This window comes from Anastrepha obliqua, chromosome 2, assembly GCF_027943255.1.
Source record: "Anastrepha obliqua isolate idAnaObli1 chromosome 2, idAnaObli1_1.0, whole genome shotgun sequence".
In the NCBI taxonomy this organism is placed as follows: Eukaryota; Metazoa; Arthropoda; class Insecta; order Diptera; family Tephritidae; genus Anastrepha; species Anastrepha obliqua.
Genome location: NC_072893.1, coordinates 21,331,854 through 21,476,032, shown reverse-complemented (window position 1 = coordinate 21,476,032; position 144,179 = coordinate 21,331,854). Strand labels below are relative to the sequence as shown.

Genomic DNA, 144,179 nt, shown 5'->3' with positions numbered 1-144,179 from the left:
TTCCTGAATGGCTTCATTAACCGAAGGGTTTTTGAAATCTGTAAAAAATACTTTAGCTATTCGATTAGATTAGATTTGTGAAGGAGTGTGGAGATTTGTGTGAACAAGTCCAAACACTGAATCTGGAAGATCATGGTCTACAGCTGGATTGATTACAGTAGAAGGAATAGAGAGACAGGATGTATAAAATACAGAAAAATTGATTAGAGGTCACTCTTCCGCAAATTTGTGGGACTAATTCATGAATCGTAAGTGATTCGTACGAAGACGATTATGAACTTTATCCATACTCAGTACATCCCACCCCAACAGTCTAAGTCTGATTCTAGAAAACCCCGGACAGCTGCAGAGAAAATGCTCGGCAGTGTCCTCATTCTCCAGACAGGATACACATAGTGGGAGGCCAATGATTCTCATGCTAACCACAAACACTGTGCCCTGTGATTACACCCAGCAGTACTCTCAGGTTCTTTCCGCTAAGTATTAAGAGAAAGATCGCTAATTTCCTGTTTTGTTCTTTCAAAAAGCTGTTTACTACTCTGCAGGAATTAAACTCAGATGAACTCTTTTTATGGGTAGACCTCACGAACGCGTCAATCCATAGTTGAATTGATACAGTATTGACAGCTAGAAAGGGTTCAAGGCCTAGTGGTATGCTTGCGGAGCCTTCAGTTTGTCAGCCAACTCGTCCCGCGTAATACCACAATGTCCGGGCACCCAAATAAGACAAACTTTGTTGTGTTTTGCAACACTGTTCAGTTTTGTCTTACATTCACCGACTAATTGCGAAGAGAAGCGTGGGATTAGCAAGGGATTTCAGTGCAGCTGGACTGTTAGTATAAACTCCAATGCTGCCACGCCGCCACTTTTTTCAATTAGCCAGTGCGCTACAGTCAAGATGGCATAGACTTAGGTTGAGAATATGGCTCACTATATGACCTGTAACGTATGAGTACTTCGTCTAAGTACCATCCAGATCCGCTACCATCACAGGCTATGGCTCCGTCGGTGTAAAAAATGTGCTGAAATCCCGTTAAGAGATTCTATGTACTTAACGAAAGCTTAAGTTATTACTGATCTAATAAGGAAAAAGACGAGGAATAAGGAAAATAATATGAAAGTCTCAGTCATATAGGTAATGCGGTAATGCAATTCTGCTTGCCTACGTAGCCATTGAGTCAAAAAGGAGCCGCATCGCTAAATGCAACGCATCAACAGGCTATGGTACGTGGTTAGGTTAGGTGAGCCAGGTTGCTTGTCTAAGACAAAACACTCAGTAGCCCTAATGGCCATTGTAATAAGTGCGCTTGATTTCCATCCCCTAACTAAGTTGCTTAAACCACCGAGATCTTTTTACGAAGGTAAACTAATCCCTCTAGTAAGACATTTTGCAAATTTCCCAAGTCTTCAAAGAAATAATCGCCAAAATATTTCGCACGACTTCTTTGAAGTGCAGGGCACGACTCGATTTCTTCTTCATCTCTACAACTCCTACGGAAGTCATTGTGAGGTACACTCAACTACTGGCTGGGGTGCCAATATGTAGTGTCGTGACCCGTTATAATACCTGTGAGGACGTTAGGGTTGATCTATCCAAGCAGATATTTTGTCCTTTCAAAATTCAATTTTGGCCAGAGCGTTTTGGAGATCCGGCAGTTGGTACTCAGAGATCAGGCTTGTATTGATTCCCGCGTTTACGGTCAAGTCATCCGCAAGGTACAGTTTGTTTAGAGGAATGCCTACCACTCGCTGAAAGTCAAGCTCAGAGCCTTTCCTTAGGATTTCCGCTCTTTCATTTCCCTCTACTGCAGAGTGGGCGGGAACCAAGAAAGTGCGGTGTTGTGTTGTTCCATTCTACTGGCTGGGGTGCCAATATGTAGTGTCGTAACCCATTATAACACCAGTGAGGGCGTTAGTGGTTGATCTATTGAACCCAAGCAGACATTTTGTTCTTTCAAAATTCAGTTTGGCCAGAGCGTTTTCGAGATCCGGCAGTTGGTAGTCAGAGATCAATCTTGTATTCGTTTCCGCGATAACGCTCAAGTCAATCGCAGTGTACAGTTTGTTTAGAGGAATGCTTATGTCCTCTAACACTCGCTAAAGGTCCATCTCAGAGCCTTTCCTTGGACAGTCGTCCGCTCTTTCATTTCCCACCACTCCAGAGTGGCCGTGAGTCCAACCACCGTGTTGCTGGATACGCGAGAACGACCTCCTGGATTCTTTGGCTCCTCTTGAATTGATGCGCGTTGAGGTTCACGTACCAGTTTTTGAAATAATAACCGATTTCGAAATAAATTTCCATAGCATTGCTTTCGCGTAGATTTGCTCATCGTCACCCAACAGTTTGATTGTCGCCCGAAGCGGCTTTACAATGTTGCAAAAACATGCTGTAATAGGATTTCGGAAGCTTCTTGCACTCGTGCGTGTTTATGGAAGATTTAAATAAATTTGAAACGTACCCCCAGTTATAATGGGTAGGGTCTGATCCGGGTATGGCAAAACAATAAATGGCTGAGAGATACCCGAAAGGTAAAAATATCCACTTTGCATGAAATGGCGAGCATGTGTGTGTGTGTGCGTGTGCGTATTAGTGAGTGCGAGTGTAAATTGTACTTCTTAAAGGCGAATGCCATATGCGAATTCTACAAATATGTAAACAAATACGTATGGATGGGTGTGTGTATAGGTGCAAATGTATAAATAGGATGGAAGTGCGAGGTTTTTGGCCGCAGGTGTTAATTCGAATATTATTTTCCTTTATGTAGTTGTATACGTATGCATGTGTGTGTGGGTGTTTGTGCGTGCATGTGTAAGTGCATATTATTTATGCTGATGCGCAATTTTAATTCAAATGTATTTGCGCGCTTCAGTGCGTATTGTTATTGGCTCACATTAGCATTTTCGTCACATTGAAACGGTTAGCCTCAGGCGACAGCAAAGCTCTACTTGTGGAAAAGAATAAAAAACAAAAAGTGAATTGAATGTTTATATTGGATTTGAGAAATGAACAAAAAAAATGTGCATGCGCAAGAAATGAAAACAAATAATGCCAAATAAAAACAAACAAAAACAATTTTGATTAAAATTTGTGAAATGCTTCCAAAATCCCCCTATAAATACGAACGCGATTTTCATAACAATATTTTAAAAATTTAATTTGAATATTTTGGTTTTCGTATTATTATTTTATTATTTTTTTATTTAGTGTTGCTTTTTTTATTATTTTATTTTATATTATTTATTATGGTTTTTTAGGTAATTGCGTGATGACCTATTTTATGTTCGTAGTTGTAGCATTTTTGATATCCAAAAGGTGCTAGTTTCTTTCAAGAAATGCTACAAAAATTGCTAAAAGTTTTTTACTAATTTTTTGGTATCCAGTTAGCAGAGTAATCCTTCTGGTAAAGTTTGATCCATTGATTTATACCATTTCAATTATAACCATTTGCCGTTCGGAGTCGGTTTAAAGGTCGCCGTCAGTTGTAGGCCTCTCCATTTGTCGAACAACATCAAGACGCACGCCAAAAATAGGAGGAGGTACCTAACAGTAGTGTCCGCGCAAATTATTCATTTATTTATACAGTGAAGTCCAAAATAAACAAGACTGAGCTAAAATAGAAACGACAGGAGCTTTTCTCTGATAACTTCGAGTTTATTTATTCAAAACAGTCCCCTCGGGCCTCGATACACTGTTTTGCGCGATCGAAAAGCTTTTCGAAAGAGTGTTTCGGGTCTTTGAACGGAATGCCCTTCAGAATGTCGGTACCAATCTTTTGGATGGCCTCTACGGACGCAAAACATTTTCCTTTCATGGCCAAATGCAATTTTGCGAATACGTAGAAGTCACAAGGAGCAACATAAGGAGAATACAGGGAGTGATTTATGGTTGAAATGCGATTCATAGCCAAAAAATCAGTCACAAGAGTGGATCGATGAGATGGTGCCTTGTCATGCAATAAGCGCCAGCTTCCTCCTTCGCGGTATTCAAAGCGAATTTGACAAATTCGACGAATGCGATGCAGCAAACGCTTCAGAGCGCCAAGGTAGACGAAAATTGTATTGACAGTTTGGCTATTAGTAGACCCGGACCTTGGGCTAAATAGAATTGGTCCTTTATGAATGCCGTTCTGGGCCCTCCCAAAGCAATGCAGAAAGTACTTCCGGGACAGGTGTCTCCCCAAAAGCAAAGGAGGGATTGTTTTAGTAGCCACACCACTCGATGCAGTAGACGACGGTCGGTGAAACTGCGAAGGTATTTTGAACACTTCCATGTGACTTAAAAACTGATAACCTTGCCCAAGGATAAACTGGGAATGCTCATGGGCATTCGCACAAGCAACTGCAGACTGCGTAGTCATTCGGACAAAATTCGGATATGATCCACTGACTTTTGTCTTTACCAACCAATCCACCAGGAGGCTCCAATGCTCGCCACAAATCCTGCGAAGGTCCGCTTTGTCGGTGTTGAAACGCCGGCACCGGAGTAGCTCATGCCTTGCATTCTCTGCTTCGTCAGCGCAGACCGGACGAAGGAAATCGTTTTTCAAATTAAAAAGGTGTAGATACTCTCTAAAGCATCCGTGACGACTCAACAGTTACGTCACATAGAACAACCATTTTTCGGAAAGGTCCCAGCGTGGCTGCTACTCTCTGATGGTTCGCTGTCTCTCTTCTTCTTTAATAACATCGAGCGTTACTTCTCGCGCTCTTTGACTGAGAGATTTATAGGGATTTACCTCGAGCTGGCTGCTATGGCATCATCTGATACAGTGAGAAGGGAACTGGGTCTGGATGAGGTACTGTGATGAGTAGAGGGCACAAAAGACTATGGGGCGGAGTGCACACCTCGAAGTAAACTAATCTAATCTTACACTTAAAAACATTGGGTGGAAAAACAATCACACCATTTTTTTTAATAGTCTTTGGAGATGAATATCTGGTACGATTTTCCTGGTAACCCTGTATATGTACACACGGTCGTTTATGTAGATACTCCCATTGAACTACATTTAAGCCAAGATTTATGCCTCTATAATGCGATATGCACGAAAAAGTTTGCCACTAAAGTATAGCCTCAAGCGTACACAGCTCTTTTTTTTTGAGAAGGCAATGAGGGCTTGGGAATGCGGCAACGGCCACCAACAATAAATTGGCATTGGAGGTGTGGAGTGTTAGTCATGGTTAGCCCGAAGGTGAATAATTAAGTGGAACAATTGTCATTTATTGCGATAGCAACCAAAAGACAACTACAAACGCGCACACATACACACGCACGTACATGTAAAAATAGATAAAACGCAAATTTACCCACATAAGCGGATTTATGTATAATTTACGCATACATACATAAACGCACGAGCGAACATCGATTTACACAGCCGACACACCAATTTCCGATAAATGGCTCTTGAGCTATGGTAAAAGCAGAGCACAGCGCAAAATAGTAAGCAGCGTAAAAAGCTGATAAGCCCAAAGAGTAAAAAAAAAAGAAGCTAGCAAAAAAAAGCAAAAAAACTAAAAAAGGGAAACAAACAAAAACAAAAAAAATGAGAAAACAAAACAAAAGTAAAAGTAAAAATAAATGAAATGAAAAATAGCCAGGCAAAAGCAGTTTGCGGGCCGAGCCAGACTGATAGGCATAAAGTAAGTGAAGAATGGCAGGAAAATTTGCCGGGCAATTTACGCTGCGCTTATCAGTAGCACTCAGTGGCACCGGCCAATGCGGCAGCCAACATGCGTGCTGCACAAGTCCAGTAGGCAGGAAGCTGAGGCCCTGTGGACGCACGAACATCTGACGAACAAACAACCCCACAAACACAAGATGAAGTCAACAGACAAACACATACTTATGTGTGTGTGTGTGTGTATAAATATAGCAAACAAAAAAAATATCACTCACACATAGCCCCAAGCGCTGGATATGTCGACTGTATGCCTGGCAAAGTACTCATTTAGTGGGTGTTTAATTTATTGTACGCATAGAACTTCTTTTTCTTCTCAAATAAAATACGGTAACTTATGGGAATAGTCAATATTTTTGCGGTTTTTTTTTTTTGCAAAATTTGCAGTGCTTACGAAATGTGACAGTCATAAAGCTACATCAACTGCTTTTATGAAGACCATTCGGACGGCTCGATGCACAGTTCCTCACCTTACATGGTTTGATTGAAAATTAATGAGCCTTCCCGCGCGAGTGTCTGCCAAGTGATCAACCGCATCGGCTGGTGGGGGAAAATGATCGTTGGGCCTTCCCTTTCCACTAGAAACCGGTGCCAGTTCGCTGGCAACAGCGGTGCAGTCAACATGGCTCCGCGCGTGAAAGCTGTTTTAAAAGTGTGAGGATTTTGCAGTGGCGAAACCATGCTGACCATCTTTTTCGTCCACAAGGAGTTTGTACCTCCAGGAAGCACTGTAAACGCGGCATTGTACAAAGAAGTGGTCCTTCGGCTGAAAAACCGGGTCGCACGGGTTCGGCCCGACCTCGTCAACAATTGGACCCTTCATCACGACAATACGCCGGCGTACACCGCCTTCCTCTGCACCTCTGCATTGGCCAAGATGGGGGTTCTGGTGCTTCCCCACCCTCCCCACAGCCCAGACCTGACCTCTCCGGTCTTTTTCTTGTTCCCGCGCCTGAAAAGAACGCTGAAGGTGAGGCGTTTCGACTCCATCGAGGCGATCCAAAAAACTGTGACAGCCGAATTGAACACGATTCCGGCGGATGAGTTTAAAAAATGTTTCCTGCGGTGGATGGACTGCTACCAGCGGTGTATTAACGCTCAAGGGTCCTATTATGAAGAATATTAGTTGTATAAGCCAAAAGGTTTAAAGAAATTACTTTAAAAAAATAAGGCTCATTACTTTTCAATCAAGCCCTGTACGTCGCTAATAATGCACCTAAAAGGAAGCGAAATTGGTAGTCCCATCCCTTGAAATAATTAAGTACTGAAAATCACTTGCAACGGATTTGAAGAATATGCACGGTCGCGCTATCCTCCTGGTCAGATGTAGGTCAGAGGCATTCGAGGACACTTCTAAGCACTAAAGATTGGGGTGATGGGGTCTTATTCACTGGACGCTGCCCGCAAAACTGATTCGACTTTGCAAAATGACATTCAGCAACACGACCAGCTCTGTCAATGTAGTGAAAGCTGATAAGCCGAACCTTTCAATACCCAGCCCGGTTTCAGACAAGGCGATCCACTATCTTGCGACCTCTCCAACCTCCTGATGAAAGGGGTAATGCGGAGAGCCCCTGCATATGTTGATGACATTGACATAATAGGGCACTGGAAAAGAGTTTTTAACGCAGCATTTTCCGCCATCGAAAAAGAGTCCACTAAAGTAGATCTGGCAAGACGAAGTATATGCGACGTTTTGGATCCAACATTTCAGCGGACATCTATACTTTTGAAATTGTGAAGTAATTTATATACACACTGGCGAATCACGGTTCCTAATAGGTGTTACTAAGCTCTCAGTAAGCAAATGTGTAGCAGAGACCTCAATCACCCGACAAAACTAACACTCATCTTACCTGTGCTACTCTATGGCGCTGAAGCATGGGCTGTGTCGCAGACTGATGCAGCCACTCTTGGGGTATACGAAAGAAATATACTTGGGAATATCTTCGATCCTCTTCGTGTTGGCGATAACTGCTACCGCCGAATCGGCTGAATGAGCTCTAAGATGGTGTGGGCCTAGTTAAGCACGTCAATATTCAGCTCTTGCGCTGGCTGGGTCACGTCGAGCGTACAGATGCAGAAACTCCCAGAAAGAAGGTGTTCAGATCGTAAATTAGAGAACAACGACATAGAAAAAGGTCATGACTCTGATGGAAGTGCCAAGTCGAAGGAACTCTTTTATCGCTTGGTGCAACAAATTGGAGAAGGCACGTGGCGAGACTTGTTGCAGTCGGCCTTAATCCGATAACGTGTTATGATCCTTAGTCAGGCCATATAAGTTAGTAAATTAGCCTTATGAATAAGATTAGGTTACGATGGCTGCCCTGTGCTATGCACTCATGGGCCTGGAAGCTCATTCTGATAGCACTAGTTTGGAATCGAATTCACGCTCTAGTTCCCAGTGTGGTAAAAGCACTTAATATCTCTAATAAACTTTTAAATATACAACGAAGTAAGAGTTTACACAGCAAAGAATCGTTCTAGAAAGAACGAAATAGTGGCTGAAGAAGTGTTTAGTGTTTTTTACCTGCTTCTCGTTCCTCCAGCAGCGACAGATGTCATTAAAGTGAAGCCACTAACCTTTCCCATATATTTCTTTTTAGCAGTGTCTGCACTAATGATCCGGTCTAGATGAAATAGGGATTTAGTTATGAGTTCCTCCTTCCAGATCTCACCTGCCTAGCTAGCTCAATGATGGATTCCGTGGTTCATAAATTCTGGGCCTACGTATTGTACACCGACCTGATCTAGGGCTTGCTTGAGGAAAATTTGTTTTGCATCAACTGTCTGCAGGTTATTGAGGTAGAATTATGTCAGCATATATTCTGCAGCGGCTGTTTGGAGATGGAGATTCCACCACAACTAGGCCTGAAGACCAGATATCAGGCTTAGGAATTTGCCGTGTGCTAGTATTTTTTTTCATCCACTGATTTTTCATCATCTCATTCGTCTGAAACATCGTCTCGCGCGAACTATCTAGCACTTAGGCGAATGGCATTGAAAAGGAAAAATAAAAAAATTGTTAGCCTGCTACTTTCAGCACTCACAGTAAAGAGTAACGAGTGGGATATATCCAGTTTTGAAGAAGTATAACATAACGATGCCACATTTTCGCCACCCACTCTCCTCCACTTCTCTGAAATTTCGTCCCTTTTTATATCGCAATTTTTACCCAAAGAGAGACTTCTCACTGAAAATAACCTAAGCCAACCATCAGATCATGAACATTCCAAGGCGAAGGTTATTTGGTTAAAGTGGTTCGAGACTCTCGAACAGCGGTTTAACCAGTGTTAAGATTCTGTCCTTCCATAGGGCAGGGCATTCACAGAGGAAATGGAAGATTGTTTCCGTTTTCTCCGGTTGCTGACAGGATGTGTTGCGAGGGATGCCTATTTTGCGCTGCTTATTCTCCGATGACCAAAAGCCAGTTATGATTGCCGATAGTCTCTACGCGTCTTGTTGTTTAATGTTTATCATTGTCGACGATTGCTTGAGGTTGTAGGTAGGCCATAACGTTCTGTGATACTAATTTTGCATTTCGTCTGGTTTTTTCCATCTTCAATCCACGATTCGGAGGAGTTATTCTTCGCTGAGTCTCTTGGTGAACGTTGTTGTTAGTGTCAATGCTGGTTCCTTGGTAGGCGAATTCCTTAAAAACGCCGAACTCGTAATTATCTATCGCCCAATATACGTAGACTTTTTGACTGTTGACACAAGGTATTTTGTCTTGCCTTCTTTTACTGCTTCTCTTGAGTCTTCTCTCGAGTTTAGGGTAATGTGAATATCTGGTAGATGGTAGATTTAGTAGGACTGAACTCACACTGATAAGGCTCAATCAGTTTGTTGACGAGGGGTTTCAGCCTTTCACAAAGTACTCTACATAGGACCTTGTATGCGATACTAAGGAGGCTTATCCCACGGTACTTGACGAAGTTCATATGGTCCCATTTCTTGTGGATTGGACAGAGAACGCCAGTAGGTGGGCGTACTTTCATCCGACCATATTTTGGCTATGCGAATTTGCATGCTTTTCGTTAACTCATCACATCCGACAGTGAAGGACTCTGCCGGCAGGCCATCTGCACCCGTAGCTTTGTTGTTCTTAAGCTAAGCAAGAGCTCTCAAGACCTCGTCATTGTCGGGAGGTGGAACATCGCCACCGTCATCAGAAAATGCACTATTCGGATCAACTTCTCCATTGGTGGGAGTGTTCACATAATCACCTTTTGGTAGTTTGGAGAATTGACTCCTCCATACCATCAGCATGCTGTGGACGTCCGTTACCATGAGAGGAATATTAGTCATAATATAGTAAAAGAGAGCTTATTCGATCCGTATAATTGCATATGAGCTGATCAGATGGACTTCATAGTAAGAAAAATCGAATCTGTAAATCTGGCGTGATTTTTTAATTTAAAAAATGTACATGATTTACGCTATTCCTAGGTGGAACATAGGGTCTCAAAACATTGGACAGCTGTAAATCTTTGCTTGATAGCTTTTCAGAGTATACCAAAGAGAAATCTCAGAAGTATGTCTATTTAAGCAAGTTGCATTTAATTTTTATTCAGCTGCTAGCAATTCGAGTCACTGCCTAGCAAATCACGAGTTTCATTAAATTTGGAAAGGGATAGTTGTCGTCACACACTGGTGTGCGCTAATAGGTCCTGCGTGAAAGCTCACGCAAATAACATAACAAAGTCGAAACTCAGCTAACCCTCTCGCTCTCCTCTCTATGCTTGGTTCACCCACTCTCCCTAAGCCAATCAATGCCATTAATTGGACAGCTTGTTTAATTACTATACATTTCTAACTTTCTACCCACCTAACCAAAACACCCCTTATATATTTCACAAAGTATTAATGTACCCCGCAGTTAGTTAAACTATCTCCGTATTAGCGCAGAACTGGCCTATTTGGGACAACGCCAGTCAACGTCCGGAACTCCAAAGAAAAGATATTCGCGTAGGATTTGTAATTCACTTAAGCTTGAATTTCATTGAAATTTCCTGGTGATTGCTTTGAAATTAATGGCCGCAGTGAATTACCTACAGAACCTGCCCGATTAACTGTTGAGTTTTATGTTGTTGTTATATTCCTGTAACAGCTATTAATGTAACGTAGCTCAGCATTTCTAAAAGCTTTTTAACTAATAGTGCTAGAGTGGCAGGACTAAGTGCTTGGACTTGTCCAACCTCCCACAAATCTAATCTAATCTAGTGCTAGAGTGGCAGAGCTGGGTAACCTAGAGTGGGTTTATGGGTTCTTCCGGAGTTGCCTCATCCAAACCCAGTTCCCTTATTAAGCTTAAGATGTATGTGAGCCTTTATTCCGGCTGCAACTGGCCCAGATGTCTCAACCTTCTCTCAAACTGCATTCCAGAGGAAGGTGTTTTGAAGTCTTTTTGGGACTGGTCACTGAAATGCCAAAAGTCAGTGGACCATATCCCAATCCTGTGCGGATGGCTGCACAGTCTCTAATGGCTTGTGAGAATGCCCGTGAGCAGTTTATTTAGTTTAGTTTCTCAGTTTATCCATGGGGAGAGTTATGCGTTTTCTCAACCTCTTTTGGTTGTACCCCATCCAGTAAGGGTTTCGTCTAGCATAGCCACATAGTTTGGTGCCAGCCAACCTCGCTCTTCACTCTTAGGCTTCTCCTTGATGGTCTGCTATCCCAAAGCAAGGAAAGGCTCGGGTCTTATTAATGAAGAGAACGCCGCCTCTCTTGCAAATGCATCCGCTACTTCCTTCCCAGTTATACCACTGAGTCTTGGAACCCAAATGAGTAGGATGCGATTGTGCGTTCCTAGAAGATTCAGTTTCTCGATACACTCAAGGACCAGTGAGCTCTTAATCTCACAGGATGACAACGAATTGAGTTCCGCCTGATTTGCGCTCAGAATGGCAATTCGCTCATTCCGGAAGCTCCCATCTGAGTTCATATCTGCACATGGATAGATGGCATACATCTCCTCTTGGATGATGCTTGGAAAATTACCCATCGGCACAGAACGCCTAATTTTGGGGTCATATATTGCCGCGCCTACGCCTTCCGGTGTCTTCAAGCCATCTGTGTACCAGTGCAGCATACTTTCCTGGTGTTTACCTTTTCAAATGTACGAGTACTCAAGTTTACCTTGTCGTCCAGTTCCATTTTGATATTCTTCAAGCCATCTGTGTACCAGTGCAGCATACACTGCTGGAGTTTACCTTTTCAAATGTACGGGTACTCCAGTTTACCTTGTCGTCCAGTTCCATTTTGATCTTCTTTTTGAATTTTATGACTTTTGTGATATCATCCCTGGGTAGCTGGGCAAGCGAGAGCTCCATATTTTTTTCCATATCCCATATCACTTTTTCTGTACCAAAGCCTGCCCTAGTAACAAATATTACAAGGTATACTTGGCTGATTGCTGAATAACTATATGAAGTGGTGTCAGTTCGAGCATCACCTCCATCGCAGCCGTGGTGCAGGTCCACATCGCTCTCTTATGCGATGTAAAATAAAAGAACAAGGTTGTATAACTCGTTCTCCTATATCCGTTTTTCACCAGCTTAGCGCTAGTTATGAAATTCATTTGTTGCTACAACATCTATTTGGTTGAAGCTGTCACAATTTTCTCTCAAACTCACGCGTCTATGCGTACGCATTCATGTCGTCAAACGACCAGTGTGTGCTAATATGCGTTCGTGTAATTTATTCCCTCGCTGACTGGCGACAGTTTAATAAAGTGACCAACCGAAAGCATTTCAGCGCTAGTAAGACAAGACAATGACAGCGTGTCGCCAGCAGATACCCGCACTTCCCTTACTTCCGCTGTTGGTCGCATATTAATCGCGTGCGTCTCCTTTTCTTTTTTCATTTCCCATCCAACTTGCTCATTAGCGTCCACATCGTCTGGGCGCAGAATTCCTGCTCCAATTAAATGGAGGCGGCGTATTCCAGTCTTCACACCCAGCACGCGCTCTTAACAAACTCAAATATTACCTTACACAGGAGCTTCTGGCATTTAGTGAAGCTCATCTTGCTGCCACACAGTGGTGTCACCACATTTCAGAAGTCAAAAAATTCATGCCCACATTTTTAGTTTTTTACATGTACGAGAACTTAACGCATTAGGCTTACGCTAGCCCAACAAGCAAAATACTTCGGGGTTATTCTAGATCCCAAACTCAGATGGAGGTTCGATGTCGAATACAGGGTAAAGAAAGTTAATATAGCACTTCATACGCGTAAGAGAATGTTGGGTTAAAAATGGTGTCTTCAACCGAGGCTATCCAATTGGTCCTACACAGCCATTGTAAAACCAATACTAACGTATGTGACACAAGTCTGGTGGCCCGCAATCTGAACAAGATACAAAGATCACCGTGTATCCCAGCCACAGGAACTCTTAGCACCAGTCCTACTGAAGCGCTTAACGCTTTAACGCTAAAACAAATTTCACCATTAGACTTACACATGGAAACAATCGCTACATGCAGCACGAGAGACTCAGAGACATAGAAAGTTAGACAGCAAGATCTTACGGTCACAGCGAAATCCTCCTACAAGAACTACAGTGACCATCACTGCTCAAAAACAAATCAGACCTCAGAATCACTGACCTCAACTTCAAGAAAGGCTTTACGATATGTTTTCCACCGAGAGCCGAATGGAGGAAAGGGAAGGTGATTGCTAAATTCGCCATTGAAATCTACACTGACGGTTCTAAGATGATCTTTGGTGTGGGAGCTGGCCTCTATTCGCAGCCGCTTAAATTATCGAGCATAAATCGACTTCTTGACTATGCCAGCGTGTTCCAGGCAGAACTATTAGCAATCAGAGAAGCATGCAAATCACTGAAACACTACTAAGAAATTGGGGCAAGAGTGACTACTTTTTCAGACAGTCAAGCAGCTATCAAGGCCTTCGTTTCCAATTCCATTTCATCTGAACTTGCTTTGCAGTGTAGAGAGGAACTAGAATAGCTTTGTCGTTGCTTGGACAATCAAATTTTTCTGATATGGGTTCTCGGTCATAGGAACATACGGGGTATCGAGATAGCGGATGAACTAGCAAAAAAAGATTCGCCATTAGACATAACAGAGGCGGCAGCAGTTGCTACCTCTTTCAACATAATTAAAAATCCATAGCTTGATACTACTCTACTTGAGCCCAAAGAAGGTGGAAGCAATTATCTACATGCGCTACAACAAGAAAAATAAGACTTTCGTACAACATTCAGAAGAAGAATTGTCTTTTAGAATGCTCTTGCCCAAGCATCGCACGTATCACTGCAAGCCTTACAGGTCACCACTGGAAGGTAGGGGATCATGCAGCCAGACCTAACCTTTCTTTTCACTTTTACACTATTTATGCGAATGTCCTACAGAAAATTAATTCAATCTCAGACGGAGAGATAAAATGTTTTCTGCTATACTTGGATCTCACGAAAGGGATCTGACTGAAACAAAAAAAATAAGCCACTAATACAGATTATTTCAATAAAAATACTCAACTCAACAACAACAACAACTGAAAATATTTCATATATTTAACATATAACAAAGAGTAAACCGGAAAAATAATATAAAAATTTTTATATTTTTATAATTTTGAGATTGATTCAATGCTGAAAATATTTTATATAAAGGTTTTTCTAATATTTTCATAATTTTAAATACTTAAAAAAAAAAATATATATATATATTTTCATATTTTTATGGTTTATTGTTTGTTATTAAAAAAATTTGATGGTTTGATTAAAAAATGTTTAAGAAAATTTTTACTTGGGATCTTTGGAAAACTTCAACTTAATCTAATTTGCAAACTTTCAGTAATTACCGAGCAAAGTCTCAGCTATTAATGAAAAAATATAATATATGAAAAACTCTGAGTAGGGGTTTTTTTCAACATTTACAAAAATAAAATTTCAAGTTTTCAACAAAAAACCATATTGTTTTCCAAACGAGATTTTTTAAGTACATTTAATTTTATCCATGCCGTAAACATTTTGTTTACAAATTAAAAAATTTAAAAATTTTTAAAAGTTGTTTATGCATTTTTTTGTTTGGTTAAAAAATTTTTAGGAAATTTCTTTCTTGTAATCTTTGGAAGCTCCATTCTGAAAAATTTTGGGAGTCCCACTGGGAAACATTTAGTGTACAAAAAAAAAAATAAAAATAAGAACCAAATCTGAGCAGGGTTTTTGCAAAAATTACAAAAAAGTAAATTTGCCCAAAAATTTTGAACAATAAAATAAATTGTTTTCAGAAACATTTTTCTGAGAAATTCGAAAACTCGAAAAATGTGTCAGTCTCGCTAGCAAACTTTCAGTGATTATTGAGCTTAGTCTCAACTATTAATGAAAAAAGTAAGAAAAAAATCTGCGCAGGAATTTTTTTCAAAATATAAAACAAATAAAATTTCCCTAAAAGTTTTGAACAAAAAAATTAATTGTTTTCTAAAAAAAATTTGTTTAAATATATTTTTGGAAAAAAAAATTTTTTTTTAAAGTTTTTATTGAAAAAAATATTTTAAAAAAGTTTTTGTTTTTTGTTTTGTTTTGAACCAAAAAATTAATTGTTTTTTAAAAAAAATGTTTTTAAGTATATTTCATATATAATTTTGGAAAAAAATTGTTTTTTTTTTAGTTTTTATTGAAAAAACATTTTAAAAAATTGTTTAGGACATATTTTTCTTGTAAGCTTTCGAAACTAAAATTCGAAAAGTTTGGGAATCTTACCAGGAAACTTTCAGTGATTACTAAGGATAGTCTCAGCTATAAATGAAAAAAGCAAATAAGAAAGAAAAAAAATTTGGACACAAAAATGAATGGTTTTACTAAAGTATTTTTTATGTAGATTTTACCCAACCTTAAAACAAAAATTTTTGGCAAAATTGAAAACTGAAAAATTTGTAAATCGTTATCAAATTTTTTTCTTGTAATCTGTGGAAACTCCAATTCGAAATGTTTGGGAACCTCACTGGGTAACTTTCAGTGTTTACTGAGCATAGTCAAAATTATTAACGAAAAAGAACTAAGAAAAAAACTGAGCAGCATTTTTTTTTTTTAATTTTTTTTTTAAACACTTTTTCTGAGCAGAATTTTTTTCGAAAATTTTTTTTGAAAAAAAAATTTTTTTTTTGAAATTTTTTTTGGAATTTTTTTTTATTTTCTGGCTAAAAATTTTTCGGAGCACTTTTTCTTGTAAGCTTTAGGAACTGCTATTCGAAAAGTTTGGGTATCTCACTAGGAAACTTTCAGTGATTACTGACCATAATAACAGCTTTTAATGAAAAAAAAAATTCAAAATTAAAAAACAATAAAGTTTCCCCAAAAGTTTTGAAGAAAACATTGAACATAAAAAATGAAGGAATTTTACCTAAGTATATTTTATCCATACCTTAAAATTTTTGTTTGAAAAATTTCTCCTTTCACTTAAATTTTTCTTTATTGCCTTTTGCTATATCTATGCCTTAAAACCCATTTTTTATTTAATATACCTATTTTGAAAAATTGAAAAATTAAATAAAGTTGGCCTCAAAAGTTTTTTAGGAAATTTTTTTTTGTAGTCTTTGGAAAATCCAATTCGAAAAGTTTGTGAATACCACCAAAAAATTTTAAGTGATTACTAAGCATAGTCTTAGCTATTAATGAAAAAAAATTACTAATACAAATCCCAGCTATTAAGGGGTTACATGGGTTTCGTGGGTTCACAAAATCGAATTTTTGTTTTTTGCTTATTAATTTCTACAACATCTCAAGAATATTATCCTAAATTTTCAAGTCGATCCGAATAATATTGTAGTTTCGGAGATACAGTCTTTGGAAGGTGTGTGCTCCACGCCAGTTTAATTGTTACTCTAAACTTTAAACGCGTTTTTCTCGGAACCGTGTTTTCAAAGTCGGTTGTCAAATATTCTCGAAAACTACTCAACCGATCTTGATGAAATTTTACACAGGTGTTCGAGATACAATTTACTCCTGCTTGAACGAAGGATGTTTTTTCAATTACAACTATCTAAAAAAAACGAAATGTCAAGCAAATTTTACCAAAATTTTCATTTTTTTTTGGAAAAATGTCTGCCAAAATTCCAATTTTTACTTTTTTTTCTTTCCTTCATTCAAGCACGAGTTTATGGTCTTAACTAAAACACTTTTTTTTGTTTTTTCATTTTTGATGATCCTGTCAGGAGTTATGCTGACAACGCGGATGCACCTCTTTTTCGAGGGGTCACCGGAAATGGCGTCACAATGGAGGAGTTTTAATTTTTTTTTTTTGAATTTCAGAAATTATTCTGTAAATATGTATCTATAAGACCAAAAAAAAAATTAAATTAAATAAATAATTTTTTACATAGAAAAAAAATATTGAAAATAGGCCTTTTTTTACCCGACGAAACCCATATAACCCCTTAATGAAGAAAACGAAACAAGTCTGAAGAGAGGTTTATCCAAAAATTACAAAAAAAAAAATTCTCCAAAAATTGTAAACCAAAAATAATAATTGTTTAACCAAAGGAATTCTAGCTAAATATATTTTATCCATGCCTTAAAAATTTTTTTTGGAAAAATTTCTCCTTTTTTTAATTTTTTTATTGTTTTGTTTTTTCTTGTACTCTTTGGAAAACACCAACTCGACTAGGAGACTCTCTTTTTCACACTTTGAGTGATTACTGAGTATAGTCTCAGCTACTAATGAAAAAAAATAAGAAAAAACCTGAGCATTTCTGTAATCTTTTCAAAAATTCCAAAAAAAAAATTCCACAAAAATTTTGAACAAAAAAAATGTATTTTTTTCCAAAATGTCTTTGTTTTAAGTATATTTTATCCATACCTTAAAATTTTTTTTCTTTTAATTTTTAATTTTTGATTCAAATTTTTTTTGAAAATTTGTTTTCTAGTCTTTTTGTTTTCCAAAAGAATTTTGCTTAATCCGTAATTTAAAGAAAATTTTTGTTAAATTTTTTATTGTATGGTTCAAAATTTTTTACAAACTTTTTTTCTTGTATATTTTATCCTGGAAAACATTAGAAAAATGTTAAAAATAACCAAAGGTATATCGCTTTAAAGACCTCAGTACCAAAATGTTCAACATTTAATAAATCTCAAAATTATAACATTTTTTCAAAAGTTTTCCTTTTTACGTTTTATTACACACCTACAAAGAAAGTTCTCAGAAAAATGTACGACATTATTCTAAATATTTGAATCACTTAGCATGGAATTCTTCAATATGACCACAATTCTACTAACTCTGTACCACTGTGCGCTAACTTTGTTTATTCAGTTAATTCCGTTACTAATGAATTTAGGTGTTTGCCTAATTTGTGCTGCATAAGATTTCGTTTAATTAGTCAGCTTTCCGTGTCTCCTTTAAATTTATACACATTTACAAAAGATAAAGAACACACACATACACACACATACAACACAAGAACAATTATGCGTGCACACACAGCGTTTCACGCCCAGTGAGTTGACAAATAACCAGTGGGTGGCATACAAATTGACGCCTTCTAATGAAGCATCAAATCAGTTGAGGCAGCAGGCAACTGGCAGTTGGCAGCTGGCAGCTGGAATTTGAATTGCATTTAGTACTTTGTTTTACTTTCTTTAGCCGCCCATTTTGAGTGGTAATTAAGCACTGAGAGGCCAGTAAATGAAAAGGCTGATCTGTCGAAAATGCCTATTATTTAGTGTGACTTCTGAATTCCTTTGCTATTTACATTGCGATGTTTGCTGCTTCATTTGCCTCCAACCCGCCAAAAGAAGTAGGCAACGGTAGAATTTAAGCGACTTAAGTGTAGGTTAATTATTCACAGCCACTTCTCGAAGCCAAAATTAGGTTGAAAGAAAATTAATTTTCACAGAAACTTGGGTATATAGGCATGTGTATGTGCGCTTAAAAATAAAAATAATTGATGATTGAAAAATGATGTAAATGAAAATATATTATCGAGCGCATTTTTTAAAATAGAATAGAAGAAAATTACTCATACGCCCCGACTTCATGCACTACGAATCAGCACTGAATCACAGCTGAAATCGTTGTGGCCTTGTTCAGTACCAGTACCCGTGTCTAACTTTATTAGTGAATTTAACACAGGTGTGTACTAGGGTACTCAGGCATGATTCTTTACAATACCAATCAAGCGACGTTAGCAGAAAAGGCGGTAGAAAGAACGCGATCGATGGTCGAATGGCAAAGAAGATGGAATGAGTCAACCAAAGGCCGGTAGACTTACAAACTCATACCAAACCTTGAAGGGTGGATAAATAGGAAGCATAGCGATATTGACTACTACCTCACTCAGATACTCATCGTATACGGCTGCTTCCTTGAATATCGTTTCCAGCTGGTCGACAGCCCTTTTTGCCCAAGTTGCTCGAATACAGTAGAGAGCGCAGAACATGTGGTCTTTCACTGCAGACGTTTCAGTGAAGAACGAGCAATGCTGGTGAAGGCATTCGAACACCCGCCATCGCACGCCAGATTTGTCCAGGATATGTGCTCGAGCACTAGAGGTGCCAAACTATCGATGGTGGGCGCCATCGATTGTGGACGATAGTAATTTTCAAACCATCGATGGTGGTCGATGGTCGCAATAAAAAACAGTGATTGAAAATCATTGAAATTTGTAAGAAAAAACAAATAATTTGAATTTTATTTTAGTTCATAAGGAACACTTTAAAACAACTATATATTTTCACAAAAGTGAGTGATTTACATTTGGAGAAAAAGAGTAAGAGTACAGGCTATGGGTCTTTTCTGCCAAAAAATTGAACTTATAAGTTTAAGGAACATTGCTTACATTTTATGAAATTACATTTTAAGGGAAAAGCTAAAAATACAAAAACCTTATAAAAGACTTAAAAGCTAAAACTTGAAAACTATAATATGATTTATTTATTATAGCGAAAGATTTTTGTTTAAAAACAACAAAACCTTCACATTTTCTTCTTTAAGCCGTGTTCGCCTATCAGAAACAATTTGTCCCGCCTTGCTGAAAGCTCTTTCCGACTCCACAGACGTTGCGGGGATGCATAAATATTTATACATCAGTAATTTTAATAAAGGGAAATCCACCTGGTTGACCTGCAATCAAATGTATTACCAAAACTTAGTCTAAGTGTATCGAAGATTGATTTATTAGTTTTACCTCGATCCATAAAAGTGGGTCCATTTCCTGTAGGACTATGTCTCTCTCCAGATATTGCCTTTTAATAATGATTGCATCATTACTCTTTTTAGTAGCACATCGTTGGTTCAAAAAATCAAAAATTGGGTCCGTAGTGGTCGTGCTTGCTTCCAGACTGACAAGATCTTCAACATGAGTCGAATTGCCCAAATTGACCAACTCATTTTCCAAGATACTTGCTGCTTGTTCAGCATTTGCGTTGGATTGTAACCCATCTTTTTTGAAGCGTGGATCCAAAATCGTAGCCATCCTTGTTACCGTGCGTAGCTCATATATAGATAGTCATTTTTTAATCGACTCCAACATAGCATCTTTCATAGATTTGCCTACCGCAGTTGCCAACTGAGATGAAAGATTTTCAATTTGCCGATATAGTCCATATGCCAATGGTATTATTAATGACACTGTAACGTATTTGCCACCAGAAACTTTTTCGGACACGTTCTTAAATAATGCTAATATTTTGTCAATATCTTTCAACACCTTGATTTCCTCTGCAATGAATGGTAATGGTGCATTTGTTGTTGATAATAGCATACTGGCAATGGCTTCATGGGTTAATAAAACTCTCTCAATCATGTCGTGGAAGCTGTTCCACCTTGTTGGGGTTTCTTACAACAAGGTATATGCAAAATTTTGTTGAACTTGTTTCAATTTTTCGTTCGGAATTGAACTTTTCTTAAAAAATTTTACAATATTTTTACATTTTGCAAACAAAGCTTTTGTGACATCGTTGTGATTGAGATTCAAGCCATCTTGGACTACCAAATTAACTGTATGAGCAAAGCATGGCAGATTTTGGATTTTTAAAATTTCACATGCTTTCAGCATTGAGCATTGAGCATTGTCAGTTACAATGCAGACAGTTTTTTCAAAGATATGCCAAGATGTTAATATATCTTTTAAAGTGTCTGCAATATTTTGTGACGAGTGATTTGTAGTATCGATCAGTTTTTTGGTTGCTAGCGATGCCGTTTTGATGCCGTATTCATGTACGAAATGAACCGTTACCGTTAAAAAGCTCACGTTAGCACTAAATGTCCACATATCGCAAGTGATAGCAATGTTCGAAACCTGCTCCAAAATTTTTGACAATTTTTCCGTCGTTTTTTTAAACAAATTGGTCATCAGGACGTTTCCCAATGACCCCGGCTGAGAAGCTTGTAACGTGTATCTAAGGCTGTAATTAATTTAATAAATCCTTTGTCCTTCACTATGCTAAAGGGCTGAATATCCTCAGCAAACATCTCTGCTATGAGTTCATCTAAGTCCTTTTTACGCTTGGAGTTTGCATCATACAACACAGCCCTTTTAAAGTATAACTCCACTGACCGCATGCTTGACCTGCAGCTGGTGCTGAAAGACGCAATGTTCTCGTCTTGTACAACATCTTCAGCAACTTGTGTATCAGGAGCATTTCTGTCCAAATTCAGGTGAAACCGTTTAAGGTGATCATGCAGATTCGATGTGTTGCCACTGGTTTTATACTCCTTGACGCAACTAAGGCATTTGGCAAATTTCTTATCATCAGATGTTTTAAAATAATTCCACACATCCGAAATTTTACTTTTCTTTTTTTGTGCAGGCTTCTCCAACACAAAATTTTTTTCGCTGTCGCTGCTGTTGCAATCGCAACTTGCTGCAGCAGAACTGCGTCCTAAAATTAGACAAAAGTGTTCTAAGCATTCTTACTAATTATTTGAAAAATGTATTACCTCGTTTAAGAAAGCGATCTATTTACATATTTTTACGAATTGTTATTTTAAACACTTTACAACTTTACACTTTTTAATATTTGTACACAAGCGACGCCACAAATAAAAAAAACGCGAATATTTGCTTGGTGAATGTGTAAATCGCTCTTTTGACGATACTATCGTCCACTATCGAGACTTTGAACCATCGATAGCTCAGTAGCTCGATAGTGCCCTATCATCGATGGTGACGATAGTGCCATCGATAGTTTGGCACCTCTATCGAGCACCACTAAATGGGACGCCGCAAAAATGGTAGCGGCTACAGTCATGACGAGGCTCAACCGCATTGACTGGGAAAGGAAAGCCCAGAAACGACAGCAGCAGTTGCTACTGCAGCAACAAGTGCGGCAGCAGAAGTTGAAACAGAAAGATAGACTAAGTATTCAATACTACAGGGTGGCTGATGAAAGCCGCTACCAAAAAAAAATTGAATAACTTTTTTTCTTTTTAAGTTATCTGTTCCATTTTTGTTTTAATTTGCTGATTGATCTTTAAAATTTATTAAAATGGATAACTGGGACACGCAAACAAGAATTTGGATAGTCCGCTGCTATCACGCACTGGAGTCGGTAGTTTTGATACAGAGAGAGTACAGGCGGATGTTTGGCGGCGATCCCCCGAGCAGATGGACCATAATGAGACTGGTGAATAATTTTGCTGAGCAAGGAACAGTCGCAAGAAGGCCGGAGGAAACGATCGCTGCTGTAGCTGCAGCTATACAAAGCAATCCAAGGGTTTCAACAAGAAGCTTATCTGCTCAACTTGGTGTCAGCCGACAGTCTTTGCAAACAATAATGCACAAAGATTTAGACTTATTTCCCTACAAAATTCAAATGGTTAACAAACTGAATGCAGCAGACTTGCCGATTCGCTTGGAATTTTGCCAGAAGATCCTGCAAATGGTGGAAGAAGACCAAAACATGTTAAACTGCCTTTTCATGTCTGATGATGCCCATTTCGATTTAAACGGCAATGTGAACAAACAAAATTGTCGAATATGGAGTACTTCTAACCCACAGATACTCCACGAGACGGAATTGCATCCTCTTCGCGTGACAGTGTGGTGTGCGGTTTCTTCACGTTGTATTGTCGGGCCTTATTTTTTTGAAGAAAATGGTCACACCGTTACGGTTACTGGAGACCGTTATTTGAAAATGCTGAAAGAATTTTTCTATCCAGAACTACGCCGAAAGAGAATTCCTTTCAACTCTGTGTGGTTTCAACAAGATGGGGCAACGTCTCACATAGCCCAGACTGTTATGACAGAGTTGCGACGAAAATTTCCCAATAAACTCATTTCAAGAAACTCCGAATTTCGTTGGCCCCCCAGGTCGCCTGACCTTACTGCACCTGACTTTTTCTTGTGGGGTTTATGTAAACAAGAAGTTTATAAAACAAAGCCAACAAATTTGGATGAACTAAAACAATCCATTCGGGCAACAATTGCGGCTATTCCTGTCGCAACTCTCAAAGCAGCAATGAACAACTTTTTACTAAGATGCCGCACTTGTTTCAACGAGCATGAGGGGCATTTAAATTCAATTATTTTTAAAACTAGTTAAGCTTCATTTAATAAAATTTAATGACCTTCAACTTAAAAAAAAAAATAAATGAATTCCATACACTAAAAAAAAAGTTATTTGAGTTTCTTAATGTAGCAAAATTCATCAGCCACCCTGTATTAAGATATTAAATTAAATAGGTAGCAAGACCAGCTAGATTATTTCTTATGCAATGTACTTAATCCAGCTAAGTCATAATTCGACAGTTCTTAGGAGAAAAGGAAAGAAAAAAAATACAAAACAACCCTATAAATATAAAGCCTATTCGTTGATTGCAAAGTTTTTGGTACCTTTGCTAGCAAGTGGACAGTGGAGATAAACTGTTTTAGACAAACCGACGACAGACACAGACGCTTGAGCGAAACACTCACAACAGTACCAAACTGAAGACAAGACAATAGTTTGTGAGTATCGGACTATTGCACATTCTCCGATTCATTCATTCACCGCTTTCAAAGGCAGTGGGAGGAGTGAATACTATCGATGGCGTAAAATCTCCAAACGCTCATAGGAGCGGTACGCAGGAACCTGTTGTGTCAATAGACATAAACGCGGTTCCACCTTGAAGAAACGCTCAGTTGCAGGGTGGAAATCAGCTAAGGAGGAGGAATGGTATAGTGTTAGTGCGAGCATGCCCCACATACCATTGGTGTGACGGCACCTTTGATGATGTTTCAGATATTTTGGATTACACCTCCTGACTAAAAACAAAAAAACCTATCAAATGTGAGTTCATGGGTGAATTATTGGTGAAATGCAAGTGCTGAATTCATCTCATTCACAAAGCTTTTCTTCAGTAGTACATTTAATTATGAAATCTAGGGCTTTTAATTTTTTTATTTATTGTATTTTAAGTTATTTTTTAAACTATAAAATGTATATTTCTTTATTTTTTATTGACTGCTGTTGAAACCTGCTTGAAGATTCGGCTTCCTTCGAAGTTACATGGATTTGTGGATCTGCTTTTCCATCAGACCGGAGGCTTTCGTTTTCAATATTAGTTCTGCAACAGGAATAGGAATTAAAAATACTTACGAACGTGCCCCTGTTTGCTTCATTAATTTCACCATCCATATTTTTCAGCTAATCCAAGGTTTATATTTTGAAAATTTGGGTGGTTCACGGCTCTTTCGGTCTTTGGAGATTTTGCAAAACTGTGGTTTGTTCTACGAATACTTCCAACTTGATGCAGTCGTCATTAAAAATAAATTACAAATAAGCGGGCAATACGAAAATTGGGCAGTAGAAAAAAACCTTACAGAATATATCTTTTAATCTATTAATTTTTTCACTAGTTTAATTAAATATGGAATTTAGTTTTTATTTTTTTTTTTATTTATGTATAATAAATAAATAATTTTTTAAACTATAAAATGTATATATTTTTCCATGTTCGCTTACAATTTATACCTGATAACTCACGTCAGTTTTCAGCGGTGAAAATGCAGAAATTTTTCCAACTCAAACCAAAATACCACCTTGATAAACAAGTTCTCGGAACAACCGCCAGTTGACGATCTAAGTCGACTGATTTGAGTTATATTTTTCTTTTGCTAGGTTGCCACATCTGCGACTAACATTCCTACTTAAATTTTATATATTAGCATTTGCTTGACACTTGTAAAAGTTATGCCGTCTTGAGTAAATCTACCTCTGCACGAGTTTTCAATTTTTTATAGTTTTAAAAAAGGATTTGAGTTTGCAACAACGAGTTTGTATTAAGTTTTGCATTAAAAACGAATTCAATGGTGCGAAAACCTTAGAAATGTTGGAGAACGGCTTTACTTTTGGCTCGACGATCTATTTACACGCCTGGCTCGTCTTATTCATGTTTGGGCCAAAATTTTCTGCACGAGTCAGACTTGTTAAAGTACGGCAAGGAGTTAATAACTAAGTAGAAGACTTCTCTTAAGATAATTATAGCCTATTTCCACCAAAAAATGCAAATACTGTTGAACACTCTGCTAAGTTTCCGAAATATTACCCATTAGCAGCCCAACATAGTTAATAAAAATATGATTTGAAGTATCTATAATATATACTCAACTTAACAAAAATTTTCATGCATTCTAAGACAATGGGGCGCATGTACTCACAATTGAAAATTATTCAATATATATTAATATCCGTTAGCATCAATGACCGACTTGAAGCGTGACCTAAATCACCCCTATCATGACGATGTTATTCAAAGATCCTTACTATTTTGAAGGTAAGGCAGTTAGCTGTTAAAAGAGTAAAGTCTCAATCCTCCCAGCCTTGTGAGAAGATATGGAGTCCTGCTAGAATATCTACCCTTCTCTACATTCAGTGGGCACGAGCGTCAGTGAAGTTTAAACAACATTTTCAATGCAATAAAAAGCACTGCTTCAACTCACGCTCACTCTTCTCCTGATTTGCCTGAATGGCCTATCAGTTCGGCTCTGGTTAAGCCACTGTTAACCAAACATTTTCTGTTAGACGAACAGAGCGAAGCTAACTCCGCTCTGAAAGAGAATTTAAGAACTTCGGCACAACAACACTTGTTTGGGCAATTGAGCATTTCGCTACGATGTTCAACTGTAGTCCAGCGTAAACTGCAGTTAAAGTTCATTGAAAATCAGCTGCGAAAAGATTTATTTCCAAAAAGTACAAAGTCTGCACTGATAAACACTAAAATTGAATAAAATCCCTGCACTGTGAAAAATGCGATTACTTTTAAGTGAATAAAAATAGTCATTTAGGCGCTCAAGCAGAAAATCCCAGAAATTGAGCGAAACGGACTTTGGAGAAGTTTGTAACACAATTTATTTCCAATAACAGAGTTGCATACGCGCGCCAACAAAAGCAGAATGGGACAAGTACAAGAGGTTGCTTCACACTGAAATGACTCAGTAACAGAAAGTGTCTTATGCCATGGATTTGTAGCAAGTAGCAAATACGAATACAAATACAAAAAAAATCTTGCATACATAAAAAAAAATGCGCACACTTGCAAAATTATGCGCTACAAAAAACGAGTAATATCTGAGAGATTGATTTTATTTTCCCAGAATTGAAGCTTAAATTGATTTCAATGTCGTATCTACTTGCCACATGTCATGCCACCGAGTGTTGCATGTACGCTTTCGAGAAATTTACATTGAATGTGGAAAACGCTAAGCTGTTGCAAGTATCACAAACATATTTATGCAACGGTAAACAGCGGTTGTGTGCGTGTGTATATATATTTAAATACAATAATACGGCATCGACTGCTTACATTGAACATCACTCGGAAATATTTGAAAATCCTTTAAGCCACTAATCAACTAACTACCCAGCGGAGAGAGGGACGCAAGCGCGCTTATGGCGTGTATTTCTTGTATGCACACCCATACATATGCACATATTTACATATGCGTAGGTAAATGTAAACACTTGCCATGCTCCGATAGTAAATCTTGTCATCTAGTGTGGAACCCCAAATGTGGGCAACCACACACGCACACACACACACACAAGCCTAGGCCATTCGAATGTTTTGACAGCAACCTGAAACCACTTAGCAAACAGAACACAGAACACATCGACTACTTGAGCAGTTGATTTGAATGTATTGGATATTTGGCGAAAGAAAGTGGATGTAAACATGCACTACAAAATTGGTACAAAAATATGTAGGAGATGCCGCGCAGGAAAAAGTACACTCATTCGGACAGTCATCGTACAGTCACTGCTGAAAGAATTTGCACAGCGCTGGGAAAAAAGTTTATTTATAATAAGAGACTTATTTTATTTATTATATTTTGTTAATTTAAGTCTACGATTACTAGAAGCTTATGTACTGGAGTTTATTTATATTTATTTCAAGCCCAGAAGTGTGAAATATGCGTATAATGAGCAGCTTGCGCAGAAGTAAATGGAGCTATGATATCGTGCCCAGCAGAGGCACTTAATGTCGTGCTGCCACCAATAGACTTACAACTACGACTAACGGCAGATTAAAAGAAGGTACTTCTTGGAATGCTAGAATGTTTGGCGAAAGTGGTATTTTAGACAGCCAAAAGCTTACTAGCAACTCATCAGATTTTACAACCGCTACCCTAGACTTCAAAATAGAGTTCAAGGTAAAGTTCCCCACGCGAAAAGAATGGGATTTGAATTCAGTAGTCACGGAGAATACAACTGCACTTTGCACTGACGGACCTAAGATAGATTGCGGCGTCGGCGCCCGTGTATATTCGAAAGATCTCGAAACTTCCAAGTCTTTTCACGTGGGGAATTGTAATAGTAATAGGGAAATTAAAGGTTTTCCAATAAGAGGTGTTATTTTGATGTTCACAAAAAAATGCTATTTTTTAATATAAATGATCGGATGTTTATTTCATTATAAAGAGGAAGGTATGCCGTTAATAGTGCAAAATTACCTGATGTTATTTGATCACCGCGACCACGCTTACAGGACAATATCCTTTTCATGAAATTTTCCATAACCGAATTGCAAACTGGCTGCCCTATGTCCTCGATAGCCTCACGAATTCTATATCTGAGGTGCTAAATCGACCCTGGGCTGTTGACGTAGACCCTCTCTTTCACGCGGCCCCAAAGAAAAAAGTCACAAGGTGTTAAATCACAAGATCTCGGTGGCCAATTGTGATCACCTCCTCGAGAGATGACACGGTCCGGAAACTTTTCTCGTAAAAGACCAATGCGTTCGTTGCTTGAGTGGCACGTAGCGCCGTCTTGTTGAAAATAAACGTTGTCCAGATCAATACCATCCAATTCCGGCCATAAAAAATCATTAATCATCTCTCGAAAGCGCAATCAAATTCAAAATAACACCTGTTATTGGAAAACCTTTTAGGAATTGTGTTATTAGGCTGCTGCGCACTGTGACCAAAATAGATCTATTGTGCAAAGCCTGCTGAGGTACCCTGTATTTTGAGACTTTTTAAAAATTTTAGCACATTCTGGAGTTTATTGTTCCATAATTTATATGGAAGCATGGCGGTACCACCAAGGTGCTCTAACCGTTTTCTGCCTAGTGCAGGACATTCGCAAAGAATGTGTTCTACATTTTCATTGTCGATTTTACAGAATGGGCAAATGATGGTCTCAGAGAAACCAATTTTGTTTAAATGGTACCTCAGGCTACAGTAGCATGTAAAGTAACCAGTTAGAAGTCTTAAGTCTACTCTGCTAAGTGAAAGTAGCTTATCAGAAGTTCCTCCGTCCAGCGTTAGGAATTGTTTCGCTTGTCGCTGACCGATAGAGTTTCCCTAGCCTTCAACGAACTTCTTCTTCTCCAACCTCCTAAGAAGTGCGTTACTGTGGCCCTCTGTAAGTCCACAGAAAGGCTCAGTACCAATTAGGGTAATGTGTGCCTATTTTTTAGCTAGATGGTCCACTATTTCATTTGCCTCATGTCCTTCGTATTCAGCAACCCAACTTATTAATAATGTGTTGAAGTTACCCAGTATATTAAGAAGATTCGGGCAGTCATGTACCATTTTGGAGGTGTTTGTAGTTGATAGAAGGGCCTTCAAAGCCTTTCCCTCACACATATCTCGATGGCATGTACTCGTATTTCTGCCCAGGAGATTGTTGGAATCGAATGGTCATTGGAATCGATTTTTTGAATTTAGGCCCGTTTATACCCGTCCCCGTTTTACCATTTTCTAATTTCAATCTATCAGTAAATCATATCTGCGATCCAGGTTTGCAGGTGATGGAATTATTTTTTCAGGACCTACGTTCATTAATTGAGTAGTAAAGTCCTCTCTCGACGAACAAAATTCACACTATACAAGACTTTCATCATGCCCGTCCTAACGTATGGCGCAGAAGCGTGGACGATGACAACATCCGATGAAGTGACGCACGTTGGCAACGGCGAATATTGCAGGCGATGAAACGATGAGCTGTGTGAGCTTTACGACGGCATAGACATAGCGCTGCGAATAAATATCCAGCGGCTTCGTTGGCTGGGTCAGGTCATCCGAATGGATACAAACGCTCCGGCTCCGAAAGTATTCGATGCGGTACCAGCTGTTGGTAGCAGAGGAAGAGGAAGGCCTCCGCTGCATTGGAAAGATCAGGGGGAGAAGGACTTGGCTTCACTTGGTGTGTCCAATTGGCGTCGGTTAGCACGAGAAAGAAACGACTGGTGCGCTTTGTTAAACTTGGCCAAAATCGCGTAAGCGATTATCGCGCCAATAAAGAAGAATACCTTCATTAATGAGATCTTGGAAGGTACTGAAGAGAATGGGATTGGGAGATATTGTATTCACCCTATAATAAATAAAAGGAGTATGTCGCAAGTCTTGCATGATTATCAAAAACCATCCACAACACCTATCGGAAGTTTGTATTTTTCTGTAAGTCAAGCCGTCATTTTAGCTTCAAAGTCACCTAAAACCAATTTAAAAATTAAAAAAAAATTATTGCTTTTGCGCTCACGACAGACCCCACTCTTATCTGGCTACCTGGCCATAGGAACATATAAGGAAATGAGAATGCTGAGGAACTGGCAAGACAGGGCTCATCCTATAACGAATCCGAAACGGTAATTGAAGCCTAGAACTAGGCTGTCCCCAAGGCGCGCGCAAAGGAAGATCTTCTCGCTGTTCTAGAGGCAGGCCGTTGACAGATGGACTGACACGGATACCTGCAAAATAACTAAACAAAAGTGGAGTAATTTCAACAAATCAAGAACTGTCGAGTTGTTAAGAAAGCCACGAGCAGACAAATTTCGAATTACATCAACAATAACAGGCCACTGGCGCTTGGGAGACCATGCTAGGAAGATGAGGTAGAAGCTGCAATCAAGAAGAATCGAAGAAAACAGTTTTTCGCTATCTGTGGGAATGCCTAAGCCTGGGTGCTCTGCGACAAAGAATGCTGAGGGAATTTTCGATGGTAAACTCAAAGAGGATAGATTGAATTTTTCTATAAGGCCTTCAGATAAACGCTGCATTCTCCAGTTTTGATCGAACCAATGAACAATACAGAGGTTTAAGGTAGCAGTCTGGTGAAATAGTCATTTTTTATAGATTTTTTTAGAATTTTTTTTAAGAAAATAAAATGCGATCGTTTTGATTTTATAGTATGTTATTATTGACATGAAATAGTGTACAAAAACTGTTTTTTGTCATATTTTTTTGTAGTAGGGTGCCTCCTTAAAAAAAAGATAGGTGGCTTGTCAACAGGAGTTTGACTCTTCAGGACATCTGAAACGAAAAAGTTAAACTAATTATAATTTTGTAGGCCTGTCATTCTGGCAGGTGCTACAATGGGAAAACTACAGTCTGATTTTCACCCGAAAAACATACCTTTTTTTCAAAATTCCGCCATTTTGTTATTTTTCCAAAAAAATTCCTTAAGCGTTTTTGTAAAGTGATTTTTTTTTTGTGGTGAGTGAAATAGGGCTCAAAATGCCTTCGTACTTGCAGCGACCGAATGATGTGGTCACTAAAACAAACCCTCCTCCTCTTCTGGGTAGACGCCCTTCCCAGAACTACTTTCTCCATAACAGCAGGAGGGTCCAAAACAGCGTTCATGAAGTGGGCGAGTTCTATTCACACAAGTCTGAGTCCATCATATTTGTAGCCAGCTTCCTGCTATAGGCTCGTCTTCTTATGTCTCTATCTGTTCCGCGTTGTGTCTGTTGACCACAACTGGCTCCTGCATCTAGGGTTCGCTCCGTTTGATGCACGGAGGTTTTATGTCATCGATACTCTCCATTGCTCCACTTTTTAGAGCAAAAACAACATCAGAAGAAAGCGATATTAAATTTGTTAGTACCGACTTGTTCCCGTCTAAAATAGTGTCGTAAGTGTAACCTCAGGCATTTATAAGTATCGCTCGTCAGTTAAACAGTTAGTCCCGCCTCACTCAAGAGCTCCTATTCTTCAGCCGTCCGGAGGTACTGCATTGTTTTTGCTGCATATGTCTTAACAGCATTTCAGTTATTGCTTGATGCACACATGGCTGGTATCAGATTGTGTGTGTAGGGGTTCGTAAACGCCTGACAGTTTCGGTGGATAAACGCTAACTTCGAAACCGACGCGAAAGAATACAATGGGCATGGCTATTAGATCTCACATTAGAATTCAATACTATGTCAAGGACCTTCATTTGGTTCACAGATTGTAAGACAGAGCCCGCAATACTAAAGAAGGGTGCAAGGATTGGCTGTGTCAAGTAAATCTGTGATGGTTGCAAATGTTTTGAGGTCATCAGCGTGAATCAAGAAATTGGCAAACTTGAAGTATGAGCAAATGTTATTGGTGAAAATACCGACAACTAGGATCCCCAGAATGCTTGGGGGGCACCTAAGGACGCGATGAATGGTGTTGAAACAACCTTATCAACAGCTATAAAGCAGCGTCTATCAGTTAAGTAGGATTTATGCCAGGGAAAGAAAGTTGAATGAAAACCAAAAGAGGTTAATTTAAGCTGAAGCATACGATCTGATGCTTTGTCAAAAGCTTTCAGTGTCAGCCAGTGCAGAGATTATCCACTTGAGACTTTTTTTCGAATGCAGAGAAAGGCAGATATCTGATCGTTGAGCGATTGAAGGCAAACCCATGATGGCTTGTAGAAATGATGTTTTTAACGGCAAAGGACAATTTACAACTTGGAATAATCTCAAATAATTTGGAAATTAAAATAGCTTTGAGATTTAAGTGTATTCAAGCCCGTCTCATGAGTGCAGTTATATTGCAAATACCTGATCCGATCCAATATGTGGCAGTCAGTATTAGTAATGAGGAAACGAATGGTGTAACAGCATCAAGACACACGCCTCAAATAATAGGAGGAGCTCGACCAAACACCTAACAGAAGTGAACGCGTCAATATTTATTTTATTTATTTTTATGTCAGGTTTGATAGCCTACGCCAGCCACTTCTCGCAGGGTAATTACTTCATAGCAAAGCGTAACGAATCAATATTGTAAGCGATACTTCAGAGGTGGCGGTGGTGGCACGAGTATTTGTACGAGTGGTGTACACAAAGCTGCTGATAGTGTTGATTTAGAGACATCCGGCTCTGTGACTTTAACAAACAGTGGCAAAATGAGGCGCAATCAAGGGAAAAATAGTGTGGGCTGTGTATACCTACAGATGTTCAGGGTTTCTTTCAATAACACCCCTCGATTGTGTTAGCGAAAAAGATGCTGAAAAAGAGCAATAAAATAATCTACGAAAAGATGGGTATAACACACACATATATACGCATGCGTGTGTGTTTGCTTAGTTAGGACAGCATAAATAAAGTTGCTCGAAGGACCTCCATACATTTTTCTATTGTTTACAGATTATTTTACTAAAGAAAATATTTATTTTGTGTTTATGATGTATTTTTGTATTTTTCCTTGGGTGTTTGCCGAGCTGCTCCTCCTAACTATTTGTAGTGTGCGACTAGATGTTGTTTCACATATGGAGGAACCTATGCCGCCTTCGGACGGCAGATGGTTTTTTAAGATGAGATTTTTTCTGGGATTATATTGGGAGGCTTGCCATTGCCGGTAAAATTAGATTAAGAATTAACGAGGAAAAAGCGAAATATATATTGATGTCCAGTAAAAAAGAATGTGGGACCTGGCACAATCAAAATCGGCACACATGGAAACTTTTATGTATGTGAGGCTTAAACTAAGCCACGACAACCCAATGAGCATCAAAATCGACGAGAGAATACAAGCAGCATATAGAGCATTCGACTGACTTATCAAACTTTTTAAATCAAAACCGTTGAACAGACCTCGCAAAATTACGCTATATAAATCTGTAGTCCGACCAGTTCTTTGCTTTGAATCGAAGTCATGAACAATAAGTGAAAAGGACAAAAACAAACGCCAAGTATTTGAGAGAAAAATTTTGCCGTATTAGACAAAACTACGAACTGAACCAAGGATAGCAAATGTTATACGGTTCATCAAAGTTCCAAGGCTAAGATGGCTGGGCCATATCATGAGAATGGACCACACGAGGGCTCAACGAAAATGGACGCTAAAACATTTGCAACGAAAGCAAGAGACGGACCAAGATCAAGATGGATTAACGAACAAGAAGGCGGAAACTCAAGGTCAAAAACTGATAGGGGTCAGCCAGGGGTCGGGTAAAATGGAGACATTTTGTGCAGCAGGCCAAAACTCACACAGCGCTGTATAGCGCCAAATAATGGTGATGATGATGATGCCCACTCCCCATGAGAGTTTAGAGGTACCCATTTATGCCTGGAGTTCAATTGTGCCATCACTTCTTTGGACTCAAATGTGCCCCTCGAATTACCAATGTGGAGAAATCACTTCGTCTTTCTAATAAATGATGAAATATAGCGAATGCCTGCGGATGCTAAGTCTGTCGGACATCCAAAGAAGTAAGAGTTAAGACTGCGATCTCACAGTCTGGCAAAAGCGAAACGCTGACGCTACGAAAATGTTCAGCACTCTAAATTTCTCTTAGGCAGCTTCGACAGAAGTGATTAGAGGGAAACCACATAAGCTTTCCATGTTCTTTTATTCGGCATTATCCGGAGATGATGCTTACTACTATCACTAGTCAAGATTCGGCTCAGATAGATGAGGGAGCTGGTTGGTTGGTTGGTGTAGGTGTTGTCTGAGTGACACAGCCCAGACACAATTAGCACAAAAGATCGCACTTGTAGAACCACTGATTTTTATTAGTCGAAGTATCTTGAGTTGACTATGAATATGCCTTAGTCTTTCTATGTTTTTTGCAATTTCTTTCAAGTTAATCATTGAAAACTCCCTCCGCACTCTGTGTCGTAGAGCACCCACCTTGGGCATTCACACAGATAGTGAAAGACTGTTTCCTTAGATTCTTCTTCATTGCAGCTTCTACATTTATCGTCTTACTTCCGTGGTGACATGGTCTCCAAAAGGCCAGTAGCCGGTTAGGTTAGGTTAAATGGCTGCCGTTGCGAGAGGCCCACTTGGACAAAAAATTCAAATTTCTCCGTTGTGATACCATACAAGGGGAGGTGAGTGGAACAGGAAAGAGGAAGGGCCCAGACCGAATCCGGGGCTTGGAGTAGAGAATACGAGGATGACGACCGCCGAGTGGCGATTTTCGTTTATGTTAACCGCTTCAAGCTGCTGATGAATTTCACCAGATATGTGATATATAAACCCGCAATATCCGCTGGTGTAGCGAAAAGTGAGAGAGCTCAGATGTTTAAACCCTGCCCCGACGAGAGCAAGGCAGCTGAGAAGAAGGTGCTGAGATGATTCCACCTCGTCCTCCAGACAGCATCTGCAAAAAGGGCTTGACGCAATGCCAAGCCTCACCGCATGAACACCTAACGGAGAGTTTCCGGTGAAGTAGCCGGTTATTGTTGACGTAATTCGGAATTTGTCTGCTCGTGGCTTTCTTAACAACTCGCAAGTTCTGGATTTGTTGAAATTACTCCACTTTTGTTTAGTTACTTTGGAGGTATCTGGGTTAGTCCATCTGTCAAAGGCATGTTTCTGAAAGAGCGAGAAGATCTCCCTGCTGCGCACGCCTTGGGGACAGCCTATTTCTACAACTTCAGACTCGTTATAGAACGACCCCTGTATTGCCAGTTCATCGGCTTTCTCATTTGCTTCTATGTTGCTATGACCAGGTACCCAGATGCAAGTGATGAGTGTCGCGTGCGCTCAAATATTTAGTTCTTCTGTGCATTGTCTGACAATTTTTGAATTGGTTATATGTGGCTTTAAAGCTAAAAGTTAAAAGCTAAAAGATCGGTGGCCATCTACCGCTGACCTGAAGACTGCACGAATCCAGAGAGAGTTCGCTAACTTAAGTTCATCCGAGATACAATTTCCTCAAATGGATATATGTCCAGAGATACGGACAGCATTCGTGGTGCACCGGTTAGCCAGATCATTTAGAGCAGCTCCACATTCGATAACCACTTTGCATGAAGTACCCTTAACTGTGGTTTTATGGTATACTGACTGGCTACCAGAGATTGTTCGTCTACACACTGCTGCGATAAGGGAAACTCTGACCCAAAACGCATCCTTTTTTAAAGCATTAGTGCAGCTTAAAAGACAGTGCTGTGGTCAAGTAGCCATAGGTTCAACAGCCACAATTCTGAGTGTCGACCGTATTATTGAGTCTTGAGCCATCAGTGAAGATGGTCACCGCCGCTGGGTCAAAGTCCTTAATGCTATCTTATTCAAATATTTCGGGGATTCTTGTGGAAGTATTATTTTCAAGGTAGGAGTAGTGTAATCTAATTTCGAGTGCCCAAACCTGATACCTTTGCAGAAGGTTCGTAGTATGCTTCGGAAGCAGCTAGTGAAGGTGAACGTTTGGAGGCGTTTTGTGATTGCCACTGTAATCTTTCCAAGTGGTACACCCAAATAACAGCACAGATTTAACGTACGCATTGAATATCCATACAGGCTCCAGCACTCGAAGTGTAACCAACTTCAGACCTCTCGCACAGCTACTGCACGGCTATCAGCTACCTGTTAGTTGGCTAAATGAAAGTCCAGAGTAAGCGCGGAAAAAGAAAATCAGTAATGGATTTCAAACGCATTAGATTTGGCTGGAAAATCACAACCTGCGATTTTTCGTGAGCTCGAACACCTTAAAGTAAATAAAGTTTTTATTCAGCGCACCATTACTCGTTACAATGATACTGGTAGCAGCGCGAAACGTCATGGAGGTGGTCATCAAAAGACTGCAACGTCACGTGAAGTGGTTCAAAAAGTGAAGAAGCGACTTGAACAAAATCCCTGACGAAGTGCCAATCAAATGGCAAATGAACTGAAAATATCTAACCGGTGGATGCTATGCCGCATACTGAAAAATTAGCTCAAAGTCAAGCCTTAGAAGATGCAAAAGGCGAATGATCTGAAACCAAAGCAGCAACGAGTCAGACTTGAAAGAGCGAGGAGTGGATTCGCTTGGTCGAAAGCGATCATTTTCCGAACATTGAACTCCCAAAAGGATAAAGTTCATCTGACCGACTAATCATACGAAAATTTGGGTCATCGATTGGCCACCAGGAGGCAGCACCCGTCGCAGATAATGGTTTGGGCCGCTGTAACCACAGATGGGCGCTCTCCAATCGTTTTCATCGAACCTGGCGAGTAGGTGAATGCGAAATATTATCAGGAAAGTATTCTGGAGGTTGCTTTGAAACCATTGGCAGACAAACATTTTAGTGGCAGACCATGGACGTTTCAACAGGACTCGGCACCGTCTCACAAAGCTCGAGTGAACCAAGAATGGCGAAAAAACAACGCTCCGAACTTCATAACGTCCACACAATGGCTCTCAAATTCACCAGACGCGAATGCGATGGATTTTTCTTCTTGAGCCATTTTGGTGAGCCAAGTCCGAACTAAAGGATTCAACAGTCTGGAGGCGCTGAAAAAAGCCATTGTACGCGAGTGGGCCAAAATACCTGCAAGTCACATTTGGGCAGCTTGCGATTCGTTTCTGGACCGTCTCAAGGTCATAGTCAAGGCGAAAGGAGGTCATATCGAGCAAAAGTTCATTAAATCTTAATTTTGTATTATTTCCACACATTTTGTACTTTGAATTGAATAAAAATAATTTTGCAAACTAAATTTATGGTCTTTTTATTCGTTACACTTCGAGTGCCGGACCAAGTAGAGGCGCGAAAATACCGAACTTCGCTTTACATACTCTTTGGTCGATCTGATATAGACGATCCTCTAAGTCTCTGGTTGGAAAACATAGAAAACTCGTGCCTGATCGAAGGATTTTTTTTTTTAATTTCGATTTTTTTAAACAATTAATTGTCGGTTTTTTTCTCGAAAATCTGAAAAATATTTCCTGAGGTCGCTTTATTGTTAATTTTGAAAAAAAAAAGCTTCGATCAGGCAAAAGATTATCTAGTAATAAAACTAATTTCTCTTGTCTGATTGATTTTTGATGAATCTCCAAGGACTTGTGATGATCACCGCAAGGGACGTCTAGAGAAACGGGCTCCACACAAACAGAGATAACTTTTGTTTTTATTATTTTTTTGTTTTTTTTTTTTGAAGTTTTGCTAAATTTAAGTCGAAACATGATGTGTTAGTGCTATGTTTTTATTTTTGTAAAATAAAGCAATTGACTGGCCAAACAAAATTATTAAAACTCATCATTTTTTCGGGCCTCTGACTACTCCTAACCCCTTAAGGTCGCGCCAATGTAAAGCTAACGATTTTTCATGCACCCTTTCATACTCCTTTAATATTGAAATCCAAATAAAATTCCTCCCACTGAGGTTGGATCGTACTTGCGATTCTCACTCCACAATAAATGGAATTATTATTAAAATATTTCAACCCATTTTAAGTATCTTAATTACTACAACTATTCTTATCACTCCAACTTTATTACCTTCACAACATTTTTTTTTATAGTTTTGGGTTTCAGTATACGATTCCCTTAGAGTCAATGAAGCCCGACTGGGTCGCTATTTCATTGGAAGTGGTACAAATAAAATGAGAGTGTTAAAAGTGTACGGCTTATAACTGTATTTGGTAACGTGCCTCATATAATGACACCTCCGGTAAAAGTTAACGAGAGTTCATTTGCAAACACAGGCACACACACTGACAAACATGTGCATATGTATGTGTGTACTACTAGCAAAAAAGTGTTGCGATTATGGCTTAATGCTCATTATGACCTTTTTTAGAATGTTAGAAAGCACTTCCCGCCAATTTGGCTTCCTTTACTTTTTGAGCACCCTCCACGAAGCACCATCCCAAAATAGGCCAGATGCTAATAGCGGTAAGCTAAGTCTGCGCTGCACATACCGAGAAACACCGGTTAGCTGAAAAAATAAATGGCAGATTAGCGGAATTCGTCACACACACACACATACACATGCATACATGCATACGAGCCTCAGCCTCACAAGTCCTTGAGAGATTGGGTTCATAAATTCTGTTTTTTTTTGTTTCGTTGTTCTACGGTTCACTTTGCAACCCATTCAATGTCATATACCCCAAAGACAAATTACGGTTAGGTGGGGTAAAAATTACATAAGTAGGCAACCAACAAAAAAAGTGCAAAACAAAAAGGTTTAAAAGGGGTAAATTGCAGACAGAAAAGCTTTTTCATATTTACTTAAGCGGGAAAGTGCAAGTTATATATTATAAGTAACTTTCCCCTTTCGCTCTCGCTCTCTTCATTATCTAACTGGAATAATTATTATAGCTATGTAAGTTATATATTTAATTGTTGTAATTGTTGTAATAGTAAATGGGGAACTCTTTCTCTCTTCATTTTAAGTATAAATCTAACTGTTAAAATAAATTGAATAAGTATAGTTTTTAATGTTAAAAGTAGTCTTCAAAGTCACCTTGAAGAGTAAAGACAAATTCAAACTTGTGCTATTTTAATAAAGATAAATTAAATTATAATAAACTAAAAAATAAAACTTCAACAATTTATTTTATTTTCAAAAATAAATTTAACTGGCGACGAGGATGGGATATGTTACTTAAAACATATCCAGTGATAATCGGGAAAAGAAAAGGTTAAAATTTTCAACAAACCGATGTGAACCGCAAATAATTCAAGTGGACATTACTAAAGTGTGGCAAAAAGCGAAATTTTTGTAAACTTAAAAACTAAAAACTAAACCAAAAAAAAAAAAAAAAAAAAAAAAATATTTCGTGTAATAACTAATCCGAAAGAATAGTTCTAACAAATTTATGATCGTTGAAAATAATTTGAACTTAGCGCAGTTGAGTGCAAAACGGCAAATTTGTGCATAATTTGTGAGCAATTTTACTGCCCAAATTGATATGACTACTGTACATATATATATTTAAAGCGGACAAAATCTTTGACAAACAAGAAAAAAGATTGGCTTCGTAAAAAAACAAAAAAAAAAAAAGGAAAAGAAATTACTAGAAGTTAAAAGTTAACGGAAAAAGAGAAGAAAGTGTACGGTGTGCATTCCAGTGCTAACGGCGTGAAAGACGAAAGAGAAAGCAAGCCAGCTATCATTAGAGAAAGAAGCAGAGCAGCGTTTGCTTAGAACAAACAACAACACCCACAATGGCTTTGACGCTAGCTGAGAGCTTGCGTGAAGCGAGGAGCTTGCCTGCATTTAACGGGAGCAGTGAATATACGCTCAGCAACTACCTGAGGGACGTCGCAACTGTGTTGCAGCTAACGCCAGCAGAACATGTACAGACAATAAAAACAGTATTAAGCAACAGACTGCAAGGTAAGGCGTTAAAGGCGGTTGAAACCTTATTTAACCCTACATGGGAGGGTATAATAGTTAAGCTTAAGGAGGAATTTGGAGTAAAAAGAAGTTTTTTTAATTTAAGAAGTGACGCTCTAAACGAAGAAGCTAGGAACATTGAGGAGTTACATTATAAATTAAGTAAAATTTTAAGTTTAATGAACACAAAGTATAGCTTAGAACCTGACATTTTGTATACACCTGAAAATAATGAAAAATTAATTTTTGATATTTATGTAAACTACTTACCTATTAGTATTAAATCTCTTTTGCTACAAAATAATATTAGATCTATTAACATAGCTTATACATTTTATTTAGAAAATAATTTATTAAAAGATATAAAACTAGTAAATAATAAACAAGCGAATAGTTTTGCGTATAAAAGTTTTCAAAACAATAATGATTTTCGAAATAACAATACCTTTCCAAATAATAACTTTCAAAATGCAAATAATTCATTAAATAGGAATGGTTTTCAAAGATTTCAAAATTCAAGCAACTTTCCTAATTATAGTAGCCGTAATAACAGAAATAATAGTGGTGGTTTTAATAATTGTAACAGAAATTTCAGAAATTTTCAAACGCAAACTTTTAACACTTTTAACAGAAATAATCAGCAACAACAAACCCAAAATTATGACTTAGAAAATTTTAGTAATTTACGACAAAATCAACAAAATTCATATAATAGACATTTAAGTAATAATGAAGAACCAATGGAAATTGATGCAATTCACGTTACAGAAAATTTTCCTGTGCAGCCTCGAAATTATCATTACCCATAGTAATATTAACTATAAATAATACAAAAACAAGATGCCTAATTGATAGTGGTGCTGCTACTACCCTCGGAGATTATAATTTTTTTTCCAATATAGGAATAAAGAAAAGTTTAATAAAACCAATTTTATTAAATACCCTGGTCGGTAATAATATTATTATAGATGAAGTGATAGTAAATGTGCCGGATGAATTTAAAGAAAAAAATAGCACCATGTCTGTTAAATTAATTAATTTTATTGATAAAAAATTCGATTGCATAATAGGAATAAATATTTTACAGCCCTTTGGAGCTATAATAGATTTTCAAAATAATACTCTTAAAGTAAATAATAACGAAATAAAACTAATTGACTATAAATTTAACATTTCTTATGAGGAAATTAATTATATAGAAAAATTTGAGCTGGATAAATTCAAAGATTTAATGCCTACAAACTTAAATAAGGAAGAAAATAAGTTATTAGAAATTTTTTTACATAAAAATAAAAAGACGTTTTATATTAAAAACCAAAATTTAACTACAACTACCTGTGTAAAACATAAAATAATAACTACTTCTAATAAAATAGTGTACTGCAAGAATTATAGGCATCCACAGATTTTAGAAAATGAAATAGAAAAGCAAATAAATGAAATGTTAAAAGAAAATATAATACGCCCCAGCAAATCGCCTTATAATTCCCCTTTGTGGATTGTTAAAAAGAAGTCCGATAATTCGAACCAGCAGAAATGGCGATTAGTTATAGACTTTAGGAAGCTAAATGAAATAACTGTGGATGACAAATTTCCTCTGCCAAATATAGAGTCATTATTTGACAAGTTAGGTAAGGCGCAATATTTCTCGTCCTTGGACCTTGCGAAAGGCTTTCATCAGGTTTTGATGGAGGAAAGCGACATTGAGAAAACGGCTTTTTCAACGCCCCGTGGTCACTTCGAGTTCATTCGAATGCCCTTCGGTCTCAAAAATGCGCCCGCTACATTTCAGCGAATGCTAAACTACATTTTGGCTGATTATATAAATAAAATTTGTATAATTTATATGGATGATATACTAGTCTTTTCAACCTCGCTAACCGAACACTTAGAAAGCTTGCAAAAAGTATTTAATAAACTTAATGATTACAATTTAAAGGTTCAAATAGATAAGTGTAGATTCTTATCGAAAGAAACAAACTTTCTTGGTCATATCATAACAAATAATGGGATAAAGCCCAACCCCGAGAAAATTAATATAATACAAAACTTGGAGCTACCAAAGTCAGTAAAAGAAATTAAATCGTTTTTAGGTTTAACCGGATATTACCGGAAATTCATTAGGAACTATTCCTTTGTTGCTAGCCCTATAATAAAATATTTAAAAAAAAATAGTAAAATTGATATTAATGACAAATCTTATATTGACGCTTTCGAAAAATTGAAGAAAATTTTAACAAATCCACCAATATTATGCTATCCAGACTTTAATAAAAAATTTGTATTGACCACGGATGCAAGCAATGCTGCTATTGGCGCGGTGTTGAGCCAGGATGGCAAACCAGTAAGTTACGCCAGTAGGACTTTAAATGGACATGAAAAAAACTACTCAACGCTAGAAAAAGAATTATTAGCCATTGTATGGTCAGTGAAATATTACCGTCCATACCTTTTTGGTCGAAAGTTTCTAGTTCAAACTGATCATCAGCCTTTGAAATGGCTTTATTCACTTAAAGAGCCCAATTCTAGAATCATCCGATGGAAAATATTATTAGATGAATTTGATCTCGATATTGAATATATTAAGGGAAATGAGAATAAGGTAGCTGATTTTTTGAGCAGAGTTGAAGTAAATCATAGTACGGAAGAAAATGTAAATATTAATTTCTTTAGAATAAATAAAATTGTTAATAAATATAGGACGCAAATAAGAATAGTTAAAAATAAAAATAAAGAAACCGAAATACTTTTTAAAAAATATAAAATAATATATGTGTCTGAGAATGACTTAAATAATACTCATTATTTGAATGATTTATTTAGACGTGAAATAAAAAGAGGAAAAATTGGGGTATACTCGGAGCTTGACAATAATAAATATAATATAATACAGAACAAATTAATTGAATTATTTTCTAGTAACAATAAAATAAATTTCATAAATTGTACAAAAGTTGCTAGTGATATTGAATCCGAGGAATCTTTATTGAATATCATTGATGATATTCATATTAAAGGTAACCATAGAGGAATCCAGGAGAATTTCGAAGAATTAAAAGATAATTATTATAATCCTAAATTATTAAAATTTATAAATAGATATTGCAATAACTGCAGAATATGTAATGAAAACAAATATGACAGAAAACCAATAAATAAAATATTTCAACATACTCCAACACCAGAAAAACCAAATGAAATAGTACATATAGATATTTTTCAGATACAAAAGACTAGTTTTTTGACAACAATAGACAAATTTACGAAATTAGGAACGGCACATAAACTAAATGACAAAAATATGGTAACAATTAAAACTAAAATCGAAGAGCGAATCGCATTTTTAGGAAAACCTGATAAAATTATTATGGATAATGAATTTAATAATGCACTTATAAAGTTGTTCTGTCAAGAAAATAATATAGAAACTCATTTTACAACACCGAATTCGCACACAGGAAATTCAGATGTAGAAAGAATGCATTCGACTCTCTTAGAGCATATAAGAATATTAAAAAACGCTGAAAATATTAATGACTCTGAAGAATTAGTACTAAAAGCAGTTAATTTCTATAATAATACAATTCACAGCACGACTAAATTAAAACCAATTGATTTTATAAATAAGTTACACATAAATTTAAAAGAGGTTAAGGTAAGATCTGAAGCAATTAAAAAGAAAACCATTGATAGAGAAAATATTAAAAGAGAAAATATTACACTTAATTTACAAAAATCTAATTTATATATTAAAAATCCTACTGCAATTAGACAAAAAACTGCTAAAAGATTTAACAGATACCACCACAGCAACCCTAATAAAGTAGACACTGCACAATTTAGACGCCCATTAAAGTCTATAAAATAAAATAAAAATAAATAAAAAAAAATAATAATAATAAAAAAAATGAAATGGATTTGTAGAGCAAAACATGGAAAACTATTCGTTAATATTTTTTTTATATTAAATCACACTATATTTATTTTTTTAAAATGTAAACTATAGAATAAGAAATGAATATTTATGGCTAATATAGTTTAATATTTATCTTGGAAAAAAAACCGCTAAACAACTTAAATATATTTCAAGTTATTAGTTAAGTGTGATTTAAATCTGTATCACTATAAGAAACTATTAAATTTTCGGATTGTATATTATATTTGTAAAAGATTCGACGAGACTCGAATTCTTTAAGGAGAGGCGAGTTATATATTATAAGTAACTTTCCCCTTTCGCTCTCGCTCTCTTCATTATCTAACTGGAATAATTATTATAGCTATGTAAGTTATATATTTAATTGTTGTAATTGTTGTAATAGTAAATGGGGAACTCTTTCTCTCTTCATTTTAAGTATAAATCTAACTGTTAAAATAAATTGAATAAGTATAGTTTTTAATGTTAAAAGTAGTCTTCAAAGTCACCTTGAAGAGTAAAGACAAATTCAAACTTGTGCTATTTTAATAAAGATAAATTAAATTATAATAAACTAAAAAATAAAACTTCAACAATTTATTTTATTTTCAAAAATAAGTTTAACTTGCATGCATAGCTGTGTGTGTAGGTGTGTGAGCGGTTGTATGTGCACATAGGTAGGTGTGCTAGTGCAGCCAGGGGGGAGTGTCCAAAAATGGCACAGGTATATATTGAGACTGCAAGTCGAGCACATGAATGTGTGCAATTTGAGCAGAGTGTCGCGCGACAGCGAGAGAGAGAGAGGGAGAGGGAGAAGGGGAAAATGGCGTATTCATTTCATATTCACCACACAAAATTTTCTTTTATTCATTCACTAACATAATTCGTTCTGCACCACACACACATACATATGCACATAGGTGTATTCATATGTATTTACCTTTTGTATGTATCTTAATAAAAAAATTCGCCGCTGATACAAAATTGGTTGCTTTCAGCGCAATTTTCATTTTTATTTGCAAATATTCGCCATTGAGTGCCACTGAATTGCTTGTGGGCTTACCAGCGCACAGGGCAATAAAAATGGAAGAAAAAACAAACGCGCTTGTGTATGTAGTGGGCAAAAATGATAAATGGAAATGCGCGGTTGCGGTCCAGTGTAATAAGGGGTTTACATACATATGTATGTATGTGTGCATGTATGTATGTATGTATGCGGATTACTTAAGTCAATTTGCGTTGGAACTTGGTGGCGTAGATTGGTATGCATTTTGGCATTTTATAGCCGACTGAGACGTTGGATATTATTGGCAAAAAATGAGAGTTGCTACAATCCTAAGCAATTTACTGCTGCTAGCAGCTCCTTCGGTGCGGTTTAATACATTAAAACTGTGTCAGCTTACAGCTTACAATAGTGCGATCCATGTCAAGTTATCCAAGTGTTTTCGATGTAGTCTTCAAATCGTCTAAAAATTTACTTGTTTGAAGGCTTGAGTATACAGTGTTTGATTGAAAAGTAATGAGCCTTATTTTTTCAAGCAGTTTTATTAAACCTTTTGGCTTATACAACTAATATTCTTGAAAATAGGACCCTTGAGCGTCAATACACCGCTGGTAGCGGTCCTTCCACTGCAGGAAACATTTTTTAAACTTATCCGCCGGAATCGCGTTCAATTCGGCTGTCACAGTTTTTTGGATCTCCTCGATGGAGTCGAAACGCCTCCACTTCAGCTTTCTTTTCAGGCGCGGGTACAAGAAAAAGTCCGGAGGGGACAGGTCTGGGCTGTAGAGAGGCCAATGCAGAGGAGCAGAGGAAGGCGGTGTGCGCCGGCGCATTGTCGTGATGATGGGTCCAATTGTTCACGAGGTCGAGCCGAACCCGGGCGACGCGGTTTTTCAGCCGAAGGACCACTTCTTTGTAAAATGCCGCGTTTACAGTGCTTCCTGGAGGTACAAACTCCTTGTGGAAATTGCTTCGAGAGTCGAAAAAGATGATCAGCATGGTTTTGACCTTGGATTTCGCAACTGGAAAATCCTAACACACTTTGAAAATAACTTTCACGCGCGGAGCGATGTTGACTGCACCGCTGTTGCCAGCGAATTGGGACCGGTTTCTAGTGGAAGGGGAAGGTCGGACGATCATTTTCCCCCACCAGCCGATTCAGTCGATCGCTTGCCAGACGCTCCACGCGGGTAGGCTCATTACTTTTCAATCAAACCCTGTAATAAGAAGTGAACTGGAAAATTTTTAAGAATTTAAGCCGCACTGTTTGCTAAAACCTATCGTTCCCACGATAGTCGGTTCTACGTAACCCGACCGACCCGGATTTATATCCGGCCAAGGACTGTCACTTCAGCAGCATTACTCGTATATGCACAGGGAATGTTTATGCTGCTACAACAACAACAACAACAACAACATCAAAACCTTTGTCATAAAGAAAAAATGTTGAATTGTATTTATATCTGAAGAGGTTAAGTCGCTTCTTTTGAAATGAAGAACTTTATGCCAGCATTCCACAGATCCTAGGAAGGAATATTGATTCAGGTATATTTATTAAAAAAAAATAGGGGCACGGTTGAATTAACTCCATACGCGTCTACCCTCGTGAACTGTACAGCATTCGGCTGGGAACAAACCAATTTTTTTTAAGATTGAGTCATAAGTAAAGAAGTAATTTTTCCGCTTTTCGAAGTTAGCTCCTGAAATCGAGATACGGATCTTCGAAGTTTGAAACAGTTACTTTAGTTTGTATGTTGCCATATCTGTGGTGAATGAGGCCGCCATTCGAGTTGCCATCGAGGCGCAGAGTCCGTGACGGCAGCCTTGAAGAAAATCTTCTTTGCATGCCTGACACTGGCCTATATACCATGCTCTTGGAGGATGGCGCGGGTTGCTTTCATTCTTAAGATTGGAAGAGATGAGTACACCAGCCCCAAAAACTTTAGGCCCATCAGCATGACTTCCTTCATGCTGAAAAGTCTCGAACGATTGGGGGGGATTGCGCATACGTCAGAAGTCGCTGAAGGCTCATCCTCTGTCTCCATTTCAGCATGTCCATCAAAGTGGAAAATCCTGCGACTCGGCACTGCGCAGAACCTTGTTGCTAGATTAGAGCTGGCCATCGACCGGAGGGACTACGCAATGGGCATCTTTTTAGACATAGAGGGGGCGCTTGATAATGGAACTTTTTACAGTATGTGTAGCTCTGCTAGCAGGCACGGCGTAGACTGGGTGTTCGTGAATTGGATTCGTTCCCCTACTGGCCCAAAGAATCGTCACGGTGCGAACAGAGGAAGATCTGCTGGTGTCATCCGGGGTTAATAGAGGTTGCCCACAAGGCGGTGTGCTGTCTCTATTGCTCTGGTGCATGGTATCCGATCCTCTGCTCACCACCTTAAATGACTCGGGGGTCTACGCACAAGCATATCCGAATTAAAAAAAAAAAAAACTGGTGATGCAATTGTAAAGGTGATTAAACGGTCTTGCCTTTGATATTCATATTTATATACTTTGAATAAAACAAAAAATTTAAGATGAAAATGACCAATTTTTTATCAAAAACATTCGACAAAATAAAAATTACTAATGAGACCTTTAGTAATAAAAAACTTGTGAACGGAGAAGCAATGGAACTCGTAAAGCTCAGAATAGAGATTTCCATCACTCAAAATGTGATTTTTTTATTATTAGTAAAGAACTAAACCAATTTTGCGCCACCCTTAATAATCCAAAAATCACAGAAAATTCTCGCAAAAGCATAACATTCCGATGTTGACCATTCTACGAGTACGAAATATCACTAATTCTGACAGTTAAGTGAATGAGAAATCAATTTTTCGCTTTAAAATTCATCAAAGAAATGTTGGCATAGTTTTTAAACAAATTTAAATATGCAGTGTGCTTACACACATACGTACGCACGCAATTTGCTGACCGAAAACTAAAAACTGAAAATTAGAAACAATTATTTTTGCAACGAAACTCAGCAAAGCAAACCAACCGTAACCCAACTTCATGGAATTCTTGAAAAGTTTAACGAAAATTTCAATGCTACTCTTTCCTGCTTTTTTGGCTTCCTTTCATCCTCATTAACCTCGCTTGAATGCATCAGAAACCCCTTTTTGTGTTGCTTTGTGTTGTTTGTTGCTTTGCCAAGGCATTCAGTCCAAGGGCTAAGGTAGGGCAGCAGAGTGGCGCACAGGAAGAACGCCACTGAAGCGGAAGTCTCAGTAATTACAACGAAATATTAGGTGTCGCAGCTGAAGGAGAAATTAATTCAAAATAAATTTACAACCAATTGAAGAATGTTTATTTTCGGCAACTCACAGAGATACATAGTACCTGAACGCACACACATACATACACATACATAAGTTATATATTATAAGTAACTTTCCCCTTTCGCTCTCGCTCTCTTCATTATCTAACTGGAATAATTATTATAGCTATGTAAGTTATATATTTAATTGTTGTAATTGTTGTAATAGTAAATGGGGAACTCTTTCTCTCTTCATTTTAAGTATAAATCTAACTGTTAAAATAAATTGAATAAGTATAGTTTTTAATGTTAAAAGTAGTCTTCAAAGTCACCTTGAAGAGTAAAGAACAAATTATTTTGAAGTGTAATCAAACTTGTTCCATTTTAATAAAAATAAAACTAATAAAAATAAAACTTTAACAAATTTATTTTATTTTCAAAAATAAATTTAACTGGCGACGAGGATGGGATATGTTACTTAAAACATATCCAGTGATAATCGGGAAAAGAAAAGGTTAAAATTTTCAACAAACCGATGTGAACCGCAAATAATTCAAGTGGACATTACTAAAGTGTGGCAAAAAGCGAAATTTTTGTAAACTTAAAAACTAAAAACTAAACCAAAAAAAAAAAAAAAAAAAAAAAATATTTCGTGTAATAACTAATCCGAAAGAATAGTTCTAACAAATTTATGATCGTTGAAAATAATTTGAACTTAGCGCAGTTGAGTGCAAAACGGCAAATTTGTGCATAATTTGTGAGCAATTTTACTGCCCAAATTGATATGACTACTGTACATATATATATTTAAAGCGGACAAAATCTTTGACAAACAAGAAAAAAGATTGGCTTCGTAAAAAAACAAAAAAAAAAAAGGAAAAGAAATTACTAGAAGTTAAAAGTTAACGGAAAAAGAGAAGAAAGTGTACGGTGTGCATTCCAGTGCTAACGGCGTGAAAGACGAAAGAGAAAGCAAGCCAGCTACCATTAGAGAAAGGAGCAGAGCAGCGTGTGCTTAGAATTACAACAACACCCACAATGGCTTTGACGTTAGCTGAGAGCTTGCGTGAAGCGAGGAGCTTGCCTGCATTTAACGGGAGCAGTGAATATACGCTCAGCAACTACCTGAGGGACGTCGCAACTGTGTTGCAGCTAACGCCAGCAGAACATGTACAGACAATAAAAACAGTATTAAGCAACAGACTGCAAGGTAAGGCGTTAAAGGCGGTTGAAACCTTATTTAACCCTACATGGGAGGGTATAATAGTTAAGCTTAAGGAGGAATTTGGAGTAAAAAGAAGTTTTTTTAATTTAAGAAGTGACGCTCTAAACGAAGAAGCTAGAAACATTGAGGAATTACATTATAAATTAAGTAAAATTTTAAGTTTAATGAACACAAAGTATAGCTTAGAACCTGACATTTTGTATACACCTGAAAATAATGAAAAATTAATTTTTGATATTTATGTAAACTACTTACCTATTAGTATTAAATCTCTTTTGCTACAAAATAATATTAGATCTATTAACATAGCTTATACATTTTATTTAGAAAATAATTTATTAAAAGATATAAAACTAGTAAATAATAAACAAGCGAATAGTTTTGCGTATAAAAGTTTTCAAAACAATAATGATTTTCGAAATAACAATACCTTTCCAAATAATAACTTTCAAAATGCAAATAATTCATTAAATAGGAATGGTTTTCAAAGATTTCAAAATTCAAGCACCTTTCCTAATTATAGTAGCCGTAATAACAGAAATAATAGTGGTGGTTTTAATAATTGTAACAGAAATTTCAGAAATTTTCAAACGCAAACTTTTAACACTTTTAACAGAAATAATCAGCAACAACAAACCCAAAATTATGACTTAGAAAATTTTAGTAATTTACGACAAAATCAACAAAATTCATATAATAGACATTTAAGTAATAATGAAGAACCAATGGAAATTGATGCAATTCACGTTACAGAAAATTTTCCTGTGCAGCCTCGAAATTATCATTACCCATAGTAATATTAACTATAAATAATACAAAAACAAGATGCCTAATTGATAGTGGTGCTGCTACTACCCTCGGAGATTATAATTTTTTTTCCAATATAGGAATAAAGAAAAGTTTAATAAAACCAATTTTATTAAATACTCTGGTCGGTAATAATATTATTATAGATGAAGTGATAGTAAATGTGCCGGATGAATTCAAAGAAAAAAATAGCACCATGTCTGTTAAATTAATTAATTTTATTGATAAAAAATTCGATTGCATAATAGGAATAAATATTTTACAGCCCTTTGGAGCTATAATAGATTTTCAAAATAATACTCTTAAAGTAAATAATAATGAAATAAAACTAATTGACTATAAATTTAACATTTCTTATGAGGAAATTAATTATATAGAAAAATTTGAGCTGGATAAATTCAAAGATTTAATGCCTACAAACTTAAATAAGGAAGAAAATAAGTTATTAGAAAATTTTTTACATAAAAATAAAAAGACGTTCTATATTAAAAACCAAAATTTAACTACAACTACCTGTGTAAAACATAAAATAATAACTACTTCTAATAAAATAGTGTACTGCAAGAATTATAGGCATCCACAGATTTTAGAAAATGAAATAGAAAAGCAAATAAATGAAATGTTAAAAGAAAATATAATACGCCCCAGCAAATCGCCTTATAATTCCCCTTTGTGGATTGTTAAAAAGAAGACCGATAATTCGAACCAGCAGAAATGGCGATTAGTTATAGACTTTAGGAAGCTAAATGAAATAACTGTGGATGACAAATTTCCTCTGCCAAATATAGAGTCATTATTTGACAAGTTAGGTAAGGCGCAATATTTCTCGTCCTTGGACCTTGCGAAAGGCTTTCATCAGGTTTTGATGGAGGAAAGCGACATTGAGAAAACGGCTTTTTCAACGCCCCGTGGTCACTTCGAGTTCATTCGAATGCCCTTCGGTCTCAAAAACGCGCCCGCTACATTTCAGCGAATGCTAAACTACATTTTGGCTGATTATATAAATAAAATTTGTATAATTTATATGGATGATATACTAGTCTTTTCAACCTCGCTAACCGAACACTTAGAAAGCTTGCAAAAAGTATTTAATAAACTGAATGACTACAATTTAAAGGTTCAAATAGATAAGTGTAGATTCTTATCGAAAGAAACAAACTTTCTTGGTCATATCATAACAAATAATGGGATAAAGCCCAACCCCGAGAAAATTAATATAATACAAAACTTGGAGCTACCAAAGTCAGTAAAAGAAATTAAATCGTTTTTAGGTTTAACCGGATATTACCGGAAATTCATTAGAAACTATTCCTTTGTTGCTAGCCCTATAATAAAATATTTAAAAAAAAATAGTAAAATTGATATTAATGACAAATCTTATATTGACGCTTTCGAAAAATTGAAGAAAATTTTAACAAATCCACCAATATTATGCTATCCAGACTTTAATAAAAAATTTGTATTGACCACGGATGCAAGCAATGCTGCTATTGGCGCGGTGTTGAGCCAGGATGGCAAACCAGTAAGTTACGCCAGTAGGACTTTAAATGGACATGAAAAAAACTACTCAACGCTGGAAAAAGAATTATTAGCCATTGTATGGTCAGTGAAATATTACCGTCCATACCTTTTTGGTCGAAAGTTTCTAGTTCAAACTGATCATCAGCCTTTGAAATGGCTTTATTCACTTAAAGAGCCCAATTCTAGAATCATCCGATGGAAAATATTATTAGATGAATTTGATCTCGATATTGAATATATTAAGGGAAATGAGAATAAGGTAGCTGATTTTTTGAGCAGAGTTGAAGTAAATCATAGTACGGAAGAAAATGTAAATATTAATTTCTTTAGAATAAATAAAATTGTTAATAAATATAGGACGCAAATAAGAATAGTTAAAAATAAAAATAAAGAAACCGAAATACTTTTTAAAAAATATAAAATAATATATGTGTCTGAGAATGACTTAAATAATACTCATTATTTGAATGATTTATTTAGACGTGAAATAAAAAGAGGAAAAATTGGGGTATACTCGGAGCTTGACAATAATAAATATAATATAATACAGAACAAATTAATTGAATTATTTTCTAGTAACAATAAAATAAATTTCATAAATTGTACAAAAGTTGCTAGTGATATTGAATCCGAGGAATCTTTATTGAATATCATTGATGATATTCATATTAAAGGTAACCATAGAGGAATCCAGGAGAATTTCGAAGAATTAAAAGATAATTATTATAATCCTAAATTATTAAAATTTATAAATAGATATTGCAATAACTGCAGAATATGTAATGAAAACAAATATGACAGAAAACCAATAAATAAAATATTTCAACATACTCCAACACCAGAAAAACCAAATGAAATAGTACATATAGATATTTTTCAGATACAAAAGACTAGTTTTTTGACAACAATAGACAAATTTACGAAATTAGGAACGGCACATAAACTAAATGACAAAAATATGGTAACAATTAAAACTAAAATCGAAGAGCGAATCGCATTTTTAGGAAAACCTGATAAAATTATTATGGATAATGAATTTAATAATGCACTTATAAAGCTGTTCTGTCAAGAAAATAATATAGAAACTCATTTTACAACACCGAATTCGCACACAGGAAATTCAGATGTAGAAAGAATGCATTCGACTCTCTTAGAGCATATAAGAATATTAAAAAACGCTGAAAATATTAATGACTCTGAAGAATTAGTACTAAAAGCAGTTAATTTCTATAATAATACAATTCACAGCACGACTAAATTAAAACCAATTGATTTTATAAATAAGTTACACATAAATTTAAAAGAGGTTAAGGTAAGATCTGAAGCAATTAAAAAGAAAACCATTGATAGAGAAAATATTAAAAGAGAAAATATTACACTTAATTTACAAAAATCTAATTTATATATTAAAAATCCTACTGCAATTAGACAAAAAACTGCTAAAAGATTTAACAGATACCACCACAGCAACCCTAATAAAGTAGACACTGCACAATTTAGACGCCCATTAAAGTCTATAAAATAAAATAAAAATAAATAAAAAAAATAATAATAATAAAAAAAATGAAATGGATTTGTAGAGCAAAACATGGAAAACTATTCGTTAATATATTTTTTTATATTAAATCACACTATATTTATTTTTTTAAAATGTAAACTATAGAATAAGAAATGAATATTTATGGCTAATATAGTTTAATATTTATCTTGGAAAAAAACCCCTAAACAACTTAAATATATTTCATGTTTTATGTTAAGTTGTGATTTAAATCTGTATCACTATAAGAAACTATTAAATTTTCGGATTGTATATTATATTTGTAAAAGATTCGACGAGACTCGAATTCTTTAAGGAGAGGCGAGTTATATATTATAAGTAACTTTCCCCTTTCGCTCTCGCTCTCTTCATTATCTAACTGGAATAATTATTATAGCTATGTAAGTTATATATTTAATTGTTGTAATTGTTGTAATAGTAAATGGGGAACTCTTTCTCTCTTCATTTTAAGTATAAATCTAACTGTTAAAATAAATTGAATAAGTATAGTTTTTAATGTTAAAAGTAGTCTTCAAAGTCACCTTGAAGAGTAAAGAACAAATTATTTTGAAGTGTAATCAAACTTGTTCCATTTTAATAAAAATAAAACTAATAAAAATAAAACTTTAACAAATTTATTTTATTTTCAAAAATAAATTTAACTCATAGGCAGCAGCAAATATTTTAATTTATAAAGCAACTCGAAGCGCTGCAGACAGCAGCAGCTGGAGAAGATGCGCATAATTTTTGGCAACACTGCCTGCAGCTATAGGCTACTCGCCGCCACTCTACGCCAACAAAATTAGCAACCAGTAATGGAGCTGAATCGGAGGAAGTTGGATGCTTACATTTTATGTAAACTTTGTCTAGGCCATAGCAGCAGCTGCCAGGAGATGAGTGCTCGTATTCGGCTATCCTGGATGGCTCATTGCGCGGTTGTTTGTATGCTCGCTGCGCTATTTTGTTTATTTGGCATCTGATAGTCACTGCTTGTAAACGAATGTGTGTATGTCTGCACGAGAGAACGAAGAAATATTTACAGTGAGCGTCATTAAAAATCGTACAATTATGCTGTTTTGCAGATTTTACGGCTTTCGCAATTTATTATAAGAAAATAGTTTATATGCTAAAAAAATAATTAAAATAAAAGATAAATATTAAAAAAAAATTGAAAATTCGAAAAATTTTTTTAAAATCTCAAAGTTAAATTTTTAATTTTTAACTAAGCATTGACTGAACTACAATGATGGATACACGAAAAAATACAAAAAATGTTTGAATAAAAAAATTATTAAAAAAAAATGTTTCAAAGTTAAAACCAAAAATTAAGAAAGGAATTTTATTAAAAAAAAAATTGTCTAAGTTTTTCAAAATTTAATTTTTTTTAAGCATTTAAAAAGTTAGAGCCTCTTCTGCTGGACTATATATATATTTTTGTTTTAAATTAACAAAAAAAATTTAAAATTAAAAAAAAAAGTTTTTACAAAGTCACAGACTGCTTTTTATACCATTTTTGCTAGAACAAAAAAATAATTTACTTTTGATTTTTTTTTTTTTAGTTTTTTAAAACAATAAAGACTTTTTTCTTAAAAATTTTGCTTCAGTGTTTTAAAACAAAAAAACTTTAATTTTGAAATTTTGTTTTGTAAGTTTTTTAAAAAATCAGAGACTGTTTTTTATAGTATTTTTACTAGAAATTGGTATATATTTTTTTTAATAAATTAACAAAAGAATATTTTAATTAAAAATTTGTTTAAGTTTTTTAAACTCAAAAACTATTTTGTTGGACTGTGTCATATTGTTGTCTTAATAAATTAACAAAAACATATTTAAATTTTGGAACAAAATTGTTTCAAATTTTTTACATAACCAAAGACTGCTTTTCATACAATTTTTGCTAAAATGTGGTTTATATTTTTATAATAAATTAACAAAAAAATGTGTTTGAGTTTTTTTAAGACTGTTTTTTATCCTATTTTTGCTGGAATCTAGGTTATATTTTTATAACAAATTAACAAAACACATATTGCGATTTTCAAACTTTTTTCAATTTTTTTAAATATTTTAATTTGGAATTTTTTTTCTTAATTTTTAAAAAGTCAGAAACTGTTTTCAATACTATTTTTGCTAAAATATGGCCTAAATATTTATAATAAATTAACAAAAAATATTTCAATTTGGAAATTTTTTTTAGGTATAAAAAAAATTTAATTTGGAATTTTTTTAAGTTTTTTAAAAGGTCGGGGACTGCTGTTAATAGTATTTTTGCCAGAGTATGTTTTATATTTTTATAATAAATTGATAAAAAAATATTTCAATTTTGAAAGTTTTTAAAACAAAAAAATGGCCCCTATTATGAGTTGCATTCGATCTTTTATATTCGTTGGTTGTCGAAGATCGAAAATCGAATGTCAATTTGGTATTATGAGCGGTGCAACGCTGTCCAAATTTTCGTTGTTTACCGAATTTAGAGTCGAATGCAATTTTGCTTTCGATTGTGTAGCGTATTGTGGGAAAACTTGCTAAAATGTAAGTTGTTTGCGATTATTTATTGTTTTATAGTAACCAAATAATAAATATATACTATTTTTGTTAATATTATGCAGGTCGAAAGTCGTGAGTACCAAACAGCAATTAGAAAGGCTAGTTGCGTTAATGGAAGAGAATCCACAATTCGCAAAAGGGATTTCCACCAAAGTACAAGCAGCGAAAAAATGGGAGGAATTTACAACGGAGCTGAATTGCTTGGGACCACCAGTTAGAACGGCAGCAAAATGGATTAAAGTTAATAATGGATTTTTTTTTTGTGATGTTTATAGAAATAATTTTTTTCCCCCCCTTGGCAGGTATGGGCTGAAATACGTAGAGGAGCTGAAATACATATTTTTTTCGAATGACGAATAATTGAATAAAGAAAATTTATAACAGAAATAAAACAGAAACTGCGGCGTACAGGTTTCTATTTAATACTTTTTAGACTTTTCTATAATATTCTAAGAATTTCATTTCTTATGTTTCCTGCTTCTCCGTTATTTGGCTCCACTTCAATATCTTCAGCATCATCCGGCAGTTGAACATTATAAAACAAGCAAATGTTGTGCAAAGCTGCACACACATTAATAATTTGTGTTGCTTTTTTTGGAGAATAGTGAAGAGCTCTTGGCTCGGGTGCACTGCTGCAACTGGTTTTCTGTACTGGGCAGTAGGTTCATAAACGCCTCTTTAGATAATCTAAAGTTCTTTAAAAAACTGTACATTTTGGAAATACTAAACTTACTCAGTGGAAGCCATTTCTAGGGGATTGGATGCGCCCCTCAGCTGTTTTCTACACCTAGCTAGTTCCACTAATCTTTCATCGACCGATGAATCGTCGAACCACAACTCCGTTGTACTCATTTTCACAAAAAATACTTTTTTTTAACTTTTAAAAATGTTGTTAGCAAAGAATTTCAACACAATCGGTTTTTCTTTTATTTTGATTTGCTGTATCAGCTGAGAAAAAATTATCTATTGTAAATGCGTCGAGCGATCGAAATTCACAATAGTCCTATTCTTCAACGAATGAGCACCATAATACCAAATGAAAATTCGTTCGATCAGCACTTTCGACTATAGTCGCAGATCGAATGTTGCGCATAATAAGGGCCAATATTTTAATTTTGATTTTTTTTTAATTTTTAAAAGGTCAGAAACTATTTTTAATACTATTTTTAATACTATTTTTGCTAAAATATGGCCTACGATTTTGTAATAAGTTAACAAAACCAAAATATTTCAATTTTGAAAATTTTTTTTTAAGTTTTTTAAAACAAAAAAATATTTTAATTTTGAAAAAAATGTTACTTGGAAATTTAAATATTTTAAAAAATTAATTTTGAATTTTTTTTTATTTTAATTTTGAAAAAGAATTTTTTTTTTTAAGTTTTGAAAAAGTCAAAAACTGCTTTTATACCATTTTTGTTAGAATATGACATATATTGACGTGATAACGTCTTATAATTCGATTTAACAGGCTGCACGCACGAAAAAATGTGTCGTTACCTTGCTCATATGTAGTTACCTTGCTCATTAGTGTTACCTTGCTCTTTAGTGTTACCTTGCTCATTAGTGTTACCTTGCTCATATGTAGTTACCTTGCTCATATGTAGTTACCTTGCTCATTGCATTGAATGAACTGCAAGCGAAAGCGCGGAAGGAACGACAAAGCAAACAAAGCAAACGAACGGCAACGTTCGACATCTTGCTCTCCCCTACTTAAGTGAGCGTATATATGTATGTATATGCGCATATGTACATATATAAACTCACGTATTTGTATTGGCATATGCCTTCTTATTGATTATTATTAATTTGATTTACTTGAAGAATTTAAAATAAAACCAAGTTTGTTAATAATACCTGTTGTTTTAATGTTATTATTATTATTTTTTTATTATATCTGAAGGAAAAAATGTATGGTAATATTTACCATATCTATACTAATATTATAAAGAGGAAAACTTTGTTTGTTTGGTTGTAATGAATAGGCTCAAAAACTACTGGACCGATTTTAAAAATTCTTTCACAATTCGAAAGCTACATCCTCCACGAGTAACATGGATTATATTTTATTTTGGAAATAGGGCTCGAGATATAGGTCAAAACGTGGATCCGGGTAACCTTCGGATGTGTATGTACAATGTGGGTATCAAATGAAAGCTGTTGATAAGTGCTTTAATAGGGGGTAATTTTCATACTTATTGATGACTAGGGTCTGGAAATATATGCCAAAACGTGGACCCGGGGAACCTTCGGATGTGTATGTACAATATGGGTGTCAAATGGAAGCTGTTGGTGAATGCTTTAGTCCAGAGTATTTCCATCCGCTCCGTGACTAGGGTCTCGAGATAGAGACCAAAACGTGGACCCTAGAATGTGTTTGTACAATATGGATATCAAATGAAAGCTGTTGATAAGTGCTTTAATACGGGGTAATTTTCATACCTATTGATGACTAGGGTCTCGAAATATATGCCAAAACGTGGACCCGCCGTGTCTTTGAACCGAATTAAACCAAACTTACACACATTGTTAAGTAGGTATTGAATATGATTTCCGTATAGTTTGAATACCTATTGGTAGATAGGGTCTCGAGATATAGGTCAAAACGTTGACCCGGGTAACCTTCGGATGTGTATGTACGATATGGGTATCAAATGGAAGCTGTTGGTGAATGTTTTAGTTCAGAGTATTTCCATCCGCTCCCTGACTAGGATCTCGAGATAGAGACCAAAACGTGGACCCTAGAATGTGTTTGTACAATATGGATATCAAATGAATTCTGTTGATAAGTGCTTTAATAGGGGGTAATTTTCATACCTATTGATGACTAGGGTCTGGAAATATATGCCAAAACGTGGACCCGCCGTGTCTTTGCACCGAATTAAACCAAACTTACACACATTGTTAAGAAGGTATTGAAGATGGTTTCCGTATTGTTTGGGTACATATTGGTAGATATGGTCTCGAGATATAGGTCAAAACGTGGACCCGGGTAACCTTCGGATGTGTATGTACAATATGGGTATCAAATGGAAGCTGTTGGTGAATGCTTTAGTACAGAGTATTTTTCATGCCGCTCCGTGACTGGGGTCTCGAGATATAGGTCAAAACGTGGACCCGGGTAACCTTTGGTTGTGTATGTACAATATGGGTATCAAATGAAAGCTGTTGATAAGTGCTTTAATACGGGGTAATTTGTTATGTTATGTTATGTTATGTTACGTTATGTTATGTTATATTATGTTATGTTATGTTATGTTATGTTATGTTATGTTATGTTATGTTATGTTATGTTATGTTATGTTATGTTATGTTATGTTATGTTATGTTATGTTATGTTATGTTATGTTATGTTATGTTATGTTATGTTATGTCATGTTATGTTATGTTATGTTATGTTATGTTATGTCATGTTATGTTGTGTTATGTTATGTTATGTTATGGTATGTTATGTTATGTTATGTTATGTTATGTTATGTTCTGTTATGTTATGTTATGTTATGTTATGTTATGTTATGTTATGTTATGTTATGTTATGTTATGTTATGTTATGTTATGTTATGTTATGTTATGTTATGTTATGTTATGTTATGTTATGTTATGTTATGTTATGTTATGTTATGTTATGTTATGTTATGTTATGTTATGTTATGTTATGTTATGTTATGTTATGTTATGTTATGTTATGTTATGTTATGTTATGTTATGTTATGTTATGTTATGTTATGTTATGTTATGTTATGTTATGTTATGTTATGTTATGTTATGTTATGTTATGTTATGTTATGTTATGTTATGTTATGTTATGTTATGTTATGTTATGTTATGTTATGTTATGTTATGTTATGTTATGTTATGTTATGTTATGTTATGTTGTGTTGTGTTGTGTTGTGTTGTGTTGTGTTGTGTTGTGTTGTGTTGTTTTATGTCATGTTATGTTATGTTATGTTATGTTATGTTAAAGTATATGTTATGTTAATGTTAACTCATTCTCTATATCCATACAAAATATGTATCAAACAAATAAAATTAAAATTTTCTTTTGAAAAATGCAACCATTCAATCAGTATTTTCTTATGACGTTATCACGTTAAACTATCTTCAGTAAACCGACTTTGCAGACAACCTCTTTTTTTATAAAAAATTAACAAACGAATATTTTATTTTTCAAAGTTTTTTTGAAATTTTGTGGTATATGTTTTTATAACAAATTAACCAAAAAATTTTAGTTTTAAAAAACAATATTAATTTGGCATTTAAAAATTTGAAAAAATTAATTTTGAAATTTTTTTTTAATTTTGAAAACGTTTTTCCAAATTTTTAAGAAAAATCTGTTTTATTTTTATTGAAGTGCTTCATTATAGTATACAATGTTTTTTGTTTTGATTTCCCCTGGCACTTATTTATGGTCATATCAAAAGCAAGCCGCACCGGAAACTGTAGTCGTTTAAATTCAAATGGTACATCAGTCGGAATCATTGGGACGCGTGGTATCAAAACGTCTTCTCCTTTATACTTTCCTTTCAGTATGGTTGCTTCTATCACGTTGTTCAATAATTTTTGATATCGCTAACCGTGTACCGTTGCAAAGACGCGATTGGTTGATATTTCTCAACATTCTAACTACCAATCCAACCTTTAATTGAAGATTGTGAGGTGGAAATCCTGGTAAATGCAGCGAGTTTAAAAATTCAGGCGGATAGTTGACGACGATCATCTTGGTGTGTAGCCGAATCAACTGATTTATGTATCCTCAATACGCCTGTAATTTGTTCTTGAATTTTGAAATTTAATTCATTTACATCTGTTTTTTTGCAGCCAATATAGTCCGTTTGCTCAACCAATCATGGTTTCTGTAATTTTGAGCAACATCTGGAAACACCTTTTGAATAAGTTCATTTACATTTTTTGAATTTTCAATTTGGTCGGGTTCACGATATTATCACTTTTGTGTGAACGCATTAGATCCTTCAACGCGAACACGCACACACACGAACGCGCAATATATGTATGGGAAAAAGAAAAGGGCTGTTTTAGGGTTTTCCCGGAAATTGCACTTCAAGGAACATTTTAAAATAAGAATTGTTAAGATTGGTCCATGCGTTGTTGAGTTATGCGCTTACCAACACATTTTGCGATTCATTTTTATATTATAGATTAAAAACCTAAATTTTAATTTTGAAAAACAATTTTAATTTGAATTTTGAAAATTTTTTATCTAAGGTTTTTAAAAAGTCCGATACTTGATATTATTTTTGCTAGAATATGTCATATATTTTTTAAAAATAAATTAACAAAAAACTAAAAATTCCAAAAATAATCGCTGTACGATTTCCAGTGGCACTCACTGTATAAGAAGTGTGTGCCTGTGCGCCATTTCGATACGCGTTTCCACTTTCCATTTCCTTACGCGTTTCAGCGCGAAATTTCACTCGACATTCGTTGTATTTTCCGCTTATTGCAAACCAACAAATTTGTGGTTTTCAGAAATGGGGTTGAAAAGTCAAAGTTTGCATAAAGTTCAAAACTATCTGGGCCATGGCGTAATGGCACTTTACAAGTACCGTTGGCAATGGCAGGAACCAACTCAGTGTATGTAAGGAAGTTGCGCGTACTTTGCATATTTACATATGTACGTATCCGTGTAAGTGTATTTTGCCATTCCACGCGATTTAAATTACTTCGCGCAAGGGCTTGTATGTGGGTGTGTGTATGTGTGCCGCTTAAGTGCGCCGCAGTGCATTGGCGGCATAAAGACGAGTTGTAATGAGTTTAAGTGCATCCAGTTTACGCACAAATTTTTAATTATTTCATTCGCTGGTAGTGAACGCAAAAGCATCTCCATTTAAAGGCAACCGCATTATGTTTCCTCATTTTTATCAATCAGTTTGTAGCAGGAAGAGAACGCGGGTAATTAACCACCTGAGGATGGTAACTGAAGTCGCGTTCTGGTTTCTTGATGAAAAGAAATTAAGTGTTTTTAGCAAAAAATTGTAATTTATTGAGGTAAACCTCAGGGAAATATTCTTTCTCTTCATTTGTGGCACTTAATCATCAACTCACTACTGGGTTGACGATAAAGTTGTCGCCTGTTCGTACAGCATCGTCATAACGCACAAAGGCTAATATCCGCAAACACTTTGGGACTTAATGCAGAGGATGTTTCGAGCAACATCTGAGTAGCCTGCTCGTTGTGGCCTGAATGCCAACTCGAGTAAAGGATACGGAACAGCTTCAGTTTACGAATAGAAAATGACAGCAGAAACTCCATTAAATTTGCATGGCGCCCGCGGGGCCATTGAATTTTTATGTTATATTATTTCTTTATTTTTTTTTAAATTATTTTATTTTATAGTATTTTAATTTTTTTAATTTTTTTTTATTCATTAAACATTTTTTTTTTTGGTTTTTATATTTGTTATAGATTGATTTAATTTTTTTTTTTTTAATATAACTCAAAAAAGATGGTGACGAAGTTGCGGATGTGCGGCTCGTATTTGTGAAGCACGAACTGCGTTTCACAAGCTTAGCACAAAAATGGTTTTGATACTTGGCTCTGGAATTCCCAAGGAAGTTCACAATCTCCCATTGAAATCCTTCAACCACCACCTGGAACAAAATCAGAAACGGTTGACAGAAATCGTTGGAGAACATTTGTGTCCGCTTTTTGTTAAATAATTTTTAATTTTTAATTAAAAATGTCATCTGCATAAATAATTTATCAAGGAAAAAAATTTTAATTGCTAAACCCATTTTATTGCATTTTTTTATTTATTATATCTAATTTTTGTAATTTAATTAAATTTATTTATTTGTTTCTTATTTAGTTTTACTTATTTATTTCGTTGGATTTAGTTCTATTTTATTTAAATTAAATTTGCCGTCTTCTTCCCACCTCTCGACCAATTTGTTGATGAAGATGCGCCAAAAATCCCTTGGTCTTGTGTCAAAGAAGTTGCTTAGCCTATTATTAAGGACCTCTTTGTTATCGAAGGTAATGCCCATCATACGGTTTGACAGAGAGCGGAAAGGATGGTAATCGGTCGGTGCAAGGACCGGAGAATACGGCGGATGCTGAAGAGCCTCCCATTCGAGCTCTTGGAGTGCGGCTTTAACGACGTTTGCAACATGGGGTCCGACGTTGTTGTGAAGAAGTATAGTTTGATCACTTCGTTCAGATCTTTTCAGTTGAATAGTCTCATTCACGCGGTGTAGCTGGGCAATGTAGAACTTGTTGTTGACCGTGGCATTCTTTTCGAGCCTTTTCCAGTGGACCATGCCCTCCCAGTCCCACCAAACACATTTTGTGATCTTCTTTTGATGAAGATCTGGCCTGGCTCTCGGCTTCGGCGTATCTAGTGAAGCCAGCCATTTCAATAGGCAGACACCATTTTTCATCTTCCGTGAGGATTCAGTACAAAAAGCGCTGTCTATGACCGCGTGTTGCTCGATGGCGGGCGAGATGCTGAGAAGCAATTTGAAGGCGACTTTCTTTGTTTTTTTCGTTGAGCTCGTGAGGCTCCCAGGTTCACAATTTTTCAGTAAATCTCATTGAATGAAGGTGATTGAGAATCGTTTTATGATCGCAGCTCATTTTTTCCGTCAATTTCCGACTGGTTTGGCGACTGTTCCCATTCAAAAGTGATTTGAGACGTTCTTAATTGAATTCAGATGGCCTTCCGCTGCGGGACGTGTCATCGACGTCTAAGCCGCCATTCACCATTTTTGAACTGTGTAAACCATTTTCGTGCTGTAGACTCGCCTATGACACCTTCTCCATACACGTCACAAGCGTCTCGGGCTGCTTCGGCAGCTTTTTTACCTCGAAGAAGAGTAGGTGTCGAGAACGTTGATTTTTGCATCCTGGGTATTCCATTTCTAAGCCTTAAAATTATTAAACAAGTAAATAACCCAAAAATTCCTTTAATATAGTTTTGTGGAGCAGAGGGAGAGTTGTGCTCATTCGATACAACTTACCCTTTGCCAAACAGCAAATAAATCTTTGTAAAATATTATTTTATTTTCCTTTTGATTTATTGTTTTCTTAATTTAGTTTATTTCATTTCAAGTTTAACTGACTTTTATTTATTTCTTTTGTTTTACCCATTTTTGAAGTGAAACTTCTTAGGCGTCGATGAACGAGCGAGATTGGAGAGTAAAATTTCAAGGCTATGCAACGTTTTAGGCATTTTCGTTGCGCGAGAGAGAAAAGAGATATAACGCAGAGGAACAGGAGAGAGAGAGAGATATACCTTATATATATCTTACACACACTTTAGACTCTTTTTCCTGAGTTTTTCCTTGTGGTTGCTAATTTCTAGTGAGAAATAACACTGCCTACTTTTTGGCGCTTGTTTGTTGGTGCAAACTCGTAAGATATATATTTTTAGTGCCTACTTTTTGGCGTTATATTTCCTTGGTGACTACTGTTTGGGGCGTTTGTTTTTATGCCTACTTTTTGACGCTTATTCTCGTGCTTGTGCGTTCTATAAAGTGCTATCCATTGCGGCGTCGGATTTATTGGTATTGGCGGTAATTTGTGCCATTGCTGCGGTCCTGGAATCGCTGCGTTTGTGCGGGTGATAAACGATCGGAGTAGTGCGCGTTGTTGCCACGGTTTGTATCCGGCTTTTACCTACACCGGTCGACCCTTCTCCGTTTTTTGTAAATTTTGTCTATTTGTATTCTCTGCAAATGTTTTGAATTTATTTAGATATATATTCTTCCACTATCCCTCTCTCTCTCATTTTCTCTCGGGTCTCAACCTCTTTCTTTGCCTGCCTTGAAAGTTTCACTGGTTATGTGTACTCGCTACACGCACTTTTTTGTTTTTGTAAATTGTGTTATTTCTAGTATTATTACTTTTTTTTTTTTGTTTTGTCATATTTATTATATTTATTTTGGTAAAATTTGATTATTTTATTTTAAACAAATTAATTTATTTTAATAAATTTTTTTTTAATTAACTTTATTTTATTTCATTTAATCTTATATTTGTTTTTGTACTATTTTTTATTCTTTATTTATTTTTATTCAATTATTTGATTTAGTGATATTTTATTTAACTTACGCTTTTTCTTTATTTTATTTAATTTTAATAATTTTTTTTTTCATTTAATTTAATTTTATTTTATTTTAATTTATTTTATTTATTGTAATTTAATTTAATTTTATTTAATTTTATTTTATTTAATTTTATTTTATTTTATTTTATTTTATTTTATTTTTTTTTTTTTTTTTTTTTTTTTTTTATTGCATCCCAAAAAAGTAGTGTTTTACTTTAATTGGCGACAGCTTAGCTGCAAGCCAATAATTTATAACAGGTACAAAATATTACAATTAAATATATATATAAATATTATACAAAATAGTTAACAAATTTACTAACAAGAAAAACGTTTACTGTAAAAAGTTTCGGACTATATGACGAGAATTGAGTAAAGCTGCTTTCTGCATGTCGAAAATTAAATATTCTGGGAGTTGAAGAGTTTTGACGTTGTCTGCTAAGTTTTTATGCACTAGTCCGTGGGCTGAGATGATAATTGGTAGTATGTGCACCTTCCTTAGCTTCCACTGGCGTTTGACATCAATGCCTAAGTCAGAATATTTGGATATTTTTTCTGCATATGTTTTTTGCATGTTTCTGTTTAGAGGAACAGCAATATCAACTATATAACCAGTCGCTTGAGATTTATCAATAAGGAAAATATCTGGTCTATTGTGGTCTCTTGTGGCATTTGTTAAAATTGTTCGGTCGTAATATAGAAGGTAGTTGGAGTCTTCTTGAACAGGTTCTGGGGTGTATCTGAAGTACGGTATTTTGCTTGGATTGAAGTTGTACATCTGCGTCAGTTGTAGATGGATTATTTTCGCGATGTCATTATGTCGCTTCAGGTACATAGAGTTTGCCAGTGTGGTGCATCCCGCTAGCACGTGGTCTAATGTCTCACTTCGACTATTGCATCTTCGACATCTGTCTGCAGCGGCATTTGGATCTCGCATTACGTATTTAATGTAATTTCTCGTTGGAATCACACCATCTTGTATGGCGAAAATGGTACCCTCCGTTTCGGCAAATATCGACCTGTTGGTAAGCCATAAGTGCGACAATTTTCGGTCGACATGTGGGCTCAGCAAGTCTTTTCGATATACGCCGTGGACAGCCATTTCAGACCATCTTTATTTTATTTTATTTTATTTTATTTTATTTTATTTTATTTTATTTTATTTTATTTTATTTTATTTTATTTTATTTTATTTTATTTTATTTTATTTTATTTTATTTTATTTTATTTTATTTTATTTTATTTTATTTTATTTTATTTTATTTTATTTTATTTTATTTTATTTTATTTTATTTTATTTTATTTTATTTTATTTTATTTTATTTTATTTTATTTTATTTTATTTTATTTTATTTTATTTTATTTTATTTTATTTTATTTTATTTTATTTTATTTTATTTTATTTTATTTTATTTTATTTTATTTTATTTTATTTTATTTTATTTTATTTTATTTTATTTTATTTTATTTTATTTTATTTTATTTTATTTTATTTTATTTTATTTTATTTTATTTTATTTTATTTTATTTTATTTTATTTTATTTTATTTGAGCTTAATCCATCTCGGCTATTGCCGGAGATTACACATCCCGGATAAAATTTTCAAGGGATTGTGCTCTGGTGGAGCGTAGTCCAAGTTCTACGCCCATGCGATTGCTATTGCTTAAATATTTAAAAATCTACGAACTATTGCACATGTGTCCAGTATGGTCGACTTCTGCATGTCTTCTAAAAGGTGTTGGCAGTCATACTTCTTCAAGTTTTTTATTAAATGCTTAGGCACTAATCCAGTGGACGATATAATTATTGGAATTATATTCACTTCCCTCGCTTTGTACATCTGTTTTAGTTATATGGCCAAAGCTGCATACTTCGATACTTTGGTGGAGTATGTGCTTTGGATGTTGGGATTAAGGGGCACCGCTATATCGATTACTTCGATTGTTTTATTTATCTTGTCGAACAAGATGATGTCAGGTTTGTTGGCAGCTACGGTTTGATCTGTGGATATAAATCTGTCCCAGTACAGTTTAAAATTAGCGTTTTCCAATATTGCCTTTGGTTCATATTTAAAATACAAGACTTCTGCTTGTAAGAGACTGTGTTTTATCGCAAGTTGTTGGTGGAGGATCTTTGCTATATTGTTATGTCTCATGACATATTCACGGGGGGCAAGTACGCTACATCCAGCAATTACATGGTCGGTTGTTTCACCGTAAATGCCGCACCTTCGGCACCTATCTTCTATTGCCTCGCCATGTATCGACCTTCGAAAATTCCTTGTTGGAATAACTCGGTCTTGGATATCGATTGCGAAACCTTCTGTTTCAGAAAATAGCTTTCCTCTTTTCAACCATAAATTGGATGATTGTGCGTCTGTCCATTCCATTTCGAGATCATGGGGATGGGCACCGTGTATTGTTTTTGCCTTCCATGCTGCGATCATTTCTGCTGGGGATTTAACACCCTCAGGTACTGGGAAATCCTGCTCCATCAGACTTAGCGGGGTAAAGCCATTATCTGCCATAGCGATAGCTTTAAATAGATGGGACTCGCTGCTTAGAAAACATGTACGTAACTTCAAAGTTTGCGAAAAGTGTTATTTGTGTATTTTTTTTTAATTGGAACTCGTTTTTGGCTACCCTGCATTCATACATATTTATATATTTGCTTACATTCGTTTACATACAGACATTTGGTCTTCATTGCAGAGCGCAGCCAAGTTGAAGAGCGCAGCTAAGGAAGGAAGCGTTGCAACATTTTTGCGCCCGGAAATTGCCTAAATACTTTTGTGCCCATTAAAATGTTGATACAATAGGAAACACACACATTTACATATTTCTGTGTACCGGCAGCAAAGAGTAAAACACAACCACATTAACTTATATACATAAAAATATATAAGCCAGCACTTTCTGGTGATTTTGTTGGAGGAGAAAAAATTGTGGCAACAAATATTTGTGAGAAGAGCGGCGTTGGCCAACAGCTACCAAACACCAACCTCCACCAACCACCTCCAGCTACCAGTAACGTACCATTTCTTCGCCGGGCAAGCAACTGGAGTATACCTCCCGCCACATCAAAAAACAGACAACGTTTTAGGAGGATAACAGAGATAAAAATCAAAGCCAAAGAAACAAAAAATTAAGGAATTACGCAAAAGCTGGCATGAAAAGCTGAAAATCCACGCACATCCTTACGGAAGTGGTGAATGCAAATATTTAGTTAAATATTTTGGCCAAACACATGCTTTGAATGCTCGGCAGCTACCGCTACGTGAGTAAATTTGTATGCGTATGTGTTGGAATGTTATTCCCCCAGCAGCGCTGCAATTTGTAAAATAACCTGCGGGCTTCTTTTACTGGTGCAAATTATCACGAATATATTTTATGCAAAATATGGTCCAAGCAACACCTGAAGCAGAGTGAACAGAGCGAAGAGACTTACATATTTCAAAGGAGGTATAACAGAGCGACCGCAGGGGACGACAGACCGAGTGAAAAATTATCAACTTCAAGACGCGCAAGCTGCTTGATTTATAGCGTTTTGCGAAATACGAGTGCGACAGCAAGTTAACTACATTTGCTGCAGCTACACCAACATCAACAACAAGAACAGCAATTCACCAAACATTAAAACACAGCCGAGCACCGAGCAGCGCTCAACTCACTCGAAAAATCACCCAAAGCCATAAAAGACACAAGAAACGCTGAGTTCGTTATTACGAATAAGAAAAGAAAACTTGTGCGAGTGAAGAATACGAGAAAGAGACACTTTGTTTTCGTGTTGCAGTAGCGCAGCAACGCATCTTGAATTGCATTGCACGGCACTTCTTCAACAACGACACACATCAGCGCAGTTCAACACAATTCCAGGCACGTCTCTGCAAATATCCGCGAGCGCGCCGTAGGCACTCCTCAATCCTATTGTCGACACTCAGCATCTGCTCTAAAAGCAGCCCAAGAAGCAATCGTCAGCATTTAGTATATCGGCGCAGCGAACGCAGCAGACACCAGCTTCCCATCCACTTTCGCGGGCCACTCACTCCAAACGCCCCGCCAAAATGCGCGGCCGCCACCTACGTAGGCGCTTCAGCTTGCAGCCGTCATTTATGAAGGACGACAGTGCTGACGATAAACCGAAGCGAGACAAGTAAGTCATAGCATTAGATTTCGGTCTTAAATCCACTTTTACGATGCCCAAACATTGTCGATGCACAGTGGAGAGCAAAATGGCTAGTTAGTTTAAATTTGAGACAGTATTGGGAATATTATTGGAGACGCATTTTGCAAGCCAGTGAATCCACGACGCTTCCAGAAGAGCGTAAGCCTGTCATTGTCTTAAATTAACCAACAAAATAACTGAAAAAATAAATGCTAGACTGATTTCGATTATAAAAGCCATGAATCCAATAGTCTTCTTTTCTGTGGAAATGGTTTGGCTTAAAGGTTCCCTGGCGTAAAGGTTCCCTGAAGTTGTTTCTTTTTCAGCTTGAAGGATAGAGGAGTCTCATTTGCACCACAACACTTACGGTTTGGCGCCGAAACTCTATATTCCTCCCCGTGGCGTAGGTTTTTACTCTTTTTTGCTTACTCATTACATGGCGTCCAAGCTTTCAATGATTTTCACAGTATTTCAAACACCTTCTTCTTCAGAGATTTGGAATAAAAAGGGTGCTGATACAGATCATTTCTCGCTGTTGCTCCCGAGGGTTCAACTCTACGAGAGCAGCCCAGCTGCTTGTCTGTTAGAGAATTCAAGTAGCAGAACGGAAGCTTCGGAGCTGAACTAATATAGACGGACCTTCCATAATCCTTTCACCGGATTGGACTATCTCTGGAGCGCTTTAGTGCTTACAGTTTCTTGAGACATATATTTGTACTCAAATGGTTTTGTCTTAGAATCCATCGATGAAGATTTCCAAATATGAGGGTTGGGAGGGCACTGATCTTTTTCACGGTAACTATGAGAACAGAGGTTTGCTTGTTCATTGACGCCACTTTATCCAGTGAGACCATTTGGCAGCTAAAAATAAAGAAAAGGGGAATAGAATGATAGATAGCGGCAGGGCTCCATGCCGAAATAAGTTCACTGATACTCCCAGAAGAGGGAGGGGGATCGGATATTCTAGGACAGTTCGAAATAAATATTCTGTAACTTTTGTGAACAGAAATTTTCTACATTCGTATATGGCATTTTGTAGCGTATTTTAGCTGAGACTTCGTTTTGGTACTCTTTCACCACCAGACCCATTCGCTTTGCATCTTTATCCAGTTTGGAGAAGGCATTAATCAAGATTTTTACTTTCATATTCTGGGTGATTTCCAGAAAAGTTTACGGATTGATGATTAATTGTAAAAGGACAAATCACGAGCTCTCAATCCCGACTGTGGCATTGTCTTCCCCATTGTCCCTCCAGACGTTTCTAGCCAAATATGTGTTAGACCATCTGCTTTATTCACTACTTTTACCCCTTGCGACTATTATCTGTTTCGTGAGATGGAATCTGCATTAGAAAGTACCACATTTGAGCCCATTGAAGCTACCAAAGAAAAGAAAAATATTCGTATTTACTATTATTTCTGTCTCTTCCTCGCCTTACAACCTTTGCAGTATTCATGAGAAAATACTCCTAGCCTAGAAGAGTGCCTACCTAACAGCCAATGACCGGTGACACAAGCCACGACCTTCGAGATGTTCTCTCTTGAGAGGTTGAGCAATTCTCCTGACCTTTTCTTATCTATTTCCGACTAAATTACTGATTGTAAAAAAAGTATTTTCTTCTCTACATGGTCTATTGGCCTCTTACATACATATTTATTTTCCCATAGTTCCTAGATGAAACATAGGGCCTCAATAAACAAGTCATAATTTCGTTTGTTTAGAGCTAGATGTTTAATTTGACTCCAGGAACGGCCTGCTCTGTCCGCCTCTGCTACTACTTGTCGCCTCTATGTGTTGGATGGTCTCCCGCACCTAGGGCTTCCTTGGGGATTCCAGTCTAGAGCGCTGTCCTTGTGATGTCATCCCGTGGTTTGCGCAATGTGTGTCCGATCCATTTCCACTTGCGAGGCATAATTTCTATGTGAACTGGTGTTTGCCCAGTAGCCGCCCAAATATCATCGTTGCTTATAATACCAGGCCAGAATATCCGCATTATCATTCGTAGGCAACGGTTTAGGAAGAATTGCAATGATTGTGATATGCTTGTTGTTAAGTTCCTTAAGTTCCATGTTTCACATCCATACAGAACTACCGACTTCACGTTGGTATCAACTGGAGATGTGGCTTGGCCTCCATACCTTGTCTAGCATGACAAACTCAACGCGTCCCTTAGATATTCGGTTGGGTATGTAAGTTGCTGATTCGCCATTTTTTGAAATTATGCTCCCAAGGTAGCAAAATTCATCTACATCTTCAAGCGAAGTGCCCACAATTTCAAGGGCTTGCGTTTCAGTGGTGTTAATCCGCATTACTTTAATCTTTGCTATGTTAGCCTCTTGCATAATTTTATTTCTTATGCCTAATTTGCAAGTTGGCATAGGAATTCCAATATTTATTGCCTCTGCTTTCAAGAAGCAGCAGATTATTACCCTTTCTGGCCAGCTTATCGGTCTTATAATTTCCTTCAATATCTCTATGCTTCGGAGCCCATATAAGACTGATCTTAAAGACGGTGCTAATATCATTTAAAGCTGCCAGGCTATCCGTCTAGCTATCCGAGAAGATATTTATAGTAGTTTTTGTTACGAGGTGTGTGTTAACACAGTTACCCCCTTTATGGCTAAGACTTCTGCCTAGTAGACTCTACAGTAGTCCGGCAGATGATTCGAGTCCTAAATCTCTTTGAAAAAACTCCATAGCCTACTTTATTTTCTAGGTTGGATCCATCCGTGGAAAAATTTATATTCCCTTTCCCCCATGGTATTTAAGTTTGTCACTCTCTTCTTGACGTGGTGTTAGACTTGAAGAGCAAGTCGAAGGAGGGTTTAAGAAAAGAGTAGTCGATTTTTTGACTGTGCCTGCTCATAGTGTATAGTATATTTAGAAGCGGGGTCTAGCCGCCAGGTCTTCCATCCCGCCATACTGTTATGTCTGAGCGCTGCGGCGGCGGGCACGTTTCTTCCTACCAGATTTAGAGCAGGCAAGTTGACTAGGACCTCGATCGCTTTATTTGGAAAAGCCTTAAAAGCGCCGGTGATTCATCAAAACGCAGTTTTTTGGACTTTGTTCAGCAGTTTTATATAGCTTACCTTTTGAGTTGATGGTCACCACACAAGTACTTCATATAACAAAATAGGCCGAACTACCGAATTGTAAGGCCCATGTTTAATAATGGGTGGCCAAGACGCAACTGCACCGTAATTCGACCATCCGCAAACACCAATTTTGAAGGACTCGCCACTCGCTGGAGTACTTCGGCCGGAACCTCGTGAATAACTTGGCTTCCAATGCCTCAATCGAGGCTGGTTTATCCACAAAACATTTAGACTTTACAAACCCCCGCAAATAAAAATCTAAAGGTGTGATATCACATGATCTTGCTGGCCAATCCACTAGTCCGAGGTGAGAGATAATTTCCTCACCGAAATGACGGCCCATCAAATCTATTGTTTCACGGGCTGTGTGACAAGTAGCGTCGTCTTGTTGGAACCAAATGTTGTGGAGATCGCCGACTTCAATTTCCAGCATCACGGCATCAAAAAGTTGCATATCATGGCGCGGCGTGATAGGGTTCGCCATTCACTGTTACATTGACGCTAGCCTCGTCTGTGAAAATGAGTGATATGAGCCGCTGATTGTTGCAGCCCATAGGCCGCATCAAACGGTTGTTTCCAATGGATGTAATGGATGTTCTTGTATAGCTTCGGGTCGCTGTTCAGTCCAAATACTGCAATTTTGCTCATTGACGTAACCACTAAGTCAAAAATGGGTCTCACCGCCAAACGAAATTCCGGTCCCAAAATGCGGATCTTCTACGATTTTTTCAAGAGCCCAACGACTGAAATTATGATGCTTTGGAAGATCATCCGGCCTCAAATCTTGGATTTTATACTCTTTCAAACCAAGATTGTTGCGTAAAATCGCCCAAAAAGTCCCATAAGATAAGCCAAGAAATTGAGCTCGGCGCTGAATCGATTCTTCCGGATCTTCGGCAAAACTCTCATTTACAGCCGCAATATTCTCTTCACTTCGGCCTTTACGTGGTCTAATCTGTCGAGTATCATTCAGTTATATAAAATTATTCTCAATTGTGTGGATGGTTGGTCGAATAGTGCGTTCGGTAGGACGGTTATGTACGACATAAGTTGGCCTGAGAGCGCGATGAATTCTTCTCACAGAGCTTCGATTTTCGTAATTCAATTTTACGATTTGTAAACGTTACTGAGGCATACATCTTTCCAGGATGAAATATAAATGAATACCTAAAAAAATTATGTATTTAGTTTGACACTTGTCACGCGTGATCTGTCAAAAAAACCTACTGGAAAAAATACCTCCAATCTGATCACCCTTTATGTATATAATTGGCTCTCACACCCTTTTCGGCTCTCTGGCCGAACACCTCCTTTTATGAGGGACTTACACTTTTAAAACGCCACCGAATACCAGATCATTTTTGTGCGAAGCCTTTTTCTGGCAGAAATGCACTCGGAGGTGTGCCATTGCATGCCGAGGGACGACTGCTTTTAGAAACAACTTTTTTCTCTCATTTGATATTTCAAGCACGGAGATTCAAACCTACGCACTTCTGAATCGTAGTCACTCACCAACCCTACGGTTGCCACCTAAATTTACAAATATGAAAATGTGGCACGCCTTTCGTTTGTTTCAGCTCACCACTGTAACTCTGAGTGAGGTGTTCAGTGCCCTAAGCACCCAACTATTTATTCATACTCAAGCTCAGCCAACTTTTTTTTACTTGCCATTCTTTACTTTTCGGCTTCAATTTGTGATGTTTTATTTGTTTGCATTTTGCTGGTTTGCTGGTTTGCTTGCATGGCTGGTTTGTTTGTTTAACTTTTCATTGTTATTCTTTTTTATTTTCTCTTATTTTACATCTAATTTCTTATTGTAATTTTGTGTTCAATCTTCTGCTTTTTTGTTGTTGTCTTTTTCTCTTATTTTTTGGGTTTTTTTTTATGTACATTTGCTGTTGCAAGCAGGCATCTGTCCCATTTTTATGATTACCTTCATTGTTGTCATTGTCGTCACTGTTTGTCTGAGGCATCATCATTATAGTGTCCCTACATCTCTTCCTTCCCACAGCCATCAACAGCAGACAAGCATATTTTGTAGTTGAAAGGAACATTTTTACGTGTTAACATTTACAAAGTTCCATTCATTTTTTGCTTTGACTGAGACATTTATTCATTGTCATAGTCAATTTGTTTGTTTGAGTTTCACGAATGTGGTGAGGGCGGATGGCCTTAGGCGAAATGCAAAGATTTTTGTTTTTTTTTAGAAAACCATAAACTGTACTCACAAGGAATGAGGAAACATATTTTGGTACGAGTATAACTACAGGGCATTCGAAGCTCGAGTTGTGTTTAGCAAAGTTTTGCTTTGACAGTTGTCATAGTTTGGTAGTGGCTCTTTGTGACAGACGAAGGTAGGTAGGTTGATAGAACTGGCTGTCGGTCTCTAAACCAACTCACTCAAATGCACCATTGTAATACTAGAGAAGCTGGCCTCATTAAGCCATTTTGTTTGGTGCAAACCCATTGATCCGGCTAACACTTATAATCCTAAGGTCATCAGTATCATTCAAGAACGCTGAGTCTAAGTATCTAAAGTTAGTGGCCTGCCACGCGGTACAGTAATAGAGAAGAGTCTTCCTCCTCCTCATTCCATGTTCATGTCCTTTTGACAGAAGTTGAGTAAAGAACCAACTTTAAAATTAAATTTAAACTGGGCCAAAAACGCGTAATCGGTTATCGCGTCAATCAAGAAGAAGAAGAAAATAAATTTAATTTCACTCGGAAAACTTAAAAAAATAAATGAAATGCACTACGACAAAGATCTGATCCGCGAAAACTAGAAAATTTTAAAAATTTTGGATATTTTCGCTTATTGTAGCCATCCAACAGAGCCCGAAATAAAAAAGTTAGTCGAAAAATTTTAGTAGACTGGCTCGACACAGGACATAAAAATACCAGTTCGTATTATAAACAAGGAAGTGGCCTGCTCCACCATCACTCAAACACGAATTTTGCATAGAGATCTGAACCTTAACGCATTAAAGGCCAAGCGGCTTTGACGAAAGTTGTCATCGAAACCTTAGCAGGTTTTTTAATTAGAAAGCGGTTTGAAAGCAATAAAAGTAAAGGGTCTTTCAAAAGTGACTCCTAGATCTCCTAGATCAGTAGTGAAAAATCCATACACGGCAGCTTTTTTATGTCATCTTTGACATTTTTTAAGTAGCCAGAAGTAGTTATAATTTTCACACAGAACAACGCTTTGAAATTATTGAAAATTATTATTCATTCAAGGGCTGAGCGGGAGCGTGCAGTATTTGGAGGGAGGGCCTGGTCAACCTGTTCACAGATGGCTCAAAATTGGATGGAAAGGTTGGCGGAGGCGTATTCTGCAAGGAGCTCCCCATCAGACTCAAGTTCAAGTAACCGGAACGGTGTATTCAAAGCCGAGATAGCGGGAATTAAAGAAGCAGCTGATTGGCTGCTCACTTATGTATATATAAACTGTAGCGGAGGTCAATATCCACTCCGACAGCCAAGCGGCAATCGAGGTCCTGGACTCGTTGATGGTACATTCGAAGCTGGTTGGGAAATATTTGACTTCACCCTCGATTGCATCCGAATTCTATGACATAAGGCTCATCTGGGTACGTGGTCATAGCGACATTGCAAGAGGCTGCAAGGCGGATGAGCGAGCCTGTCAGGTAGTTTCCCCTCGAAATGAGAGGATTGAGATCTCGTTGCATACTTGCAATCTGCTCCTGGAGAGGTGGGCTTCGCCTCAACTCTGCAAACGCTGGGCAGGTACAAAAACTTTTTAGGTCGCTAGGGGTCCTGGAACCTCCTGAGCTTAAAAAATCCCAACTTTTAAATTCCGTGGGTCCCATAACAAAACGGAACTGGAATTGTACAAATCATCATAGCGAAAATTGGACCAACTCGTTAAAAACCCCAAATTTTCAGGCAGAAGTGCGCTCCAGCAGGAACGAAAAATGCTTAGGGAACATGGGAGCGAGGGAGATATTAACATATATTCTGATAGTCAAGCCCCGTTCAATGCCATGATGCAGATCCAAACTACTCAACTCCTGAAAAGAGGAGATCGAATCTCTAGCGTGTGCAGGTAACATTTCACTGATCTGGGTTCCAGGAATGTAGAGGGGAATGAAATTGCTACTGAGCTTGCCGGAAAGTGGACTGAATTGATCTCAAAGACCTCCTACTCGGTCGTCGACATCCCCATGACTGTTGTTAAAGGGAATGGAGCCCCATTTCTTCGAGTGCTGTTTCGAAAAGTCTGTGGTCTAAGTACAATAGACGCAGGATGCAGAAAGTTCTGGGGACTCCGCGCCATTCAATTTCCAAACTTGTCGCTGTGTTTACCGGTCATTGGACGATCGACAAACATGCAGAAAAGCTAGGTTTACCATTTAATCCCCATTGCAGAAGTTGTGGGGAGCTTTGAGAAAAGGAAACTGTTTATCACTTTCTCTGTAAATGTCCGGGTTTGGCTGCTAAACGACTAAGGTCTCTGGGTGTTTCTTTCTTTAACAGCCTGGAGCAGTGCGAACCCCTAAATTCTATCAAACTGCTCCGTTACATCAACAACTCTGGCTGGCTGTAGATATCTGCCCATTGGAGGTCTGAAAATGGTATCAAAACAGCGCTTTAGTACCAGAGTGGTACTTCAACCATTTCATCAACTTTCTTAACAATCCCTGTTGTACGTTCTTTCATGCGACGTGGCACTCATTTTGTTAAACTAGATGCGCTGAAAACTCCAAGGCCGGTTGGTATCAAGTTCGAGCCGCAAAGCGTACAGGGTGCAGTTGTTGATCATCAATGATGCCCATTCGTTAATTTTATCCTCTCAGACGAAGCTCGTTTCTGGTGGAGCGCGCGTCGTTAGGGAATCCGCGACAACATTTCGAGAAAACTTGAAACTCCGCTCGTGTTAATGTTTAAGTAGTACGCATTGTGGGCTGGACTATTTTCGGTACAGTCATTTGGAAAATATCATTAATCTTCATAAATTTTAGACCCTCCACAAACAGTTAATGAGTTTCCATTTAAAATAATTAATAAATTTATTTAGAGTTTAGAAACTCAAAACTTATTAAAATAAATTAATAAATAATTAATTTAGAGTTTAGAAACTCAAAAGGCCCTGTATACCGACATGTCTGTATGTGCTTCAGTATTCTCTTGCTGCTGCATATTTGCCAAGTTACTGGCCTGAACGAACTTTGTTTTGCTCTGCGCGATACCTTCGATTTTAATAAAGGCAAATCATTCGAAGCGAATTTTTTCATGTCTTCTCCGGCTCAGTGAATTAGCTCACAAATTACGGTAAATAAAAAATCAGTGGCATGAAAGAGAATGCCCTTCGAGGCGAGAATAGCGTAGAAAGTCATGCAGCAGTGAAATAATCACAAAAACAATCACAAACACACAAAAAACAAAACTGAGAAATTATTAATAAACTGGAAGGCATAAACAGCGGAGGTGAAGAGTATCCAAAATCAGGGATTGTTTGTTTGATTTGTGTTGAACAAAAACACAACTAATTTGGCTGAAAGAAGCGCACGCAAAGAAGAAAGTGTACTAAGGGAGGCCTAAAGTAGTGAGCGTTTTGTGTACATTTTTTTAAGAGAGAAAAATTAAATATCAAAGGAAAAATGTTTGTAGAAAAAATACATAAATACCGAAAATGTAGAAAAAATACATTTACATATATACAAGTGCAGGGTGGGTCATCTGAAAATTGCTGTTAAAGGAATAAAACATCCGAATATGGTCTGGTAAAAGGAAAATTAGCGGAGCTATCAACCACGACAAATATTTTTTTGCGAAACTTTTTTAATGCAATGTTTCGCTTACAATACTTTCCGAAACCCTGGAAAGTTTCAGAGGTTATTGCATTAACGAAACCGGGTAAAGATCCAACCAGGGTATTAACATATAGACGAGGTTTGTTCCAAAAGTATCGCGAATTTGGAATTTTCACAGTTAGAATTTTCGCGATATGTTAGTACTCATGTCTCTCACTCATGCCGAGAACGGCCATTTTGAATGTTCAATTAATTGTTGACTGCTGCTTTGCTTGCACGTGTTTCGGCTCGTCTTCGATTTTTACCTATTCAGAAAGATGGATCAAGGAACCTGAATCAAATTTTGTGTGAAAAACGAAATTTTGTGTGAAGTGCGTGGAAGCATTCCGAATGTTGATTGTGTCATACGGAGAAGCTACTGCTAGCTAGCTTTGGTCCAAAGCAACTTTTATCGGTGGTGCAAAATGTTCTCAGAAGGCCGAGAAGATGTGAACGACGAAAAGCACGCCGGACGACCGAGAACTTCAACAACAGACGATAAAATTGATGAAGTGAAGAAAATGGCCAATCGTCGAATCACCGTTAGATAAGTTGCTGAGGACCTAAACATATCGATTGGCTCGTGCCATTTGATTTTTTTCAATGATTGGGCATGAGACGGGTCGCTGTAAAATTCGTAATTACCAAAACTGCTCAATTTCAACCAAAAGCAGCAATGCATGAACATTGCTAATGAGATGTTGGACTCTGTCCGCGAACCGCGACGACCCAAATTTGCTCCAGAGGGTCATAACTGGTGACGAATCGTGAGTTTATGGTTATGATGTGGAAACCAAAACTCAATCATCTCAATAGAAGCCGCCGCACGAATCAAGACCGAAAAAAGCGCACCAAGTTCGGTCGAATGTAAAAGTTTTGCTTACCGTTTTCTTCGATTGCAGGGGTGTTGTGCATCATGAGTTCTTGCTACAGGGTAAAACACTATTGATGCCACATCCACCGTATTCCACAGATCTGTGACTTTTTCTTGTTCCCGAAACTGAAGGACGACTCTACGCTTCGATTGACGAGATAACAGCGGCATCGAAGCAGGAGCTGAACAAGGTAAAAAATAGGATTTTTTGAAATGCTTCGAAGATTGTTGGCACAAGTACATAATATCTCATGGGGACTACTTTGAAGGGGACAAAATAGATATTAATTAATAAATAAATACTTTTTGAAAAAAAAAACAAAATTCGCGATACTTTTTGAACACACCTCGTACAAAAGGCACAGCCCGTCGGAAATTCGGTGCTGACTTAACCTCAAAGTTTCTGTGAGACGTATTCAGCGAATTTTAAGAACAGTGGATTACCTTGAGTAAGCGAATGCTGAAAAAACGCCACAAAAAAGCGAGGCTTAAATTTGGAGAAAAATACCAGCAGAAGCTTTGCCTTGATAGTCCCGACATTTATAAAAAATACTGGCACGACCAGCGGAAGGCTAAAGAAGCGCGAATGACTTGGGTCGTGATTTGATATCAACACCCCAATTTGCGTTATTGCTACAAAAATTAATGCAGAAAAATACTTAGAGCTATTCGATGAGGTCCTTATTGATTTCGAAGATGAAGTATCTACTCGGGATCACATATTTCAACAGTATAACGCAGCAGTTCACAGCGCGGAAAAAACTAAGGAATTTTTTTAAGCCCCAAAGTATCCCATTATTAGAATGGCTTACTTGTAGTCCAGAACCCAACCCGATAGAGAATCTTAACAGCATCCTAGCAAAACAAGTTTTCAACAATGGGCGTGAGTTTGTCTTTGGTTCGAATTTCGGGGAAAAACCAAAATGAAGAAAAAGTTTTTTCTAATAGCTGTCGCCCCTCAGTAGGCAATGGCAAACCTCCGAGTGTATTTCTGCCATGAAAAATCTCCTCATAAAAAATATCTGCCGTCCAGCACCGGCTGGAAACTGTAGGTCCCTTCATTTGCGGAACAACATCAAGACGCACACCACAAATAGGAGAAGGGATTCGGTCGAACTGAGCAAAACAGCGTCAGAAAGCTAATTGATTCAATGACACGACGCCTGCAGGAAATCAGAAATAACAAGGGTTCATCCAGAAAATATTTATCAAATGCTGCTTAATCGCATCGGCTTGCCGCTTTAGTTTGATTCATAATTTGTCCTTCACCGTCTTGGTAATGCCCTTTACGATATGGCTGAGTTCCTCAGGTTGCAATCTAATTTTTTTTTAATATTTCCGCGTACTAAAGTTCACGAACTTTCTTCAAGAACAATGCGACAGGTTCGTAGGTCTGCTTTGCTTTGCATGATTTTGGTCTTACGTGTGTCAACTGTTGACCAGCCTTCACGTGATTGGGTGCCTTGCACGTCTAGGAATGCATTCATACCATAGTTGCAACGTTTTGTTTTTTTAAAGCAGCCGTGGTTGGTTGAGACGCCGTTGTTGCTTTTTGGGCTTGAGCTCTATTGGTCCTCTCGGCGATTGTAAATGGATATACTAAGGTCATTTGCTGCAGCAAATTAGATGCATCCCACCCGCATGCATTGGTGGCCATGCGAACTTTCTTTGACTGCTTATTACGCTCTTTCTCCATTTGATCGGTTTGTGTGCTTTGATTGGCGCACATAGTGGTTGGCTTAGCTCTGCTGTACATGACCAGCGCTCTCTGGTACTGTTAATCTATTGCACTCAACAACATGCACTCATTGTAATACAGTCTGTGTCAGAAGAAAAGAACCGGTTTTTTCTTGTAACTTCAAGATATATTTCGTTCTGCTTTTTGCTGCGTAATAGTCACACTCAAGGACTACGATCCCAGTGCTAACTCAGGTTAGTGTCGTTCAAAACTTTCCCGTAAACGCAACCAAAGAAAAATTAGTGAGAAGTACACCAAGCGTTTCGAGGCGGTATTTTTACACACGCATTCGAAAGGGCCAAAATTATCTTACGCCGCGGCTGCAAAAGTAAGAAATCAAAAAAGTTTGTTATGTGTGCGTAGGTATAAGGTGTATAAAAAATGTTTCTCTTTCCGAGCACGGCGACGACAAAGAAGCAGGATAAAGGGATTGTCCAACTTTTTAAGCGGGACACTTCTTTGTGACCATGCCAAGCACAATCAGTTCTTGCTAAAAAGGGAATAGTCGACTAAAGGAAGCGAGCATATCCTACCATCCCACATCGTCAAAACCACTGCTCTCAGAAAAACACATTGAGAAACAACAAAACACGAAAATGACGTCACAGTCATAGACTGGTCTCCCAGTCCCCAGACGCTAACTTCATCGTAAATTTGTGGGGAATTATGAAAACGCTTCTTGTCCAAAAAATAGTCCACGATTTAAGGCAACTCGTGCGTCAAATTCGAAAAATCTGGTCCTCTTTGTCGACGAGCTATGCAGGAAAACTTCAAAGCATGCCGAGAAGATTTCAGGCTATACACGACAACGATAAAGACTACACAGCTTATTGAGTAATTGCGACTCGTAGTTTTGTACATGCTTTTATGTAAAAAAAATTTTAAATATATATCTTTTATACTTCACGAATCATAGCCGTTCCTTTTTTCTGACACAGACTGTATGTCTCTGTACTTCCATTATGACGATAAGCGCTTTTATTTCCTTTCTCATCAAACATAACGACTCCACGTCTGGTCTCGCTTTGCTAATTCCTTTTGCTGTTGCGCGTCGCTCCCTGCTATAGTTGGAGTTGTAAGCTTGCATTGGTGTTTTTCGGAGCGCTCTAGCTCCGGTGTAAGCATATGCTTTCTCACAGAAGAGCGAGATAATCTCGGTCGTCTCAGAAACGGATTGGGTGCTCGTTCCCCTCGGTTCTCCGCATATACCAGGATATTAATTAGTGTATCACTGCAAGAGTTAGATGTCATCCACCTGCGCAGCTGGCTGAGCAGATGTGCAGATGATAAGCAACTGTTCTCTCTCTTAAAAGCAAGAACACTTTACACCGTTCGATAAACATTTCTCAGTTTTTGTTATGGCCTTAGCTAAGATTTTTATGTATTTCTCTTTAGTTGATCTCGTATACTAGACAGAGTCAAGCACTGGTCGCTACCGTAGCTCTGGGGGCACACTTACACACTTTTAACACTACAGTGGTTTTTCCTCATAAAGTTTTAGTCACTTTTGAAAACACACGAATGTAATTCACAATATATGCGCACCTCATGAGACCACATTAATTTTTCACAAAATATCCTCAACGCATTTCAAAACGACAAAAAGCAGAGCATTCAAACATTCGAAACAAAAATTTCATATTTGGACTAGAGAATTCAGTGTAAAATAATTTTTTAATTAAAGTTCCACATTTTATTATTGTGGTTTGAAAGTTAAAAAAACTCACATGTATGTGTATGTATGTCTGTGTGTAGCAACAAAACCAAGATGCAACATCATTCACACCTTTCATCAGCAACTGAGTGGCGTTTTAATGCAGCTGCTGGCTGCTCGGCAATGACAACAGCAGGAAATAAGTTTCCCGATTATTTTCCAAGTTGACGCATTTTAACTGAATGCTTGCACTCGGCTTGCTTTTCGCTCCCTTTCATGGCCATTACGGCCACATCGCTTGTAGTGTTTGCCAAGTCAGCAGAGTCAGCAGTTGCGTTGCTGCCTTGCTTTTGGTTGCACAGAGTTTTGACTGAGTTGTTGCAGTGTTAATAAAGTTTGCACATCAAGTCAAGGTGTGGCAGCGACATACATACCTACATACGAGTGTGTGACAGACAGTTAAAAAGTTTTGCTATTTCAGCAGAGATAGGATTCATTCGAATGACGGAAGACAAGAGGGACATATTTTCGAAAAGTTTATTTGTATGATTGCATAGAAAGTTATGACTTGTAACGTATGCGTGAATGTTGCTTATGCACTGAAAGCGGGCTTTTAATCGAAAGCCAAATGTGAAAGTAAAAAGTTTTCACTGAGGTTATGTGGCTTTACATGAGCTTAGATCTCAAAAAACTCCATTTGATGTTTCACAATGCGGGAAAACTTGCAGAGGATCATATATTTATTTTAAAAGTAACGAGGTAAATACTAGCGATACTTTTTTTTCATTTAAAAGACTATAGCATAAATTCGAGTAAATTTGAGCATAGTGCCAAGAAAGGAACCATCGCGTACCGAACATATGTAAGTACAGGGTTTGAATGAAAAGTAATGAGCCTCATTTTTTTAAGCAGTTTTATTAAACCTTTTGGCTTATATAGGGTGATCAATTAAGAGGAGTTTTTTTCATTTGCGTTTTTTTTACAGATCGCGCGCGAGTTGTGGCAAACTGTCATCGTGGATTTGTTGAACAGCGTTTGGCATTTCATCATGGAAAGACTCACACCGCAACAACGTCTACAAATTGTTCAACTGTATTATGAAAATCAGCGTTCTGTGACAAGCCACTTGCCATACAGCTCGTGAAACAATGACTTTATTGAGAAGTCATTTCGGAGAGCAGCTGATTTCACGTTTAGGACCTGTGAGTTGGCCACCAAGATCTTGTGATATCACACCTTTGGACTTTTTTCGTTGGGGATTCGTGAAGTCCAAGGTCTATGCTGATAAACCAGCTACGATTGAAGCTCTGGAAGCCAACATTACGACATACCAGTCGAAATGCTCGAACGAGTGATTGAAAATTAGACCTTCAGAATGGACCACCTTAAGCGTAGTTGCGGCCAACATTTGAATGAAGTCATATTCAAAAAGTAAATGTCAAAGAATGTTCTTTCAAATGATAAATAAAGGTTTTGAACATAATTTACATTTTTGTTTTTTTTTAACTATTGAAAAAAGCACCTCATGATTGATCACCCTATACAACTAATATTCTTCAAAATAGGACCCTTGAGCGTCAATACACCGCTGGTAGCGGTCCTTCCACTGCAGGAAACATTTTTTAAACTCATCCGCTGGAATCGCGTTCAATTCGGCTGTCACAGTTTTTTGGATCGCCTCGATGGAGTCGAAACGCCTCCCCTTCAGCTTTCTTTTCAGGCGCGGGAACAAGAAGAAGTCCGGAGGGGACAGGTTGGGCTGTAGGGAGTGTGGGGAAGCACCGGAACCTCCATTTTCGCCAATGCAGAGGTGCAGAGGAAGGCGGTGTGCGCCGGCGCATTGTCGTGATGAAGGGTCCAATTGTTGACGAGGTCGGGCCGAACCCGAGCGACGCGGTTTTTCAGCCGAAGGAGCACTTCTTTGTAAAATAACGCGTTTACAGTGCTTCCTGGTGGTACAAATGTTTAGATTTACGCAAAATTTGATCCAGTAACGTTGCTCCAACGATCGCTGCATTTTCGCCACTACAAAATCCAAACACACTTTTAAAACAGCTTTCACGCGCGGAGCGATGTTGACTGCACCGCTGTTGCCAGCGAACTGGGACCGGTTTCTTGTGGAAGGGGAAGGTCCAACGATCATTTTCCCTCACCAGCCGATTCGATTGATCGCTTGGCAGACGCTCCGCGCGTGAAGGCTCCTTACTTTTCAATCAAACCCTGTATGTTAAGTATGTTAGGATAGCCAAAGGAGGTGTTGTACCTACTTGATTTCTTCTTCATCTCCACACCTCATGCATCCATTCTGCTGGCTAGGGTGCCAACAATACCAGTGACCTGTTATAACACCTGTGAGAACGAATCCAAGCAGACATTTTGCCCTTTTAAAATTCAGTTTTGGCCAGCGCGTTTTGGAGATCCGGCAGTTAGTAGTCAGATACCTTCTTCTATTGGTTTCCGCGATTACGCTTAGGTCAATCGCAACGCATAATTCGTTTAGAGGAATACCCTCTATGCTCGATGAAGGTCAAGCCACAGCCTTTCATTACACACTTATTTCACACACTACATTTCCCTCCACTGCAGCGTAGCCGGGAACCATGAAAGTGTGGTGTTGTTTTGTTGAATTCTTTAACACAATTTGAATTGATGTATGTTGAGGTCAGTGCCTTGGTCGGTGGTTGAATATCAACAAAAATGGTAAAAATGGTTTTCCGAAGATAAGTCCCTTAGTCTTATCATTTTTGCTGTTTTGTTTATAACGTAGATCTCAGCTTGGAAGACGCTGCAAGAGCAATTTAAGGATAATTGTTTTGAGTACACTGCCGATTCAGTAGCATTTCCCATCTTTGAGCCGTCAGTATATCATCTGATATAACTATGGTGTGCCAATACTTTCTGTCTTTCTTATTTTATAGTCTCAGATATATCTTGGGAACCAGATAGTGCAAGTGTTTCACAGATGGATGACCGTGCATGGTTTCTTTTCTTTCTGGAATACGTAAGATCACTTCCAGTGCCACCTCAGGCGTCGATCGGAGCGCACCTGTTATTCCTACACAAGCTAATCGTTGGACTTTTATGCGATTCTTTAGGTAGGATTCTGCACCGCCTCCCACCACACGAAAGCTGCATAAGTCAAAATAGGTCTGATGATCGTATTGTACGCCCAATGATTGATATATAGTTTCAAGCCCCATTTTTTGCCAAATTTCCTCTTACAGATAAAGAGAACGTTACAAGCTTTCTTCATCCTTTCCTCGGTGTTCCTTTTCCAAAAAGACTTTGAGCTCAGAATTATGCCGAGGTACTTGGCTTCGTTCGATAGGGTTAGTGTTACTTCCCCTATAGACGGTAACTGAAAACTTGGTATCTTATATCTTCTATCACACAGAATTAGTTCGGTCTTGGCTGGGTTAACCATTAGACCGTTTGAGGTCGCCTACTTAGAGAGTTCCTTTATCGCTGATTGCATGAGCCCGATGATGACTACATCGTAGACATAAGCAACTATCTTAATAAAGGGTTTTTCAATTGGCGCGGGTCGATTTTGGTGCCCTGTGGCAGTAATTTTGTTTTGGTGACATCTGTCAAATCTTTTGTTTATTATTCAGTTGTTTATGCCAAATCATCATGGCAAGTTACACGATTGAACAGCCCGTTGAAATGATAAGACTTTATTATCAAAATGAGTGTTCATTAACGCAAACGTTGCGCGCATTGCGCCCATTTTTGACCCTTCAAAGTCGACTCTTCAACATTTGGTGGCCAAATTTGAGACGACCGGGTCAGTAAACAATCAGCCAACACCCGTACGTTCAAGGAACGCAAGATCAGCCGAGAACATTGCCGCGGTCCGGGAAAGTGTACAGCAGAACCCGAGGCAGTCTATTCCTCGTCGTGCACAAGAACTTCGCATTTCGCAGACTTCAACTTGGCGAATTTTGCGTCGGGACTTGGGCCTACACCCGTACAAGATCCAACTAACTCAGGAGCTCAAAGTTGATGACCATAGACAACGCCGTTTGTTCGCTGACTGGGCTTCGAATCGTTTGGAAGAGAACCTCAGTTTTGGGCGAAAAATCATTTTTAGTGACGAGGCGCATTTTTGGATGAATGACTGTGTTAACAAACGAAATTGCCGTATATGGGACGACACCAATCCATACGAAGTTCACCAGGTGATAATGCATCCTCAAAAATTTACAGTTTGGTGTGGATTTTGGGCCGGCGGCGTCATTGGTCCGTACTTTTTTGAAAACGACGTTGGTGAGGCGGTCACCGTCAACAGCGAGCGCTACACAACGATGATAACCAATTTCTTATGGCCCATATTAAACCATATGGACCTAGACTACATGTGGTTCCAGCAGGACGGCTCTACGTGCCACACAGCAAACGCCAGGATTGGCATTCTGCATGAACGATTTGAGGGTAAGGTTATCTCTCGCAGGGGTGATGTGAATTGGCCACCAAGGTCATGCGATTTGACCCCGCTAGACTTTTTCCTGTGGGGTTTCTTGAAGTCTCAGATCTATGCAAATAAACCACAATCGACCGATGCTCTAAAGGTTAACATAACACAGGCCATCGCTCAAATTCAGCCGGATCTATGCGGAAGAGTCATTGAAAATTGGACCACTCAGATCCGTTCCACCGTAAGAAGCCGAGGCGGGCATTTGAATGATGTCATATTCCATACTTAATGACATATATGCAAATTTCAAATAAAAAAATAATTTTGTCAATAACTTACACACAGCTTGGTTTATTCCATTTCAACATCTACCCGCCCTTATTGAAAAACCCTTTACTTTTCTTGGTCCTGGTAATAAGCGGGGAGATAGCCCCATCTGTTAGGTTCCTCTGGTAACTGTTTTTCTTAGACTAGTAATACCTGAGTTCGTGGTGATTAGCGTATTGTCTATCCATCGAATAATCTTTTCGTTCGAACCTATGTTCGTCACCGATAAATTTATCGATTTCGCATCAAGATTGGGCTACGCTTCTTAGATACCCACAAAAGCTGTCATAGTAGATTCCTTATTTTCAAGAAATTTCTCTTTATATGTAGATCAATCAGTATTTGAGTAAAGTCGGAGAAAGACTAATTAGTCTAAAATCTTTCGCAGTGTTATGGTTCGCGGTTTCCCTGCTTTGGGAATAAAGACCACCCTGACCTCTCTCCACAAATTAGCGATATATTCTGAAGATAGGGATTCCCTAAAGATCTTAACTAACAATAAATTAATTGTTCCCATTGACTGTTGTATCATTGGTATAATTCCGTCCGACCCTCCTGCTTGTAGGGTTGGCAGAAGCTTACTGCCCAGATTACCTTAGTCTCACAGTTAATCTCCCTTGTAATTTCATCTATCTGAATTTCAGAAAGGCTAGAACTTAGTAATGTGTTCGTCCATTCTTTGCATCCAGCGAAGTATATATGCGTGAGATATTCAAGTGTTTTCTGCCCGGTTTTTTTTGAAGCTGCCATTCGATCTTTGCAAACAGCTTGGTTTGTAGGGTTCCTTCGAAAGACATTTTCTAAGTCTTGAGAACTCAGATGTGCCCTCTAATTCTTCACAACACCTCCTCCACAACACCTTCTCTTTTTGCTTTCTTTATTTGCCTCTTAAAGGAATTGAAACTATTTCGATAGCAATCCCAACCCTTTGTTGTCTTTGAAAGCTTTGCTGCATTGTAAAGTCTTCTTGTTTCTCTTCTTAAAAGTTTGAGCTCCCTGGTCCATCATAAGTTTGTTTGGTTTTTGGGGGCCTGCTTACTGAACAAGATTGACGAAAAGTTTCTTCTAATGCAGATATCGACCAATTGACGTTATTTTCCAAGTAGGAGACGTTAGTTGTTTCCTCCTCTTCAAGGAGATCTAACTTAGCCATAAATTTAGAGAAATTTATGCAATTAGCTTTCTTTGAAGCCTAAGTATGTTAAGTATGTCGAGGACGATTTTGGATAGGTACGAGTTTAACCTGCTACAAATTGAAAGCATTCAAAATACGAAAAATTGATATTAATGGAATATCAGTAAAGGTTTTTAGGTTAGGTTAGGTAGTGCTGGCTGATCTGTAAAAAGATCTCAAGGATCCATTGCGTTACCTGTACTGCATACTTGATGTCTGCACGAGTTTTAACAAGCCGTTCAGCCTTTTTCAGCAATATTCTTGAAGGAGGAAAAATGTTGATCCTAGGCATATTTGTCGAATCCTACAAAGAGCAGGGCAGTGGCTAAGTAGATGTCCCAAAAAAGCCCTAGCATTCGCTTTGTTTCATGCGTTACAGGACTAAAGAGACTTTGTCCCGTCAGTACTTCAACCAATATTTTGCAGTCTTTTCTAGAGAGTGAAAAAATAAAGTTTATAGTTTTCATATTCCAAGTCCGTAGCTTAACTTTGGCAGTTTTGTACGAGGTTGAGTGATTCTATATCGACAGTGTTTGCAGAGCTAGTTCCTCATTCAGCACCGTTTTCAGAAAGAAGACTGTTCGGTATATGACTGAAGTGCTCAATCTCGGCAGGCGAATAGCAGCCGCAGCGAGCTCATCATTTCCTTCTATTTCTTTGTGTACTGGTATCCAGTAAATAGTGACGTGCCCACATCAGCAGAATTCACCCATTGTTGTCTCCAAAAGAGGAGCACCGGTTGAAATAGTATGGAATCGAATTGTAGATGAACGGACATTTTCAAAGCACTAAGATAATATTGCTCATTTAAAGGATAGGAAGAAACAGACGCGATTCCATACTCCTCTTCAAACTTCCTAAATTTTTTTAATGATCTTGGGGAAAAGGAGAATCTTGCCTAGGGAAAGAGAATGTAGCTCGTCCTTTTTCAGTACATCCATCCCAAGAATGTACCATCTAAATCTGGCGAAAGCCGGACAGCAGCAGAGAAATGTTCCATACCATCATCAGTCTCCAAACAATACGTACACTGTGGATCATCATGCCTATGGTGACCGGTTGGCGTAGCTATGAACTGTTCTCCGTAATTTGACCCATCAGAGTTCGAAGACTGCTCCTCCTCTGTCCGAGAAGGGATTTTGCTACCACCCTATGGGGCCTTTTTAGGGTATCGATTAGAGGGAAAAGAGGTAGAGACAATCATCGTCTCTGCCTATTTTCCTTGCGACTCCATTTCCCCTTCCCTTACGACGGAGTTTATGGAAGTTGAAAGATATGCTGAATCCATGGGATTATGCCTAATTGTGGAATGTGACGGAAATTCCCAGAACACACTCTGGTGTAGCACGATATGCAACTTCAGGGGGCATAAACTTATGGTATTCATTCTGTCATCTCGCCTGGTTATACAGAACATTGGCACCAGCCCGTCTTTTGTAACCAGCAGAAGGCAAGAAGTGATTGATATGACATTATCTAACGATGAAATATCTGATCATATCACTGGTTGGAAAGTACTCAATTCCCTGTCGGACCATCATTATATAGAGTTTAGGCTTGCGGCCGAGACAACCTCGACCCCAGCAGGCCGGAATCCCCGAAAAGCGGATTGGACACGTTATGAGGATCTCACTAAAGATAAAATCCTTGATGCTCCCAAACTCCTAACAATAACGAGGCGAACTTGGTGGGACGCCGAACTCGCGAAGCTCCGTAGAACATCCAGGAGCTTTTAAAACTCAATTGGAAGGTTATAAAAAAAAAATAAATAAATAATTGGCGCGTACACTTCTGTTAGGTGTTTGGCCGAGCTCCTCCTCCTATTTGTGGTGTGCGTCTTGATGTTGTTCCACAAATGGAGGGGCCAACAGTTTCAAGCCGACTGCGAACGGCAGATATTTTTATGAGGAGCTTTTTCATGGCAGAAATACACTCGGAGGTTAGCCATTGCCTGCCGAGGGGCGACCGCTATTAGAAAAATGTTTTTATTAATTTTGCTTTCACCGAGATTCGAACCAACGACCTCTCAGTGAATTCCGAATGGTGATCACGCACCAACCCATTCGGCTACGGCGGCCGAATTGGAAGGTTGCCTACCGTAAACTGAAAACGAATATAAAAAGACAACTAGATCATCTAAATTGAACTCCTATAGAACCTTCTGCATTGAACTGGAGGATCGGAAGTGTTCAGCAAGGCTATGCAAGGCCTTCCAAATAGACCGGATGGCTAGAAGTCTCACTGCTCAAACCAGATAGTACTAATACGAACTCAAAATCAGAAGTGTACGATGTTCTCTTTTCAACACGTTTCTCTGGCTCCAGGAGTGTTGTTGTCTAAAGCTCTATCGATCACTCTGATCATATCGGTATAATTATGCTGGTAATTACCAGCAGACGTGATTGGTTCATTGCATCTAGGATAGTTAACGAGGAAAAGATAATTTTCGCCCTCTCGTCATTCGAAAATTTAAGACCCGATGGCCTTTACCCAATCATGCGCAAGCAGGACGGAGAACAACTAATGAAGGCTCTGAAAATAATCTTTATGGCATATCTTGTACGCGCTTATATTCCACAATTGTGGCGTTTGGTGAAAGATGTCTTTGTCCCAATGCCAGGCAGGGACAACTACGCCTTACCAAAAAGTTTCAGACCTATAAGCCTGTATGGTGGAGAAACACATTAGGATGAGGGTTCTAAGTCGAAACCCACTCAATGTCAGACAGCATGCTTATCAAAGTGGGGAATCTTGCAAGCCGGCTCTGCACGAATGCGTCAGCATAATCGAAAAAAGGTTGGAAACAAGAGAGTGCACTCTTAGTGTGTTTATGAACATTGAAGGAGCTTCCGACAATGCTACCTTTGACTCTATGTGCTCTTCTAGCAGAAGTTATGAAGTAGAAGAAATCATTGTCAGATGGATGCACTCTATGCTATCCAAAAGACTGCTTACCATGGATAGAGAAAGCGATAAAGGATTTTTTCCGCTATGTTTGGTCCTAAAATTACTATAAGTATATTCTCGGATAGCCAGGCGGCCATCAACTTAATGAATGCGGCTTTACTAAGATCGAAGGTTGCACAGGAATGCCGGGCAGCCCTAAATGATTTTAGTGACGTATTCAAGGTCAGTCTTATTTGGGTTCCGGGACATTGAGATTCTGAGGGAAACTGTAAAGGTGATGAGCTAGCCAGAAAAGGTACTGCTCTCCAACTATATATATGTATATATAATTGGCGCATATACGCTTTTTGGGTGTTTGGCCGAGCGCATCCTCGTATTTGTGGTTTGAGCCTTGATGTTGTTCCACAAATGGAGGGACCTACAGTTTCAAGCCGACTCCGAACGGCAGATATTTTTATGAGGGGCTTTTTCATGGCAAAAATACACTCGGAGGTTTGCCAATGCCCGCCGAGGGGCGACCGCTATTAGAAAAATGTTTTTCTTAATTTTGGTGTTTTCGCCGAGATTCGAACCGATGTTCTCTCTGTGAATTCCGAATGGTAGTCACGCACCAACCAATTCGACTACGGCGGCCGCCTGCTCTCCAACTACTCAGTGATAAAAGTACCATTGGAATACCAATGCCCACGAGTAAACTAATAATAAAAAACCGCATTATCCAAGAGGCCAATAGGTCATGGAGAAATGAAGATACGTGTTTAACAGCTAGGCTACTATGGCTGCAAATAAACAAGAAAAGAACAAAGGAATTGCTTAGTCTCTCAAAAGACAATATCTCGAAGGTCGTGACTTGTTTAACCGGTCACTGGCTATTTGGCAGTCATTCCTCGAAACTAGGAGATTTCTCTCATGAATATTGCAGAAGTTGCAGAGATGAGGAAGAGGAAGAAACAGTCGAGCACTTCCTTTGCAATTTTCCAGCCCTAGCTAAAGTCATAGCAGGTTGTCTAGGTAAATACTTTTTTAATTCTCTTACAGAACTGTCTGGCGTGGGGTTGGTATCAATACTAGGTTTCATAAGAGCCATAAAATGGTTCCACGAAGGAAGATAAACGAGGTACCCGTGTAGCACAGTGGTATCACAACGGACCTGTAAGGTCTAAGTGAGTTGGTCGTGCAGACCGACTACCACCATAATTTAACCTTACCTGGTCTTAAAATTGGCTCCAAGGCGATTGCACGCTCCAATTCATGAGACATTCATAAGCCAGTTCGTTGCCTTCAACATCACCCTGTCACGGCACCCACACAAGCTCACGCTAATCCAACCTTGTAAAGGAGTTAAGACTCAACTTACATTCTCGGACCAATTTTGAAGAGTTGCCAACGGTTTCTAAGCCCTTTAGAGCTGCTTGACTATCACTGCAGACGCTAATTTGAAGTCCTTGCCACCTTTCGCCGATTATCCAGTCTGCTAATTGCAGTATTGAAACACCCATTTCCCACACACACATAATTACATTTTTCTTCTAATTCCCCAAAAGATTTAGACGCGCTTAGCGCACATTTACCATTTTAATTGAATTTGCCACACGGAGCCATCTCACCTTCAGCTCTTTGGATATTGCTTGCCTACGCATTTATTTGCTGCTTGCCACACATCCGCTACCACTGACATCGCTGACAAGACCGCGAAACTTTGGCACCATCATAAATCATTTTGCCACAATTTAATTAGAAAATTTAAACCACTCGCCTAGCACAACCCGCCGCCGTGCCCATTTTTTCCTTGTTGTGCGTTCACACACAAAGTGGTTTAAAAGGAAAATAGAGGTGGCTTATCCTGGCCTGTGACATTCAACGGCGTAGCACTTTGCTGCATATACGCGTATCGAACCATTCTAGCCGCCCGGCATCCATGTACTTTTTGCCGTTTGCTGATCCATTATTTAACTGTGTCATGTTGTACAAGTTGTTGCTCATATTTTTCTTTCCATTTTTTTCATTTTTTTTTTTTTAATATTTTTTATAACTACCATTTCAATAACACATTTTTATTCTCTCCGCTTTTTTCTGGTTGCTACATCATTCCAGAGTTGGACGCAACAATGCCGTGGATGACGCCATTGGACCAGCAAACGCACGTCATAAAATCGTTGTTATGGGTGCGGCTAAAGTTGGCAAAACCTCTATAATCACACAATTTCTATACAACACATTTAGCACCAAATACAAAAGGACCATCGAGGAAATGCATCAAGGCAACTTTTCAATTGCCGGCGTTAGCCTGACGCTGGACATTCTAGATACGGCCGGCTCCTATGAGGTGAGTATGCGTGTGTGTGTGTGTGTGTGAGGGTATGTGCGAATATGGGTTTAAATGAGTTTTGAAAATATGCGTTTTTTGTTGTTGTTGCATATTTATGCGTGTGTGCCGTTGCATTGCACATACAAATGCACACCAATGGGCACTCAACATTACTCAGCGCACATTTCATTCTCCATTATTTCGCTTTTCTTTGTGTGTGTAAAGCTTTGCTGCTGCGCCTGTGTGCGTGTGCATGTGCGTGATTTTGTCCTGCATTTGTTGCGGTCGGCTGCGGTCACTTGGGGAAACGCGTGTGCTTCCAAGATTACATTGTTCAACGTCAACCGCAATGCACATAAAACACAACCAATTCTTTATGTGGTAATTGTTGTTGTTGCTTTTACATTTGCTCTTACCATTACTGTTACTATTACAGTTGAGTCGGATTCGGGCAGGGACCTATTTGGCGAGCTTTTATACTTTATGTCTCCCTTTATCCCTTGCCATTTTTTATTAAATTTTAATTTTCATTATTTGCGGTTTGCGAAAAATCGAGTGCGTGTGTGTGTGTGCGTGTGCATGTGTGCTCGTGTGCATGTGTTTGTATTCTACATAGTTTGTCTGTCTGCTACCATTTAGCACAAAACTGATTGAAACATTCTCTTTACTAACAGTTTTTTAACGGTATATTCGCATTGTATTTGTCGCCCGCCAGCCGCCGTCCATTTACTAACACTCGCCTACAAATATGTTGACGTTGATTGATAAACAGTTTTGAAGCGGATATTATGCTTCGAAATACAATTCAGCCCTTTCGTATTTTTCACTATTCTTTTTTGAAAAAGTAGAAAATATTTATTTTGAAATTTGCTTGGTTAGGCCGCGTTTAGCGGCAGTCAACTCAACTCTGGTTAGCAGATGTTATAAAAGGGTGATCAGATTCGAGGTACTTTTTCCAATAGGAGCTTTTGACAGATCACGCGTGACTACTGTCAAACTAAATGCATCATTGTCTCAGTATTCATTGACATTTCATCATGGAGAGACTTACGCCTCAACAACGTTTACATATCGTAAAAATTTGTATTACGAAAATCGACGCTCTGTGCAAATTGTTCATCGTGTGCTCAGGCCAAGATATGGTGTTCAACGCTGATTCCCATTTTTGGCTTAATGGTTACGTCAATAAGCAAAATTGCCAAGTTAGTCCGAAGAGCAACCCGGAGTCATTCAAGAAAAGCCATGTCATCCATTGAAAACAAGCGTTTGGTGTACCCTCTGCCTGGAGGAATCGTCGGCACATATTTCTTCAAAGACGAGGCTGGCGCCAATGTAACAGTGAATGGCGAACGCTATAGGCCCATAATAAATGACTGTTTGATGCCGGATGCTGGAAGCCCGTGATCTCCACAATATTTGGTTCCAACGAGACAACGCTACTTGCCATACAGCCATAAAGCCGGGGAAATAATGGATTTACTGCGTCGTTGTTTCGGTGAGAAATTTATCTCTCGTTCTTGTCTCGAATAATTGGATTGGCCACCAAGATCGTGTGATATCTCACTTTTGGACTTTTATTTGTGTAGGTGTGTAAAGTTCAAATCCTTTGTAGATAAACCAACTTCGATTCAAGCATTGGAAGTCAACATTACGTAAGTAATTCACGAGATACCGACCGAGGTTCTCCACTAAGTCCTTCAAAATTGGTGTTTACGGGTGGTCAAATTACGGTGCAGTTGCGGCAAATATTTGAAAAGGAATATTTAAAAAAAATAAGTGTCATGAATGGTTCTATACAAAAGCAATAAATATTGGCTAATCAATTTGATTTTTTGTTGTTTTATTTCTATTTAAAATACGATACCTATAAATTGAACAACCTGTAGAGACTTAGCATAGAATCTGTGACTATCAACTATTACTGGAGTCAAAATGCACTTCAGATATCTGGATAGATGCATTCATCTGAATTCATTTGAATGAGTTTTTGAAAATCTTTCGGTTATTGCCTTCATAATACACCTCTGTGACCTCCGAATGAGTTTCTTCAAGGCCCACGGGATTCGCACATATTCCAAGAGATTCGAAAGCGTATAACCTGGCTATGACAGGAGCTAATCTTAAATAAGTCACCTCAGTAATTTAAATAAGTAAGCTCAGTGTCTGCATCGCTTTATTCTCAATCAAGCTCTGGATTAGCTGGATTTACATCACACATGCCAACAATAGATGAACCACATACCCCACTTTCGAGATGACTAAGCAGACTGACCTAGAATGACCATTAGTACAATAGTTGGTATCTCCACCGAGTACTTCCTAATGGTAACGCACAAGAAGCATATGGACTTTTCTCTAATGGCTTCTGTCACTGCAGCTGGAACGAGGAGGAAATGAAGAGTTTTGAACACTCTTGACATCATCCGATGCTATTCGCAAAGTTTCATCGTTTCTCACATTAGGAATTAAAGAAGGAACTTGAATCTAAACACGTGCTATCCGAATGGGTCTACTGAGCTAAGTGACAACAATTACCAACAGGTGGCCATACTCTGCTGAAAGGAGTATCATAGAAATACCATCTACAATAAAATAAAGTAGCCTACCTTTAGACGGTGACGGGTGCGACGATCCCGCGGACCCTAGTCAAGATGTCCCTCGCTTCAGTGACACTATAAGCGTTATTTAGGAAGTTAGGTGACAATATCCGGCATACTTCTGTTCCCATATTCGGCGGTGTGTCTGTTCACCATGTTAGGTATTTATATAAAAAGTATGACAGGTATGCAACGGCGCGCACTAGGAGTCCCTGAAAAGGTTGCTGTGGGTTTCCACATGCAGCCTTAAAGGGTGATGTGAGTTCACTCTGCCGATGTGTTAGCTGCGGTGTATATCAATAACTAGCCACCTCGGACCGCGGTCAGAAAGTAGTAGCTTCCGTTTCCGGGATCAGTAAATCGTAAGTCAGACCCCAGGGAACTGGGGTAGGAACATTATCTCCGAGGGTGCACCCACAAATACAGAAAGGGGAAAAAGTGTTTCTCCGCGACAGGAGTTCATTTTCAAAATACGAGCTGAAGAAGATGAAACAGTAGAAAAATCTTTAAGAGTGTTGAGGAAGATGAAAGCAGTTATACTGAAGAAAAGGAATGCATCCATGGATACACGGTGCGAAATATGGGCAGATTCGCTAAGTGTGAAATGCCGGGGAAAAACTTTAGAACCTGTACAACACACCTGCGTTCTTATAGTGGCTTCGAAGAAATGATGATAGGCGAAGAAAAATGGAATGCCGTCGTAAATTTCCTCGAAGATATTATACGAAAAAAGAGGCGTGAAGTGGAAACTTATGCTGAAGAGCAATAGGAATATATTTCCTAAAACAGAGGACTCTGTATGCAGGGTGGGTAAGTGAATGTATCCCTCTTAGGACGCCGTCTTGGCCCAGAAGTAACAGTTGCCCGTGTTCCAATTCTACAGAGGTTCCATGAAGATTCCAACCCCTATTATGGTTTTAGGTGTTGTGAGTAACAAAGGACATGTAAGTGCCGCAACACTTCTTTACTGAAGGATTTTGAGTGAACTCTGCTGCAAATATCGAGGTTCTAGTGACAGGTTGAAACGAGGGATTGATGGTTTACGCGCTGACAACCCATACATCTCTCAGCAAGACTCTGCTCCTTCACACAAAGCGATGGCGACACAATACTGGATGACTGAAAATTTCCATGGCTACATACCAACGCAGTTATGGCAACCTAACTCTCCAGACCTTAATCCTCTAGATCCTCTGCATCCTCATAACACCATTTCTTCTCTGAAGTTGCAATTAATACTGTTATGGTCAATATGAATAAAGAGCATTTGATTCGAGCATGCAATCGTTTCCGGAGCCGGCTCGAGGAGGTTATTGCAGCTAATGGATGTTTTATTGAATGATTTTATTGATATACCTATGTGACCTGTTCTATGAAAAGGTACCTTACGTGAAAAAATCATTTTTCACTTTTTTGTTGATTCGAATAGTGTGTGAAAGGCTCTTTAAAATGGTAAAAACCAGAAAGTCATAATTTGTTTAAAAGTTTGTTAAAAGAAAAAAATAAGACAAGTACAAATACGAAAAAGACTGATTTTTTTGTCATGATACAAATTAGAATAACGAAGACAATAATTTGTGCAAATTAAAAACTGAACCATTCCTGGACAGTCTGAGGTGTAATGAATACGATACTGAAGTCTGTTTTCAAAAAAATTTTGTCACCAGGTCTTATAAGTTTTTTTTAGCATGGATGTCGGTACAAAAGCTAACTTATTTTTTCTGCGATTTGCATTAACTTTTTCTTATTTATTTATATATAAAAAAATGTTTTCCACTGCTTCTGTGATTTTATTAATACTGTGATCTATGCTGAAGAAAATAAGCCAAACCGGATTGAAAAATATTAATATTTAAAAAAGGGTTTTTAGAAGTTTAAACTTTAACTGCTGTTTTCTCGAAAACTTGTTTTCGCACGTGAGGTACCTTTTCGTAGACCAGGTCACATATAATAAGTTAATGATGTGTAAAAAATTCGCGAATTTTCATTAAATTTTTTTCAAAATAAAATCTAATTAGTTTTACTCTTAAGTTTGCCTCAAATACCGCATGCACCCTGTATATATCCATTCATACCACACATAAAATGTTTACACTAAAAAGTTTGCGGTTGCATATTTTCTAGGCTTCACACACAGCTCATCTTGCCGGCAGCTATTTTTTGCTAGAATTACTTTTTTCAACTTCGTCCATGCAAAAGCGTGCATTTTAAAAACGAAATTAATTGGGCGTGCCATTGATTAATTTTAAATGAATTTAAATATTGTTAGTATTCGCTTGAATGTGCAAAATATGTTAATTAAAATACGCGCAGATCAGCGCTTTTGGGCGTAAAAAGATTAATTTGCATGAAATATTTGCTCACTTTTTCACAAAAGCTCAATGCACCAATGCTTGTCCATGTATACAGGGTGCTTCATGTATGCCTATTCCTTATAGTATAGTATTGTATATATAATATAGCCTTTCAAATGTTGACACAGATCACTTATTAGCTTAGCTTTAAATAAAAATCATATATCCATGAAGCCAAATGCCTTATACATATACATTTAGGGATAGAATTGGTAAAATTTTTATTTCCTGTGTATAACAATTGGACCTTTTAGTCAACGAACAACCTCTTTAGAAGCAATTGTGGTGGAAATAAATTCTAAATTTGAGTATTGAAAATGCGTGAGGGTCGAAAAGTTACTGCAAACGCAGAAAGTGACAGTTTTGGGCTGGCTTCGGTATGTGTCGTTATTGACCAACATTTCGAATCTGCTGCTGGAAACGCCATTTTGATTACAAATATAAAGGGAGGTTAAGTTTCAAGGGCCGGTGTTGATTTTAAACCAAATACAATTTTTCTAAAAAATTATTGTCATTTTCCTCTGTTATTATAATATTGGTATGACTCCATTACGTATGGAACAAAATATCGGCCAAATGATCGCCGTTACCTCGGCGGCACTCCTCTATCCGATGGTCCAAATTTTCGATGACGCTGAGGCATAATTGAGGTTCTATGCCGTTAATGTGCCGAATTATCTCATCCTTTAGCTCTTGAATTGTTGCTGGCTTATCGACGTACACCTTTTCTTTCAAATAACACCAAAGAAAGAAGTCCAACGGTGTCAAATCACATGATCTTGGCGGCCAATTGACATCGCCGCGACGTGAGATTATTCGGCCATCAAATTTTTCGCGCAAAAGAGCTATTGTTTCGTTAGCTGTGTGACAAGTGCCACCGTCCTGTTGAAACCACATATCGTCCACATCCATATCCTCCAATTCGGGCCATAAAAAGTTCGTTATCATCTCACGATAGCGAACACTATTCACAGTAACTGCCTCACCGGCCTGATTTTAGAAAAAATACGGCCCAATGATGCCGCCGGCCCATAAACCGCACCAAACAGTCACTCTTTGTGGGTGCATTGGTTTTTTGGCAAGCACTCTTGGATTATCATTCGCCCAAATGCGGCAATTCTGCTTATTGACGAATCCACTGAGGTGAAAATGTGCCTCATCACTAAAGATGATTTTCTTTGAAAATTGGTCATTCACTGTTGCCATTTCCTGCCACCATTCTGACCATTGACGACGCTTGAAATGGTCAAGAGGCTTTAACTCTTGAGTCAATTGCACCTTGTAAGCGTGTTAATGCAAGTCTTTGTGCATAATGTTCATCACCGACGAGCGTGAGAGGTGCAATTGTTGGGCACGACGACGAGTTGAGGTGGACGGCTCTTCAACCACACTTTCGCGAACAGCAGCAATATTTTCTACGGTACGAGCTGTACGAGCATGCATTAGTATTTTTGCATCTCCTACAGACCCGGTTTGCTCAAACTTTTGCACAATTTTTCCGATTGTACGCAAATTTGGAAGACAAAATTGACCGAAAAAATCACGAAGTGCGCGATATGCATTTTGATTTGAACGCTCGTTTTCATAATAAGCCTGGATAACTTTAACGCGTTGCTCGATTGTGTATCTTTCCATGGTTCAAATTGAGTTAGTCTGAAACTAAAAAATGTCAAATGAAGTGCATGAAAAAACTTGACATTTAAGTGTGGTTCACATTCAATATCGGCCCTTGAACTTTAACCACCCTTTACAATAATCGACTTTTTTGAACTGAAATAGCAGATGTAAGCTTACACGATCTTTGGCTAGGCAAAATCACTCATCCTTCCCTATACGTAATAAAATAATCTAAACATTTTCTTTGGAGAATAAGAATTACAAGCAGCCGATGCACCCACATTTTCAATGTTTGTAACAATTCTGATATGAATTGAGTCATTTTACTAAAATTCTTATAAGTTTATTTTATTATAGCTAGCTGAAATTTTCTTGAGCGAGTACTTAAAGTCACACAAAATCTTTTGAGTTATAAAAACAATATAAAGGATCCTCTAAATTAGATTAGATTAGATGAGATTTGTGGGAGGTTGGAAAAGTCCAAGCACTCAGTCAGTAGACCATTGTACAACACCCGGATAGATTTCAGTGGAAAGAATAGAGATAGGAAAGCTAAAAGGTGGATGGTAAAAACGGATAAATTAGTTTGAGGTCACTCTTCCACAAATCTCTTGGATCTCATTGATGAATTTTAAGAGATCCGGAAAAGGAAGAGTATGAACTTTATCCATAATCAGCATATCGCAACCCAATATCCTAAGTCCGATTCTGGAAAATGCAGGACAGCCACAGGGAAAATGCTCTGCAGTGTCGTCATTCTCAAGACAGGATCGGCATATCGGGCTGTCAACGACCCCCATGGTAGCCATAAGCTGACCACAGGCCCTGTGTCCTGTGACTACACCCATCAGTACTCTCAGGTCCTTTCTGCTGAGTTTTAGGAGAAAGCTCGCTGTTTTCCTGTTTGCTTCTTTCACAAAGCAATTGCCCACGCTGCACGACTTGAACCCAGACCAACGTCCTCTATGGGTAGACCTCATTGAGTCGTCAATCCATAGTTGAATCGATGCAGAATTGACACCTAGAAAGAGTTCAGGGCCTAGTGGCATACTTGCAGAGCCTTCATTAGCCAATTTATCAGCTCACTCGTTCCCTGCAATACCACAATGCCCCAGGCACCCAAATAAGACTAATTTTGTTTTGTTTTGCAACACTGTTCAGTTTTGTCTTACATTCACCGACTAACTTCGAAGAGCAGCGTGGGTTAGCAAGAGCTTTCAGTACAGCTTGACTGCCACTACAAATTCCAATACTGTTGCCCCAATACAATTAGCCAGTACGTCACATTCAAGATGGCATAGACTTCCGTAAGGAATACCGTGATCATCTGTTCTGTGGCATAGGAGTACTTAGTGTCTTCGTCTAACTACCATCTAGATCTACTTCCATCACTGGTTTTGGATCCGTCACTGTAGAAAGTGTGCTGATATCCCGTTAATAGGTTCTCTGGACTAAACCATTGATCTCTATCTGGGATCAAAACAACATACTTCCTACCGAAGCCAACGACAGGCATCCGATTGTCCACCGGCATCGAGAACAGTGTGCACCGCTCCGACAACTGGTGGTATATCTGAAAGTGGCCAGTGCTTTCTTCAGACTCCTTCCCAGACTCCATTTAACTTGAGCCTGTACGCCACCTTCATCACTGCCTTTCGAATTTGAAGATCTAGAGGTTGCAAGTTCAGAATGACATTAAGGGCACCACCTGATGTCATACTCATGGAACAGTAAAGGGATTACTCTAAAGCCCAAGCGAGCTTGGCTTAGAGAGGCTGCAGATAGTCAGAACTGATTTTACCTGTCATGTACGACTTTTTACAGACAAAGTAAATGGAAAAGGTGAGCATCTCAGACAGTGCACTCTGCCCAGCATGTGGAAAAGAGGATGAGACGGCGGACCATTTTCTGTGTATCTTAATTTTTGTTATAATTCTGTTCTGAGGTAGTTGACTTTGACTGATCGTTCGATTTGCTATTACTTCATTATACGAGTAGGTCTCTTTGTCATTAAAATTTAATTTCTGCTTTTTAGTTCGATTAGCAAAAAAGCGTGTTTTGTTTTTTAACTATTTTTTATTATGAATGAAAATTATTGTTATCATTGCAGTCAGTGAATTAATGATTCGATATATTCGTGTTATATTTAATTCAATTCCTTACCGACTACATGTCCAAAGAACGGCCAGCATTGGCCTTGACACAGAATAGATACTCTCAGCACAGAAAAAGGAGACCATGGATTATATTGACACAATCAAAACGAGATGTAAAGTTCCAGTTTGGTTTTTTTAGTTAATTTTTGTTGTGAATTGTACTTTAATCGATAAAATTTTATAAATGAAATTATGGTAATGATAAATTCCTTCTTTACTTGCCAAAATTTTGTTCCGTAAAATAATTTCGAAATTTATGTTTTGATTATTTTATTGTAATTAACAAAATTACATCTTATATGAAAATTATTTCATCTTATATGAACATTGAATAGAGTAAATTTGCGTGTATGAGACTTGTAGTATCTACGCATGTGTAAAGACTATACAAAGTGAGAATGCAACTACCCTGAAAACGTTTTAGCCTTCTATTCGTACTGCAGTGCCGCGTGCCCGAGCAAGTTCGAATTCGAAAGAGTAAGTCGTAGATTCCCGAAATCAGTAAGAGTAACTCGGAGAGTGCAGGCATGCGCAGACTGCGCGTTAGCTCTGTCTTTCTTACTCTTCTACAGAAGATCTAAAAAAAGAAAATATTAATCCTGGCAATCGTAATAAGGATAATGGAAAACTTTTATCAAATTATTGCACTGTCATCGGTCGTTGATAGGAGTGCAAAATTCCAAGTCGATCAGATTTTTAGAAGCCAGTGAAAATTAAGCTCAAAGATTCCGTTACATACATACAACCCGAGCTAATAAAAGTGTGTTAAAAAGAGGGCAGATTTGCACTTCGAGTTTAAGGTGTTTTGTGACCTCTCTACTCATCATCTAATCCGGCTCTCTCGATGAACCTAAGATGGAGCCGGGTTGAACTGAGTGTCTCTGCCTCTCTTGTGCCCCTAAATGAGGTTATGTAGTAAAGTACAATAATACTCGTAGGCTTTGTTTGCCAACTCGATTTCGAATGCTGGCGATCACACAATTTGATTTACATTACATCAGAAACCTAGACGATCTGTGTAATTAGAAACAATCCAGAGCCTCAAAGCGATTATCAACTCAGCTAATCGTGAGACAGAGCCAGAGACTGTCAAGCCGGTTTCAGAAAAATGGGTTCACAGAATGCACCTGTCCCAGGATTTAGATGGGTAATCCGAAGCAGACTTTCTGATAAAGTTAAATTCCACAAATGCTCTTAAAAAGCAAATACCGAAAGGTAATTAATTATGTGACCTGGTCTATGAAAAGGTACCTTACGTGTCAAAAAATCATTTTTCACTTTTTTGTTGATTCGAATAGTGTGTGAAAGGCTCTTTAAAATGGTGAAAACCAGAAAGTCATAATTTGTTTAAAAGTTTGTTAAAAGTAAAAAAAAGAAAAGTACAAATCCGAAAAAGACTGATTTTTTTGTCATGATACAAATTATTTATATATAAAAAAAATGTTTTTCATTGCTTCTGTGATTTTATTGATACTGTGATCTATGCTGAAGAAAATAAGCCAAACCGGATTGAAAAATATTAATATTTAAAAAAGTTACAAGGGTTTTTAGAAGTTTAAACTTTAACTGCTGTTTTCTCGAAAACTTGTTTTCGCACGTAAGGTACCTATTCGTAGACCAGTTCACTTATAGCATTTTTGAAAGCAACACAATCGAGGGTGGGTCCCTTTGTTGGATGCTTAGCTGAGCTCCTGCTCCTATTTGTGGTGTATGTTCCACTAACGGAGGTACCTACAGTCAGTTTTAAACCGACTGACTCCGATCCACAGATGGATATTCTTATAAGGAGCTTCTTCGTGGCAGAAATTCACTCGGAGATTTTCTATCATTTGAAGTTTCATGCCCACAGTGGGTATCGAATACAGGCTCTTCCGTCAGGCACAAACTCATTCGACTACGGCGGCGGCCACCCTTTACACCGGAAATTATGTGACAAAGCTATTTTACAACATAATAAAATATATAATATACATAAAATTGTCAACAGAAACTCAATTGGCATGCAAATAAAATTTGTTTATCAAAAGCCCACAAAACACCACCAGAAGCCAAAATAAACGAAATCAAATTAAATAGAAAAACGTATGAGAAATGTGTAAAAAGTTCTACCTTTCACGTAAATATTTATCTTGAAAGCATTGCAGCTGCGATAAAGTAAAAAAATAAAAAAATAAATAAAAATTATGCATCCCTACACAGCAGCCTCTGCATGCAAAGTTATTTGCACGAAGCCCACCACATGCGCCAGCAACATAAACAAATATTTCACAATATTATTCGCTCACACACACACACACGCACTTACACACATACACGCTCTCATGCATACATTAACACATGTGCTTATTTGTAAGTAAAAACTGAACAGTTCAAATGACAAACGAAAAGCGCAGTGGGAAAGTTTTCATTTGTGCAACGATTGGCTGCTGTGGACGCAATCATTCGCTTTACCATTTTGTTATTGCTACTGTCGCTGTTGGCGTTTTCATTGTTACAGCAATTACACTGACAGCTGCTCTGGCAATCGCCAACCTGGCGCGCTTGTCACTCAACACCACTGTCACCGTCACACAGTCACAGTCACAGTCACAGCCACAGCCAAGCAGTCATAGTAACCGTCACAAGCGCCGCGCCATTGATGACCTATTTTTTGTAGGACAAATGCCGCTGACAGCGTGACAACAACAAAGCGCAACCGTCGACATTCAACTGTCAGCAACAGCAGTGGCAATTACCAATGCATACAAGCGCACACACACACACACACGTACTCACATAAACGAGTGAATGCGTAGCGGTTGTAAACGGTGTCATAAACGGAATCAATGCCACCCCCAACGCTCGAGCGGCTAATGAATACACTTTGTATGGCATTGGAGTTGATGGTATAACAGTCGTATAAATTTTGCATTGTTGCAACAGTTGCAATACATGGAGGTAATAAAATATGGGTATGTACGGGGTGTTTTCTTAAGAGCTTGAGAAGTTGGAATGGTAATGCAAAACAGAAAAGTTCTGGGGGAATGAATTTTATCATTGAAAATGAGGTATTATGAGATGAATGAGTATGGAAGCCCGTACTGGAAAATCGGCACAATCTGCATATGGCTTTTCGGTTGCTGAACCTGCCACAAAATGTAGAGAAAGACAAAGAACAATGAATAAGACAATAAAAGGGCAAAATTATTAAATTCCCAGCGCCGTAAAAAATATCGTGAAAGAGTAAAAAAGAATATAAAGATGGGAAACCATTAAAACATAAACTCGGAGTTAGTCAATCATTTCGCCTACCTGATCATTGCGGTGTATTTCAGACGGAAGTCACTGCCATAAAAGAGGGACTTTCGATAATAAAAACGAGAGTGTTATCCACAAATGAAGTATTCATATACTCGGACAGTCAAGCAGGAAGAAAAGCGCTAGAATCTACAGGGTGAACGATATGAAGTGTTACCAACTTCACACTGCTTGTATCTGTAAAACAGCTCACGACATCAACGTCAAAATTGGTCTAATGACAGTTCAATATATTGTTTATAAGCCATCAAAAGCATTTGCGTCTCAGTTTTGCTGAATTATTTTTTTTTCTCTGATGGAATTCAAACGTAATAGTGTGATTGCGTTATATTTGGCTGGAAAATCACAACCAGCCATTGTTCGTGAGCTCAGTCTATTCAAAGTTAATTAAATGTTTGTGTATCGCACTAAAAAACGTTACAATGATACTGGTAGCAAAACGCTATGGAGGTGGACCAAAACAAACCGCAACAACGCCAGAAATGGTTCGGAAAATGAAGACTCGACTTGAACGAAATCCACGTCGAAGTGGAAGAAAAATGGCCAAAGAACTGAAAATATCGCAAGACAGCATTCGACGAATATTGAAAAATGAGCTCAAGGTCATGGCTTACAAGTTCCAAAAAGCACACGATCTTTCACCGCAGCAAAAAAAAAGTTCGGTGCGAAAGAGCAAAGGAGTTGTTGCGCTTGCACGAACGTGGCGAATTTCCTAACATTGTGTTTTCTGATGAAAAAAAATTCCCAATTGAGCAGTTCATAAACACTCAAAACGATCGTGTTTACTTCACCGAACGCTCATACAAGAATTTGAGCTTACGTATGGCCGGCCACTCAAAGCAATTTTCCATCGCAAGTATTGGTTTGGGCCGCAGTGACCGCTGATGGAAGCTCCCCAATCGCTTTTATCGAGCCTGGTGTCAAAGTTAATGCGACTTATTATCGGGAAAATATTTCAGAAGCTGCTTTAGAGCCGTAAGCCGTCGACACGCAAACATTTCGGTCGTAGACAATGGACGTTCCAACAGGGCTCGGCACCGTCTCATAAAGCTAGTGTGAACCAAGAATGGTTAAAAAATCATGTTCCACACAATGGCTTTCGAATTCGCCAGACACAAATCCGATGGACTATTCCATCTGGTCCATTTTTGAGAGCAAGGTGAGGACTAAAAAATATGCCAGCATGGATGCGCTGAAAAAAGCGATTATACGAGTACGAGAATACGCCATAATACCTCAAGATCTCATTTGTGCAGCATGCAACTCAGTTTTTGGCCATTTGAAGGCTATAGTCAAGGCAAAAGGTGGCCATATCGAGCTAAAGTGAATATATGATAAAAAATGTTCAACAATTTTGTCTTCGAAATCAATAAAAACTAATTTCACACAAAAAAGTTATGGTGTTTTGATTAGGTAACACTTCATATCGTTCACTCTGCATTATGTGCACAACTAAGTCCTCGCTTTTTTTTTTTTTGTGAAAATACAACTTTATTCTGAAAACATGTTTACAAGTGGATTATTGAAAGTATTGTCCATTGCTGGTTACTACTTTTTCCCATTTTTCTGATAGATATCGTATATCCTCCCAATAAAACTCTTCATCTTTTGAGGCTATCCACGGATCAAGCAATTTTTTGATGTCTTTATAGGAATGGAACTGCTGGTCAGTCATGGTCTTGCGATCGGAACAGGTGATAATCGGACGGCGCAATACCTGGAGAATATGGCGGGTGGGGTAGGATTCCCCTTTTCGGTGTTTCCAGGTGGGTTTTAACGGGTTTGGCAATGTGAGTCCGAGCGTTGTTATGCTGTAGAATCACTTTTTCATGTCTCTCCGCGTATGGCGGCAACTTCTCGTGCAGTGCTCTTCTCAATTGCATCAATTAAAGTAGATGCTGATCCCCAGTGATGGCTTCGCTTGGTTTTAACAATTCATAATAAATAACACCAACTTGGTCCCACGAAATACATAGCACAACCTTCGCAGCGTGAATATTCGGCCGAGGCGACGACGTAGAGGCATGACGAGGGTAGTCCCCATGACTTTCTTTTCTTTGGATTGCTGTAATGAATCCATTTTTCATCACCCGTCACGATGCGATGAAGAAAACCCTTCCTGTTTTGCCGCTGGAGCAGTTATTCAAAGGTGAAAAAGAAAAAACGACGTTCAACATCCCTTGGTTTTAACTCATAAGGAACCCAAGTCCCCGGTTTCTGAATCATTCCCAAAGCATGGGAAATGGATTGGCAGGTAACTCCCAATACCAAAGCAAGCTCTTCTTGCGTTTGACACGGATCCTCATTGAGCAATGCCTCCAATTCAGCGTCCTCGAAGGTTTTTGGCCTTCCGTTTTTTTCGAATGAGTTTACCATATGTCCGAAGTTGATGCGGTGGCAAAAGGTGTTAAAGCCACTAGATTCGCGTACAGGTGGACGTCTCAGGGTGGTGTACTTTCGCCCTTACTTTGGCTAGTTGCTATTGACAAAGTTCTGATAATGTTAAATAAAGATGCGGTTAAGGTAGAAACATACGCCGATGACTTAGACCTAGTATCGCGGCCGTTGCCCTCAGTCATGGCTGAGATTTTAGAAAGGTCATTGACTGTATTTAGTCGCTGGGCTGCCCGTTACGCCCTCAGAATAAACTCTGACAAAACGGAGCTGGCACTATTTACCAGAAAATATAAACCTCAACACTTTAGACTTGCCAAAGTAAACAGCCATGTTTTTCCACTTTCATTGGAAGTTAGGTGAGTGGAGTGATATTTGATTCCAAACACCATTGGAAGCTACAGACAGAAAATCGGGTAAAGAGGACCAGTACAGCTTTCTACTATCGCAAATCTATGTTCGGTAAGACATGGGGATTCAAACCTCAAGTCGTGCTTTGGATGCACGTAGTGGTCCTGCCAATTTGAACGTACGAATGTCTGGTTTGGTGGGCAGCTCTTCGGAAGGGCTATAATATCACTAAACTGGGAAGGGTGCAAAGAACTACATGCATTGGCATCACCGGAGTATGTCGGAGTATAACGAATGTAGTTTTGAACTTATATATGTATATGATTGGCGCATACACCCTTTTTGGGTGTTTGACCGAGCTCCTCCTCCTATTTGTGGTATGCGTCTTGATGTTGTTCCACAAATGGAGGGACCCTGCCGAGGGGCGACCGCTATTAGAAAAACTTTTTCTTAATTTTTCATCTTTCACCGAGATTCGAACCGACGTTCTCTCTCTGAATTCTAAATGGTAGTCACGCACCAACCCATTCGGCCACGGCCGCCGAACTTACTTACCATCAATTTTTACGTTATTTCCCTCGTTGCTAAAAGTGCAATCAGGTTACTGGAGGTTGGCCTCTGAAGATAATCTCTCAAGGGACATGATGGCATTTTTGGGCAGTTAAAATCGTATTTTTCTGAACTTTCGGCAGACCTCTCTATCCGCAAACTGGAGTTTTAGGGTCGTGCCTGGGCTATCAGGCCAAGTAAGCAGGATTAGAATGAGAGAAAAATCTGTACCTCTGTCTAAACTTATGGAATCGGCTGCAAGATGGAATCGGGAGTCGAAGCAGGGGTTTTCTCTAAATCAGCCAATTTATGTATTTCTTTAAAATTACCGAATACAGGGTTTGATTGAAAAGTAATGAGCCTTCCCGCGCGGAGCGTCTGCCAAGCGATCAACCGTTATCGTTGGACCCTTCCCTGTTTTAAAAGTGTGTTAGGATTTTGCAGTGGCGAAAATGCAGCGATCGTTGGAGCAACGTTACTCGATCAAATTTTGCGTAAAGCTAGACTCTCGAGGCATCGCCCACAAGGAGTTTATACCTCCAGGAAGCACTGTAAACGCGGCATTTTACAAAGAAGTGCTCCTTCAGCTGAAAAACCGCGTCGCCCGGGTTCGGCCCGACCTCGTCAACAATTGGACCCTTCATCATGACAATGCGCCGGCGCACACCGCCTTCCTCTGCACCTCTGCATTGGCCAATATGGAGGTTCCGGTGCTTCCCCACCCTCCCTACAGCCCAGACCTGTCCCTTCCGGATTTCTTCTTGTTCCCGCGCCTGAAAAGAAAGCTGAAGGGGAGGAGTTTCGACTCCTTCGAGGCAATCCAAAAAACTGTGACAGCCGAATTGAACGCGATTCCGGCGGATGAGTTCAAAAAATGTTTCCTGCAATGGAGGAACCGCTACCAGCGGTGTATTGACGCTCAAGGGTCCTATTTTGAAGAATATTAGTTGTATAAGCCAGAAGGTTTAATAAAACTGCTTAAAAAAATAAGCCTCATTACTTTTCAATCAAATCCTGTACTTCCAGTGTTTTTCAGGCAGAAGTCTTTTCGATAACGCAGGCATGCAAAATGCTTAGGGAACATGGAAACGAGGAAGATGATAACACTGGACGGAAGACACTTCACTCCTGCAGAAGCTGTCTAAATGAGGAAGAAAAGGAAGATCTCACACCTTCTGTGTCATTGTTCTGTTCTATCCAGTCGTACATTCACCACTTTAAATGATTTGAAGGTCCTCAATACTATAGATATCAGAAGTCTTCTAAATGTTTTTGAAATTTCACACAGCTTTTAGGAGAGATAAGCAGAGGTTTCCCACTCGGCATCACAACGGGACATGAGCGTCCAATCACCAACCTTTCTAGAGCCGCATGAGTTTGCCGGTGCAATGCAATCTCTGCATTTAAAATTTGATTAATTCATTGGGTTCTAAAAGTTTCCAGACACAATTTTTAACTATTAACCCATGACAGGTAATTCTATTAATAGACTAGGAGGATTTTTTTTTTTTCAATTCACTGCCGCCCGGTAAAATATGCACTTAAACACATACACACATAGGATACGATACTTTCTTTCGACCTAATCCAGGCCTCTATGTTGGCCTCAGATATGTGGCGTAGAACATTTTTTATTAGTTTTATTTGTACAGTCTGATTTCTCAGTGGAGCAAGACAATCGATGAACAGCAAGAGAATTTGCATACGCAACATGCATCCATATGTAGTACGCTTTTGTATACATACATAACTCTCCATGTACGTAGTAGTGCGTACGAACCGCTATAAACTGCATGCAGAAAAACCCAACGGCGATGAAGAAGTTACGCCACTTTGGTTGATTGTGACTTTTGTTGAAGCTGAGTTGGTGAATTGGATTATGAATTGCTGAGTGGCTGCACAAAGCATTGGCAAACAAACGCAACAACGCAACATGGAAGCACCCACTTGCGAATTCACACAAATAGCAGCGGGAGCCTGCAAGGATCCCAATTGGTAGTGAATTTAAAACAACAACTACTTTTTTTTCGATGCAAGCAACTGGTGATCTCTGGTGGGTATGAACTACTTTTCGGATAGTCCGAAACGAGTACTAAATTTTATTTATTCATTTAAGAAGAAAAAAGTGCGTTTATTTTAATTTCCAAAGGCATTTCTTCTCCTTCTTCAAAATTTATTTCTTCTTCTTCTTGATTGGTACCATAACCACTTACGCGATTTTGGCCGAGTTTAACAAAGCGCCCCAGTCGTGTCTTTCTGGTGCTAACCGGCGCCAGTTGGAAACTCCAAGAGAAGCCAAGTCTTCTCCCCTAACTCAGAGGCGCGTTGCGGTGATTACCACTCTTCATAAGGGTGTTGAAGCGACCCACTTGAACCTGGAGGCTGACAAAATATTAACTTTCGAATCCAGTGAGTTTTCTCACGGGGCACTATGCGCGAGAAATGCATGCTGTGAGACTTGGAATTACCTCCAGACCTTTTTGCGTTGGATGTATAGAGGTTGAGATGGAATCATCTCAGCACCTTCTCCTTAGCTGCCCTGCTCTGAAGGGGTTAAGATCCAGGCTCTTACTTCTTTGCTACGCCTGCTGATATAGCTGGATGAATTTCATCAGCAACATTAAGCGGTTGACGATAACGCAGCACAGTCGTGGTCCAAGTGTGCTCATACCTTGGGCAGCCATTCCAACCTAACCTAAGCCTGGAGGCTCATTATGATATCAATAATTTGAACTCAAGTTCCCTCTTCTAATTCCTAGTGTGCTGAAACCACTTCTTGTCTCGGATCAACGATAAAATGTTGTGGCTGGCTATCGATTCCATACCTGCTAGACCTCCAAAAAAGTAAGAGTTCAGACTGCGATGTCGCATCCTGATAAGACGGGGGTAGTGAGAGGGAAAGTGTTCAACGCTTTTCCTTCTTATTCCGCTACAGAAATGTTTAGAAGGAAAGCACATAAATTTCCCATGTGTGCTCGTTAGGCAGTGTTCTATGACGATATCAACCACTTACTTATGGAAGATCGACCGGTCTAGATTGATGAGGGTCCTGGTTGGTTGGTTGGTTGAAGTAGTGATTCTTCCAGAATCCAATTAGCGCTTCTGCACCATTTTTTTGCCACATCCTCGTTACCAACTTGTTTAACGGTTGTTTACAGCATGACTCTATCCAGTCCGTGCGGTTTAAGAACCTTATTAGGTTGTTGACGTCTAAGGCAGACAGTTGTTCGAAATTCTCGAAGAGCGGTTAGCCCAGGGTTAACATTCTGTCTTTCCATAGGGCAGGGCATTCACAGAGGAAATGGAAGATTGTTTCCATTTTATCAGGTTGTTTAAAACTGTGACAGTACGTGTTATGAGGGATGCCCATTTTGGCTGCTTATTCTCCGATAGACTAAAACCAGTTATGACAGCCGTTAGTCTCTAGGCGTCCCCCCTTTTCATGCTTGAGGGTCCTAGTTCTGTGCTTATTCTTTCTATGACAAATCTTTCTACTTATCTCACAAGTGAGCTACGTGGACCCTCTACTGTTGGCTTGCGTGATGTCGACCAATCTGATCCCGAGCTTGGAAGGAATGACCTCATATTGACCAGAATTGAGGGATTTAAGATCAATTGCCAGGGATGCTCGGTGAGCAGGAACCCAGACTACGTTCGTGTTACGCCAGCTCATTCCAAGTAGCCCCACATTCAATTGTTAGGTTGAGAGAAGTATAATATTATTGCATAGTAGAGATTTTATGGCAGCTTGGTTTTCAGAGTAGTTGGTGATCGATTGTGCTGCAATAGACATGTTCACGACTATCAAAGTCATCTCCTTTGTACTTATTAACTAACTCAGTGTGGCCATAGACTTAGATTTAGCCGCAGCACTTCTTAGTGGATGCCACTTCCGACACTATTATTTATTCTTAAACCGTCTATGAAGATAGCCACTGACACTGGGTCGAACTCCTTAACGTGATCCCATTTACATCTTACTAGGATTCGTGTGGAAAAATCAGTTTCAAAACAGATTGTGCAGCAGTGTAATCTAGCTCCCAATAAAAGTGAAATCTTTACAGGGTAGGCATGCTTTCAGTCTGATAGCGTTGCTATTAGTCCGAAATTAGCCTTATATATCTATAGCAACAATGTCTAGTAGAGTCTGAAGAGCCTTGAGATAAGCTTGGAGCATTCTATTTAGCTCTTGGATACTATACATTCCAATGTTGGCCACTAAATAGTGACCCCGTCGAAGAGGATAAGTCTCACAACCGCAATGAACAGTCAGTGCACAATCCTAGGTTTTAAACCCGACCTTTTACCTATAACCGTTTTGCATACATAAAATGCCGCGATCGCCTCTCTTGACCTCTCTTCGATGTTTCAGTTCCTATTGAGTTTACGATCTGAAATAATCCCGAAGTACTTTACCTTGGTAGCAAGCGCAAGTCACACCACTTTCAGTGAGGGTTCCTTGAGAGCAGGTATTTTGTATTTGTTTGTGAGTAGCACCATTTCGGGTTTTGTGGCCTTGTCCTCCCTAGCCAAGCAAACCACAATGTAGAGAACGTTTTGTGACAGTTCGCTCAGAGCTGAGAGATATTTTTCTGATTTTGTTAATGCAATATAGTCCGCGCATAAAATTCCTCTCGCAATGAAAAAAAAGGCAAGTCTTGGATGAGAACTGCCTTCTCTGATCATCAATCCTGAACACGAATTAAGGATTATGATTTAAAAGCATGCACCTAGGATATCCGGTACCTTAATGGAGAAAGTGCCTCTGTCCAGCTGGTTGAAGTTCTCGTAAGAGCAAAGGCTGACATCGCTGCCATTTAAGATATGCAATGGCCGGGGTAGGTCAAGAAGAGCATTTGATCTTGCTATTTTGGACTAAGTAGACAATTGAGTAGTAAAGTCCTCTCTCGACGAACAAAACTAGCGCTCTATAAAGCTGTCATTATGCCCGTCCTATCGTATGGCGCAGAAGCTTGGTGGCGGCAATAACCCATGAGGTTTCCCTTGGTGTGTTTGAGAAAGATTGTGCAGAAAATGTTTGAATGGCGAGTATCGTAGGCGATGGAACAATGCGCTGTATGAGCTTTACGACGACATAGACATAGCGCAGCGAATAAAGATCCGGCGGCTACGTTGGCTGCGTCATGTCGTCCGAATGGATACAAACGCCCTGGCTTTGAAAGTATTCGATGCGGTACCAGCTGGTGGTAGCAGAGGAAGAGGAAGACCTCCTCTGCGTTGGAAAGATCAGATGGAGCAGGACTTGGCTTCGCTTGGTGTGTCCGACTTGCGCGGGTTAGCACGAGAAAGAAACGGCAGGCGCGCTTTGTTAAACTCGGAGTAAGAAGAAGAATAGCGTTCGCATAAGCGATGGCATTACAGCCAATATTTTGCAAATTTAAGAGTGGAGTATTTACGGTGAGATTCTAGAGTAGAAGAGAGGACCACACCCTGAGTAGTGCCCCTATCTGTATGCCTAGGGATAGTCGTCATAATTCGTTTCTATCTAGAAGATATTTTTTCATTACGTTTTGTGTTTTTGTTGGCTTTCGTATTCAAGTTAAGGTTCTTTGGCTCAGCAAAGCGAAATTTCAGAAGCAAGTAAACCGTTCGGACAGTTCAGAGATCTCTGCGTTTTTGTAAAAACTGAAAACGCTAGATGGGTCTGCGGTTGCGATATTTGGAAAAAACGTACGCCGCATAAATACAATAGAATGTCCAAAAGAAATATTTTTTTCTTGATGATGCCTTTTAAATTTGTTCTCTAACCAGAAAAACTAGAAACCGATTTTTTTAGTATTTTATTTCTTCTATTTTTTATTTCATATTTGCTTTTTATTTATTCTGTTTTTTTATGTAATATTTATAATATTGAAAAAGGTGAAGTTACCCTTATTCTGCATCAAAAATTTCACATTTTCCCTGCCTGGTAGTATTGCATACACATCCATTTATGTAGATGGAAAAGTAAATCTCTAAAGCGACCAGGCAGTTGCTTGCAGACAAACTTTTTGCACTCAACAGTGTTGCATTGAATTTCCCCTCTAATTGATTCGTATGCATTCATGGCTTTACTCACTTTTTCGCAAAATTAAAATTTCACTTTTTTTTATTTTCTGCAGTTGATCCACTTTAGTTGGCAGATAGGTTTTTGTTCATAACTCAAACTGGGTTCAAAAAAGTATTTGACTTTTATATACGTATGTATGTATGTGCTTTAAACCAGCTCATATTTGATATCACGTTTGCTGTGATTGATGAATGAAGTGAAGAGTGTTGAGAGAACTGATGCTCGGTAAAGAAAACAAAGGTGATGCGTACGAGTATAAGATATGTAGGTACTCCAGCATTTTATGTTCAGTTCGCGGCTTTGGAAGAGGATATATGGATGTATATACTTAGGTAAGAAATCGTGCACTGTGTTAGCAGGTTAATATGAAATCAACGACCGCTGACAAAGAAGCAACTCATTGACTTCAATTGATTCTGGAGTTCTGAATGGCATACGATTGTGCTCATATCATTTAGTCAATTTATCTTTTTTCAGTTTTCGCATTTTCTGCGGCCTCGGTGGTCTAGCATAAGTGCACTAGCCGCCATCCCAGAGGTTATGGGTTCGAATCTCAGGTATAGCACGGTCCTCGCAATTTTCCAAATTTACCTTCTTTCCTAGTTTATATAAAAAAAATAAAAAAATTGATTCCTCAACCCCAAAAACCTTATCCTTCCAATCCTTACTCCTGCACAAAAAGTTAGCACATTACTTGCATTGGGGCTGCCAAAACAAGCAAAAACAAACAGTTGCACATTGCATCAGTGGCGCCAGCAAGAGGAAGCGGGCAACCGCGGTAATAGCGCAGACGCACCTAAAATTTAGCGAAGTCCCCACCCTTCTGTGCGGTCCTTCTGGCAGAAAAATGTAAAACACAGATGGCGCTCCAAGCAATAAGAAGGCGTTGTCATTTTTTTCCTTAGCCGAAACCGTTAATTGGCGAGATGCCGAAAACTACATCACAAAAGAAAAAACTTAAAACTGTAAATTTTCGAACTAAGTCGGTGAGACTTTACATAGAAATTGGAGGATCTGATTCTTGGTGTTTTGGGGCTTATTAACCTAAATGCACTTTAGTAATCTAGAATTTTCATTTCTGCTTCTTCTTCTTTGTCTTTTATTATAAGCTTCTTGACTGATTTTCTACATGCAATAAAAATTGCATTTCATTCGACGAGTAAACATAAAATACATCAAAATCACAGTTCTAATATAATAAAATAGAAATAAAATATATTAAAAAGAATTTTATGTGTCTTCAATTGACGTAGATACCCAGCTCTCCTTCCATCGTTTTGGAGCTCTTCCCGGTGCACTTCTTGCGTTTGGTTAAGAATCTCTCGCAATGTTTATTATTCGATCACTGGGTGCCCTTGTTCTACTCGGAGAGTCAGTCCAAGCTCCTCTTTTAGGTCTTGCAAGTTTAACAATGTCAGTAACTTTCGTTTCCTCCTTATTGTTTCATTTCTTGCGTAATCTAGAGCAGTTTTTCCTGCGCTGGATCGTAAAATTTGCATTTCCGTAGTGCGCTGTTTTTGCATTTTCAGCTCGCGTCTCTGCACCATCCGTCAGAATGGGTCTTATCACAGATTTGTATATTCAGGACTTATCTCCCGTTCTTAAGTACTAATTCCTCTACATTATGTTTCTAAGGCATTCTGATACCTTGCCCACTTGAGCACATGTTTCTCGCACTTCCTTAAGGGGGGGAGGGGGGTGGGGGCGGTAAGGGATAAATTGGGATTTATTGTAGCGAAACGGTTCAAGTCAGTTTATTAAAAGTTGTTGCATATTAATAAAGTAACATTTCAAGAATATTTGATAAAATTTTCATGTAAAAATATTGCAAAATGAGCGAATGAGAGCACATTTACGTAAACGTATTTTCAAAAATACATTTTGCAGTAGTCAGCATATCTCAGCGTAGAATCATCTGAAATCAAAAAAATCGAATAATTTAGTTAAAGTATGAGTTAAACTCCCCCCCAACGTTTATTTTGACGATTTATTTTCATTTTCAGCCATTTGGTAGTTGTTTGAAGTAAAAAGTGATTTTTGACGAAAAAATGCCGCCATGTTGTAGGTGTAAAACCACCTTAATATAAAAAAAAAAATGGCGAAAAAAAAAACGTTGGGGGGAGGTTTTTTATATGTAAAATATGTGTGCAAAATTTCAAAAGGATCGGTTGAGTAGTTTTCAAATGCCAATGACTACGCGTTTAAAGTTTGTAACGGACTACGCGCGCAACTGCTGCGTCTCGGCAGATGTTTGAGGCGGCTCGGCTTTATGCTCTATAACTTAAAAAGTTTTGCTCGGATTGACTTAAAATTTTAACACGGTATTTTTGAAATGTTTTACTACAATAACATGCAAAAAAAGAATCGGTTTTTATCCCAGATCTCCATCCCGAGGTATTTAAACTTAATCACTTGTTGAATGGCAGTTCGAATTGAATTTAGTTTAGCAAAATACTGCTGCTGAGAGATTTCGGCACTCCCAAGCACATTCTAGGTAGCTGACTTAATATATATATATATATAATTGGCGCGTACCCCCTTTTTGGGTGCTTGACCGAGCTCCTCTTCATATTTGTTACGTGCGTCTTGATGTTTTTCCACAAATGGAGGGGCCTACAGTTTCACGCCGACTCCAAACGGCAAATTTTTATGAGGAGGTTTTTATGAGACGTTTTTTCATGGCAGAAATACACTCAGAGGTTTGCCATTGCCTGCCGAGGGGCGACCGCTATTAGAAAAATAGTTTTATTAATTTTGGTTTCACCGAGATTCGAACCAACGTTTTATCTGTGAATTCTGAATGGTACTCACACACCAACCCATTCGGCTACGGCGGCCGCCTGACTTAATACTGCAATTAAAATTCGAACTTCATCTTATCTCATCTTATCTTATCTTATTCGCCTTGTGCGCTCATCTTGACGCATCTAGATAAAGATGCCTTACCAGATAAAGTTTTAAATTCTTTACCCATTTACGGATATGGAATTTTCTCTCCTTATGTTTTTATGAATCGATCTTCCGATAAGGCTTACGTGCATTTACTTTTTGTTCTCGTGTTCTTCATTTCGCAATAATTTTTTTTTTTAAAGAGGTCATATTGTATGTGAGAGGGTACATGAACGAAAGCAATTAAACAAAGTACTTAAACCCCATTTTAATTGCTTTCTAATGGCTGTGGTTGATAAGCGAAATGAGCGCGTGCGATAAGAAGCATCAAATGGTATGTATGTCATTATCACTAATTTAGTATATTCAGTTAAATAAACAAAACACTTACACATACCATACATACATATGCACATACGTATCAGCTAAGTTGATGCCATTATATCGATTCCAGCACTAAGGGGCAAACAAATTTTTAATTAAGTGATTTCAGCGCTCTCACGACCTTGGCACAATTAGTGAAAATACATAAGAATGAATGAAATATTGGACCAGAGTCGTAGAGACTTAGAGAATATTTAGAGTAACATTACTAGAGTAAAATTATTAACGAAAATAAAGCCCCGTTATTCTTAAGCCAGGCGTAAAAATGAATATTTATTAACGAAGTGTGAATAATTTAATGCAAAGTCAGTTTTCCAAGGAATAAAAAAGGATGAACCAAGTTGCTTGAATTCACAAGCGCATTTTTTGTATATTTTTTAGTGTCCCCCAATAACTACAAAAGTTTTTATTTACTAATATTAAAAAAAAAAATTTAAAACAAATTCTCATAACAAACACAATTTTACCTGAAATGCCAGCATTTCATAAAGCCACGACAGCTGCAGTAAATTTTGTGTGCACCAAATAAATGAATATTGTGAAATTCTCATATAACTCGCCACCAAAGTTGAATAATTGGCTTTTTTTTAAATAAATGGAGCTTAACATATTTGTTGAGCTGAAAAAAGTACTAAAATTTGTAGTCAAACAGCCAAAAATGTGTTGGCGTATGAAATGTTACTCATACGCCCGGGGCGCGAAATTGTCTCTAATTTATGTAGAAGTGACAAATTCACAGCCATGCACACTTTTCATGGCACAAAGAACATGACATATGCCTCTAAAATACAAAATGTTCAAAATTAATGTCAAATATATACATATGTGTATGCATATACATATATATATGTGCGTGTGTGTGTGTGTGTGCGTTTCATAACCATAGCACAGGGACTTATTGACCAGTTTTGAGAATTTATTTGCTTCTTATTTAATTTTCATATGAAAATATAGTTCATTCTACCACAAAAACAATGTTAATCTAAGTTCCAAACTTTTTGCAATTAAAACAAAAAAAGATTCAACAAATTTTCATTAAATTTTTTCATCAGAATATTTAAGAAAATTGCTAGTATAGTCTATTGAATTTTGGCATGATAAAGAGCAAGTTTGAAGCGGCTTGAAGCATATAGATTTTTGATAATTTCTGTTTCTTTTTTTCTCATAAAAAATATGGAACTTCTGTTGCCAAAAAAGACAGCAAAAAAATTGTGATCATACAATAAAAAGATCTTCTTTCAAATTAGCTATGATGTGTATCACGTCAGTCCATAAGTTCGTGCGTTTTTTAAAGGTGGTTTTAAAATTAATAAAAAAGATGTTTAAATTATTTATGCAGCAATAATACATATATTTTCCTTCATTATTAACAATGTCTTCCCAACGTTTAGACAAATTCTTAATTCCCTGCTCAAAAAAGTTGTTGTCCTTGGAGCCAAAATACGATTCGATATCCCTTTTTATAGCTTCTTTTGAGGAGTAGTTCTTGTTACTCATATGGGATTGAAGTCTACGGAAAAGGTGATAATCACAAGGTGCAATATCCGGTAAGTATGGTGGATGCGGTATTAGCTCCCATCCGAGCTCGTTCAGCTTGCCTAATGTTTGCCTTGCGGTATGAGGTCTTGCGTTGTCGTGGTGAAACAAAACTTTGCGTCTATTCACTAAAGATGCCTCTACCGTAGTCTTGATTTCCCCACAAAAAGTTCTCCATGAAGACCTTTTTGCTTTACTTATTTCTGTCTTATATATTTTTAGTTTGTCATAATAAAGGTCCTATTCGTTTTCGCTTTGGGAGAGTTTGGCTCTGTTGCATTGTTTCCTGAAATTCTTTTGTAGCTTTTTCAGTTAGGGTGGCCACCAGGGTGGCTTATTCTTCCCTCTATGCTTAGCTGCTGGATAAGCCTTATACAGGGCTTGATTGCAGCAATTACTCAGTCTATTGAGCATGTTATCTAATGTCTCTATGCTAGAAGGGTTAAAAGGGGGATCCGTGGACAAACGTTTTGCTAGCTCTTGAGAATATCTTAGCCAGTTTGCTTGCCTAGGGTTGCTGAATTTTAGTACCTTAGGATGAATGACCCCTTCTTGGAGCGTGTATTCTATATATCTGTGATCAGAGAATGGGTATGCATTGAGTACCCTCCAATTCACTATTCAGCAGCATTTTAAGTATTTGGGAGTTTTGTTCACATGTAGCAGTGATTCAACTTCTGCAGCCATCAATGCCGCCCATAAAGCGTACTGCGCCCACCTTAACTTGTTCATGTCCGAGCTCTTGTCTAAAGCTACAAAGCTTACTATGTATAATACCCTTATCCGACCAATCTTAACGTATAGGTGTGAGGTATAGACTCTTAAAGTGTGCGCTAATTGCTAAAGTGAAAAGAAATATTCCAAAAAAATGTTTGGCCAATAAGTATGGATGATGGTACCTATACCGAACTAAACAATCTCACTTAGATGATGGTTAGGTCATGTTACCCGTATGCTTGCTGACTATGCTGTGAAGAAAGCCATGACAGGAAAGCTAATGGGCGTAAAGACCAATGGCAGACCGAGCAGCCGATGGATAAACGCGGTGGTACGCGATCTCAAGGACTTGGGAATACGTAACTACGATGGAAAAGCGCAAGATCGGCCACTTTGGAGGTCTAAATTTCAAGGAAGACTATTTGAGAAATTACTTATCTGAAGCAGTCCGAAACCTCATAAAATTATCGATCAAATAGGATTCTGATTTACATTATTTAGGTCTATTGTTATACTCTTTTCTATACTGGACCATTCAATATTACTAAGATTGAAGTCACCCACAACAAAAAAGTTGCCATTATAAGATGCTAGGCTATAAAATTATTCGCATGCGCTTCATAAAGAGTACCAATACTTCACCAAGGGATATATGTATGGCGCATAAACCAAGATTTTTTAAACCCCATTCACTTTCAGTTACCTAGCAAAAATACGTCAGAATTGTAACTTTTTTTTCGGTGCCGTACCGCTTTGCTGCTGTCTTTGCTGCTGCTTTGCTTTGATCCTTATGAACCTTTTGGTTGTCTACGTCGACTTTTCACCTTAGTCGTAGTGGCGCTGAATAATGCATGGAATTCTCTCTAAGAAGTAACTATTCGCAAATTTAATTAAACTATACAATTAAAAGAGGGAATTTGAAATCATTTATCTTAATCTTTGAGCAAGTAAATTTTTTTCAATGAATGCGTACTTGTATGTAGAATAGTAAAAGTGTGTGTGTGCGTACGCATATAAATCTTTTCTAAAGCTTCTTGTAATTGGATTTAATAAAGTCAAACTTATTCGAACTTACAACCTGCGGTTATTGCAAACTTAATTACTACGATAACAAAATTACAGCAACAATTTACCAACATTCATTTTCTTCAACCTGGCTCGCCCTCAGAGTACGCACTTGACAACCTAGTATAGGTGAAAAACCAAAAAGAAAACCATGTGCATGTATGTGTGTGTATGTAGGTATGCAAAACTTGCTCTTCGTTCCCAACTCTGGCAAAGTCAAAGTAAAATTTAATTCACTAACGAGATTGCATAGAAATTGTTTGTCTTCATATTGGTTGTGTACTCGCATTTAAAACAAAACAAATTAAAAAAATGTTTTTTTTTTGCTTCCATAATGGCCCACTACTTCTTCGATGGTATTGTTTTAATGCAAAGCCAAAGCAAAATCGCATTACTGTTGTTTTTTTTTATACATAAAATATGTGCATAACTAAGGGAAAACAATAAAAATATGTAAATTTTACATTATTTTCCACTATATTCTCTTCCTCTTTTGCTTTGTTTCTTTTCTCGGTGCTTGCGTTTCTTTTTCCACCTACTTTGCTTCACCAATGCGTCCATGTGCCTTCCGGCCGGCGTAGTTTCCTGCTATGCGCGCCCTCTCCATCTCATCGGCAGATGCGTTCATTCTGGTCTATGATGTCACCGACGCGTCCACATTCGAGGAGATTCGCATGATACGCGACCAAATACACGAGACCAAAGCGACAACAGCTGTGCCCATTGTGGTGGTTGGCAACAAAATTGACCTGGTCGCTGAGAAGGAGGATGCGCGGGAGGTGAGTGAAAGATATTCAATGAATTAAAAAGAAAAAGCAATAAATACGTAAATATTTCACTGTTTTACATTAATCTACAGTCGCAATAATATTCAATTTTAGACATTTTATACGGGAAATGATAATCCATGAATAAACTCAAGTCGGCTCCATTTTTTTTAATAAGAGGATTGCCTTTTAAATTTTGCGTGCGATAATGAAAACACAGTAAAATAATAATAAAAATGTGTTCTTTGCTTTTCAAAATGCTCTCATTGCAAGTCATTCCACTTCAGCATTCGATTGAAGAAATTTCCAAAGCATTTTTGCCACTCAGAAGTGGATACCTCCAAATCGAACTGTTTGAAGGCTTCAACAGCCACTTTAAAAGTTGAAAAACGTTGATCTCGAACTTTATTTCTAATGTGCGGGCACGAAAATAAATCACTACGTATCAAATCAGGGCAGCAAGGGGGATGACCAATTGAAATTGAAATTTGAAAAGGTCGAGCCAAGGAGATTTGGTGGCTCCTAAAACACTAAAGCTAAAAAGCCCATTGTATTTAGAGCTCTGGAAAGAGGGTAGATAGTCAAGAAGGGATGGAGAAAAGTATCAGAGAAAGAGACAGAGACAGAGATAGAGATAGAGATAGAGATAGAGATAGAGATAGAGATAGAGATAGAGATAGAGATAGAGATAGAGATAGAGATAGAGATAGAGATAGAGATAGAGATAGAGATAGAGATAGAGATAGAGATAGAGATAGAGATAGAGATAGAGATAGAGATAGAGATAGAGATAGAGATAGAGATAGAGATAGAGATAGAGATAGAGATAGAGATAGAGATAGAGATAGAGATAGAGATAGAGATAGAGATAGAGATAGAGATAGAGATAGAGATAGAGATAGAGATAGAGATAGAGATAGAGATAGAGATAGAGATAGAGATAGAGATAGAGATAGAGATAGAGATAGAGATAGAGATAGAGATAGAGATAGAGATAGAGATAGAGATAGAGATAGAGATAGAGATAGAGATAGAGATAGAGATAGAGATAGAGATAGAGATAGAGATAGAGATAGAGATAGAGATAGAGATAGAGATAGAGATAGAGATAGAGATAGAGATAGAGATAGAGATAGAGATAGAGATAGAGATAGAGATAGAGATAGAGATAGAGATAGAGATAGAGATAGAGATAGAGATAGAGATAGAGATAGAGATAGAGATAGAGATAGAGATAGAGATAGAGATAGAGATAGAGATAGAGATAGAGATAGAGATAGAGATAGAGATAGAGATAGAGATAGAGATAGAGATAGAGATAGAGATAGAGATAGAGATAGAGATAGAGATAGAGATAGAGATAGAGATAGAGATAGAGATAGAGATAGAGATAGAGATAGAGATAGAGATAGAGATAGAGATAGAGATAGAGATAGAGATAGAGATAGAGATAGAGATAGAGATAGAGATAGAGATAGAGATAGAGATAGAGATAGAGATAGAGATAGAGATAGAGATAGAGATAGAGATAGAGATAGAGATAGAGATAGAGATAGAGATAGAGATAGAGATAGAGATAGAGATAGAGATAGAGATAGAGATAGAGATAGAGATAGAGATAGAGATAGAGATAGAGATAGAGATAGAGATAGAGATAGAGATAGAGATAGAGATAGAGATAGAGATAGAGATAGAGATAGAGATAGAGATAGAGATAGAGATAGAGATAGAGATAGAGATAGAGATAGAGATAGAGATAGAGATAGAGATAGAGATAGAGATAGAGATAGAGATAGAGATAGAGATAGAGATAGAGATAGAGATAGAGATAGAGATAGAGATAGAGATAGAGATAGAGATAGAGATAGAGATAGAGATAGAGATAGAGATAGAGATAGAGATAGAGATAGAGATAGAGATAGAGATAGAGATAGAGATAGAGATAGAGATAGAGATAGAGATAGAGATAGAGATAGAGATAGAGATAGAGATAGAGATAGAGATAGAGATAGAGATAGAGATAGAGATAGAGATAGAGATAGAGATAGAGATAGAGATAGAGATAGAGATAGAGATAGAGATAGAGATAGAGATAGAGATAGAGATAGAGATAGAGATAGAGATAGAGATAGAGATAGAGATAGAGATAGTTAGTCCTGTGAGAATTTTCCAGATTCTTTGGCAAATCTGTAAATATCCTCCAGTTTGAGAGAACGAATATTACTTATTCTCACGTCATCGGAACCCAAAACTCGTGGCCGTGCTCTAGCAAAGACAGGACATTCACAAAGAAAATCATCTATCGGGCTCCTCCAAGCAACACAGGCAAATTGGGTCCTCAATAATTCCAATGGCGGCCACTGGTTGACCCTATGGATTGTGTCCTGTAATAATATCGACCATAAACCGAACGTCTTTCCTTCCAAGTTTTAGTAGAAAGTTGAACAATTTTCTATTCGGACTTGTCACAAAACACTTTGCAGTTCTGCAACGTTCTAGACCGGACCATCGCTCTCTATGTAGATTGCCTACATAATTGCTGATCCAATTTATGATTCCTGCGGAACTGATTCCGATTATTGGTGCTGGCCCTTGTGGGGGAACCGCTGATCCACGGTTGGCGAATTCAGCGACAATTTCGTTTCCTTGAACACCAGAGTGTCCTGGCACCCATATAAGTACAAGCCTGTTCTGTCTTGCGACAGAATTAAGCTTCTTCTTACATTCTTGAACAATATTTGAGGTTTGCTTCGCGTTCTTCAGGGCCCTCAGTGCAGCCTGATCACTAATTCGATCAATTGAGTGCTCAAAAACTTTCTTGTGTGAGCCCCTACGTGAGAGCTCGCATTGTCTTGATGAAGGAATCGGCGATTGGTTTTCCTTTATTGGCTGTACTCAGTCGCTTGGCTGCCCGTTGCGGCTTCAAAGTAAACTCTGACAAAACGGAGCTGGTGCTATTTACCAGAAAATATAAACCTCAACACTTTAGACTTGCCAAAGTAAACAACCATGTTTTTCCGTTTTCATTGGAAATTAGGTATCTTGGAGAGGCAATTGACTCCAAACTTCATTGGAAGCTACACATTAAAAATCGGGTAAACAGGACCAGTATAGCCTTCTTTTCCTGCAAATCTTTGTTCAGCAAAAAATGGGAACACAAGCCACAGGTCCTGCTTTGGATGTGTAACGTAGTGGATCTGCCAATTTGAACGTACGGTTTGGCTTGGTGGGCAGCTCTTCGGCAGCTATAATTTCACTAAACTGGGGTTGGTGGAAAGAACTGCATGCATTGGTATAACCGGATTGTATCGAACTTGTCCCAGTGCTGCCCCGAATATCGTTCTGCTCTTACTTCCCATCGCCTTTTACGTTCCCATCGCTGCTGAAAGTGCAATCAGATTAAAGGAGGTTAGTCTCTGGAGGCAATCTCGCAAGGGGCATGGTAACATTTTTGTGTACTTAATACCGTATTTCTCTGAACTTTGGACGGAACTCTCAATCCGCAAACTGGAGTTTGAGGGTCGTGCCAGGGCAATTGGGCCAAGTAGGCAGGATTGAAACGAGGGGAATATCTTTACCGAAGCTGATACCTGAAGACAGAGGTGGAATCGGTTGCAAAACGAATCGGGAATCTTGTCAATTCCTGTAAGGAGTAGATCAAGTCTCTTGGGCGTCTAGGTAACATTTCTTTGATCTGGGTTCCAGGACATAGGAACATAGAGGTAAATGAAATTACTGATAAACTAGCCTAGAAAACCGCCCATCAACTGTGGCCGACTCTTAGTGCTAAACGCACTAAAATCTTTGCTAAGCCAAAATAAACACAGTCTTAGCACACTGAATCAGTCATAACGGAGCATTGTCTAATAGGTAGGCACATCCGAAGGATGGGTGTGCAAGCACATGGCTTCTGTAGAAATTGTCTTGATGAGGAAGAGGAAGAGACAATCTTACACCTTCTGTGCCGTTGTCCTGCTCTATCTAGACGGAGATTTGCTATTCTAGGCAGACAATTTTTTAACGAATTGGAAGATCTCAGTTCCGCATAAATAGGAGATATTCTAAAATTTTTGAAAAGCACACAATAGTTTTAGGAAAAATAGGGAAAGCTCCCCACGCGGCATCACAATGGGCTATGAGCCTGAGTGTGTCCCCCAGGACAACCGCTTCAACCTAACCTAACCTAACCTAGCCAGGAACGGATCGACTGAATTGGTCTCAGAGACCTCCTACCCGGTCATCGGCAGCCTACTGACTATTCTTATAGGGGCATTGCACAATTTATTTCACAGGAAAGCGTAGGAAAGATGGAGCTCCATTTCTTCGTGTGCTATAATATTTCGAAAACCCTTTGGTCCCAGTAAAATATAGGGAGGACTCAGGAAGTTATGGGAACTCCGCGCCATTCAATTTCCAAAGCTATGAGTGTTTACCGGTCAGTGGGCTATCGGTACACACGCGGTAAAGCTAGGTTTACCATTCAATCCCTATTGTAGAAGCTGTGGGGACCTTTCAGAGAAGGAGAGTGTTGAGGACTCTATCTGTAAATATCCGGGGTTGGCAGCTAGACAATTAAGGTCACTGGGTGCTCCTTTCTTCAACAGCGAACTGCCCCGCCAGTTTAAATCCCATCAATCTTCTCCGCTGCATGAAAAGCTCTGGCTGGCTGTAGATATCTTCCCATTGGATGTCTCAAAATGGTATCAAAACGGCGCTTTAGTGCTACTTGTGGTGTGCCAGAGGGGTATTTCAACCATTTCACCTACCTACTTAAGTTCACGTTTTAGCAGTTGCCCTACTGCCCACTTGCACACTTGCCTTCTAAGCAGTGCTGCATTTCGATTATTCACCTAACAATCTGCTCATTACGCAAACGAGTTTCAATGTTGTTACTTTTATTGTGGTCATTGTTGTTGTTGTATTTATATGCATGTGCCAATTTGCACATAATTTGTATTTATTTTCATAAGTCACTTGTCCGCATACCCTTCAAAAAAATGTGTATTTCGTTTACCGTTAAACGGCCAACTGGACCATTGGGATTTGTGAATCAGCACACAGCGGAAACTACCAACCAGTCCATTATTCAAAAACATTCATTTGATAGTCTATTCCTGGTGGAGTTCAAAATTTACGTTGCAATTGTGACATTCCTGCGACCTTTTGCGATAGCGACCACCAGTCATACATTCCGTGTGTTTCCCTCTCTCTCTCCCTCTCTCTTTCTCTGTCTTTCCCCCTTTCAACTGCCATTGAAATAATAAAATGCAAATTTTCCTTGCAGTACAGCGTTAAATTTATTTTTCTTTTCACTTTTACTGTAGCACTTGTTGTTGTAGTCGTAAAAAGTTTGAAACATCTACAAAATTTTTCAATATTCCTATAAACGGACTTACTTATCTGCTTATCCCGTTTTATTTAAACCCTTAACACAAAAACGACAATCACTGACGGATACTCAAACTTCTTAAGGGGGGTGAAGGATTGTAGACAAGTCTATGTGAAATGGTTGAAGTACCGCTCTGGCACTCCCCAAGTAGCACTACAGAACCGATTTGGTGCCATTATGAGACTTCCAACAGGCAGACATCTACAGCCAGCTAGAGCTGCCGATGTAATGGAGAAGATTGATAGAATTTAGGTTGATGCACGGCCACAGGCTGTCGAAGAAAGGAGCAGTGACCTTAATCATTTGGTTGCTGAACCCGAACGCTTTCAGAGAAAGTGGTCAACAGTCTCCTGCTCTGAAAGATACCCATAGCTTCTGCAATGGATGTTGAATGGTACACCTAGATTCCCCGCGCGTGAGCCGATAGTCCTGGGGCCATAGGGTTTTACAAGTAACACACGAGCACAAATGAAGCTCTATCTGTTCTGCGCTTTCCTGAGAAATAATTGGAGTAATTCCCCTTTAAGAACTGTCAAAGGGGATGCCGATGACCAAGTAAGTGTTCTATGAGCCAAATTCAGTCGACCCCTTCCACGCAAGCTCATCAGTAATTTCATTTCCCTCTAAGTTGTTATGTCCTGAAACCCAGATCAGAGAAATGTTACCTACACACTTAAGAGATTTGATCTCCCCTTAGAAGAGTTGACAAGTTTAGATCTACAGCATGGCGTCGTTAGAGCTTTGATTGTGGCTTGACTATAGGAAAAAATGTTAATTTCTCCCTCGCTCGCACATTCTCTAAGTGTTTTGCACTCCTGCAGAATCGCAAAGACTTCTGCCTGAAAACGCTAGCAGTATTCGGTACTTTTAAGGAAACAGATAAATTGGCAGATTTAGAGAAAACTTCCACTCCGATTCCATCTTGGAGCCGTCAGTGAAGACAGAGGTACCAGCTTCGGTGCAGATTTCCCCCTCATTCCAATTCTGCCTACTTAAAAGGATTGCCCAGGCACGACCTTCGAAACCCAGTTTGTGGCTAGAGAGATCTATCCGAAGTTGCAGGAGGGGCTTTAGAAACTATAAAGTGGGCACGACAATGTTCGCGGGCGCGTGGCTGGTGTGCAAGATGTAGCTTTACTCGACGAGTTCGAACCATATACGGAAATGCTAGCACACTGATGCTCTTGAGCGCTTACATGAACCTGCATAATCACAATCTGTCTGACAGGAACATAGTTTTTCGCTTCTCGACTTCAAGTGAGTGTGAGTGTAGTTTTCGAGCTGCTCATCAGGCCACACCTCGTATGGGTTGGAAAATTATGGCGACTATATTGATAAGCGGCAGGCTAATTTATCCTGTCAGAAATCTAATAGCTTAACGAAACCAACGCAAGGCAAGTCTTGTCGAGGACCTATGCTCCCGAGAGGAGTTAATAAGGAAAAAAAGCAAAATATTGATAAGCAAGATTGAAGTATTTTCGTCTTGTAATACTTGGGGAGAATCCAATGCATCTTGAGAGACATTCAACATTCGATTAATTGCGCTCTAAATTCGAAAATCGTTTTATTGATGTTGGTTTTAGGGATGCCGTTATTGGTCGATGTTCTCTCAACGAGCCTTAACATCTTTCCGAAAAAAAATAAATGAAAAATATTGAAGGGTTTTTTATATAAACTGGGTTGCCCATATTCGACGGACCCATGTGTTTTTTTTTTAAATCAAAGAAAAACACAATTAATAATCGTTTTATTTGGTTCAAGTAGATTTGTTGGCATCACTTTTTGAATATGATCTCCCTCAAATGGCCACCTTGAGCCTGTACGGCGTATTGTGCCTGTTTTGCAGCATTTTCCATAGTTTTAGCTAACATTTCGGCTGGAATATCGGCTATTTCCTCACAGATGTTGTTCTTGAGCTCATCTATGGTATTTGGCTTATTCATATAAACCTTTGATTTTAAATATCTCCACAAGAAGAAGTCAGGTGGCGTTAAATCGGGCGAACGCGGTGGCCAGTCAAAATCGCTATTTTTTGACATCAAACGACGAGGAAACAATTTCTTCAAAAAATCAATTGTGGTGCGAGCTGTGTGTGGTGGAGCGTCGTCTTGTTGAAACCCGAACTGCCTCATACGCTTTCGACGAATAGTTGGCATCACAAAAGTGGTTATCATATCGCGATATTCTTCTTCTTCTTGATTTCTTTTGTTAAATGTAAATTTCAACAATTTGGGAGCGCTCGCGGGTGTGTACTGTTCCATGGTAAAAATCTTCTTCGACTGACGCCTCCAACGCGGTATGTCATTAAGCGATCTGACGGCTCTGTCAAAAGATATTGGGTTGCCAGATGGGTCCGGCGAATATGCAAATAGACAACCCTGTATTGGATATTTTTAAAATGAAACCAGACGATGGTTCAGACTTTATATTATATTTCATTTTTATAAAAATAAAAATAATAAACATTAAAAACAGAAAAATAGTCTCAACTGATCAATTTGTTGAGGTGCTCTCGTTTTGTCGCGGGTTCTATGTGTTGCTAAATTGCGTGATTTTCCATGGGTAAGGTCCTATGTTTCACTCTGGGGCGGAGGGAATAAATATAAATGAATATTCTACTCCTTTGGACATCGCATTTAAAAACTTATCTTCGTTTTGCGTCCCCACTACCATTCATTACCTCGCATCTTCATGGGGGCGACTACAAACTCTTTAGCACAGTACCCCAACCCCATACACTTCGATACGCCACTGATGACAGCTGTTTAACATCGCCTCTCTCTTACGTTTCGTTCAGATTTCGTCAATATTGAAGAAGTTTCAATTTACTTTGGCATTTTTGCACCCTGCACGCTGCAATAAATTCCCTTCCATACGAGTAGGTTCCGGACTGGTTTTATATACTTTTTACGACTCTGTTGAAGTTTGCTCATTTGAAGGAAATAAACCAAAAATTGTATACACTGAGGGGCACTTATTTACGCCCTCTTTATTTCTCTGCACAAATTCATACATACACACAAATACATACAAAGTATTTATATATTTTATTTTATTTTCTATTTTTGTTGTATATGTAAAGTTATTTACGCATCTACCTACTCCAATGTATGTAGCACCAACTTCTGTTCTGACTTGTATAAATGTGATAAATATGTATTTATATATTTTTGTCCGCTGGCATCTTTCACCCGAACCAAAAAGTCCTTTTCGCTTGATTTTGTGCAATGTCAGCAGATCTTTACACGCAATTGGTTTGCGATAGACATACAACCACCCTCGGACATCCATTATGTGTATATATAAATACTTTCTTTCATCACTTCAGCGCACTGGGTCAAACCGGTCACATCCCACTCCCACTCTCGCTTGAATACCCAAACACTGCCCATGATTTCGGTTACTGTTGCTCTTCAATCAATGTTAGCTTCTTTTTCTGTTTGGGTTTAGTTTTTGCCCTAATTTTTCATTTCTTGTCTTCCCCTTTTCTTTTGTTTTCTTTTCCTGCTGTTGTCTTGCTTGCTTCTTCCTCGTACCTACAAGAAGCTGTAACTGTTTTTGGTGGTTTTTCCTGTCACACGCTTCATTTCTCACTGGCCTTTCGATTTAGCAGACAACTTAACTTGGATTTCCTTTAATGCTTTATTTCTTCAATTATCTCTAAGTCGTTCGTGCCATAACGGTAAATATTTGAAGACATCGTTCAAATGTATGTGGCTTGGTTGATGTTCTTACATGAAATGGTATCGAAGTGCACGATTTGTAGTTTAGTCGGAATTTAGTATCGCTACTTGAGTCTTCGCTTTAACATACTTTTATTTATTGCAACTCATTAGAAGGCAATAAAAGAATTATTAAATTCCTTTACTAGCCTTATAGGACTTGCTCCCTCACAAAGCAGTCGACAACCTCCAAGGTAGCCGTGAAATGCCGCACATCTCTTAACGAGATGGCTGAGTCATTTCACCTGAAGGTAACATTGCTTCCTGGACATTGTGACATTGAGGATAAGTGCAGAACCGAGGAGCTAGCAAGACTCGGCACCAAATTGATCGATGAGTACACAGGCAATGATATAGGCATACACTTACAGACACGTAAGCTACTTATCTTTGAGGAAATTGTAAGAGCAACACTTGCAGAATCGCCCGACAATTGCGGCTGACTGTCAATTCTAAGCGCACAGAAGCTCTGCTAAGCCGAAATAAGCAGGGACTTAGCACACTGATTTCAGTTATGGGCAGGTACGCCCACGCCCAGTTATAGGCAGGAATGCTTACGTCCTCTACTAAAGGATGGGTGTGCAAACACATGACTTTCGCAAAAGTTATCTAAATGAGAAAAAGGATTACGTAGTTTTACCATTTGAGGTAGGCAATTCTTAAATGAATCCGAAGATCGCAGTACTGTGGAAATCAGGGATCTTCTAAAATTTTTGAAAAGTTCACACTAGTTTTACGAGACGTAAAGAGAAGTTCCCCACGTCATCGTTCGTAATCCGCACGCTCCTAACCATCCCATCACCACCTCTGCCCGCCCTCTCCCTGCATCCCATCGGTCTTTCCCTTTCACCTCACCTCCTTCATAATGGTATCACAAAGGAGAATCTTTCTTCGTCCAAGTGTGCTCACTCCCTGGGCAACCATACCAATCTAACCTAACCTAACCTCCCCACGCGGCATCACAATGGTCTATGAGCCTGAGGTTGTCACACAGCTTCAACCTAACCTAACCAATATTGCTCAAAGAATTTCGGCTTCCAATTTCGCTGAATTAAATTTAGTTGAGCAAGGTAGTAACGAGGGGAGGCAGTGAAGTTCCGGAAAGTTAGTTGAAACTCGGAAACTGGCTACATATGCTTGTAAAAGAGAACCTCCCTTTAGCTCCAATCAAAGCTCGAAGTCGATAGCACGGTTCCGTTGGTCGAGCTTCTCCTCCTATTTATAGCGTGCGTCTTAATGTTGTTCCACAAATGGAGGGATCTACAGTTTCAAACCGACTCCGAACGGCAAATATTTTTTAGGAGGAGCTCTTTCATGGCAGAAATACACTCGGAGGTTTGCCATTGCCAGCCGAGGGGCGACCGCTATTAGAAAAACCTTTTTCTTCATTTTGTTCTTTCACCGAGATTCAAACCTACGTTCTCTCTCTGAACTCCGAATGGTAGTCACGCACCAACTCATTCGGCTACGGCGGCTGAGTGACTCATATTACAAGCAACGTGTTGAGATCAAATTTTTAGTGAATACGTAAGCTTGTATGAGTCGAGTAGTCACTGAAGATGATATTTGAGCATGACCCAAAGCCCAGGAAAAAAGTTAGTCGAATGGTGGGAGCGACCAACGAACGAAAAGGTATCGAAGTCGCGAAGTCAAAGGTAACAGCCCTGTTGACTGGATTATCATGATTATTTAACAATAACTTAACAACTAAATTAAATGGATAATTTGTTTCATAAAGAATAAGACTCAATGAGTGAATTAAGCAGAGGCTTTGGCATCGCAAACTCAAGAATCAAAATCAAATTCAAGATCAGGTCTTCTAGAAATCCACCAAAACTCTGCAAGTCCTCTTGTTTACTTACTGGTTTCGCTCATCATTTTGGCATTTCTACATGAATTTGGCACCTCCAAACCCGTTAGACCGGCTGCATTTTGTGCAGGAGGATTTTCGGGAATTAACCAGAATTGGGATTAGGATCCATGCCTAAACATGAACATTGGGTAAACAGTCAATGCTTGATGAGTTCAAGGACCATTGAGCACTTTTACCTATATAGCGAGCCGCTTGATTCAAGGTCGACACCCGCTCCAGCCACATCTAACATGGTGAACAGACGCTGAGGTTTAGAATGAAGTAGCACTTGTTCAGGCTTGTTTGGTCTGCGGGCGATATTTCATTTCTCTCACACTACCAATATTTGGGAAGCATTCGCCATACGCACCTGCGAAGCGTCTAAGGATTACAGCCATCCCCCCGAAGGAAAGTCCCTTTGTGAGAGGTGCGAAATTGAGGTAACTAAATGTGTGTGCGGCCGCCGTAGCCGAATGGGTGGGTGCGGGATTACCATTCGGAATTCACAGAGAGGTCGTTGGTTCGAATCTCGGTGAAAGCAAAATTAATAAAAACATTTTTCTAATAGCGGTCGACCCTCGGCAGGCAATGGCAAACCTCCGAGTGTATTTCTGCCATGAAAAAGCTCCTCATAAAAATATCTACAGTTCGGAGTCGGCTTGAAACTGTAGCTCCCTCCATTGGTGGAACAACATCAAGACGCACACCACAAATAGGAGGAGGAGCTCGGCCAAACACCTAACAGAAGTGTACGCGCCAATTATTTTTTTTTTTTTAATGTGAGAACTTCAATATAAAGAGACGATCAAAGTAAAAAGGTTAAAGACCAAGTCATAAAAACTTGCGTTGAACCCTTTCAACGTGAGGAATACATCGAATTCCAGATGACAATGGCATATTCCAACTTCGAACGGACTAAAGCATTAAACAAAATTTTTCCAATGTGTGGGTCTCTGAAATTACTAGCAAAGCCTTACAAAATATATATTATCTTATTATCTTTGGTTGGTACCATTCATGACATTTATTTTTTAAAGATAATCCTTTTCAAATGTTGGCGGTCGCCGTTCACTGTTACATTGGCGTCAGCCTCGTCTTTGAAAAAATATGGGCCCATAGGCCGCACCAAACGATTGTTTTTCATGGATACTCGTATAATGGCTGCCCTTGAATGGCATGGAGTGGCTCTTCAGCCCGAATACGGCAAATTTGCTTATTGACGTAGCCACTAGCCAAAAGTGGGTCTCATGGCTGAACACCATAAGTTGGTCTGGGCGTGTGAGCACAGAGAGTCGATTTTCGTTAAACGATTTTACGATTTGTAAACGTTGTTGAGGCGTAAACGTTTTCATGATGAAATGTTAATGAATACTGGATAAAAGAATGTATATTATTTAGTTTGACAGTAGTCACGCGGGATCTGTCAAAAACCCCCAATTGGAAAAAGTACCTCAAATCTGATCACCCTTAAAGTTTGACTTTGAATTGACCAGCAATTTGACCTCGCAAGCACAAACGAACAATGTATTCGGATTAAGCAGCTCCGAAAACATGTATAACATTTTTTTTTTTCGATGAATGTTCTAGATTTCTCCATGAAAAAACTAGTTCTTAAGTTTTTAGGTATCTAAGGGATGATTTACACTCTTAAGAGGTGTTGGAAATTTGCGTGCTTGCTGTGATGTATTACTGTTAGTTGGAACTACAAATTGAATACATATTATTTTTTTGTTTTTAAATTTTTTCTGAATTTTTCATAAAAATACCCCTATTCAAGAGTGTGTTTGGATGGTAGAAAAAAAATTTTAAATTCGGGCCTAGGCAATCCCTTAAAAAATCATTTACGAGCATTAAAAAACAAATATTAAAATTGGTCGAGAATAACCGTTTCTAAGACAAAAGTGGTTGAAAAATCCCCATTGTGTGAGGGTCTTGAACAAATTCTTCCATACAACGCTGCAGAAAAACTAAGGCATTAGGGGTAATCAGAGACCCGAAAAAATTATGGTTTTTAACAATTTTTTTTTTTGCTAGTTAATTGCTTTATTTTACAAAAATAAAAACATAGCATTAATACATCATATTTCGACTTGACTTTAGCAAAATTTCAAAAAAAAAAGTTAATAATTGTAAAAGTTATCGCTGTTTGTGTGGACCCCGTTTCTGCCAAAGTCCCTTGCGGTGATCACCGCAAGTCCTTGGAAATCAATCGGATAAGAGAAATAAGTTTTATTATTAGATAATCTTATGCCTGTTCGAGCTTTTTTCTTTTTTTCAAAATTAAAAATATGGCGGCCTCAGAAAATATTTTTGAAATTTTCGGGGAAAAACCGACAATTAATTGTTTAAAAAATATTAAAATTAAAAATTGAGTGAAAGAAACGAGTTTATGTTTTTCAAAAGCAGTATAAATTTTATTGAAATCTACCAAGCGGCTTTTAAGTTACAGATATCACCTGTTCAAAAAACATAGTTTTGAGAAAAACGCATTTAAAGTTTTGCTATCTGCTCCGGAGCGCCCGAGCGCCCTTTGTTAATGGTTGAATAACTCAAAAACTATTTGTCTGGTTCACCTCAAATTTTTTTTTTATATTTTTTAATATTTTCAAGATACGAGGTGTGTTCAAAAAGTATCATTATTTATTTATTTATTAATATCTATTTTGTCCCCTTCAAAGTAATCCACTTGTGCCAACGTTTTTTCCAATCTTCGAAGCACTTCAAAAAATCATTCTTTTTTATCTTGTTCAGCTCCTCCTTCGATGCCGTCTTTATCTCGTCAATCGTAGCGTAGCGTCGTCCTTTTAGTTTCGGGAACAAGAAAACATCACAGCGGGCCAGATCTGGGAATACGGTAGCTGTGGCATCATTAATGTTTTGTTTTTGGCCAAAAGTCGCGCACAAGCAACGATGTGTGAGCAGGGCCGTTATCGTGATGCAAGAGCCAATTTTTGTGCTTCCACAAATCCGGGCGTTTCTGGCGGATTGCGAATTGTTTCGCGCAAATTGCGCATACTGTGCAGGTAATATTCCTTGTTGACCGTTTTACCCCGTGGCAAGAACTCATGATGCACAACGCCCCTGCAATTACCCCTGCGAAGAAAACCGTAAGCAAAACTTTTACATTCGACCGAACTTGGCGCGCTTTTTTCGGTATTGGTTCGTGCGGCAGCTTCCATTGAGTTGATTGAGCTTTGGTTTCCACGTCATAAACCCACGATTCGTCACCAGTTATGACCCTCTAGAGCAAGTTTGGGTCGTCGCGGGTCGCGGACAGAGTTCAACATCTCATTAGCAATGTTCATGCGATGCTGCTTTTGGTCGCAATTGAGCATTTTTGGTACGAATTGCGACGACCCGTCTCATGCCCAAATTATTGAAGAAAATCGAATGGCACGAGCCAATCGATATGTCTAGGTCCTCAGCAACTTCTCTAACGCTGATTCGACGATTGGCCAATACCATTTTCTTCACTTCATAAATTTTTTCGTCTGTTGTTGAAGTGCTCGGGCGCCGGCACGCCTTTCGTCGTTCACATCTTCTCGGTCTTCTGTGTATCGGTCTTCATTTTGTACCACCGATAAGCGTTGCTTTGGTCCAAAGTAGCTTCTCCGGATGACACCGGTCTGAGTCAACATTTGGAATGCATCCGCGCACTTAATTAGGTTTTTCACAAAAAATTTGATACAGGTTCTTTGATCCATCTTTTTGAATAGGTAGGAATCGAAGACGAGCCGAAAAAAGCAAAGCAGCTGTCCACACTTAACTTGACATTCAAAATGGCCGAACTCGTCGTGAGAGACATGAGTACCAACATATCGCCACAAAAAAATCGAAATTCGAATATACGCAACCTGCGAAAATTCAAAATTCGCAATATCTTTTGGACACGCCTCGTATTATAATTTTAGAAAATGCAAAAACCAAAAAATCCATTTTTTTAATTTTTGACTACGCCTAACCCCTTAATAAAAATTAAAGAATTTTTTGCGGGATTTCAAACTTGCATTTTACACTTAAATTAAATGAGCTATAAAATTGCATACCAGAAACTCAATAAAATTTGATAAAAATGTTGAAAATTCGTTGTAACATTCATAATTTGCAACTTTCAAAATTTTAATTTTCAACAAAGCTTGAAACTTCGATTTACACGACTTTTATTATACTAAACATTATATTTTGATACAAAATTAACAAGAAAAATATATAGCAAGAAAAATATTTGAAACATTGTACAAAATTTACTGTCACTGTCAGTGATTTACTGTCAGTCAAAACTTTTTTGGCAGAAGAAAATATTCACTGCTTTTAAGCCTTCGTTTTGATAAAGACATGCCGAAGTACGAATTGAAACCAAACCCGAGCGTGTAAACGATTTTTAAAAATATCTTAAGATCAGCGCTGCCTAACAGAAAAATAAACACAATTTATGCTGGCGAAATTTTGAAGCCTATCATTTTCTATCAAAATATATGCAAAATAACTGTAGGCACTATAACAAAATTATTACATTTAATAAGAAAAAATTTTAAGACAAATCCAGACATTTACGACCCTAATTAATATATCCACATACATTTTTTTTTCATTTAGGTTGAATATGCCACTACAGAATCGGTCGTCACCTTAGATTGGGAGAATGGTTTTGTTGAAGCATCTGCGGCCAAAAATGAGAACGTAACACAGGTAAAACAATTTCGCACATAAATTGCACACAATTTTTCATTTCCACTAAATTTGTCTCTCTAACCTCGCCCAACTGTCCGCAGGTTTTCAAAGAGCTCCTCTCACAGGCGAAAATCACGTACAATCTAAGTCCAGCATTACGACGACGCCGGCAATCGTTGCCACAGCAGGTGGGCAATAATGGAGCAGGCACCCCAACACATCATCATCATCCACATGTAGCAAACACCTCGGCGGCGGGCAGCGCTCACGGAGCGACACTACCGGCGCACGCACCAACTGCAGCGCAACTGCAACACTTGCAAAGGATACAGGAACGCAGTTTGGGTAGCAAACGTAACTCCTGCACAATATCCTAAAGTCAATAAGCATGGACAGAAGATGGACGTGCATGCACACTCACACACACACACACACTCGCATATTTCCCATGTGACATAAAGTGCGAATAGGAGGCATTGGCGAATAGGCACGTAAAAATTATTGCAGTACAGTTGCAGCGAGCAAAGCTTATCAAATATATGCGGAAGCGAACATGTGGTTGTGAGTGGTCAGTGGGTGTGTGTGTGTGTGTGTGTGTGCGTGAGTGCATTTGTATTAGGGAACAGAGTTAAACTAAATATTAGGGGAAATATTAAGTATTCAGAAATAAGTATGCAACTACGAGGTTCACAGTTAAACACATACAAACATAAAATTCCATATGCAGGTTATTGCCTATTCGAAATTCGAACTCTGCTAAGGGGTTAGCTACGCGCTATTTGCCACAAAATTGATTGGAAAAACCAAATGTGCCAAATATTAATGGTTGTCGAGTTAGAGCAGATTTAGATTCTTATTTGGTTCGCTTGGACTGAAATCTGGTGATTAAAATATGTGTACTCTAGGCTATTGGCGCCACTTATGCACCGACCTGAAATGAGGCTGAGTCGAGGTCCGACGATCATGAGGCTGAGTCTATGACTTTCTCTGAAGGTAAGAAGATCCCTCACCTAACTCATTCCATGAATATTTTTCATGTATTTGTGGCTGCTATCGTCAAAGACTGTCCGCTTTTGGAGCTACTGCGAGGCGACAGTCAATTTTTCAGGCAGTCCGTCTGTTGTTTTGGCACGAGGCTGATTAAGCAATGCAGAACTCTTTTGAATATCGTCTCCTCAGTCGACTTAATTTTTGTTCCCGGTCATCGAAACAACCTCGTAAATTACAAGCTAACCAGAAAAGGTTTCTTAATTACCTCTAACAAGGATTATGTCTCAACTACATTAGGATTGAAAAACAAAAGTATTCACCTCCGTCATCCTTGATAACCGGATTGTAGATTTGGTACGGCGTCCGGCTACTGAATTGCCCATCTCCGTCATCTTTGATAACCGGGTGGTAGATTTGGTACGGCGTCCGGCTATTGAATCACCGAACTCATATAGCCTGAGTACCCCCTTAAAAGAACATCGGTTCTAAAGGAGAAGTTCTGGGTGGATGTACCCAAGCATGTTTCTCTTCAATTGACACTCAACCCAGATGGGCTGGCGGAAATTTAAAAATGTTTTTTTTTTGTGCTTTGTTTTGTTGTTTTTTATGCTCTGATGATTCCACTTCATTCTCTAAACAGCTGAGATGATTTCACCTTGTCCTTCTGCTGCAAAAAGGGAACGAACTAATGACAAGTTTCACTGCGTGCAAATGTACGGAAATAACATCCACAAAATTTGAACAAACGACTTTGTTAGCCTAAGAAGCTTCTTCAAGCACCTCCAATCCACCCATAGCCAGAAATATCTTACGATCTTGGAAGTTAAATATACTTGCCCATCACTCGCTGAGTTGATACAAAGCCCACCTTTCCAGGAACATGCCACAACTTATCAAAAGAGCACCAATCCTCTCATTTTGTCTGATCCCTGTCTAGCTAGCTAATCCACCCAGCAGTTTCTTGCAATGTCTCCATAACCAGGCACCCAAATGAGGCAAATTTTAAAATATTCTGGTGCGGTCGACAGGGAAGTCAGACATTAACCGAGTAGTTTCGAGCGCACCATATCGAATCTAAGATCTCAATTGCTGCTTGACCGCCATAGTAAAAACTTATTTGCCTGACAGTTGTTACACAGTTAAACAACTAATAAATTACTTCCTCGATTACAGTTTGATTGGAAGCTCCATGCAGAATACTCCTTCACCAATCTTTCCATCTAACTTCGAACCATTTGTGGGCAGCTTCACCAGACCTTGTCTCCAAATGCTGCAGCTCACCCGCTTCTCCTTTGAGGGAATATATATAAAGAACCCCAAGGGTAGAAGACCCAGAACTATTCATATCTAAGAATACTGGAGTGCCCGTTGCTTATGACAAGCTCGGATTGGGAACGACAGATGTGCCTGCGGTGTTCACGGGTACCACATTTTTTTTTTCTAGTTCTATAAGGGGCGTGTTCCTAAGGGTCCCACTGTTTCCAAAGAAGGCAGACATATTGACTCTCTGCAGCTTCTTAACCGATGTTATCCTATCCAGCGAGTTACACCAAAGAAAGATCCAATACGGCAAAATTGACTTCATTACTTACATATACAATGTGAATTTTATAGCCAAAACACATTTTTATTTTTTTGTTTTGGAAAGAGGATTTAATCAAAATGTCCGAAACATCATCAAAGGCGCCGTCGCACCTGTGAGATGTGGGGCATGCTCTATCTAATACTATACCAATCCTCCACCTTGGCTAAATTCTACTCTGGCAGCTAAAGATATTACATCTGAGTGGAGCCACGCTCATGTCTGCCGCACAACAGGTAGCTGAGCCTCAGTTCCTCTCCTACGCCTGGAAACTCTACCCCCTCAACAATATCAATTTCTTCCTCGATGTTTTTGGAGTAAATGGTGTATCCGAAATTTAGCGATAGTCTGAATTTTACAAGCTATCGTCTCGTCACCTATCTGATGAAGTGTAGGAAATGCTTATTTCAAGCGTCTGTTCGATTGTTTGTTTGTTTATCTAAAGCATTTCGTCTGCGGTGGTATGCTGCTGCTGTTGTAACCGTTGAGTTTACCTTTCCCAACCAATGTGTTCCAGTTTCGTCATGATTGAGACCGCAAACGCTCTTACTGCGTTCAATTTGACGCTGCAAAAACAGATGTCCTGCACAAATCCGATCTCGGTTGGCGGATTCTCTAAGGCGCTCACGAGCAAGATCCGATTTCCGATAAAGCGAATGCAGTGAAAGGTCACATGCTTTGCGCTCTCTATAAAATTGGCACAGTTGAGACAGTAGAGGCTGTCTGTAAGTGAAAGCGATGTAGATATTCCCGAAAACAGCTGTGACCGGTGATTAGTTGGGTGAGGTGGTAATCAGTGCCGCCTTGTCTTCTATTCAACCACTTCTCCAGGTTCGGGATAAGTCTGTACGTCCAACGACTTTTGGTAGATGCTTCCCATTTTCTTGGAGACTCGATTATGGATTGTGCTATTTCCGTAGCTTTTTCTGCTGCCGTCGGTTTTGCTCCTTGTACACCGTATAAACGATGTAATGCTCTCGTGTGGATATCTACTGGTATCTTTCCGGCTTTGCTTTACAACTGACTACTGCAAGCTGCTGTTTGAAGCTTAGTATTGTGTTAATCATTATTCTCACATACCTAATAGACTTCTGTGCCAGTATTTCATGACCACCAACCGTGATTTTCATCGTATTCGTTAGAACCGCTTCTGTTCTGACCGCTGTGCTGCTAGCTCCAGGCGCGCATTCGTAAGCCACCGCGGAACTCTCGAAGCTGCATAGCTACATTTTACTTCCAAATAATCGAGTCGTTTGTCAACCGCCACAAGCGCAATGCCGTCAGCGTATCCAAGAATTTCTGCTTTATCCAGGAGCTTACCTTAGAACCACATCGTACATAGAATTCCAGAGGGATGATCTCCGAACAGATCCTTGCGAAGCTTCTCCAGAGACTTCATACGTTTTTGGGCAATTGTCAGTATCAAATTTTAAAATACGACTACTAGCGTAGCTCCTGATTTTGCGCAATAGATAGTACGGCACTTTCTGGTTTCCTAAAACCGAAAGTATGTTAGGCCATTTCACCGAGTTGAAGACATTTTTTTACATCTAGTGTGATGACTTCACAGTACTTCATAGGACGTCCTCCGCTGTTAGCTTCCTGAGCTATGTGTGTCACTCTTCGATTTTCATAAACAGTTGACTTGGCTCTCCGGAAACCGTACTAATTATCTGATATTCCGCTGGGGTCCTCTAGGTAGGCGATCGCATATGATGTGCTCAAACATTTTTCCTGTTGTATCCTACACAGAGATTCGAATGCTGATGGTCGGTTAGGCTCCTTGACAACCTTCCATAGCCGAACTATTACTCTAGGTGAGCGGCACCATCTTTTGTCAATAGCGACCCAGCAGCCATATCATGAAACTGTTGATTCCCATTCCTCCCCTCAATACTGAGCTTCCACGTTAGGCTTCTGTCGAACATGACTCGCAGGTAATTCACCCTGTCAGAAGGCATCAACGAGTATCCCTATTGGGCGGATTAGAGCTCTGGGTATTTCATATCTCCTCGAAAAATGGACGAGCTCCGCCTTAGGAGCATTTGACAACTAAGTAAAAAAATTTTGCTACAACTCGACAACTATTGCTTTTGGCACCACTTCTTATCAGTTCAAATTTGTCGCTAATAATCCATAGAACAGAAACCACTTACAGGGAGTGCAACGAATTACCAATCGCACTGTATAAGTGGCACGTCATAACAGATTAGTGGATACTTGAATACTACTAAGTGAACTCTTCAAACTTCTTCCGTTCGAAAATAGTGATTTTGCAATGAGTTACCTGATTTCGAAACTACGATTTACTTCAAATCAAAAACAAAAAAAAAGAACACAAAATCTAATTAAAAACTACTACTAAATACTTTAACTGTGTATTGCTCTGTACACACAAACATACACACATAAATCATATAAAATAACAATAACAAATATTTACGCACAAACTCGTGCGTAACGACTGGTTTCCAAATAAAAATTATTAAAAAATTTATAAAAAATAAAACAAACAGCTGCAAAAATTTACTAAATAAAAATTTTTACTAAAAATTGCTTAAAAATCACTTTTGCAGTTGCTAGCAATTAATTATTCCGCCAATATTCCAAACATTCATGTGTAGCTTCAAAATCTAGCAAATAAATGCATACACACATACATACAAATAAATCGAAGGGAGCCTAATGAATATTACAAAATTATATGCAATGCATTACACATACAAATGTATATCGAAAATGTGTATATGTAGTAGTGTTTCAATATACAAACATATAAAAATGTTAAAAATATGCAAATGGCACTGTGCAACACCAAACAAAAATATATAAAAATAATCACAATGTTCAAAAACAGTTTACTACACAGCTGGGCAAGGAATAATATCTGCCATCTAAATTTTTTCTAGTACGGCTCAAAGTTTCCCCTTTCCCACAACGGGGGAACCTAACCTAGGACGAAAGGCATACAAAATCGGAAGAACGCATAAACTTTGGAAAAAATACCAACTTCATCTTAAAAAAAATCAAACGTTGGCTTGAGGTTAGGTTAGGTTCTTCTCTTATCTTCTTCTTAATTGGCACGATCACCGCTTACGCGATTTTGGCCGAATGTAACAAAGCGCGCCAGTCGTTTCTTTTTCGTGCTAACTGCCACCAGTTGGACACACCAAGTGACGCCAAGTCCTTATCCACCTGATCTTTCCAACGAAGAAGAGATCTTCCTCTTCCTCTGCTACCACCAGCTGGTACGATATCGAATATTTTCAGAGCTGGAGCGTTTGTATCCACTCGGACGACATGACCCAGCCAACGTAGCCGCTGGATCTTGTTTCGCTGCGCTATGTCTATATCGTCGTAAAACTCATATAGCTCACCGTTCCATCGCCTGCGATATTCGTCGTCGCCAACGTGCAAAGGCCCAAAAATCTTCCACAGAATCTTTTTCTCAAACATTCAAAGGGACTCCTCATCGTATGTTGCCATCGTCCACGCTTCTGCGCCATACATTAGGACCGGCATGATGATAGCCTTGTAGAGTGTTAATTTTGTTCGTCGAGAGAGGATTTTACTACTTAGTCCAAAGTACCACTTTTTGTCCTCGTTCACCACCAGACCCATTCGCTTTGCCTCGTTATACAGTTTGGAGAAGGCAGAACTAACAGCGCGGTTGTTAAGGCCGATGATGTCAATATCATCGGCATACGTCAAGAATTGTACGCTCATATAAAAAATTGTGTCTGAGCGATTAATTTTTGCGGCTCATACGATCCTTTCCAACATCAAGTTAAAGAAGTTAGCCACAGCGAGTTATCCTGTCTGCAACCTCGTTTGGTATCAAACGGCTCGGAATGATTCTTTCCATTTCTTATGGCGCTGCTGGTATTGAGCATCGTGATCTTGCATAGCCGTATTAGTTTTACGGCGATACCAAATTCAGACATTGCGACATACAGGAAACTCCTTTTCGTACTGTCGAATACAGCTTTGAAGTCGACGAAAAGGTGGTGTGTGTCGATTCTACTTTCATGGGTATTTTCGAAAGATTTTGCGTGTTGTAAATATTTGGTCGATGGTAGACTTTCCAGGTCAAAAGCCACACTGATAAGGTCCAATCAGTTGATTGATGGTAGGCTTCAGCCTTTCACACAATACGCTCGCTAGAACCTTATGGGCGATATTTAGAAGACTAATCCCGCGGTTATTGGCCAGCTTCTCGCCGCCATATTTGAAAAGCTCAGCCGGCAGTCCGTGGCTTTGTTGTCCTGTAGCCGCGTTATCGCTATTCCCACCTCGTCATGGTCTGGTAGCGGAAAGGCAGTTCCGTCCACAACGATTGGGGTGTCGGGAACTTCACATTCTCTCTGACAAGCGTACCTAGGTTAGACTTAGTTAATCCTGTAGATCGCACATAGACCAGAAATGTATTCATAGTGATACCCAGTGTTAGTATGGAGAGTTCCAGAAATCCTCTCTCGTTGGATTCATCACATATTGGCATGTATCGTTTTGCA

General features: G+C 38.4%; 1 protein-coding gene across 1 annotated transcript; it reads left to right on the top strand.

Moving 5' to 3' along the window:
- Nucleotides 1-67,349: 67,349 nt before the first annotated feature.
- LOC129238560 (ras-related protein Rap-2b) lies at nt 67,350-137,589 on the top strand. The gene is made up of 5 exons (XM_054873620.1): nt 67,350-68,400; nt 92,503-92,734; nt 121,274-121,471; nt 137,019-137,111; nt 137,195-137,589. Exons 1-5 carry the CDS (start codon nt 68,312-68,314, stop codon nt 137,468-137,470), a joined length of 888 nt encoding a protein of 295 aa, XP_054729595.1. The 5' UTR covers nt 67,350-68,311; the 3' UTR covers nt 137,471-137,589.
- The last annotated feature ends 6,590 nt before the right edge of the window (nt 137,590-144,179 follow it).

Bases quoted from the DNA above. Each gene is read 5' to 3' on its own strand.
- LOC129238560 (XM_054873620.1), top strand. From the start codon at position 68,312: ATGCGCGGCCGCCACCTACGTAGGCGCTTCAGCTTGCAGCCGTCATTT. The intron at 92,735-121,273 runs GTGAGTATGCGT...CGGCCGGCGTAG, and splicing joins ATACGGCCGGCTCCTATGAG to TTTCCTGCTATGCGCGCCCT. The intron at 121,472-137,018 runs GTGAGTGAAAGA...TTTTTCATTTAG, and splicing joins AGAAGGAGGATGCGCGGGAG to GTTGAATATGCCACTACAGA.